This window comes from Myxine glutinosa, chromosome 10, assembly GCF_964187855.1.
Source record: "Myxine glutinosa chromosome 10, kmMyxGlut1.1, whole genome shotgun sequence".
Classification (NCBI taxonomy): domain Eukaryota; kingdom Metazoa; phylum Chordata; class Myxini; order Myxiniformes; family Myxinidae; genus Myxine; species Myxine glutinosa.
In genome coordinates, this window is record NC_136270.1 from 136,197,321 (window position 1) to 136,341,499 (window position 144,179).

Below are 144,179 nucleotides of genomic sequence, written 5' to 3' on the forward strand. Positions count from 1 at the left end.
CAGTAAATAAAATGTTTCTGGAATCCTATCTTGCTATCTGTATAAGTATTTTCAAGTGTTTGTACATTGTTCTTTCTGAACCGTAGCCCCTCGAGGCCCCACATTTTGGGTGCAGGTACTTCAGAATCTGGGCATGGTTTTAAGATACCGCATATTTGTCTTGGCGTCCGTTTTGAGGCCACAAAAAGCCTCTATAAAGTGTATATTGGGATGTGCGCTCAAGTGGTGCCACTGGCCCACTGGCAAAAGGGAACCACCTTGAGGCCACTCCAAAAAGGGAACCACCTTGAGGCCACTCCAAAAAGGGAACCACCATGAGGCCACTCCAAAAAGGGAACCACGATGAGGCCACTGCAAAAAGGGAACCACATCTCAATGTCCAACATGTCCTGAAACCACCGCTGGGAAAAGCTCACGCAGTTGGGCAGCACAGGATATCCACTGCTAGTATTAAATAAGGTGTGGGTGTGTGTGTCCGTGTCCGTGTGTGTGTGTGTGTGTGTGTGTGTGTGTGTGTCTGTGTGTGTGTGTGTCCGTGTGTGTGTGTGTGTCCGTGTGTGTGTGTGTGTGTTGAAATTGGTGACAATTTTCTTCACATCCTGCTAATTCTGACGTTGTTTAAAAACCCCTATTTGTGCGAGCGAGTCGCATTTACCTGCCAGGTAGCACCCTTGTGGCCATGCTACCGAAGGTATTGTGTTCGAGTGACAAAGTGTCGGCAGGGAATGAATGTGCAGTCATGAAAACTTTATTAACAACTGCAATTCCAACAAGGATCGTGAACAAAGGATCTTTTTCCAGTGTAGACTTGGTCTCCTCTCCAAGTTACATTTTACGTGTTTGGCAGCTGAAAACGAAAGCAATAGTCACAGCATTAGGTATTTCATCGAGAGACGCGGCGAGTTTCTTTTTCGAGTTAACTGTTGAACAGGTGTTGCTTACCCAAAAACGTTTTTGTAAATCCCCTCTCGTGGAGTGAAGTTCAACTGCGGAACGATAAAACAAATGAGTTAGTGCTTTTTGTTAGTTAGTGCAAATGAGTTAGTGCTTTTTGTTAGTTAGTGCAAATGAGTTAGTGCTTTTTCATGTGATGCTTCCTGTTTGACAATTTATATTTAGCGTTTTAATCAAAAATATTTTGCAAAACCAACTTGGATTTGCCGTCCTGCCTGGGTTCCTGCTGCATTGCGATCTGTGGAAGAGACAGGAGGGGGGGGGGGGGGGGGAGGATTTAGGAGTGGGGGGCTCCTTTTGGAAATACGATCACAATCTCTTGAAATGTATCAACGAAGAGGTGCCAGTATGTGCGACATTTGATGTGAGGAAGAAAAGTAACAAACCAGATGAAAGTGAGGAGGTAGCTCGCTTTTGCTTGTTCGCTTGAATAAATGTATCCTGTATGTTCAATGGAGATGTTCTGAAATACTGCGAGGCCGATGTACCTGGTGTCCCTTTGCATGCAGGTGCGCCATGACGACCCCCATTCCTGTGAACTGTACTGCGAGACCGAAACAACATGGCACGTCTCCTCGGTATAAACCTGAATTGATGCAGCTCATAGTAAATAACTGATTCGTAGGTTATCTATAGGGCGGATTTTGACCTGTTTAAAGAGGTGCTGGAGGAGGAACCTACCTGCCAGCTGCTCCTCGAATGCCTGCAAAAATCGGAGTACCTGGAATGAAAATAATAGTTCACGTTATTCAGTCGGAATCGTTCCTTTTTGAGGGTGTTAATTGTGCAGCCACGAGGGATTACTTTGCCATTCATGATAATGCACATTATGGATGAGCGCATTTCACAAGTCAAACATTCTTGGTTACTTGGCCTTCAGTTGGCCACACACAATGCAATTAAAACAAGTGATGCCCCACACAAGACCACACCGAATGGTGCCTCGTTATCCATGCAGAGACAAATTCGTGCATATTGCCACAATTATTGCACAAGATAATTTTATAAACAGTAGGCCTATCTGACCGAGCTCCCCCAGCTCTCTCTGGGCTCTGTCCCCCAAATATTCCTAAAGGTCGCACAAGATCTACCTGCAACCCTCTTATGGTTAAACTGCCAAAATCAAGACTCTGTATTCACCTTCATTCCTCTTTTCTCCCGCCTCTGGAACAAACTCCTTCACTCTCTTCAATCCCACTCCTCCCTCCAGGTATTTAAAAGAGCTGCTCACCACCATCTCTTATCTTCCCCCATCCAAAACCTTGATCTTTTCTACGCCCGCTAATTCATCCTAGATCCTTTTTTTGAAATACCGACTTCTTTCCTGGAAGTTCTATCAGCGTCCATGTGTTTTAGACATCCCCTGCCTCACACCTTGCTCATCTTGATGGAGTACCGCTCTCCCCTCTGGGCTGGATCCCCTGCCTCACACCTTGCTCATCTTGATGGAGTATGACTCTCCCCTCTGGGCTGGCTCCCCTGCCTCACACCTTGCTCATCTTGATGGAGTACCGCTCTCCCCTCTGGGCTGGATCCCCTGCCTCACACCTTGCTCATCTTGATGGAGTATGACTCTCCCCTCTGGGCTGGCTCCCCTGCCTCACACCTTGCTCATCTTGATGGAGTACCTCTCTCTTCTCTGGGCTGGTAGATTGTGGTAGACTGTGGTTTAGATGGGAGGATTGTGTGAAGAGGGATTTCAATAAGGTGGTGGTGGTTGGAGAGTGGGGAGAGTTGGTTGAGAACAGAGGGGAGTGGAGGAGGATCGTGGTCAAGGCAGGGCAGGAGCTTGGTACCATTGGACATCATCCATAATAAAGGGAAGAGGAGGACAACAACAATATCGTTTTCGCCCTATCTCTCAGTGGTGAAGAATCACTTAAAATAAATTCTCATATCCAGATCCGGATCTTCACCAAAATCTAATCATTTCGACCTTGTCACAAACCCAACATGTCCACAAAGTTTCGTCTGAGTCCGTCCACAACCTTTTGAGATATCCTGCTCACAGACAAACAGACAGTCAGGGGTGAAAACATAACCTCCATCCACTTTTGGTGGCAGGGTTATACATTTTAAAACGTGGATGAGGCATGTCTTACTTAGCTTTCCATTTCCAGGAGGGGTTCTTCCAGAAAACCGCAATGCACCATGGGAACCAGATGGTATCAAGGGTGGAGTAAACACCTAGAGAGAGACGGGGGAGAGGAGACGGGGTGGAGAGTTCACGGAGACGTTTTTCAATATTGTGGTTAATTGGAAGACAGACCTGAAAACAAACAACTTGATTTCATTTTCTGCAAATAACTTGTGGGTGACCTGGCAGAAAGGCTTTTCTGGATGCAAATGCCCAAAGGCTATAATAACTGATATTATTCGTACAATAATAGCACTGATAAATAGCATTATTTACAATTAAATTGTCTATTGTAACTTAGCTGGAGAAGCAATTATCGATGTTGGACTTCCAGTTGCAAAAGCGCACTTGAAGGCCACACATTTATTACTTGCTCGTGAAGGTATCCGGCGTTGCCGGGCAACAACGGGTCCCTCCTCTAACCCCTTCCCCTTCCTCTCCCCCTGCCTCCTTCCACACCACACCCCACCTTCCTCCGGACTCCTGGGGTCCTTACGTATAGAGAGTATAGAGAATCGCGACCACTTTTGATGGAGTACCGCTCACACAATATTATTAATCAATTCATCAAATATATCTACTATTATCTACTATAAATATATCTACTACTATTCTCCTACTTTCTGACCCAGCTATGTTCCCTCTCCCCCTCAATCCTCCTCCTTGGTGATTTCAATATCCACATGGACTCCACTGACTCCACGATAACCACTGACTTCACTGATTTACTCACCTGCTTTAACCTCACTCAACATGTCAACTTTCCTACCCATAACCGTGGTCACATTTTGGACCTTGTCTGCTCTACTGGACTAATTTTACACCATCTCTCTGGCTCCGACCTCACTCTCTCTGACCACCTAGCCATCACTCTGACCATCAACATCCCCACCCCAGCACCAAGGCATTATCGCACTATCAACTTCCGTAAGCTAAACGCTCTTTCACCGACCTCATTCTCATCCACCCTCTCTGAAAAAATGTCCACTTCTCCCTTCGTTGACCTCCACACCCCTTCTGACCTCACTGACTACTACAACCACACTCTCTCCTCCTGCCTTGACCAGCTTGCGCCTATAAAAACCAAAACATTTTCTTTCACCCATTCTGCTCCCTGGTTTACCCCTGAACTCCGCCTGATGAAAACTCGTGCTCACCAACTTGAAAGACTCCGCAATAAAACAGGTCTCACAGTTCACTCCCAGGTCTACAAGGGCCACATACAACACTACAAAGATGCCCTCTCCCACGCCCGCTCCGCCTACTACTCTCAAATTATCCACTCTGGCTCCGGAAACCCAAAAGCACTCTTCTCTCCAATAAACAAACTCCTCAGCCCCCTGGACACCATCACCCAGTCATTCACAATAGACAACTGCATCTCCTTCCTTTCATTCTTCCAACGCAAAATTGAAAACATCTACAACAGCTTGACCACCGCCGCACCCGCTCCCCCTCAAACCACCTGCCCCCCCCCCCCCTTATCCTGCCATCCCCTGTCTCAATTCTCCCCAGTCTCCCCTACTGACCTCTCTGAACTCCTCATAGGAATGAAAACTGCCACCTGCACTCTTGACCCCATCCCCTCCAGCTTTGTCAAGGCCTCCCTTCCTGCTCTCTCTCCACTTATCATTGCAACAATAAACTCCTCCCTGTCTACAGGCATCGTCCCACCATCCCTCAAAATTGCTGCTGTTACCCCCATTCTGAAAAAACCTGGTCTAAACCCTGACACCCTAAACAACTTCAGACCCATCTCCAACCTACCCTTTCTGTCAAAAGTTTTGGAACGCGCTGTAGCCACTCAACTCAAACATCACCTCTCTGCCAATAACCTGTATGAAACATTCCAATCCGGATTCCGCTCCAACCACAGTACTGAAACTGCTCTCCTCAAAATCACCAACGACCTTCTCCTCTCCTCTGACGCTGGCAACCTCAACATTCTCATCCTCCTCGACCTCAGCGCCGCCTTTGACACCATCGATCACACCATCCTCCTCACCCGACTTGAAACCACCTTTAACATTACCGGCACTGCCCTCTCTTGGATTAAATCATACCTCTCTGACAGACGCCAGTTCATCTCCATCAATAACTGCAAATCCCTCACTGCTCCCCTCCCCCAAGGTGTCCCCCAATGTTCAGTTCTTGGCCCCCCCTCCTCTTCATCCTTTACCTGTCCCCCCTCGGTCACTTAATCCACCGTCATAGTCTCCAATTCCACTGCTTCGCCGATGACATCCAGCTTTTCATCTCCACCAAGTCCATCTCCACCGCCACCCACTCTATCCTGACAAACTGCATCACTGAAATAAAATCCTGGCTTCAAATCAACTTCCTCAAACTTAATTGTGATAAATCTGAAATAATCATCATTGGCCCAAAAACGCTCACCAAATCCACCCATAACTTTGCCCTCAACATCGACGGTTTCCCAGTATACACCTCCCCTCACATCCGGAATCTTGGCATCATCTTTGACCAAACCCTCTCCTTCGACAAATACACTAAACAGATCACAAAGACAGCCTTCTTTCACCTGAAAAACATCGCCCGTCTCGGTCCATCCCTCTCCTCCGTGGCTGCAGAAACCCTCATCCACGCCTTCATCACTTCTCGTCTGGACTACTGCAATAGCCTCCTTTATGGTTCACCCTCAACAATCACCAATAAACTCCAATACATTCAGAACTCCGCTGCCCGTCTACTCACCCATTCCCAGACCCGTGACCACATCACCCCCGTCCTTTACAAGCTTCACTGGCTCCCCATCTCCCAGAGAATCCAGTACAATATCCTCCTCTTGACCTACAAAGCCCTCCATAACCTGGCCCCATCCTACCTGGCTGACCTCCTCTCCAGACACACTCCCACCCGCAACCTCCGCTCTGCTGGTACCAACCTCCTGACCCCCCCCCCCCCCCCCATCCGGACCAAATTTAGATCCTGGGGGGACAGGGCCTTCTCCATCGCTGCTCCCACCCTCTGGAACTCACTACCTCACACCATCAGAGACTCCTCCTCACTCACCACATTCAAAACATCACTCAAGACCCACCTGTTCAACACTGCATTCAACATTTAACCCACAGCATCTAACCCCTGACTATCTCCTCTCCTTCTCCCTCCTTTGTGCTTTGAATATTTCCCTATTGATTCTTCTTTTTTTGCAATTGTTTTTATGTTTTGCTATGCATGATGTTTTGCACTCTGTCAAAGCGTCTTTGGGCTTCCTGAAAAGCGCTATATAAAATAAATGCATTATTATTATTATTATTATTATTATTATTACTAATTGATTAATTATTTTCATTCTTCCAATGCATCAGAATGAGTACACAATCAGACAGGATTGATTTAACCTTAAAACATGTCACAGAAATGGCAGCAAATGAAGTGTAAATGTGAGTGAAAAGGAGAGAGGTCGAGAAGATCGATTTGTGCTCTGCTTGAAGGCAGTTCTTTGTCTGCATGACAAAGGTGACACTAGGTGGTTTGCCATCGCCTTCTCAGCAGCTAGTCATGGCAATAATTTGTAATTTGGCCAGGGTGCCGGTGATAGCTCGCCTACTCTTTGCAAAGGAAACCGTGGGATCTATAACATACACCGACTGATGATATTAGATGGGACACCCGGATGGTACGCACACACTCATGAATCACCCTGCCTGTGAAAAACCGGCATGACAGTATGTCTATCTTTCCTCACCTAGTGTGGTGTGGTGTGGCGTGCATCGCGCCGTGTCTGTTATGCCGGCCCAGTGTGCATATCATTAGCACTGTGGCTCTTGCACCTTCACAGCGATCCCGCTGGTTTATTTTATTTTATTTTTCTGTTTTTTTTTTTTTGGGGGGGGATTCAAGATCGAGGCTCGTGTAAGAGCTAAAACAAACGGACACATAAAATATATAATAAAGGGAGCGGGAGACAATATGGGGAGAGAGAGGGAAGCACACAATTACAACAGTAGAGACCAGGGACATCGGGAGATCCGTGGGAGAGAGAGGGCTTGGGCGGAGGAGGCATGGGAAGGGGGGTGGGGCGGAGGGAGAGGGATGAAACACATGGCCACTGCTAGAACTTCCAGGAAAGAAGTCGGTATTTCAAAAAAGTGGATCTGGGATGAATTAACGGGGGTAGAAAAGATCAAGGTTTTGGATGGGGCAAGATAACAGATGGTGGTGAACAGGTGTTTTAAAGACCTGGAGAGAGGAGAGGGACTGAAAAGAGTGTGGCAGGTTGTTCCAGAGGTGGGAGAAAAGAGGAACGAAAGAGTGAAGGTGAGCAGAGAGTCTTGATTTTTGACAATTTCACCAGAAGAGGGATGCAGGCAGATCTTGTGCGACCTGAAGGAATATTTGGGGGACAGAGCACAAATAGAGCTGGGGGAGCTAGGCCGGAGAGGAGTCGGTAGAAGACAGAAAGACCACCTACCTGCCTGCGATGAGTGAGTGAAAGGCCCTCGGAGTTGACTACATCGCAGGAGATTCCAATGATTCTGAATGCTTTGGTTTCTCCAGCGTGAAGCGGAGCTAGATGTGAGGCAGGAGCACCGGCTCAGAGGGGAGAACAGTATTCCATTGAGCTGCGGATGAAAGCCTTGTTTGTGGTGAGAAGCTCAGGTGTGCCAAGGAAGGACTTCACACGACGGAGGATGCCCAGTCGGCGACTGGCTTTGGAGGCCAGCTTGGAAATGTGGTTTTCCCAGGAAAAGATCATGGCAGATAGTGAGACCCAAAAGCTTGAGTGACAGAACTTCTTGGAGAGGATTGTTCAGAAAGTAGATGGGAGGGTTATCCAGTCGGTCTTTTTGGAAAGACGAAGTGAGAGTGTGGGATTTGTCAGGATTGAAAGACATGTTCCACTTGTTTGACCAGTCTGTGATTTTGTCCAGGTCTGCAGAGAGTGAGGAGGCTGCAGACTGCCGATCTGAGGGATGTGGTATGGAGCGGAAGAGAGTGGAGTCATAAGCAAAGAGATAAGAGAGGATATTTCCAGAGAGTCGGAGAGATCATTAATGAAGACCAGAAAAAAAAGCACAGAGCTCAGAACACTTCCTTGAGGAACTCCAGCCTGAACAGGAAGTGGAGATGAGAGAATTCCATTCATGGCCATACGTTAACTGCGACCAGTGAGGAAGTCCTCAAGCCATGTGTGGAGGTTTCCATGGATACCACATGAGGAGAGTTTGGTGAACAGGGCGGGGTGCCAGATCGTATCGAAGGCACGTGATATGTCAAGGGCTTGAAGTTAAGTTAAGCTTGAAATTGTTGCACTCGAAGTTATACTTTCGGCACATTCCTTAATCATTTCTTCACTAAATATAATTTTCCAAACAGAAGAAAAAGTTAGATGAATGCTTTGCTTAAATAAATACACTTAGTTGTAAGAATTGGTAATTTCTTAAAATTTTCAGATTTCACTCCTGATGTTGACATTGATTTAGTCCACAACATCCAATCCTCCAATCCGAAATCACATTACGATTATATACTTGAGTTATTCCGTGAGAGTAGATAGTGTTTCGAAGGCAAGGTTTTTTGAGTCTCACGAATCAAAAGACTCCTGCGAGGTGAAGTTGGGCTGACCAAGGATAACCCTTTCATGAAGGTAAGCCATTAATTATCTTCAAAAGGAGTGTTTAAATTTACCCAAATATCCAGTTTTCATTCATGCATTGAAGAAAAAAAAAAAAGCTTAATCGAGGCTCGTATAAGAGCAAACACAAATAACATATAATAAAGGGAGCGAGAGACAAGAGGAGAGAGAGCGAAACACAACAACAGTAGAGAACAGGGACATCGGGAGATCTGTGGAAGGGAGAAAGCTGGGATTGAAAAGATCAAGGTTTTGGATGGGGGAAGATAAGAGATGGTGTTGAACAGCTGTTTTAAAGACTTGGAGGGAGGAGTGGGATTGAAGAGAGTGTGGGAGTTTGCTCCAGAGGTGGGAAAAAAGAGGAATGAAAGAGTGAAGGTGAGCAGAGTCTTGATTTTGGCAGTTTCACCAGAAGAGGGTTGCTGGCCTTAACCATAAGACCTTGTGATAATGATAATGGATTTTGGCAGTTTCACCAGAAGAGGGTTGCTGGCAGATATTGTGTGTCCTGCAAGAATATTTGTGTGTATATTGTGTATATTGTGTGTCCTGAAAGCCCGCTTGGAGTTTACAAAAAAGCACCTAAAGGACTCTCAGACTGTGAGAAACAAGATTCTGTGGGCTTTCATGTGTCTTTCACTGAGGAGAGGCTTCCGTCTGGCCACTCTGCCATAAAGCCCAGATCGGTGGAGTGTTGCAGTGATGGTTGTCCTTCTGGAAGTTTTTCCCCATCTCCACACAGGATCTCTGGAGCTCAGCCAGTGACCATCGGGTTCTTGGTCACCTCTCTTACGAAGGCCCTTCTCCCCCGATTGCTCAGTTTGGCTGGGCGGCCAGCTCTGGGAAGAGTCCTGGTTGTTCCAAACTTCTTCCATTTAAGAATTATGGAGGCCACTGTGCTCTTGTGAACCTTCAATGCAGCAGAGATTTTTTGTAGGCTTCCCCAGATCTGTGCCTCGACACAATCCTGTCTCTGAGCTCTGCAGGCAGTTCCTTCGAACCCATGGCTTGGTTTTTGCTCTGATATGCATTGTCAGCTGTGATACCTTATCGAGACAGGTGTGTGCCTTTCCAAATCATGTCCAATCAATTGAATTTACCACAGGTGGACTCCAATCAAGGTGTAGAAATATCTCAAAGATGATCAAGAGAAATGGGAGGCACCTGAGCTAAATTGCAAGTGTCATACAAAGGGTATGAATACTTATGTGAATGTGATATTTCAGTTTTTTCTTTTTAATAAATTTGCAAAACTTTCTAAAATCCTGTTTTCTCTTTGTCATTATGGGGTATTGAGTGGAGATTGATGAGGGAAAAAAATGAATTTAAACAATTTCAGCACAAGGCTGCAACATAACGTGTGAAAAAAGTGAAGGGGTCTGAATACTTTCTGAATGCACTGTAAATACAACATAAATAAAAATCCAACACAGGTCGGGGTCCAAATCTTCCCAATTCTTCCCTGCTGCCTGGATTTGTCCGGATTCGTCAGGGCAGCGCAGTCACGGTCAGAATGCCGATCGGTCCTCATGAACCGGCCCTTTCCCTCTTGTCTCTCTCTCTCTCTCTCTCTCTCTCTCTCTCTCTCTCTGTCGCCACCTGCTGGCCGTTTGTATGCTGGTTGTACTGTCATGGCGTCTGCTTGTGGAGGCCTGTGAGTGCTCTGCGTTGTTGCTCCATTCCCCCCCCCCCCCACCCCCCCCCGTTTCCCCCCCCTCTGTGTCCTTGTGCCTGTTCGTGGAGTCTTCCTGGTGATTCCCATATACGTTGAGACGGGAGAGAGAGCCGGAGAGCACAGGGTGATCGCTGGTAAGGGTTCGCCGTTTTTGGGCGTCGCCCGATCGGTGTTTGCTCCTTCATCTTAAACCTCTATTTCCTTTTTTTCCTTTCGTTTATCTTTCCTTCAGTTTGTTTTGTTGCCTCCCTTTTCCGAAGTTAGGGAAATCGGAGAGGTCTGATTGCTTCCCATTCCCGGAGTTCGGGTAGGGAAGATTGTATTATATATTCACCCTCCCCGAGTTGGGGAGGGGTTGTAAGTGCAGCTGTTCCAGCATGGCAGCTGCACTATCTCGATTTACGGCCTTTCAGAGCCTGACCCGTAAGCACGGGTTCTTTTGTGTACCTCCGGAACGTGAGGTTAGTGTCGAGGACGTTGTCCTCGCAACCGGTCGTGTTGTCAGGATCGACAAGGTTGTTGCCGCTTCGCGGATGAACAAGTGGATCGTTATTTTTTTGTCCGACGTGGATTGTGTCCCACAAATTGTCGAACAGGGTTTGACAATCGATCCAGATTTATTTGTAATGATTTCCCCACTAGTTAGCCCAGCGATAAAAGTCGTGATATCAAATTGCCCCCCATTTGTATCCGACGATGTACTAATTAAAGAATTGTCCCGATACGGTACCATCGTGTCTCGTATCTCCATGATTCCCTTCGGGTCACGAAACAACGATTTAAGGCACGTGGTTTCATTCCGGCGGCAAGTGTTTATGATTTAAAAAAATTCCCAGAAGGATTTAAACCTTATAATAAAATTAAAACATCAACAGAACGAATATACAGTGTACGTGTCCACCAACGTTCTAAAATGTTTTGGCTGCGGACAATTTGGGCATGTTAAGCATGACTGCCCCCGAAAAGAGAATTCTCCACAAGTACAACCTCCCCTCCGAACCGGGAATAAGCAACCCCCCCACCTTCCCACCACCAGTCCAAACCCTCCCACCACCGACCCAAGCCTTCCCACCGCCGAACCAAACCTTCCCACCACCGAACCAAGCCTTCCCGCCGCCGAACCAAGCCCTCCCACCACCGACCCGAACCTTCCCACCACCGACCCAAGCCCTCCCACCACCGACCCGAACCTTCCCACCACCGACCCAAGCCTTCCCACCACCGAACCAAACCTTCCCACCACCGAACCAAGCCTTCCCGCCGCCGAACCAAGCCCTCCCGCCGCCGAACCAAGCCCTCCCACCACCGACCCGAACCTTCCCACCATCGACCCAAGCCTTACCACCACTGATCCCAATCTGTCCACCACCGACCCAAGCCCTCTTACCACCAATCCAAACCCCCCCGCCGTACCCCCTTCCCCTCCCCTTGAAACAGGGGCCCCTCCCTCTACTGAAGGATCTAATTGCAGCCATCTCCTGTTAACGATAGATCTCACCCCCCAGGCGACATCGTCCAATCACAGCTTGTTGCCTGCTATAACTGATCCTACCTCTCTCGCCGTGGTAGCCGATGGGAATCCCCTCCCGATGATCACGTCCTCCCCCCAAACCCTTGCAATCTCTTCCCACTAACCAGGACGAGTTTCAATTAGTCTGCCCAAAAGGAAAAAGACATCTGCAAACAACAGATGAAAACGGTCATCTCTTTAAAAAACCTACAACTGAAAACCGACAGCCCCTCCTCTCTGGCCTAGATTTGTCCCTCGTCACAGAAAATCGTTTCTCGGTATTGGAGGACATAGATGTGGATGAATCCTTGCCCTTGTCTACTGACCTAGAAACTGATATGGTTGAACCGCAAAAATTAGTACCCTCCCCCCCTCCCCCCCCCCCCCTCCCCTGAAGATGGCTCATTTCTCTCCCTCCCCGTCCCCTCCCTCTATGGACTATGCCCCATCCGATAACGTGGAGGGATGTGATGACGGTGAGGAGATAAATGATGAAAACCAGTGTGACACACCATCTGAGCCATCTGATATCGATGACTCTGTTAGTGAATGTGGTAGCCTTAAGGAAGAAGGAACCCCTCCAATCCCTCCCTCCGAGATAAAAAGGTTTCTTAAGGACACATTCCGAAAAAGGAATGTTGTTATAGAAACCTTTTTTCCGGAGCTACCTGATTTTATACATTCCGCTAGATTGATGGTAAAACGGCCCCACGTTTTTAATTTCAATTCCTCCCAACGTCACCGTTTAAAGAAGTGGTTGCAAAAAGCTAAGAATGAACTGCTATCAAAAAATTGAGTGGTGGTCACTCCTCCTTGTAGCTGTAATGAGTTTTTCCATTTGTAGCCTGAATATTAACGGAGGATGTAGCTCTGTCCATAAAGTTCAAGTAAGGATTTTTTTATTACAGAAGAAAGTTGACATTGCCCTCTTACAAGAGACCCATGCCAACGACTGCTGTGTCGCAGAGTGGTGTAGGCTCTTCCCCGGCCTGTCCTTCTTTAGTAACGGTGACTCCCGCAAAGGCGGTGTCGCAATAATTCTTAGCCCCTCCTTTTCGCCTTCATCGCTTAAATTCGACGAAATACACAAGGGATCCCTAGCATCCCTAGAATTCCACTACTGTGGAAAATTCTATACTATTTTTAATATCTATGCCCCAAGTACGCCTGTAGCTCGGCGAGTTTTTTTTAATGACCTTGGGACACACCTGACGTCCCTCGACAGTCAAAACGCCCTAAAAAACCAAGACAATCATGTTTGTATTGGTGGAGATTTTAACTGCACCCTCCAACCCCAACTCGACAGGAACAGTGCAGAGCCCCATCCTGCCTCCACAATCCCTCTCACCAAATTTTTAAAACAAATGAATTTGACAGATATATGGCGGGTACAGCACCCATCAATCAGGCAATACACATGGTGTCGATGCATTCAGGGTAATATTGTACTTGCTCGCTTGGACAAGTTCTATATTAATCCTCCACTTGAACGCCTCGTTCTGTCATCCAAAATTTGCCCATCAGGATTCTCGGACCACAGCGCAACATTTCTCAAAATTTCTGCCCCCTGCCCGAAACACAAGAGTGCTTTTTGGAAATTTAATAACAACTTACTTGATGATAGTACCTTTAAGGCCATTTTTCCGGAAATTTGGAATATTCTGGTTGCCTCCCAAGGGAATTTCTCAAACCTCAGACAATGGTGGGATAATGCCAAAACGCACATCAGACTGTTCTGCCAACAATATCGTGCGTATGGTGTTCAAGAGGAAAGAAAAACCACAACCTTACTTGAAGATGAAATCCTGGAATTACAGGAACACCTTCAGGGAACTGCAAGTGTGAGCTACCAGGAAATGAGGCAACAAATCCATGGAAAAACGGCCTTACTGAATTCCATATCTGAAAGGCGAGCACAAAATGCTTTATTGCGCCTGAAGATGAGGTACATACACGACCTTGATGCTCCAACCAAATTCTTCTTCAGCCTTAAAAGGGGGGCCTCTTCGTCAATGATTACACGCTTGCTCCATGATGGGGAACTCCTTTATGAAGATGGCAGAATCAGGGAATGTGCCCGGAAACATTTTAAACAACGGTTTATGTGGCATGACATTAACCAGGATGCAATATCGGAACTTGTTTCTAACCTTCCAACATTGGCGGAGGATCAGAAGCAGCAGTTGGAGGATCCTCTTAGGTTACCTGAGCTCACCGCTGCCTTGAAGGCCTTGGGACCCGATAATGCCCCTGGACTGGATGGGCTGACTAGTGAATTTTTCCAGTTTTTTGGGGACGCCATTGGACCTCACCTACTGCGGGTATTGAATGAATGTTTAGAGGATGGACAACTGCCGTGGAGTTGCCGGAGAGCAGTCACCACCTTAATTCCTAAGAAAGCGGACACTCAACTTATAGAGAACTGGCGTCCTATTTCTGTTTTATGTACGGATTATAAAATTTTAGCCAAAGCCTTGTCTAATCGAATGAAACCTTTTATGAATGTACTAATAGGAGAACATCAATCCTTTTGTATTCCTGGACGTACTATTTTTAATAATATCTTTCTTATCCGTGATACCATTCGGTTTTGTAACAATTTTAATATGAACGTTGGTCTGTTTTTCATTGACCAAGGAAAAGCCTTTGACTGTATTGACCACATGTACCTTTTTAGAGTTTTAGAGAATTTTGGGTTTGGACCTATTTTTATCTCGTACGTTAAACTTTTGTATTGTAATATATCCAGTGTTCTTAAAATTAATCAAGTATTGTGTAGCCCCATTGCCGTACAACGGGGAGTACGGCAAGGTTGCCCGCTATCTGGACTTTTATACTCTCTTGCCATCGAACCTCTTCTGCTCCAATTACGTACGCACATTTCTGGCTTCACTGGATCAATTCTTACCACACCGCTAAAAGTCTCTGCCTATGCAGATGATGTTTGTATTTATATAAAAAATAGTGCTGACGTCACTGCGGTGGCTCAGGCACTAAAAACATATTGTCAGGCTTGTTCAGGCCAGGTAAACTGGAAGAAGAGTGAAGCCCTTTGGATAGGACCTGGAGATTGCCCGCCAATTGTCCTACCAGGAGGAGTGAACTGGCAGAAAAGTGGCATTAAATACCTCGGTATTTTCCTCGGAGACAACACCTTTGAGCAGCAGAACTGGGTGGGATTACCGGACAAGGTAATGGCAAAACTGGCCCGCTGGAAAGGACTTCTTTTTCAACTTTCGTACCGCGGAAGAACTCTCGTCATTAACAATCTTGTCGCCTCTATGCTATGGCATAAGATGATATGCCTACAACCGCCCGGGAGCCTTCTTATTACACTGCAAAAGAGCATTGTCGACTTTTTCTGGCTCCAACCGGGAAACACTGGCTCCAACCCCCCGTGGCATACTTACCACTCAATGAAGGTGGCCAAGGTCTTATTGATATCCGCAGCCGGATTATGGTCTTCCGGCTTCATATCGTGCGCCAACTTGTATATGGAGATGAAGCCCTACTCTGGAGGCCTCTGGCTAACTGCATATTGCAGCTTACATGCAAGCTGGGTTACGACCGAGAACTTTTCTTGATGAACCCTCATCAAATCGATTCATCCTTGCTGCCCACCTTTTACCAAGGGGTGATGAACGCCTGGCAAGTCCTGTCCTTTTCCCGTGAAATGGCAACATACAACATGGAAATGTTGTTGAACGAGCCCCTATGCTACAGCCCCTTCCTGGAAAACAGCTTGAATAATAGGGGACTCGTTCAACGTTTTGTTGATGCCAAGCTGCTGCGAGTGAAAGACCTCATGACAGAGTCTGGGAGCTGCCGGCTGAGTGCTGCCGCTGTGGCACAAAAAACCGGAATAAAATCTGTCAGGATCATCTCTCGGTTCCTTCAAGGGATATCCACAACGTATCGTAATACCTGCGAGGAACTTGGCCCTTCCCCCGAGGAAACAGCGGGTGACTTCCCCAATCTCCTGGTCTTCAGCCCGCCACTTAATCTGTCCCCTGGCCTGAACAGCCCTGATGATACTGCATTATCCCTTCCCGCCTTTCCAAAGAAAACTTTGTACAACGCGTACGTTAAAATTTTATACGCAAAAACATTTTCTGAGCACCCGAGGCTTCGATGGCGGGATGTTTTACCCCCAATACCACCCAATTGCCCCAATTGGCGAAGTTTTTATCTCTTGCCTACTCCAAAGTATGTTGGAGATATTCAATGGAAACTTGTACACTGGATTTTACCTTATAATGTTTTACTGAACCGGTTTTCTACTGCTAACTCTAATCTATGCCCTTTCTGTGCATCCATTGAAACCCTACCGCATATATACCTTGAGAGTGAACGATTGCAACCTCTTTTTACATTCCTTCAGGAACGCCTTGTGAAGCTTGGTTCCCTCTTCAATCACAATGTTTTTATTTATGGTGTTTTAGGACCGTCTTCCCTTAGGAATGTGGTTTTAATGAATTTTTTAATTGGCCAGGCCAAGTTTGCAATTTATAAATCCAGGAAGAAAAAAATGGGAAACGCTTCTGACTCGTCATGTGATGTACTGCTCACCTTTAAGGCTCTTGTAAATGCAAGACTAAAGCTAGAATACCGGTTTTTTTAAATGAACAAGAATTTAACATGTTTTTAAGAAAAGTGGGTTTTTAATGATGTCATATGCACACTTGATGATGATGATTTGATAATAACTTTTCCTTGAGACCATTTTTATTGTGTTTTGTTTCTTTATGACTGAACATAACTGATTTTCTGTACTCTTGTAATAAAAGGAAGAAACAGTCAGTCAGTCAGTCAGTCAGTCTCTCTCTCTCTCTCTCTCTCTCTCTCTCTCTCTCTCTCTCTCTGGTGGCCCTGACTTTGTGAAGGTGGGTTACATGATCCTGGATGTGGGGGATTTCTGGGTCGCTCCTGGGAGATTGATCGGCTGTCTACGTGCCGCGGGCTTGTTCGAGAGAACTGTCCAGGGCTATACACAACAACAACAACAACAACAACAACAACAACAACGTGTTACAAGATACTTTTTTTGGCTTGTTTCACTTTATTTTACATCCTTATTGAGACTCACAGATAGATACGTAACGTGTTCGTGAAATGGAACATCCAGTCTTTTGATTACACCTGTCAGCGAAGCGTCGGATCAGCACGGTTGTGTTCACAGTTGCTAAAATGAGGAAGTGCACTCTTAACCTGGCACATCCAAAGTCTAATGTGCAGAAACGTGAACTTAACCTGTCACAAGTAAGACGTTACTTTTACCACTCAATTTTGAATTGATCAATGACATATTCGATGAGAACATTGCATCACCCAAACTTACAGGGCCATTATTAGGACGCACCACCTGGCTTGGCCTGCAGTCCATGGCTTCAGACCTACGGCATAGCAGGTTTAACAGAGAGAAAAAGGTAAACTGCACAAAGCATCGACTTACTGGGATTTGCTTCTCATCAAAATTATTTCAGAGAATGAACGTACGTGTTGGATGGGAATCTCCTCTTCAACAAATACGGAGAAGTCAGGCACTGCCCAATGGGAGACACTATTCACATAAACATGGTCAAATGAATGGAGGAACCTGATACGAACTGTATACCTGATCATACAGGTGAAAATAAATCAAACACAGAATAGCGTTTTTACATACCCATCATCGGTTGTTCTGCTGGCGAATATGAATTGCTTCTCAATCCGGTTGTTGCACTTCTATCCAGGTAATGGAAGGTTTGGTAAGCACAGAGGACATAATAGGTAAAACGTTTGGTGTGTTAAAAAGTGGATGATAAAAGACCAATGTACAGGTGTTCAATATTTGGTACATTAAAACAAAAAATATATATTCATGTCAAAGAAGTCGTGTTTTACGATGTAAATCCACATGGTCGTTAAACGGGGCTCCACACCTGAGCGATTCACGTGAACCCACATAGTCGTTTAGCGGGGCTCCACACCTGAGCGATTCACGTGAAACCACATCGTCATTTAGCAGGGCTCCACACCTGAGCGATTCACGTGAAACCACATAGTCGTTTAGCGGGGCTCCACACCTGAGCGATTCAAGCAAAACCACATGGTCATTGAGCGCGGCTCCACACCTGAGCGATTCACTCAAAACCACATGGTCGTTCAGCGGGGCTCCACACCTGAGCGATTCAAGCATGAATGTCGTGAGGTGCAGAGTTCACCATGAATGTCGTGAGGTGCAGAGTTCACCATGAATGTCGTGAGGTGCAAAGTTCACCATGAATGTCATGAGGTGCAGAGTTTACCATGAATGTCGTGAGGTGCAAAGTTCACCATGAATGTCGTGAGGTGCAGAGTTCACCATGAATGTCGTGAGGTGCAAAGTTCACCATGAATGTCGTGAGGTGCAGAGTTCACCATGAATGTCGTGAGGTGCAGAGTTTACCATGAATGTCGTGAGGTGCAAAGTTCACCATGAATGTCGTGAGGTGCAGAGTTTACCATGAATGTCGTGAGGTGCAGAGTTCACCATGAATGTCGTGAGGTGCAGAGTTCACAATGAATGTCATGAGGTGCAGAGTTCACCATGAATGTCGTGAGGTGCAGAGTTTACCATGAATGTCGTGAGGTGCAGAGTTTACCATGAATGTCGTGAAGTGCAGAGTTCACAATGAATGTCATGAGGTGCAGAGTACACCATGAATGTCGTGAGGTGCAAAGTTCACCATGAATGTCATGAGGTGCAGAGTTCACCATGAATGTCGTGAGGTGCAGAGTTCACCATGAATGTCGTGAGGTGCAGAGTTCACCATGAATGTCGTGAGGTGCAGAGTTCACCATGAATGTCGTGAGCTGCAGAGTTCACCATGAATGTCATGAGGTGCAGAGTTCACCATGAATGTCGTGAGGTGCAGAGTTCAGCATGAATGTCGTGAGGTGCAGAGTTCACCATGAATGTCGTGAGGTGCAGAGTTCACCATGAATATCATGAGGTGCAGAGTCCACCATGAATGTCGTGAGGTGCAGAGTTCACCATGAATGTCGTGAGGTGCAGAGTTCACCATGAATGTCGTGAGGTGCAGAGTTCACCATGAATGTCGTGAGGTGCAGAGTTCACCATGAATGTCATGACGTGCAGAGTTCACCATGAATGTCATGAGGTGCAGAGTTCACCATGAATGTCGTGAGGTGCAGAGTTCACCATGAATGTCGTGAGGTGCAGAGTTTACCATGAATGTCGTGAGGTGCAGAGTTCACCATGAATGTCATGAGGTGCAGAGTTCACCATAAATGTCGTGAGGTGCAGAGTTTACCTTGAATGTCGTGAGGTGCAGAGTTCACCATGAATGTCGTGAGGTGCAGAGTTCACCATGAATGTCGTGAGGTGCAGAGTTCACCATGAATGTCATGACGTGCAGAGTTCACCATGAATGTCATGAGGTGCAGAGTTTACCATGAATGTCGTGAGGTGCAGAGTTCACCATGAATGTCGTGAGGTGCAGAGTTTACCATGAATGTCGTGAGGTGCAGAGTTTACCATGAATGTCGTGAAGTGCAGAGTTCACAATGAATGTCATGAGGTGCAGAGTACACCATGAATGTCGTGAGGTGCAAAGTTCACCATGAATGTCATGAGGTGCAGAGTTCACCATGAATGTCGTGAGGTGCAGAGTTCACCATGAATGTCGTGAGGTGCAGAGTTCACCATGAATGTCGTGAGGTGCAGAGTTCACCATGAATGTCGTGAGCTGCAGAGTTCACCATGAATGTCATGAGGTGCAGAGTTCACCATGAATGTCGTGAGGTGCAGAGTTCAGCATGAATGTCGTGAGGTGCAGAGTTCACCATGAATGTCGTGAGGTGCAGAGTTCACCATGAATATCATGAGGTGCAGAGTCCACCATGAATGTCGTGAGGTGCAGAGTTCACCATGAATGTCGTGAGGTGCAGAGTTCACCATGAATGTCGTGAGGTGCAGAGTTCACCATGAATGTCGTGAGGTGCAGAGTTCACCATGAATGTCATGACGTGCAGAGTTCACCATGAATGTCATGAGGTGCAGAGTTCACCATGAATGTCGTGAGGTGCAGAGTTCACCATGAATGTCGTGAGGTGCAGAGTTTACCATGAATGTCGTGAGGTGCAGAGTTCACCATGAATGTCATGAGGTGCAGAGTTCACCATAAATGTCGTGAGGTGCAGAGTTTACCTTGAATGTCGTGAGGTGCAGAGTTCACCATGAATGTCGTGAGGTGCAGAGTTTACCATGAATGTCGTGAGGTGTAGAGTTCACCATGAATGTCGTGAGGTGCAGAGTTCACCATGAATGTCGTGAGGTGCAGAGTTTACCATGAATGTCGTGAGGTGCAGAGTTTACCATGAATGTCATGAGGTGCAGAGTTCACCATGAATGACGTGAGGTGTAGAGTTCACCATGAATGTCGTGAGGTGCAGAGTTTACCATGAATGACGTGAGGTGTAGAGTTCACCATGAATGTCGTGAGGTGCAGAGTTTACCATGAATGTCGTGAGGTGTAGAGTTCACCATGAATGTCGTGAGGTGCAGAGTTCACCATGAATGTCGTGAGGTGCAGAGTTTACCATGAATGTCGTGAGGTGCAGAGTTCACCATGAATGTCGTGAGGTGCAGAGTTTACCATGAATGTCGTGAGGTGCAGAGTTTACCATGAATGTCGTGAGGTGTAGAGTTCACCATGAATGTCGTGAGGTGCAGAGTTCACCATGAATGTCGTGAGGTGCAGAGTTTACCATGAATGTCGTGAGGTGCAGAGTTTACCATGAATGTCGTGAGGTGTAGAGTTCACCATGAATGTCGTGAGGTGCAGAGTTCACCATGAATGTCGTGAGGTGCAGAGTTTACCATGAATGTCGTGAGGTGCAGAGTTCACCATGAATGTCGTGAGGTGCAGAGTTTACCATGAATGTCGTGAGGTGCAGAGTTCACCATGAATGTCATGAGGTGCAGAGTTTACCATGAATGTCGTGAGGTGCAGAGTTCACCATGAATGTCATGAGGTGCAGAGTTTACCATGAATGTCGTGAGGTGTAGAGTTCACCATGAATGTCGTGAGGTGCAGAGTTCACCATGAATGTCGTGAGGTGCAGAGTTTACCATGAATGTCGTGAGGTGCAGAGTTCACCATGAATGTCGTGAGGTGCAGAGTTCACCATGAATGTCATGAGGTGCAGAGTTCACCATGAATGACGTGAGGTGTAGAGTTCACCATGAATGTCGTGAGGTGCAGAGTTTACCATGAATGTCGTGAGGTGTAGAGTTCACCATGAATGTCGTGAGGTGCAGAGTTCACCATGAATGTCGTGAGGTGCAGAGTTTACCATGAATGTCGTGAGGTGCAGAGTTTACCATGAATGTCGTGAGGTGCAGAGTTTACCATGAATGTCGTGAGGTGCAGAGTTCACCATGAATGTCGTGAGGTGCAGAGTTCACCATGAATGTCGTGAGGTGCAGAGTTCACCATGAATGTCGTGAGGTGCAGAGTTCACCATGAATGTCGTGAGGTGCAGAGTTCACCATGAATGAATGAATATGAATGTTTAACCATGATCAACATTAAGTGATTTAATGAACAAAAAACGGATTTCACCTGTTTCCAAATGGAGCTTGTTGTCCCTGCAAGTAAATGAAGAAGCACATTTAAAAATCAAATTCACCACATTACTGTCAAATGTTTTCAAGGACAAATCCTAAAGTGGTAAAATCGTGAGGAATAATTTGTCCTGAATTGTCCCATGTTATTCTACATTTATTGCCTTTGTTGTTTGGCCTCCCCAGCTACATGTGTGAGCTCTCGTCCACTACGGGCTCCATTTAGCAGTTCTGTCCCTCGTGCATTGTATGTCAAACTGAGAGGGATCCGTGGAAAATATACCGGGTTGGTTCAAAAATGAATGATGTGCAACTTTTCAGGCCGCAGTGATTATGTTACTAATGCGGCCCTCTTGTTATTTTCAGGTCGCCTAAAGAACAAGGTTCAAAGTTGTCTTTCCAGACAAGTGTGAACCATAATCGGACAATTTGTGTACCCGAGCTACCGGTCATTTGAGAGACCTTTTTTTTTACGATTCTACACAAAGGAAGTTTTATCGGGTTTGTCCAAATGCAAGAATTCCATGATACAAAACCATCAAAAACGTATACCTGAAATGTTTAGAGACCCTGGGAGTGTGAAAGACCAAATTAAAGGACACAGTGGTCAAGAACCTTTCGTGATGACATCCGACAAGATGGAGGCTGCAAGAGGAGCTTTTTATTTATTTATTTTTGTATACAAGGTCAAGGCTCGTGGAAGAGCTGGAAAACTGAATGGATGAGGATGTAAATTAACAAAAGGAGCAGCTGAGGGAGGGAAAAACACCAACAGGAGAGTTGAAGGTCAAAATCGAGGGGGACTCGGGACAAACAATGGAGGTTAGGTGAGGATGCATGTGTTGGACAAGGCGCAAACTCTCAGGAAAGAAAAACTGGATATTTGGAAGGAAGTGGGCTTGGGGGGGGGAGGGATGGGAGGTTAATGGGGGTACAAGAGATCATCGTTTTTGCACGGGGGATGATATGAGATGGTGGTGAACAGTGGACTTGAAGACCTGGAGGGAAGATTGAGACTGAAGAGAATATGGGATGCAGCAGTTGGTTCCACAGGTGAATAAGAAGAGGAACGAGTGGAGGTGAGCAGTGATTCTGGATTTTTGGAGTTTCACCAAAAGGGGTCTACAAAGCTTTGCAGGTGTGGTGTTGTGCATAGAAGGTACGCTAGAGAGGGCGTGGCGAAGAGGAGGAGGACTTCCGGGTAGAGCACGGGGCATAGAGAGGATTGGAACGGGACGTGCGTCCGATGTTGGATTGGATAAAACCGTTGGACCTTACGGAATTCTTCATTCTTGGAGTACTTTACGACATGCACTGCACTTCTCCGAAATAGTGCACTGCACGAAATAGTGCACTGCACGAAATAGTGCACTTCTCCAAAAGAAGTCAACACGCCGACTTGCACAGCCGGTGGGAACTTTTTGAGCGACTCTTGGCAGAATCATACATGACGATCTGAAACTGTATCCGTACAAAAGAGTTACTGCAGCACCAGACTGAAATAAATAAGAGGAACAGGTTCAAACTTTGCGCCGCCGTTTCCCTCCCAGCGGATCGAAGAAGACCAGGATTTTCTAGAGAACATATTCTTTAGTGATGAGGCCCACTTCCATCTCAGCAGCCAGGTGAACAAACAGGACGTGCAATTTTGGATAGAACACCAACCCACAAACGTATGGAACCAGTTCGCATTGTGAAAGTGAAGGTTTGGTATGCTGTCGGACGTCGTGGTATAATCAGACCTTTCTTCTTTGACAACGAAGCCGAACAAACAGTGACAGTCAATACAGGTATATGTATATGGACATGGACATGCTGCTGCAGAGGGGATTCCTTCTGGCACTGCGAAGGAAGCAACACATCACCGTGACTTCGGTCATCTTCCAGAAAGACGGTTCACCACTGTATATGTCTAATGTTGCTTTGGACGTTTTGAGATGACATTTCCCAGGTGTTTGACTCATTTCTCAACAGACAAACAACCCGTGGCCTCCATTCTTCCCAGATCTGTCTCCTTCCGACCGCTACCATTGGGGGTCCCTCAAAGCCAACGTCCACGTAAACAACCCACACACACTGCAGAAGTTGCAAAAACAGCATCACGTGGGAAATCATACGCACACCAGCTCCGGTTCTCAGCCAAATCATCGGCAACTTGAGTGTCCATGCGGCAGCTGTCATCCAGAGGGGCCGTGCTTGGATTGAGCATTTCTTTAACTGCGACTGATGTCGCTTCTAATGATCTGTTGAAGCATTTTTTCACTACATTAAATTAAACTAACTAATCCTGTGTATGATCAGACGAAAACAAGCAAAATCAACATAAAATAAAACATATGGTCGTGGAATAAAAAGTTGCACATCATTTTGGATCCACTAAGTTAGGGATGAAGAAGAAGGAGCTGATACTGTAGGCCCCCACCATTTAGGTGGTATGAGGAGTAGATCTATGGAATATGAAAGCCAAATATCGAATGGTTTTTGAAGTATCACGTACACAAGCCCAGTTACCAAGATGGTTGCCATGGCAACATAATTCAGCCAATCACAGACGTGACCTAATCAGTTTCAGATGATGCATGAGGAACTGATATCTGCAATATCTCACTTTTCGTTGTACCTTGTACTTGTGTACTGCACAATGACAATAAAGGTGAATTCCATTGAAATGTTAAACGGTTGTTTAAATATCACGTACACAAAAGTACATGGACATATGATCGGTCGGTCGGTCGGACGGACGGAGCTCATCGTGCCCGTCTCCGACCGTGTCAGGTGGGCAGGGACAACAAAGCGACCAGGGTGGACGTGATGGACAACGAGGAAGGAGGGGATTGTACAAAGAGAAAGTGCTGGGGGACAAGATCAACGTGGAAGGCTTGAATTCAGGAAGTATGATTATGGGATGGAGGGTTGTCAGGAACAGGAAGTATGATTATGGGATGGAGGGTTGTCAGGAACAGGAAGTATGATTATGGGATGGAGGGTTGTCAGGAACAGGAAGTATGATTATGGGATGGAGGGTTGTCAGGAACAGGAAGTATGATTATGGGATGGAGGGTTGTCAGGAACAGGAAGTATGATTATGGGATGGAGGGTTGTCAGGAACAGGAAGTATGATTATGGGATGGAGGGTTGTCAGGAACAGGAAGTATGATTATGGGATGGAGGGTTGTCAGGAACAGGAAGTATGATTATGGGATGGAGGGTTGTCAGGAACAGGAAGTATGATTATGGGATGGAGGGTTGTCAGGAACAGGAAGTATGATTATGGGATGGAGGGTTGTCAGGAACAGGAAGTATGATTATGGGATGGAGGGTTGTCAGGAACAGGAAGTATGATTATGGGATGGAGGGTTGTCAGGAACAGGAAGTATGATTATGGGATGGAGGGTTGTCAGGAACAGGAAGTATGATTATGGGATGGAGGGTTGTCAGGAACAGGAAGTATGATTATGGGATGGAGGGTTGTCAGGAACAGGAAGTATGATTATGGGATGGAGGGTTGTCAGGAACAGGAAGTATGATTATGGGATGGAGGGTTGTCAGGAACAGGAAGTATGATTATGGGATGGAGGGTGGTCAGGAACAGGAAGTATGATTATGGGATGGAGGGTTGTCAGGAACAGGAAGTATGATTATGGGATGGAGGGTTGTCAGGAACAGGAAGTATGATTATGGGATGGAGGGTTGTCAGGAACAGGTGGTATGATTATGGGATGGAGGGTTGTCAGGAACAGGAAGTATGATTATGGGATGGAGGGTTGTCAGGAACAGGAAGTATGATTATGGGATGGAGGGTTGTCAGGAACAGGTGGTATGATTATGGGATGGAGGGTTGTCAGGAACCGGAAGTATGATTATGGGATGGAGGGTTGTCAGGAACAGGAAGTATGATTATGGGATGGAGGGTTGTCAGGAACAGGAAGTATGATTATGGGATGGAGGGTTGTCAGGAACAGGAAGTATGATTATGGGATGGAGGGTTGTCAGGAACAGGAAGTATGATTATGGGATGGAGGGTTGTCAGGAACAGGAAGTATGATTATGGGATGGAGGGTTGTCAGGAACAGTAAGTATGATTATGGGATGGAGGGTTGTCAGGAACAGGAAGTATGATTATGGGATGGAGGGTTGTCAGGAACAGGAAGTATGATTATGGGATGGAGGGTTGTCAGGAACAGGAAGTATGATTATGGGATGGAGGGTTGTCAGGAACAGGAAGTATGATTATGGGATGGAGGGTTGTCAGGAACAGGAAGTATGATTATGGGATGGAGGGTGGTCAGGAACAGGAAGTATGATTATGGGATGGAGGGTTGTCAGGAACAGGAGGTATGATTATGGGATGGAGGGTGGTCAGGAACAGGAGGTATGATTATGGGATGGAGGGTTGTCAGGAACAGGAGGTATGATTATGGGATGGAGGGTGGTCAGGAACAGGAGGTATGATTATGGGATGGAGGGTGGTCAGGAACAGGAGGTATGATTATGGGATGGAGGGTTGTCAGGAACAGGAGGTATGATTATGGGATGGAGGGTTGTCAGGAACAGGAGGTATGATTATGGGATGGAGGGTTGTCAGGAACAGGAGGTATGATTATGGGATGGAGGGTTGTCAGGAACAGGAAGTATGATTATGGGATGGAGGGTTGTCAGGAACAGGTGGTGTGGAAAATAATATGAACAGGGAGTTCGAATTATAATGATCAAAGAAGTGAAATGAGAATGGATACGCAGATGGGGTCGGGCTTGTGAAATGGATTGGGGAAACAGGTGGTCATGTGACAAGTGGATCACAGGATATTGAGGAACACACAGCAAAACGCCAGCTTTCACCGGCTCGTGATGAAAGTCCCCGATGTATACCTTCGCCATCTTAATCGTGTTTTTGAGCTCAGCATTCTCTTTTTTCAGCACCAGATTCTCTCTGACGACACATCAATGCAGTAATAAGAAAATGATTCATTATGGAGGAACAATTGTAACACGTTTTATCATGAATAACGAAATGATGCTGCCTGTTCAAAATAAACAAACCGTGAAAAACAGAACTAAACCATGGATGGACGGATGGATGGATGGACGGATGGATGGATGGACGGATGTCCTCAATTTCAAACAAGAGGCGAGGGCCACCTCACTGAACAACAACAACAACAACAAGAACAACAACAACATGCCTTTTAAGGCCATTTCCCCTGCTAGAGCGGGGATAGCCTTGCGGTCCCCATGCAGCCACCTCACTGAACAACAACAACAACAAGAACAACAACAACATGCATTTTAAGGCCATTTCCCCTGCTAGAGCGGGGATAGCCTTGCGGTCCCCATGCAGCCACCTCACTGAACAACAACAACAACAAGAACAACAACAACATGCATTTTAAGGCCATTTCCCCTGCTAGAGCGGGGATAGCCTTGCGGTCCCCATGCAGCCACCTCACTGAACAACAACAACAACAAGAACAACAACAACATGCATTTTAAGGCCATTTCCCCTGCTAGAGCGGGGATAGCCTTGCGGTCCCCATGCGGCCACCTCACTGAACATTCCCCACAAAACTGATTCTGCCTTGCTTTCCAAAATATCAGCTAATGGTGCCCAGAATTCCCTCATGGATTGTCTCTCAGATTTCTAGCATGTTATCAAACTTTTGGATGGCATTCCCTCCCATGGATTACCAAAAGAGCCCAGTATCGTTTAAAGGGGGAACCCAAACGGAATTTTTTTCACTGAAAACGAGTGAAAATCATTAATCGCGGTCTAATTTGAAGGGAAAGTATTTGTATATTTTTTTCTAAACACAAAGTGCTGAGAAAAAAGCTCTAAAGTGTCGATTTTCGCCGATGACGTCACACTTAGAATTCCCACCTTGATCCAAATGGCGACTTACATAGAGAAACAGAGTATTTCGAGATCGGATTCCGATATCGATTCCACCGTCATCAGCAATTCTGAAGGTTCTCAACGTTGAAACTGCTCAGTGGGATTTTGAAGAAACTATTGGAGATAAATTTAGTGATGGAAAAGCTTTTGGAGGAATTGTGGAGCCGTATCGTTTTGAGCCTTATCCGAGCGATTCAGACAAACATGGCGACAATGGAGGTGTTAGTGAAGATGAAAGGTGTTACTTCACTAACACCTCCGAGAGGGACCACCACGAGTCACGTGAACAGGGCAAAAGGTGGATGGCAAGGAGATAATGGGGGTGGGGCGAACAGCACACCTGGACAGAAGTACAGGATGAGCCAACAGCACACGTGGAGAAAGGAAAATAAATGTTTTTGGTTATTTTTATTTTTATTTTTTTTGGGGGGGGGGGGGGGGTGGAGGGGTGGGGATTTAAAACGTTAGACAAAGAGTATTATGTTCGGGGTAGAAGGGAAAAATCTAAGAGCCAAGCAAAACACGAAGTAGGGGACTTAAGTTAACAAACACCGACGGGGGTACAAGGCCGCACACGAGGAGCAGAACACGATTAATTACGGTATTTGCCAGACGGTATTTAAAACGTTAGACAAGTGGTCGATGTTCGGGGAAGTTAGGGGGAGGGGGGCCTTTAAGGGTCTTTGGAATATTTTGGGTCTTCGGGGTATTTTGGATCTTTGGGGTCCATTGGGTCTTTTCAGTCTTTTAGATCTTTGGGGTAATTTTGGTCTCTAAGGGTCTTTGGAGTTTTTTGGGGGGTCTTCAGGGTTGTTAAGGGTCTTTGGTCGCATGTTCGCTACAGATTGGTACGTTTTGTTTTTCCATTCATTTGACTGTTTATAAGAGATTTTGTATTAATTGATAAATCAGTTCAACCCTTCAGAATAAATATGATATTGAAGGAGCTGGGGCTCCCACGTCGATCGGAAGAATGGACGCGACAAAAAGCTGGAATTCATCCGAGTTGCTTTAATCAAACCAAACACTCAGGCACTCTGAAAAGCCCGTTTATCGGGCAGCAATATATATACCTATTATCCCGGAGCGTTTGCCCAGGAAAGGCGAGAGGGGGCGTGGCCCAGCGTCCTGGCTGCGGCCTGGCAAGTTGAGGGCGAGCCTGCCCGGGCATGCCCGGGCATGCCCGGGCGTCCCGACCGAGGCCTGGCAAGTTGAGCGCGGGCCTGCCCGGGCGTCCTGGACGAGCCCGGCATGGTGATCGCTCCGCGTCCTTGATAGGTGCAAGGCGATTGTGAAAACCCAGCGGTAGCCGCTACAATATGACACAGCACAGGTACGGCACGACACAGCATGGACATAGCACAGGCACGGCACGACACAGCATGGACATGACACAGCACAGGCACGGCACGACACAGCATGGGCATAGCACAGGCACGGCACGACACGGCATAGACATAGCACAAGCACGGCACGACACAGCATGGACATGACACAGCATACACATAGCACAGCACGACACCGCATGGACATAGCACAGGCACGGCACGACACATCATGGACATGACACAGCATAAGCACGGCACGACACAGCATACATATAGCACAGCACGACCACCACCCAGGCACACTCGAACCTGGCCTAGGCACACTTGGACACCGCCAACAAAATGGGTGACGAATGCTTTGTCCCACCATCGCAGGCTGACTCGGTGTCCTGTATGTTACAGGATCATCCCGTTTCATACTTTCTCGGGACGCCATTTGTGTCTGTGGTGTGTCTGTGCCGTGTCCATGCTGTGCCTCGTCTCTGTCGTGTCCGTGCTGTGTTGTGCCGCGTTGACGTAACACCGTAGTGGAGGCGGGAGTGGTGCTTGGAGGGAGGGGGTGGGGGGATAGGGTGGTGGCGGGGTGAGGACATCAGTCACCAGCAGTCCAACACAGGTGTTTCATTCTCCGCTCAAATTTCCCATGCGCACGTGCTGGTAGCTGGATGCAGATGGTCTTGATTTCGAGCGATGGCTGTTTCTTCCGCTTAATTGTGGGGATTTCATTTCTTCCGCTTAACCACAAGATATATAGCCATCTCTCTTGTTTCATAACGGTGCTCTACAAAATGTTCCAAACACAAAAGGGAACATTTTGTCAGCCCGATTCACACTCGGGTATTTCGGCCAAACCTCGTCCAATTTCTCGCAAACTTAGGGCCTTTCAGCCATCGGTGCAGCATGAAACCATCTCGGGTTATATTACAACAACCACCAAGGACACTTTGACTCGGCATATTTGTGGAAAATTTAAAGTTAATCACTGTTTCAGTTAAATCGTGTCACGCGATGTGACTCGTAGACAATAAGAAAAGCGTACAATACCTCTGAGTGTGATGCCACGGCTAAGTGTGAAGAAGAAGATTTCGACTTTTAATCGCAAAATTACCTGCTTTATAAATCACAAATCAGAAAAAGACACATCATATCTATTTTGTAGGGTATCAAGGGATAGATTAGCGTTGAGGTAGTCTGAGTGTTTGGGTTTCCCTTTAGGATAGTGTTGTGGGACTACATTATTGGTATGTATCAAGAACCTCTCTTTTTCGCTGTGAAAGTAATTGAATTACTTTGTAAATGACTTCCTCCACCAAACATGTTGTGACAGCCTCCCCCTCTACCAAGCTTAGAAAATCAGCAAGTAGTAATATACCTGCAACATGTTTTAATTCAAAAAGTCCTACACTCTAACATTCGCCACGGAAGATTGGCTGGTACATCCCCTAATTACCTCCGCCACCAAAGGTGGATGGAGGTTATGTTTTCACCCCTGTCTGCCTGTCGGTCTGTCTGTCCGTTTGTGAACAAGATATCTCAAAAAGTTGTGGACGGATTCAGACTAAATTTGGCAGAGATGTAGCGTATGTGACAAGGACGAAATGATTGGATTTTAGTGAAGATCCGGATTCGGATCCAGTTAGTAGAATTTGCAAGTGATTCTTCACCATTGAGCGATTGGGCCAAAAACGATACATAGCAGGATATCTCAAAAGGTTATGGACTGATTTGGACGAAACTTGGTGGACCGGTTGTGTGTGTGACAAGGAAGAATCGATTCAATTTTGGTGAAGATTCAATTTTGGTATTGTTCTTAACATGAACTTTTCAGTGATGCCTTATAAAGTACAAAAGTTTAGAAAGGTACGGGACTTCAAAAGTGATCGAGATAAAACAAATGGCGTATAACAAGTGAGGAAAATTAGAAGGCATTAATGGAAGCTCTGATAGGTTGTAAGCATTGAACTTGCACCAAATACAAATCTCAGAATTATATCGTTTCATTTCAAAACAAAATATTCTGCAGAAAGTTCCATTGAGATTACAATCAGAAACTGTGGACACTGGAAGTTTGACCTTATCTATCAGAAAATGTGCTTGTGGGAAACTACCTTTATAAATGGTGGGCTCAAGAAACTTTCAGTGATGTACAGCACCTTCAGAACGTAATCACACACCTTGTTTTTTTTCACATTTTGTTGTGTTGTAGCCTGAATTTAAAATGGATTAAATTGAGATTTTTATCACTGGGATCTACACATAATACCCCATCATATCAAAAGTGAAATTTTTGTTTTAATTTTTTTTATAAAGTCTTATAAAATAATATAAAATGAAATACAGAAATATTTCATTTACATAAGTATTCAACCCCGAGTCAATACTTCATAGAAGCGCTTTTGGCAGTGATTACAGCTTCGAGTCTTCTTGGGTATGTCTGCGTCAGCTTTGCACATCTGGATTTGGGGAGTTTCTCCCATCTTTTTCCTTGCAGGTTTGCTCAAGCTCTTCAGTTGAATTGGGAGTGTGACTTAACAGAAATCTTCAGGTTTTTCTTCAGATTCTCAATGGGATTCAAGTCTGGGCTTTGGCTGGGTCTCTCAAGCAAGGCCTTTCACATTCTTGTTCTGAAGCCATTCCAGTGATGCTTTGGCTGTATGCTTGGGGTCATTGTCCTGTTGGAACGTAAATCTTTGCCGCAGTCTGAGTTCTTTTGCACTCTGCAACAGGTTCTCCTCAAGGATTTGCCTGAATTTGAATCCATTCATTGTTCCCTCTATTCTTACAAGTTTCCCAGTCCCTGCCACTAAAAAGCATCCCCAAAGCATGATTCTACCATCATCATGATTCACGTTAGGGATGATGTTGTGGTTGGGTGATGAACTGTGCTCGGTTTCCGCCAGACGCTTTGCCTTCAGGCCAAAGAGTTCAATATTTGTCTCATAAGACCACAGAATCTTTTGCTTCATAATCTGAGTCTTTCACATGCCTTTTTGCACACTCCAGGCGTTGTCATGTCTTTTTCTCAGGAGTGCTGTCATGTGCCATTTGGCCACTCTTCCATAAAGCCTAGATTTGTGAAATGCTGCAGAGCCTGTTGTCCTTCCGTCAGGTTCTCCCATCTCAGCCAAGGAACTCTGTAGTTCTGTCAGAGTGGTCATTGGGGTCTTCGTCACCTCCCTGACCAAGGTCCTTCTTGCCCGGTTGTTCAGTTTGGTCGGACGGCCAGGTCTAGGAAGAGTTTGGGTAGTTCCATATTCTTTCTATTTCCTAATGATGGAGCTCACTGTGCTCTTGGGAACTTTCAACACTAGAAATTGTTTTACCCTTCCCCAGATCGATGCCTCCTCACAATTTTATCTCGAAGTTCTACAGACACTTCCTTGAACTTCATGGTAGAGTTTCTGCTCTGACATGTACTATCAACTGTGGGACCTTGTATAGAAAGGTGTGTTTCTTTCTAAATCATGTACAATCCATTGCATTGGCCAAAGGTGGACTCCGATCATGTTGTAGAGACATCTCAAGGATAATCAAAGAGAATTGGGGATGCACCTGAGCTCAATTTGGAGTGTCATAGCAAAGGTGTTGAATACTTATTGACTCAAAACATTTTAGCTTTTCATTGTTAATTCATTTGTCAAAATTTCTAAAAAAATTAAAAAAATAAATTCCACTTTGACGTTATGGGATATTATGTGTAGATCTCAGTGATAAACATCTCAATGTAATCCATTTTAAATTCAGGCTGTAACGCAACAAAATGTGAAAAAGGTCAAGGGGTGTGAATACTTTCTGAAGGCACTGTATAAAGCTTCATGGTCAAATTAACTTCATCATGAATTTCTGCATTGGCTATATAATCGAATTTCGGTTGAAAGATGTAGTTTTGGAAAAAAGACGTATCGAATGAGACCTGACAATTCTCCTTGCCATAGATGCATGAAATCAAAAGAGCATCTACTTGATCCATTTTAGCAAGTGGTGTTTGAGCTTAGTGCATCCAAAATACAATTTCTTGGGAATAGAATGTGAACAACTTGTAGGATGTGGCAGTAAGAGAGGCCACATCGAATAACTGGCCAATGAGTTGTGTGGTTTTGGTTTGATTCCCGCAGGAATGTATTCCGATTAGAAAAGTTTGTTCGCAATGCCTAAGATTGAGCGGTTTCACATCGATCGGTGAAGCGGTTTCAGAGAAGGGCATTTTAAAAAAATATTGGCTTTCAAGCGAATATGGTTGCCATACCACGTGACATATGACCTTAAAAATGTAGACTCTATGGGTAGGGGATCACGTTTGTGAAGTTTCGTGTCGTTCGGATAAGGTTCATTTTTCTATCCAAGATGTCTGCCAAACGACGTGACCTACCACATCATCATTTTCAAACTAGATGCATCAATGGTGTTCGATGATATTTGTAAAATTTCGCATCAAAAGGGTAAGTGGTTTCAGATATAATTATTTTATATTTTCCTTCAATCCAATATGCATGCCACACCATGTGGCCAATGATGCTTTCGTGATCATCTTTTAATCACCATGCCTAGTCAATGACACACGTAAAGTTTCGAGTCAATCGATTTGGTGGTTTGGGAGAAGATGGTTTTTTCAGGTTTTGGGTTAAATCCAATATGGCTGCTAAACCAAGTGACCTATGATGTCATAGAGTTAATATTTGAATACAAATGCGTCAGAGATCATGTGAATGCAATTTCAGATTTTTAGGATAAGGAATTCAATTAAAACATTTTTGGCTGGTATACCATTGGTATAGTGGTATACCAATGGCACATATGATGTCAATATACTGGTACATATGATCATTATCATCATCATCATGCTTTTGTTCCCCATTGGGAGTACTTGACAATGTGTCAAGTTTCAAATTTTTCCATTCAGTGGTTTCCGAGAAATAATTTTGTAATTATTTGCGTTTAATCCAAGACGGCTGCCATACCACGTGACCTATGACGTCACAATTATCATAAAGCATGGGTGTTACTCCTATCCTGAAAGTTTCGTCTCATTCAGACATGTGGTTGCTGAGAAAAACGAGGTTTAGCTCGTATGGACGGACGGACGTACAACCCAAAAACATAATGCCTCCGGCCACCCTCAGGGGAGGAGACATAATAAGTGTCAGTGAAATCAGAAAGATGTTTGGGGGCTGGAGGGGAGGAGGTGTGGAGGAGTGTTGTTGTGACTCTCATACCTTTGATAATGCTGGAGATTTTCTGCCAGTTCTTGACAAGTTCTTTCCATGTTTGAATGCTAAAGCAAAATGTTAACACTCACATGGGGGCTTTGAACCTGCGTTCCTTAAGTATTGTGAGCAAGGGTTTCAGATGGGAATGTTAAACAGACCAAACCAAACGGTGTTTTGCGTAAGCTTTACATGAAATGCACAATTTGTTTCAAACTCAATGTTGAAGCCTGTGAAGGATAAATAAAGACTCTTACCTTTCTGTAATAAGTGAATAGATTCTTTCTGTGATTCTTTTGGAATTCCATTACCTGGTTAGTGGGATAGTATGAAATATGGATTACAAACAACACACTTTAAGTCAGGAAAAGTTCATCATTGAAAAAATGCTGGACTTACATACAGGTTGGTGGAGCCTCCATTTCAGCGAGAATCCACTCGCCTTGTTCACAGCAGTTGTTGAAGTGAAGAAGAAGCTTGAAAAATCGTCAGGTGACATCAACTTTCGGTCAGATGAATTGGTCTATTAATCGATCCGGGTGTCTCGTGACGATTGCAGACGACGTAGGAAAGATGTCATGGCCTTGTCCCACGTCCGCGACGGATGAAATCGCAAACCGCCCTTTTTGTTGAGAGAAGGTGATTCAACTCTTTCCCAAATGGATTCCTTCACACCACGACCAAAGCGTTTTTTCCCCATCTGAGATGACTACTTGGCTGTTATCAAGGCTGTGTCCATGCACGTTCAGGTGTTCAAAGCCTCTTCATGAGCTGGACGACAATGTTGGTTCATACAGGCCTAACTAGGAGTTTGCCGAGTTTTCCTATGTAGTTTGCCGAGTGCATGATGCGTCTCCACATCTGATGCCACACACCGAGTCGTGTTTCCTATCCTTCTAGGCCTCAAGCTGACACCGTGTATCGTTCAATCCCGTTCCGAGGTCAGAGAGACTAAAAAATAATCACTGGTAATCTGAGTACGTGCCGAGTTGTAGCACATACTAAAAGTTTAACTCACAGATCCTGCCAGTTTGAAAGTTTCCCACGCGTTTATGTCGCACTACTTTGTCTTGTATCAAAGGCACTAATTTTGAATCTAGGCCTATCAGAACACTTGCTTAGGTCACATGACATACAAAATGGCGGCGCCCATGTCGCGCTGAATGTTTAGTCATGGCCTCGGGAAAATCGCGTTTAAAGTGCTTCATGCACTTTGAACACGTCGTGAATGACATAACTTCGCCGTTTACGCCTCTTAGATGGAATAAATATCGTGAATGCCTGCAGACGTGGCTGCAATTGGACGGTGAGTGTCACAACCTTGCCAACAGACAACAGTATCTGGTCAACGTCGAGTTCACCAACACCTCCACGAGTCTATGATACACCTCCACGAGTCTATGATACACCTCCACGAGTCTAGAATCTACCTCCACGAGTCTACGATACACCTCCACGAGTCTATGATACACCTCCACGAGTCTATGATACACCTCCACGAGTCTATGATACACCTCCACGAGTCTACGATCTACCTCCACGAGTCTAGGATCTACCTCCACGAGTCTATGATACACCTCCACGAGTCTATGATACACCTCCACGAGTCTATGATACACCTCCACGAGTCTAGAATCTACCTCCACGAGTCTACGATACACCTCCACGAGTCTACGATACACCTCCACGAGTCTCCGATACACCTCCACGAGTCTACGATCTACCTCCACGAGTCTAGGATCTACCTCCACGAGTCTAGGATCTACCTCCACGGGTCTAGGATCTACTTCCACGAGTCCAGGATCTACCTCCACGAGTCTAGGATCTACCTCCACGGGTCTAGGATCTACTTCCTTGAGTCTAGGATCTACCTCCACGAGTCTAGGATCTACCTCCACGAGTCTAGGATACACCTCCACGAGTCTAGGATCTACCTCCACGGGTCTAGGATCTACTTCCATGAGTCTAGGATCTACCTCCACGAGTCTAGGATCTACCTCCACGAGTCTAGGATACACCTCCACGAGTCTAGGATCTACCTCCACGAGTCTAGGATCTACCTCCACGAGTCCAGGATCTACCTCCACGAGTCTAGGATCTACCTACACTGCTAATTATACCCCAAGTTATTGTGCAGGGTGGGACGAAACGAGCTCTGTTGTACAATGTCTGCATCGCTGGGTGATATTGGATATGCGTCCGCCTGCGTTCGATGTCAGCCCACTGTTTACGTTTGATCTCGATTAAAGGTCACATGACAGAGGTAAAACCTCAGATGTTTCAAACTCGAGTTATGATCTGCAAAAATATTTTCAAAGGGCACAAGTCCTGTTACACCCAAAAAATTAATCTGTCCATCTTTGCACAGCAGGCCATTGTGGTGTCAAATTTGGTTGTTGTATCACTTCGGACAGTTCTCTCGAACAAGCCTTTGACACAAAGACAGCGGATCGATCTCCCAGAAACGACCCAGAGATCCCCCACATCGAGGATGGTGTGACCCACCTTCACGAAGTCAGGGCCACGTCAGAGTTGGAGAAAGAGAGAAACAGGGACAAGAGGGAAAGGGACGGTCCATGCGGACCAATCGGCACTCTGACCCTAATAAAGCGCTGACCTGACGAATTCGGGCAGCAGGACAGAATGGGGAAGATTTTGCCCCCGAATTGCATTGGGGGGAGGAGGGAGAAGGGTTCAACCACCATGAAGAAGCATCCGCGATATTTACTGTCAAGTTTGATTGAAATCCCTTCTCTCGTCCACAAGTTGTGGTAACCAAGATTTTAAATTAAAGGTCACATGACCATGGTCCCTTTGACCTTTTCAACTCAAAATCGAACCAGTTCATCTTTGCATTACAGTTCATACCAATTTTGTTATCACACCAATTATTACAGTTCATACCAATAAGCCAATCCCATAAGCGGTTATTCTGGAAACGAAAGTCTGGTACAGACCGACAACCGGACGGACAACCATCCTGTGGAGGCACAAAAACGTGCACTGTATACTAATTTTAATAATAAAATCCTCACTATCACCTTGCTGTTCTACCTGAGCTAAATAATTGCTGATTAATTCTACCTGAGATTTTTCAAGTATATTGCTTGGTGTGTACCCCGGTTTAGAATAGGTACACCGTATCCCTGCGTGTCTGTAAGAGCGGTAAGAGGTAAGAGGAGCGGTAAGCGGTAAGCGGTAAGAGGCGACTAAAAAAGGGTTGGCGTCAGGAAGGGCATCCGGCCATAAAAACATTGCCTCAAAAGAGAACCATGACAATTACGACTACATATGGGCAGGGTACAGCCCGAAGTACCCCGTGGGGGACTCCACTCCCTCTCGTCAAAACTCAAGGTGGGGAACCCGATCGAAGCAAGGGTGGAAATCATTCCATTTATGACGACGAAACGTCTGATGCCCGACGTGGAGATCGGTTTCTGAGATTTGGGACATGGAATGTAGGGTCAATGACAGGGAGATCAGGATAAGTGGTGGAAGTATTGGTCAGAAGAAGAGTGGACATATGTTGTGTGCAGGAGACGAGATGGAAGGGAAGTGGTGTGAGAATGGTGAAGGGTAGGCAGGGACAGAAATACAAGTTTGTGTGGCAAGGGTGTCCGGAAGGCATGAATGGTGTTGGTGTCCTGTTTTCTGAGGAGTTTGTAGACAGTGTGGTGAGTGTGACTAGAGTGAGTGAAAGGTTGATGATGGTGAAAATGATGATTGGAAAGCTCTTGGTGAACATCATCTCGGGATATGCTCCGCAGGTTGGTCGGAGCGATGAATAGAAGGACAAGTTCTGGTGTGCAATAGAGAAGCTGATGGAAAATGTGAAAGATGAGGAAGTTGTTGTGGTAGGAGGAGACCTAAATGGACATGTGGGAAGGAGTATGGACGGTTTTGAGGGAGTTCATGGGGGTTACGGATATGGTGTGAGAAATGAAGAAGGTGAAAGGATTTTGGAGTTTGCTGATTTGTTGATTTGTAATACTCAGTTCCAGAAAGAGGATAATAAGCTTGTTACATACACGTCAGGTGGGTCGACGACAACCGTTGACTACCTCCTGGTGCGTAGGCGAGATAGGGGGCACCTCCGGGACACAAAGGTGATCCCGGGGGAGGAGGCTGTTTCACAGCACCACTTGGTTGTCTGCGACATAAGGGTGAAAGGTGCGAGGAGAGCTCGGCGGGTGAAGTACCAACCGAGAATGAAGGTGTGGAGGTTGAAAGAGGTGACAGTGAGGGAGGCATTAAAAGAGAGGCTGAGTATGGTGGAGGATGATATGGTTGAGCTTGAAAGTGGTTGGATGTCAATGAAAGATAGGTGAGGTATGTGGATGGACAAAAGGACCACCGAGGCACTCGGAAACATGGTGGTGGGATGATGAAGTTGGAAAGAAGATTGACGAGAAGAGGAAGAAGTTCAAGGAGTGGCAGAAGGCGAAGGGTATGGGGGCAGAAAAGGCAGAGCATGAAAGTTATAAGGCAGCCAAGAAGGCTGCAAAGAAAGAGGTAGCAAAGGCACAGGAGGCATGTAGGAAAATGTTCGGAGAGCGCTTGGATTCGGAAGACGGTCAGAGAGCGGTATTCAGGATTGCAAAGCAGATAGCGAAAGAGAGGTGTGATGTGATGGGGGTGAGTTGCTTGAAGGATGAAGTGGGACAAATCGTTGTGGACCCAGATGGAATTAAAGAAAGATGGAAGAGATATATGGAAATACTGTTGAATGCAGAGAATGAATGGGATGGCAACATAGAGAGTAACCCAGTTTTAGGACCGGCAGAGAAGATAACCGAGAAGGAAGTTGAGGAAGCGATAAAAGCAATGAAGAGTAGAAAAGCGGGAGGGCCGACGGGAGTTGTGGGAGACATGTTGAAGGCAGCGGGAAATTGGGGTGTGAAGAGAATGACAGAGATCTGCAATCTGGTGGTGAAAGAAGGCCGCATTCCAGTGGATTTGGAACTGAGTACCTTCGTCCCTCTATACAAGGGGAAAGGTGACCCTCTGGACTGTGGCTCGTATCGAGCGATAAAGTTATTGGAGCATGGAATGAAGGTATTGGAAAGGGTGTTGGAGAGGAGGATAAGGAAGAAAGTAAAGATCGAAGAAATGCAGTTTGGATTTATGCCAGGAAGAGGAACGACAGACGCGCTCTTTATTGTGAGGCAGTTGCAGGAGAAGTATATGGAGAAGAGGAAGAAGTTGTTTCTTGGGTTTGTAGATCTGGAGAAAGCATTCGATAGGGTTCCACGTGAAGTAGTGACATGGGCATTGAGGAAGTTAGGAGTGGAGGAATGGTTGATCAGAGTCGTGATGGCAATGTACAAAAGAGCGGGCACAGCTGTAAGGACGAAGGACGGGAACAGTGGTGAGTTTGAGGTGAAGGTGGGAGTGCATCAAGGGTCGGTACTAAGTCCACTACTATTTGTGACTGAAGGAGAAGATGAACAAGTGGAAGGAATGTATGGAGACAAAAGGTCTGAAGGTGAATATCGGAAAAACGAAGGTGATGGCAAGTGGTAAAGCATGTGGTGAGGTGGAAAGAACTGGGAAGTGGCCGTGTGCTGTGTGCAGGAAGGGTGTCGGAGTGAATTCCATTCAATGTACAATGTGCGCTGAGTGGGTTCATCAAAAATGTAGTGGTTTGAGAGGGTCATTAACCAGTGTGGCAGCTACTGGTTGGATGCGGCAAGGTAACAAGTGTAAGGTGTGCACAGAGGGAGCTGCAGATGGAGGAAATGTTGAGTTGGATCTTGGAGATGGCGTGAAGCTGGAAGGTGTGAAAACATTTTGTTACCTTGGAGACATGCTGAATGGAGAAGGTGGATCAGACTCGGCAACGGTTGCTCGAGTGAGGTGTGCATGGAAGAAGTTTCGGGAACTGAGTGGCGTGCTGACGAGGAGGGGAGTGTCATTGAAGCTGAAGGGAAAGGTGTATGCTGCATGTGTGAGAAGTGTTATGATTTATGGGAATGAGACATGGGTCATGAACGTAGAGCAGCAACGAAGGCTGGAAAGGGTGGAAATGCGAATGGTTCGGTGGATGTGTGGAGTATCGTTGAGAGAGAGGAAGACAAATGATGAATTGTGAAAGATAATGGGAATAGAGCCTGTGATTGATGCTGTGAAGAGAAACAAGTTGAGATGGTTTGGTCATGTGTTGAGGAAGGATGAAAGTGACTGGTTGAAAAGAGTGATGGGAATAAATGTGGAAGGAAGTCGAGGACCGGGAAGACCGAGAAAGACTTGGCTAAAGGTGGTCGAAGAAGAAATGCGGGCAAGGGGGTTAACAAGGGGAGATGCAGAAAATAGGGCAAAATGGAGAAGATTGTCATGGGGACCGCAAGGCTAACCGCCGCTCTTGCAGGGAAAATTGCCTTAAAATGCCTGTTGTGTTGTTGTTGTATTGCTTGATCTTGTGCGTTATTCTGTCTGTTTGTCTGTCTGTGTGTTTGTTTGTCTGTCTGTCAGTCAGGCGCCTACAGGTCACAATTTTCAACCGATCTTCACGAAATTTCACCAAATGGTAGAGTTGATCATAAGCAAGAAGCTTATTGTTTTTGGGATCAAAAGGTCAATATGTCAACATAGGCCAAAGTTCACCAACTTTGTCGAATTTCTAAAATCCTCAATTTTCATCCGATTGCCTTGAAATTTTAAGAAGATTTGTGCTACATGAGCCCGTGGGCATTCAGAATTTTCGCATACATCGAAGCCTGCATCTTTGCGTATTGACACGACGGTGAATAAACTATCATGCGATTTACTTCAGGTGTGTGCCTTATTATTATCTATGGATTGATACTTATTGTATCAATGGATTATCATGTATTCATCGGATTCATACCGCCGACCATAATACCAAGCTTCCCTACTCTACATTCACTATGCTATCCCTGGTCATCATGCGGTCCCCATATGCATCTGGAGGCATTTTTAGTGTCGCCCCTTTCATCCGTTGTTTTCCAGACAACCACGAAACGTCGTCAATAAGCAGTATCCCTTCCATGTGCCAAGCTTACCCATTTTCGAGGGGATATCTCTGATGGTTTCAAAAATATTTTGGGTTAATTTCGGAGAAATTCATTGAATTTTACAGTAGGTACGTACGACAAAAGTACATTTTTTACATTTCCGCTGTATGATGTGTGCGTAAGTAAGAGCCTTCAAAACTGACAGGGCCACAGAACCATGGGAGGTCTGTGCCGAGCATAAATTCCTAGGCTGAATTATATGTACCGACGGAGATACCACGCCGCAAAGTCGGCACCGGAGCTAAAAATCCTCCTTTTTGACTCTACATGACCTAGTTTGACGTGGTCGTTCACGGAAACTGGCAGGATTTCAGAGTTAAACTTTTAACACAAGGTCAGGCATGTTGTATACAATAAAACAATGCATAGAAATCGTAGTCCCACGAGTTCGGAACGAAACTCATTTTCTGGGCACTATTTCAGGCCTCAGCTTGAGGCCTATTCCGGATGTTGTTCTTAACATGAACTAACTGGCTGTGCAGAGGCTTTTTTTCAAGACTATTACATCTCTGCCATGCAGTGTACAATCGTCATGGGACGCCTGGATTGGTCAACAGACCAATTCACCCTACCGACGGTTGAGGTCACGTGACGATTTCCAAGCTTCTTCACTTCAACAACTGGTGTGAACAAGGCGAGTGGATTCTCGCCGAAACGTCGACTCTACCGAATTGTAAGTCCAGCTTTTTCAATTATAAACTTTTCCTGATTTAATTTGACTGGATGCATCATACCAACCCGCATCAATTTAATACATTTTCAGGTTTATTAAGTTTCAAAACAGCAATTTTGTTACATTGTATTTTCATGGATGTTAAATGAAGTTGTAAATGAAAATCAAATGAAAAAAGTGAAACTTTACAAACATGTAGCCATGACATCGTCACTACCCCGCTCACGCAAAGTGAAAAGTGGGGTTAAGCAATTGGTTCATGACCGTCCATCCGTCCGTCCGTCTGTCTGTCCACAGACGTCAGTTTATGACAGAGGAACAACTTCATTTCAATTGAATGTTGTATTTTGAACACAAATCGGACCAAGAATCAGAAAACGAACCTGCAGTTTAGCTGCACATCGACTCTGAATTAGTCAAATTGTATGGAGTCTCGTCCCGATCGCGTATGTGGACAGAGGATTGAGGTTATTTTTTTGTACTTTGTCTGCATGTCCGTCAAGCAAAACTGAAATCATTCCAAAAAGGAAACTTACTGATTTTAAGCAGGTCATAAACAACACAAACAACAAGCACAAATAACCAATGTAACATGTTAAATGAGTTGGTGTAAAAGACACTGCATCAACAGCAGTAAACCTCTGGAATGAATTTTTTCTACAACCTTGAAAATCTTTCTTTTCTTTCAATGTAATTATTTACTTGAATACTGCAGAACACAAATCACAAACTCTTCCCCGAAGACCAGTGGCTGTGTTAAGTGTCTGTTTCATCAATATATCCATGTGTGTGTGAGTAGCAGCTTAGACCTTGTATAAACCTTTACAGTCCTTGGAAAGAATATTCACGCCATCTCCTGCCCTGAGGGCAAAGTAACTGAGATCAGCATTCAGGCTGTCTTGTGCCCTGAGGGCAGAGTAACTGTGTGATATTCTGCATTCAGACAAATATGGCCGCACTTGGCACTGTTTGGTGCATCTTTTTCTCAAAGATTAGAGGAGTTGGCAGGTTTGTAATTGTGCAAATACATGGATAAACCTCGATGGTGATATAAAATGCATCTTAATGAAGCATCGTCAGCTCTCGACTGTTCCGTTTGACCCATTGGCTTCGTACGGTTACCATCACACTTGTTATGCAAGGTTTACGAACAAAGCGAACACAGATCATGTTCGGAAACACAAAGAAAGAGTTTAAAAGACTCTACCCATGTCCTTTTTCTCAAGACTGATGGTTAAAATATTCTATTAATTCTAGTTTAGTGAAAGTGTTATTTGTAAATACATCTTTTATGGACTGGTAGGATAGCCTAGAGGTACGCACACTCGCCCCTGAGTTGTCTCGCTCAATTCACATCCCGAACCAGCTATAAACCGTCTTTCTGGCGTTTCACGGGCATGGTGAGGCATCAATGTGTGCACCGTTCCTCAGATGGACATTAAGCCGGGTGTCCTGCTTGCTCGCATTAGTCGGTGGATGGTATAGATCCCACAACATCTTTCGTGAAGAGGAGACGAGTTATCGCCAGAACCATAAACATGATTACAAATTCCTGCCCAAATCACCTTCAGTCAAATGATGGGCCGGGCTCGCTAGTTTGTGACAGACTCGGGGCAAAAGCATTCCTCAGCCAAATCTCACAAGGTGGGAATGAATAATTGGGGCCATAAAGAAGAAGAAGAATACTGTATAAATCTTTCCTCATTTGGCTTTTTGGGTTTCAACAAATATACAGTAATCTAATATTTTTCTTGCTTAGAATAGAATGGTTCAGTATGGTTTGTGATTTTTATTTTAATTGCTCAATATATAAGACAAGAAGACGTCATGTAGAGCACAATACTTGCAAAATCCACCCCTCACCCCAAAGAACGTTGTCATGGATACATCAAATTGTCCATTTCATTAAGATTAAAATTATCTTTTTGATCTAAATCAAAGATCGGGTCAATCGGATTAAAACTGATGATTTTTCAGATGAAAATTGATATTAGAAGTTTGACCTTGAGTTGACCTTTGACCTTTTATCCTTAACAGTTGGTTTCCCAAATCGGCGATACACGATGTAATTGCTGTTTAATTTCCAAGTTAATAGGATGAAAATTGATGATTTTGGAAGATTGACCTTGAGTTGAGCTTTGACCTCTTGACTTCAAAAATAGTTGGTTTTCCAATTTAGTGACTCAATATACAAATGCTGTCCAATTTTCAAGTCAATCGGATTTAAAATGGCGATTTTAGAAATTTGACCTCCAGATGACCTTTGACCTCAAAATCAATAGGCTTCTCAATTGTGACGACCTCTACAACTTGGTAAAGTTTTGAGACGATTGGTTCAGAATTGTGACCTGTAGGCCGGTGACAAACAAACAGAATAACAAACGCAACCGACCAATATCGGTCGAAATATCTTCGATTGTGCAAGTAATAATCTCTTCAAACTTTTCGTTAGTGAGTGCATAATCTAATTATGTTTGGGATCTTGAAAGATATTGGATGTGTGTTGTAGGAACAGCACGATAGCTCGCTCGTCGGCTACTACGTTCACCAGAGGCTTTGCGAGCTTCCAAAAACATTCAGGGCACGTTCTCAATGGGCCAGTGCCCAGCGACGCCCCTGATGCTCAACTCAGAACCGTCTGGTTTAATTTACACCTGAAAGGTTGAATCTCAATAGAACTGTCATCCCGATGCAGGGTTGCTGCATCTTAAACAACAACAACACAACAACATGCATTTTAAAGGCCATTTTCCCTACCAGAGCGGGGGTTAGCCTTGCGGTCCCGATGACGATCTTCTCCATTTTGCCCTATTTTCTGCATCTCCCCTTGTTAACCCCCTTGCCCGCATTTCTTCTTCCACCATCTTTAGCCAAGTCTTTCTCGGTCTTCCCCGTCCTCTACTTCCTTCTACATTCATTTCCATCACTCTTCTCAACCAGTCACTTTCATCCTTCCTCAACACATGACCAAACCATCTCAACCTGTTCCTCTTCACAGCATCAATCACAGGCGCCATTCCCATCATCTTTCGCAGTTCATCATATGTCTTCCTCTCTCTCAACGATACTCTGCACAACCACCGAACCATTCGCATTTCCACCCTTTCCAACCTTCGTTGCTGCTCTACGTTCATTACCCATGTCTCGCACCCATAAATCATAACACTTCTCACACATGCAGCATACACCTTTCCCTTCAGCTTCAACGACACTCCCCTCCTCGTCAGCATGCCACTCAGTTCCAGAAACTTCTTCCATGCACATCTCACTCGAGCAACCGTTGCCGAGTCTGATCCACCTTCTCCATTCAGCATGTCTCCGATGTAGCAAAATGTTTTCACACCTTCCAGCTTCACGCCGTCTCCAAGATCCAACTCAACATTTCCTCCATCTGCAGCTCCCTCTGTGCACACCTTACATTTGAATGTAGCTGCCACACTGGTTAATGACCCTCTCAGACCACTACATTTTTGATGAACCCACTCAGCGCACATTGTACATTGAATGGAGTTCACTCCGACACCCTTCCTGCACACAGCACACGGCCACTTCCCAGTTCTTTCCACCTCACCACATGTTTTACCACTTGCCATCACCTTCGTCTTTCCGATATTCACCTTCACACTTTTGTCTCCATACATTCCTTCCACTTGTTCATCTTTTCCTTCAGTCCATCCATACTTTCCGCAATCAACACCAGATCATCTGCATACAACAACTCCCACGGTAAACCCTCCTTTACGTTCTGAGCCAGCACCTCCATCACAGCTACAAATAGTATTGGACTTAGTACCGACCCCTGATGCACTCCCACTTTCACCTCAAACTCACCACTGTTCCCGTCCTTCGTCCTTACAGCTGTGCGTGCTCTTTTGTACATTGCCATCACTACACTGATCAACCATTCCTCCACTCCTAACTTCCTCAATACCCATGTCAATACTTTGCGTGAAACCCTATCGAATTCTTTCTCCAGATCAACAAACCCAATAAACAACTTCTTCCTCTTCTCCATGTACTTCTCCTGCAACTGCCTCACAATGAAAAGCACGTCTGTCGTTCCTCTTCCTCTTCCTGATTGCTGCATCTTAAAGCATGCTGTAATTCGATGGGGGAGGTAAATGCAGCTGTCCCTCCTCAGTAATTAGCTTGTGGGCATTACAGATCCCACAGTAAATCTCGAAAAGGGTAAGCCATTGTGTACAGGTTCCCAGGATAAATGTAATGCAGTGCAGGAGCTGCCCAGACAGGAACCACAATGAGAGTAAGTGGTGTAACATGGGGGCAAGGAGCTTGAAAGAAGACCATACCACTTGCTATGTCCAGGCAGGAAGTTATAATTTGTTCAGGATTCCGGCGATAGCTTATGTACTCTTCACGAAGAATCTTTAACATCCACGACCGACTAATGCCAAAAGATGAGAAACACCCAGCTTAACGACCATCCGAAACACCAGGGTGACGGTTTATACCTGTGCTGGGATTCGACGCAGTTGGCTCGATGTTCCGAAGGTAAGTGCTCAACCTCAACACCACAACCTGTAACACTCTAACATGTACTCCTTATATCTACGAGCATCGTTTCAATTACCTGGAGAATGACTTTAATTTGCTCCTTTATAGTCTCGTCTGGGTCATGAAAAAAGATGAAGTTTTCAGGTTTCATCTGTAATGTACAAAGAAACACATGATTTGCTTGGGTATGTGTATTTCATCACATGAACACATATTTTGTGATTAACAGGTATTGTGTAGAAATAAAACACACTTACCGTTTCACATATTGTCATCGATTTGCAATCATTTCCACAAGAAGTGCATTTCTCCGTGACTGCAGACAGAGGATTGTACAGGGATTAGACCAGGACATCTTGTTACTCCCGCCAGGGAGTAATGCATTCACTCGTGTCCGTGTGTGTGTGTTTGTGTGTTTGTGAACAAGATATCTGGAAAAGTTCTGAATGGATTTGGATGAAAGTTGGTGGGATGATTGCCTTTGGGATAAGGAAGAATTGATTAGTTTTTGGTGAAGCTCAGGATATTATTCCAGATCCAGGAATTTTTTGAAGGATTTTTTTGCCATTGGAAGACAGGGCTCATTGTTTTTTTAACATTATCTTCTATATATTCTATATTTAACATTGTGATATGAAAATAGTTTTCATATTTGATGTAAATGTAGTTTAAACTCGTGGTTATGCGTTAGAGCGGTGTATTTTTTTTAGCAGCGTCGTCTTCAATGTTCATTTTTTTTTTCTAATAAAGACATATTCTGTCATTTTAAAACCACCAAAGTGTGTATTAGGTTTCCCCGTTTCATAAAATGCATCGTTTGATACGTATAATGCTTTAAAAGTTTTTTTTTTTTTAACTCAGAAGAGATATCAACATTTAGCTCAGCAAATGTCATTCGCAGTGTCAGTATTTGATGAACTTACAAAGACTTAGTTCCAGATTTGTCAATGGCTGAGGTATATTAACAAACGAATAAAACAGATTTGGCAAAATTCTAACTTTTTTTAAAAAGATCGCGTATTCACCCAGTGTTGTGCGAGGCTGAAGAAGAAGAAACCTCGCATGGGCTTCCCAGACCAAATAAATAATTCTGGTTCTGGCTCTGCGATTATCAGGTTTATTACTCCCGCCAGAGAATAACGCATTCGATCGTGTCCGTCCGTGTGTGTGTGTGTGTTCGTATGTTCGTGTGTTTGTGAACAAGATATCTGGAAAAGTTCTGAACGGATTTGGATGAAAGTAGGTGGGATGATTGCCCTTGGGATAAGGAAGAATTGATTAGTTTTTGGTGAAGCTCAGGATATTATTCCGGATCCAGGAATTTTTTTTGGAGATTTTTTTGGGAAAGATGTTTTCTGTTTTACTGCATTAAAGCTTTTATTCTTATTCTTAAATGATGTTTTTCTCCTCTAATTCCGAGATATATAAAAATAAATTCTCTGACAGTTAGGGCCTACTTTTTTTTCATTTATTGTTTTGGGGAGAGGGGATGTTAAACAAAACGTATTATTCCAACTAAACCCACGTGGGAGTATGCGCTCTACTGAGTGGCGTTCTAGTTGTTCATGTCATGAAGGATTCCAAAAACAACAGTGTGTACAAACACGGATCCATCTATTTATTAGGTACATCAATATGGCACAATTTTGATTTTCACCCCCATCCTTCGTACTCACTGTATTGCACCAGAATGAAAAGACCGCAGCACCACAGCCAATCCGTTTCTGGTGTTTGTTCCCCATCCATCCCCTCCCTTACCTCAAATGGCTACACAGCTAACTCCAGACGTGAAAAAGCTGAATGCCTCAACTCTGTCTACGATGTCTCTCCGAAAAGACCGACTGGAAAACCCTCCCATCCACTTTCTGAATAATCCTCTCCAAGAAGTTCTGTCACTCAAGCTTTTGGGTCTCACTATTTGCCATGATCTTTCCTGGAAAAACCACATTTCAAATCTGGCCTCCAAAGCCAGTCGCCGACTGGGCATCCTCCGTCGTGCGAAGTCCTTCCTTGGCACACCTGAGCTCCTCACCACATACAAGGCTTTCATCCGCAGCTCTATGGAATACTGCTCTCCCCTCTGGTCTGGTGCTCCTGCCTCACACCTAGCTCGTCTTCATGCTGTTGAAACCAAAGCGTTCAGAATCATTGGAATCTCCCGCGATGAAGCTAACTCCAAGGGCCTTTCACTCACTCACCGCAGGCAGGTTGGTGGTCTTTCCGTCTTCTACCGACTCCTCTCTGGCCTTGCCCCCCCAGCTCTCTCTGGGCTCTGTCCCCCAAATATTCCTACAGGTCGCACAAGATTTGCCTGCAACCCTCTTATGGTTAAACTGCCAAAATCAAGACTTTCTGCTCACCTTCACTCCTTCATTCCTCTTTTCTCCCGCCTCTGGAACAAACTCCCTCACTCTCTTCAATCCCACTCCACCCTCCAGGTCTTTAAAACAGCTGTTCACCACCATCTCTTATCCTCCCCCATCCAAAACCTTGATCTTTTCTACCCCCGCTAATTTCGGTCCTCTTGTGTTTTATACCTCTCCCCCCCCCCCCCCCCCCTTCCCACGCCTCCTGCCCCCAAGCCCTCTTCCTCCCACACTTCTCCCTGCTCTCAAATGTTGTGGTTGTGTGCTTCCCCTTCTCTCCCCATCTTGTCTTCCGCTCCCTCTTTTTGTATATTTTGTTTGTCTGGTTGATTTGTTTGTGAAATAAATGTTAGCTCTTTCACGAGCCTCGATTCAGTATACAAAAAAAAATAAAAAAATAAAAATCTGTGTTTGCCTCTAAATCTTGTGACCCAAACCCATCCCTCCCTGTACCCACCGTACACAGCTGTTCCTGGACTCTGTCTCCTTTCCTCCTGACAAGGTGGAAAAGTTTCTGTCAACCCTCGACTCTGATTCTGCAACTGGACCTGATGGCATCAGCCCACGGGTCCTAAAATCCTGCTCCGCCACTCTTTCACTCCCTTTCTCTGTTCTCTTCAGCCTCTCTTTTGCTCAAGGTCATCTGACATCACCTTGGAAATCAGCCACCATCACCGCTTTACACAAAAAAGGTGCAAAAACAGATCCTTGCAACTACAGACCAATCAGCCTTCTCCCAATTATCAGCAAAGTCATGGAATCCATTATTGCTTCAGATATGAAATCTTTCCTCTTCTCCAATGGCTTGATCTCTGATCATCAATTTGGTTTCAGACCAGGTCACTCGACTCTGGACATGCTGCTTCTGCTGTCTCAACAATGGATGGAGATCCTCAATGCCAAACAGAAAATTAGAGCTGTCTCCCTTGACATATCACGTGCCTTCGATATGGTCTGGCACCCCGCTCTGCTGACCAAACTCTCCTCCTATGGTATCCATGGAAATCTCCATGCATGGCTTGCGGACATCCTCTCTCGTCATAGTCAATGTGTGGCCCTGAATGGGTTTCTCTCATCTCCCCTTCCTGTTCAGGCTGGAGTTTCCCAAGGCAGTGTTCTGGGCCCTGTGCTCTTTCTGGTCTTCATCAATGATCTCTCTGACTCTCTTGAAAATCCTCTCTATCTCTTTGCTGATGACTCCAATCTCTGCCGCTCCATTCCTCATCCCTCAGATCGGCAGTCTGCAGCCTCCTCACTCTCTGCAAACCTGGACAAAAGCACAGACTGGTCAAACAAGTGGAACATGTCTTTCAATCCTGACAAATCTCACACTCTTACTATGTCTCTTCGAAAAGACCAACTGGACAACCCTCCCATCCACTTTTTGAATAATCCTCTCCAAGAAGTTCTGTCACTCAAGCTTTTGGGTCTCACTATCTGCCATGATCTTTCCTGGGAAAACCACATTTCAAATCTGGCTTCCAAAGCCAGTCGCCGACTGGGCATCCTCCGTCGTGCGAAGTCTTTCCTTGGAACACCTGAGCTCCTCACCACATACAAGGCTTTCATCCGCAGCTCAATGGAATCCTGTTCTCCCCTATGGGCCGGTGTTCCTGCGTCACACCTAGCTCGTCTTCACGCTGTTGAAACCAAAGCTTTCAGAATCATTGGAATCTCCCGCGATGAAGCTAACTCCGATGGTCTTTCACATACTCACTGCAGGCAGGTTGGTGGTCTTTCTGTCTTCTACCGACTCCTCTCCGGCCTTGCTCCCCCAGCTCTCTCTGGGCTCGGTCCCCCAAATATTTCTGCAGGTCACACAAGATCTGCCTGCAACCCTCTTATGGTTAAACTGCCAACATCAAGACTCTCTGCTCACCTTCACTCCTCTTTTCTCCCGCCTCTCGAACAAACTCCCTCACTCTCTTCAATCCCACTCCTCCCTCCAGGTCTTTAAAACGGCTGTTCACCACCATCTCTTATCTTCCCCAATCCAAAACCTTGATCTTTTCTACCCCGGCAAATTTCACCCCTAATCCACTTTTTTGAGGTGACTTTTGACTTCTTTCCTGGAAGTCCTTGGTGTCCTTGCGTTTTATCCCTATCCTGCCTCCCCCCAGGCCCTCTCCCTCCAAAAACATCTCGCGATGTCCTTGCTCTCAAATGTTGTGTTTGTGTGCTTCCTCCCCTTCTCTCCCCATCTTGTCGGCCACTCCCCTTTTTATATACTTTGTTTGCTTGTTTGTTTGATTTGTTTGTTTGATAAATGTTAGCTCTTTCACGAGTCTCGACTCTGTATACAAAAAAGAAAAAAGAAAAAAAAGGGCTTTAGGGGTTAAAGTGTCGAAAAAGTCTTGAGGTTCCAAGAGGTCTAGGGTTTTAAGGGTCTGAATGTCTGAAGGGTCTAAACTCAAAGGTTTGTAAAGATCTATGATGTCTAAGCTAAGGGGTTTTTTGTTTGTTTTTTTGTACACAAGATCAAGGCTCGTGAAAGAGCTAACATTTATCGCACAAAAAATCAAACAGACACATAAAACATATAATAAGGGGAGCGGTAGACAAGATGGGGAGAGAAGGGGAAGCACACAAACACAAAATTTGGGAGCAGGGACATCGGGAGATCTGTAGGAGGGAGAGGGCTTGGGGGGAGGAGGCGTGGTTGGGAAGGGGGGGGGGGGGGGGAGGGGGTGAGTTGAAGTATAAAACACAAGGACACTGCAAGGACTTCCAGGCGCTGCCACCTTGCTATGTCTGTTGACATGGGCGCTGCCATCTTGCTATGTCTGGTGACATGGGCGCTGGCATCTTGCTTTGTCTGGTGACATGGGTGCTGGCATCTTGCTATGCCTGGTGACATGGGCGCTGCCATCTTGCTATGCCTGGTGACATGGGCGCTGCCATCTTGCTATGCCTGGTGACATGGGCGCTGGCATCTTGCTATGCCTGGTGACATGGGCGCTACCATCTTGCTATGCCTGGTGACATGGGCGCTGCTATTTTGTGTTGTCTGGTGACATGGGCGCTGCCATCCTGCTATGCCTGGTTACATGGGCGCTGGCATCTTGCTTTGTCTGGTGACATGGGTGCTGGCATCTTGCTATGCCTGGTGACATGGGCGCTGCCATCTTGCTATGCCTGGTGACATGGGCGCTGCCATCTTGCTATGCCTGGTGACATGGGCGCTGGCATCTTGCTATGCCTGGTGACATGGGCGCTGCCATCTTGCTATGCCTGGTGACATGGGCGCTGCTATTTTGTGTTGTCTGGTGACATGGGCACTGCCATCTTGCTATGCCTGGTGACATGGGCGCTGGCATCTTGCTTTGTCTGGTGACATGGGCGCTGGCATCTTGCTTTGTCTGGTGACATGGGCGCTGCCATCTTGCTATGCCTGGTGACATGGGCGCTGCCATCGTGCTATGCCTGGTGACATGGGCGCTGGCATCTTGCTATGCCTGGTGACATGGGTGCTGCCATCTTGCTATGCCTGGTGACATGGGCGCTGCTATTTTGTGTTGTCTGGTGACATGGGCGCTGCCATCTTGCTATGTCTGGTGACATGGGCGCTGCTATTTTGTGTTGTCTGGTGACATGGGCGCTGCCATCTTGCTATGTCTGGTGACATGGGCGCTGGCATCTTGCTTTGTCTGGTGACATGGGCGCTGGCATCTTGCTATGCCTGGTGACATGGGCGCTGCCATCTTGCTATGCCTGGTGACATGGGCGCTGCTATTTTGTGTTGTCTGGTGACATGGGCGCTGCCATCTTGCTATGCCTGGTGACATGGGCGCTGCTATTTTGTGTTGTCTGGTGACATGGGCGCTGCCATCTTGCTATGCCTGGTGACATGGGCGCTGCTATTTTGTGTTGTCTGGTGACATGGGTGCTGCCATCTTGCTATGTCTGGTGACATGGGTGCTGGCATCTTGCTTTGTCTGGTGACATGGGCGCTGCCATCTTGCTATGCCTGGTGACATGGGCATTGGCATCTTGCTATGTCTGGTGACATGGGCGCTGGCATCTTGCTTTGTCTGGTGACATGGGCGCTGCCTTCTTGCTATGTCTGGTGACATGGGCGCTGGCATCTTGCGTTGTCTGGTGACATGGGCGCTGGCATCTTGCTATGTCTGTTGACATGGGCACTGCCTTCTTGCTATGTCTGGTGACATGGGCGCTGCCTTCTTGCTATGTCTGGTGACATGGGCGCTGCCATCTTGCTATGCCTGGTGACATGGGCGCTGCTATTTTGTGTTGTCTGGTGACATGGGCGCTGCCATCTTGCTATGCCTGGTGACATGGGCGCTGCTATTTTGTGTTGTCTGGTGACATGGGCGCTGCCATCTTGCTATGTCTGGTGACATGGGCGCTGGCATCTTGCTTTGTCTGGTGACATGGGCGCTGCCTTCTTGCTATGTCTGGTGACATGGGCGCTGGCATCTTGCGTTGTCTGGTGACATGGGCGCTGGCATCTTGCTTTGTGTGGTGACATGGGCGCTACCTTCTTGCTATGTCTGGTGACATGGGCGCTGGCATCTTGCGTTGTCTGGTGACATGGGCGCTGGCATCTTGCTTTGTCTGGTGACATGGGCGCTGCCTTCTTGCTATGTCTGGTGACATGGGCGCTGGCATCTTGCTATGTCTGGTGACATGTCTGGTGACCAGCACAAGTAGCTTACATATCTGCCCGAGGATGCGGGTACAGTTCCCGTCGGGACCGGGTTCTTGTATCGGTACACAAGTACATTCAATAAAACAAAACAACCACCTTTTGATAAAATGTCTTCTCTGATCAAGTATATAATATAAACCAATATGTTCTCTAACATGTGTGCCAAACCACGTGATCCCTCCATTGGTGGTGCCCGTTAATGAGATTGGCGCCATCTATGGGCGATCTGGAAAATTGGATTAAACAATCGGTCACGGCAATAAGTGGTTAAAGAAGTTAATAGGTTTAGTTAGGGGAAGGTATATACGTGCGTGGAGGTTTGTCTCTGCGTGACTGACACTGTTGCACGCAAGTGTGGCAGAGGATATGTCCGCAGCTGGTGAGCATGAAGTTCCTGCCACCGGCCTCGGGCTGTTTGAAGCACGTATTGCAGTGCATCCAGTCATTGCAGTGCATCCAGTTTGTCATTTGTCGAATCATCGTGCGATGGAATGCGAGAGCAAATGGCACCCGCGCATTCGAGGCTTCGCCAACGCGGTAATCTCAGCAGAAGCACGGCGATGCCGTCTCTGCCGATTGGGGAAATATGAACTGATTAAAATGCCGTCTGTGAAAATAACACCAGATATTAAACACATTAACGAAGATAAAAACGTTAACACCTCCGTAAAACTAGTGAGGAAGAATGTACTATTGAAGCAATGAGGCGAATCGTCGATATGACTAATCTCCTCAGAATGCAACAACTGGGAAAGCGAAAGGTGAAGATAAAAAAAAATAAAAAAAAAACTTGGTTTTTAATTTATTTTATATTCAGTAATTGTTTTACAAGTTATGTTTGTTTGTTTTTGCTTTTTTACATATGCGATATAAACAAGCCTTTGTATAATGGGAATCATGGCGGTGTAACGGACGTAATCTCCTGACCCATTGAGTTGTACATGTCTTTTAAATACTAACTTATTTATTCGTGAAAGCATTTTTCAGTGTATTCGATAATAATGTGATATCTGTATTTACTATTAACATTTTAATTTATCGGTTGGACATTTTGTAATATGCCAAACAAGGTAACGACAAGCTGATAAAAAGGTCACGTGACTTGGTTTTCTCCCTCTTCAGTCTTTCCAAGTTTCCCAATTCACCATCCCTGGTACAAGCTGATTTGTAGCAATGCTTCGATTTATTTTTCATCATTCTAACATCAAAGAATGTTACGGATTTCGAAAATCGCTGTTTATAAAACTTCATAAGCTCTACGACAACATGTTAGGTTAGTTGGACAAAATGGGAGGCGCGTGTGCGTGATGACGATCAACGTAACGCACAAACCTACGGAAGCGCGTCACGCAATGTTATAAGTACAACCAAGACGGATGACGTCAAAGTGTTTACATCGCAGCCAGCTGTGGTTGTGTCGTCCATTGCGCAGGTTGTATTTTTCCCGAATTTACATCGAATCTGCGTTTTAGAGATCATAGATCAGACACCGAACTGTACAGACACCTTCGCGCTTTCACTCCGCTGACGATGCCGTCGGAAAAGTCTTTCAAGCAACGGCGAAGCTTCGGTGAGAGAAATCTGTTCTTTGTGTTGTTCGCCAAGTCATGGACGATACGATGGAGGCGTCTCTTTATTCCATCCTTCCTTCCTTTCTCTGTCTCCCCTTTTCCTTATTTTATTTTTCTGTCATCATTCGCTTCTTATATAATTCCTCCTCCCCCTCCCCCACGTCATCCTTCCCATGCCCCCGACTTTATTATTTAATTATTGATCTTTCTTGCCCTTCTCTTTTCCCTTCTTCCTCTAAACCCTCAGGCCTTTTCTTTTTTTTCTGTGAGTCTTCATTGCCTCTTCCCCTCCCCCCTCACCCACCCCACCCCCTCCGCCACCCACCCCACCCCCTCCGCCACCCACCCCACCCCCTCCGCCACCCACCCCACCCCCTCCGCCACCCACCCCACCCCCTCCGCCACCCACCCCACCCCCTCCGCCACCCACCCCACCCCCTCCGCCACCCACCCCACCCCTCCGCCACCCACCCCTCCTCCTCACCCAACCCACCCTTTCCCTCCTCAGCCACCCCACCCCTCCCCTCTCACGCACCCCACCCCCCTTCACGCACCCCACCCCCCTTCACCCACCCCACCCCCCTACCCCTCCCCCAACCCACCCACCCCCCTTCACCCACCCCACCCCCCTTCACCCACCCCACCCCCTACCCCTCCCCCCACCCAACATACCCCTCCCCCCACCCAACATACCCCTCCCCCTACCCACTCCACACCCCCCCTCCTCACCCCTCCCTCCTCACCCACCTCACCCACCTCACGTCCCCCCTCACCCACTCCATTCCTTCCCTCCTCACCACCCCACCCCTTACCTGTCACCCACCCCACTCCCTCCCCCTCACCCCACTCCCTCCCCCTCACCCCACTCCCTCCCCCTCACCCACCAACCCCTTCCCTCCTCACCCACTCCACCCCTTCCCACCCCACCTCCTCCCCCTCACCCACCCTCCCCCTCCCCCCTCACCCACCCTCCCCCTCCCCCCTCACCCACCCTCCCCCTCCCCCCTCACCTACCCTCCCCCTCCCCCCTCACCCACCCAATCCCTTCCCCCCTCACCACCCCACCCATTACCCCTCACCCATCTCACTCCCTCCCCTCACCCACTCACCACTTCCTCCTCACCCACCCCTTCCCTCCACGCCACGCCACCCACCCACCCCTTCCCTCCCCCGCCTCCAACCCACCCACCCACCCCTTCCCTCCCCGGCCACTGACCCACCCACCCCTTCCCTCCCCGGCCACTGACCCACCCACCCCTTCCCTCCCCGGCCACCCACCCACCCACCCCTTCCCTCCCCGGCCACCCACCCACCCACCCCCTTCCCTCCCCGGCCACCCACCCACCCACCCCTTCCCTCCCTGGCCACCCACCCACCCCTTCCCTCCCCCGCCACCCACCCACCCCGCCGTCCTCCTTCTCCCCCATTCCCACACCACGGTCCTCCCTCTCCCCCATTCCCACACCGCGGTCCTCCCTCTCCCCCATTCCCACACCACGGTCCTCCCTCTCCCCCATTCCCACACCGCGGTCCTCCCTCTCCCCCATTCCCACACCGCGGTCCTCCCTCTCCCCCATTCCCACACCGCGGTCCTCCCTCTTCCCCCATTCCCACACCGCGGTCCTCCCTCTCCCCCATTCCCACACCGCGGTCCTCCCTCTCCCCCATTCCCACACCGCGGTCCTCCCTCTCCCCCATTCCCACACCGCGGTCCTCCCTCTCCCCCGCTCCCACACCGCGGTCCTCCCTCTCCCCCATTCCCACACCGTTGTCCTCCCTCGCCCATGTTCCCACACCGTGGGCCTCCCTCTCCCCCATTCCCACACCGTGGTCCTCCCTCTCCCCCATTCCCACACCGTGGTCCTCCCTCTCCCCCATTCCCACACCGTGGTCCTCCCTCTCCCCCATTCCTACACAACGGTCCTCCCTCACCTCCTTTCCCACCCCAAAACCCCGCCCTGTCATTCCCACCTGCCCGTCCCCCTCGATTTATATATTTTTCTCCCTCCTCTCCCTTTCTTTTTTTTCCCCCATTTCGCTCTCTACCTCCTTGCTTCGCTCTTCTGCCACTCTTCTTCACTTCCCCTCCTCCTCCTTCCCTTTCCCTCCTCCTTCCCTTACTCCTCTGCTCTTTCTCCCAAGACGTGTTCACCTTGTGTATTTACTTGGTTTGAATTTAGCTGCTTGCGGTTGTCATTTCAGATGTCATTCTGAACAAGGCACTTGTATATGTGATGTTTGTATCCTATGGTGCAGTTGCTGTATTTATGTGATGTTTGTATCCTATGGTGCAGTTGCTGTATTTATGTGATGTTTGTATCCTATGGTGCAGTTGCTGTATTTATGTGATGTTTGTGTCCTATGGTGCAGTTGCTGTATTTATGTGATGTTTGTGTCCTATGGTGCAGTTGCTGTATTTATGTGATGTTTGTGTCCTAAGGTGCAGTTGCTGTATTTATGTGATGTTTGTATCCTATGGTGCAGTTGCTGTATTTATGTGATGTTTGTATCCTATGGTGCAGTTGCTGTATTTATGTGATGTTTGTGTCCTATGTTGCAGTTGCTGTATTTATGTGATGTTTGTGTCCTATGGTGCAGTTGCTGTATTTATGTGATGTTTGTGTCCTATGGTGCAGTTGCTGTATTTATGTGATGTTTGTATCCTATGGTGCAGTTGCTGTATTTATGTGATGTTTGTGTCCTATGGTGCAGTTGCTGTATTTATGTGATGTTTGTATCCTATGGTGCAGTTGCTGTATTTATGTGATGTTTGTGTCCTATGGTGCAGTTGCTGTATTTATGTGATGTTTGTATCCTATGGTGCAGTTGCTGTATTTATGTGATGTTTGTATCCTATGGTGCAGTTGCTGTATTTATGTGATGTTTGTATCCTATGGTGCAGTTGCTGTATTTATGTGATGTTTGTGTCCTCTGGTGCAGTTGCTGTATTTATGTGATGTTTGTGTCCTATGGTGCAGTTGCTGTATTTATGTGATGTTTGTGTCCTATGGTGCAGTTGCTGTATTTATGTTATGTTTGTGTCCTATGGTGCAGTTGCTGTATTTATGTGATGTTTGTGTCCTATGGTGCAGTTGCTGTATTTATGTGATGTTTGTATCCTATGGTGCAGTTGCTGTATTTATGTGATGTTTGTATCCTATGGTGCGGTTGCTGTATTTATGTGATGTTTGTATCCTATGGTGCAGTTGCTGTATTTATGTGATGTTTGTATCCTATGGAGCAGTTGCTGTATTTATGTGATGTTTGTATACTATGGTGCACTAGCTCTATTTATGTGATGTTTGTATCCTATGGTGCAGTTGCTGTATTTGTGATGTTTGTATCCTATGGTGCAGTTGCTGTATTTATGTGATGTTTGTATCCTAAGGTGCAGTTGCTGTATTTATGTGATGTTTGTATCCTATGGTGCAGTTGCTGTATTTATGTGATGTTTGTATCCTATGGTGCAGTTGCTGTATTTATGTGATGTTTGTATCCTATGGTGCAGTTGCTGTATTTATGTGATGTTTGTATCCCAAGGTGCAGTTGCTGTATTTATGTTATGTTTGTATCCTAAGGTGCAGTTGCTGTATTTATGTGATGTTTGTATCCTATGGTGCAGTTGCTGTATTTATGTGACGTTTGTATCCTAAGGTGCAATACCTGTATTTATGTGATGTTTGTATCCTAAGGTGCAGTTTCTGTATTTATGTGATGTTTGTATCCTATGGTGCAGTTGCTGTATTTATGTGGTGTTTTTATCCTATGGTGCAGTTGCTGTATTTATGTGATGTTTGTATCGTATGGTGCAGTTGCTGTATTTATGTTATGTTTGTATCCTATGGTGCAGTTGCTGTATTTATGTTATGTTTGTATCCTGAGGTGCAGTTGCTGTATTTATGTGATGTTTGTATCCTATGGTGCAGTTGCTGTGTTTATGTGATGTTTGTATCCTATGGTGCAGTTGCTGTATTTTTGTGATGTTTGTATCCTATGGTGCAGTTGCTGTGTTTATGTGATGTTTGTATCCTAAGGTGCAGTTGCTGTATTTATGTGATGTTTGTATCCTAAGGTGCAGTTGCTGTATTTATGTGATGTTTGTATCCTATGGTGCAGTTGCTGTATTTATGTGATGTTTGTATCCTATGGTGCAGTTGCTGTATTTATGTGATGTTTGTATCCTATGGTGCAGTTGCTGTATTTATGTGATGTTTGTATCCTATGGTGCAGTTGCTGTATTTATGTGATGTTTGTATCCTATGGTGCAGTTGCTGTATTTATGTGATGTTTGTATCCTATGGTGCAGTTGCTGTATTTATGTGATGTTTGTATCCTATGGTGCAGTTGCTGTATTTATGTGATGTTTGTATCCTATGGTGCAGTTGCTGTATTTATGTGATGTTTGTATCCTATGGTGCAGTTGCTGTATTTATGTGATGTTTGTATCCTCTGGTGCAGTTCCAGCTGCTCCATGATTATGTGCTGATGATGGAGAACAATAAAATCATTGTTATATGATGAGCTCCACTATGTGCACCCTGTTCTGTTTTGTCTTCACTGCATGTTCCCTCAGGTTTTAGTCTCGTCTCCCTTGTTTCAGTACCAATTCACAATGTGATGTTTCTAACAAAACTGATTGTCTTCTGCCCCTCTGACAAGGTCGGAGATCGGGGACAATAAAATGAGCTCCGTCCATCCGACTGACCGATCATCCGTCCATGTACTTTTGTGTATGCAATATTTCAACAATCGTTGAACATTTCGCTTCCATATTGCAGATATCTGTTCCTCATGACATTATCTCAAACTGATTAGGTCACGGCTGTGATTGGCTGAATTGTGTTGCCATGGCGACCATCTTGGTATCTGGGCTTGTGTACGTGATATTTCAAAAAACATTCAAAGTTAGCTTTCATATTGCACTGATCTATTTGTCCTACCACCCAAAATGTGGGGGAACCTAGAGTATCAGCTCCTTGGTGTAATTTTGTTGAAGATAAAATAAATCTTTAGATATCATTTTAATCTGTAATTAAATGGGAATAAACATTGAGCTGGATTGATTGTCCAACTGGATGTACAATTGGGAATATACTTTTGATGGCGTAGCCCATAGGGCAAAGCCGTCTTGAACAGTTTGTCCGTCCGTATGTATGTATGTATGTATGTCCCCTCAAACATATACCAATCGGAGCTGAGGATCTGGCCACATTGACAGGGTGATGTGATTACGTCTGATGTCATTACGGCGGTGCTGCGGCTGCCTCTCCACACACCGCCATTTTGATTCATATGCCGTTCATGCCGAACATATCGTCGAACCTGTCGTATATCACAATCGCCATGCTCTACCTTTAGGTTTTTCATTCAGTGTGAAACACAAACAAACCGATTGTTAAAATGACCATTAAATATCAAAAGCATCGGCGTTGCATCTCTTCCAACAAAATGGTATGTTACCCAACCCTTGTGGGGTATAACCTAGATTACAGTAGATCTTCCCTCAGTTCTCCAAGTAAAACTTGCCTCACGGATGTCTGGATTCCTCCACATTTCTTTGTTTAATGTTATCAGCAGCATGAGACACTGTTTAAAAAGCTAATCATGTGTGTTTGTGGTTTATATTTTACAAGCCTGGCTACGCCATGGTTAGACTTCCGGTCTTGTTTTGCTTTGTTTTCCTTCAGCCGAACGAGTGAAAGATGTGCAGCAGATCCGTGAACAACATCCGAACAAAATTCCCGTAAGTTACCAACTTGGTGTTCACTTGGGATCAGGTGAGCACTACCGAGGGATCAGGTGTACACTTGCTGTGTATTGCGCATACCGAAGTATTGCGCATGAGGATGATACGAGTTGTGGGCATGAGGTTTTGTCGGATTTGAGATCCCGTCTAATGGCCCCCTGAACAAATTAGAAATTCCCCCAAAATATACTGCAGTTGAATGTCGGGCCTGGCCTTCCAATTCGTGAAAGACTTGACCCAAAAATGTTCCCCAGCAAACACCGCTAGGTGGGAATAATTGATGCTGTTAAACATCAACGATGGCATACATCATCAATCACTTAAATACATTGTACGTGTTATTCAGGACAAAAAAAACAGAAGATCAACACAACCAATCAATCTTCCAAGTAACTAACCACCTTTAGAGGCCATTTTTCCCCGCAAGCGGGGGTTGGCCTTTTTCCGGGACCGTGATTGTTGTTGTTTTTTTGGGTTCCCTTTTTTGAAGCAATGTTTTACGGCCGGATGCCCTTCCTGCTGCCGACCCTTTTTGTCGCCTTTTTACGACAAACGGAATTACCAGTGAACTGGTACTCAATTTGCCGACCTCGGAAGGATGACAGGCTGAGTCAACCCCCCTGGCGTTAATTCAGCGATCGACCGGGATTCGAACCCAGGATACTAGGATCCTAAGCTGGCACCCTAGCCGCTAGCCCAACACCAGGCTCCAAGCAATCTTGCTTGGAGCAACCCAACCTAACTTCCTTCCACCAGGCCTAACCAGGCCACCTAACCAGGCCACCAGGCCTAACCTAACTTCCTTCCTACTTCCTACTTCCTAACTTCCTAATTGCTTGGAGCAATAAGCAATCTTCCAAGTAACTGATAAGTTTATTTAATGTTGCTTGTTCAACAATAGAAAAACCTTTTTGTGATTGTCTCCTCCTCCTCCCCCCCCCCCCCCTGCTCACCTCCCACTCTCCCACTCTCCCACTCACCCACTCTCCCACTCAACCCCCACAACTCACCTCCCCTCTCCCCCCCCTTGCTCACCCCATACTCACCTCCCCATCTCCTACCCCTTTTTGCCTCCCACTCTACACCCCCTCCACCCCCAATCCTCTGCTCACCTCCCCTCGCCTCTCCCCCCCCCCCCCCACCATGCTCACTTCCCCCTCTCTTCCTCTCCCTCATGCTCCCCCCCACTGCTCACCTCCCCTGTTCACCCCCTACTCATCACCTCCCCCTCTCTCCCTCCCCCTGCTCATATCCACCCTATCCCCCCCCCCAATACTTGCCTCTCCTCTCCCCCAATCTTGCTCAACTCCCCCTCTCACCCTCCCCTGCTCACCTCCACCATCCACCCCCATTGCTCCCCTCCCTCTGCTTGACTTGCCCTCTCACCCAGCCTTGCTCACATCCCCTCACCCCTTACCCCTGCTCACCTCACCCTCCCCCCACCCTCGCATCTTTATATATTTGTTGCATAATCTCAAACTAAATCTCACGTCTGTTGTACTTTCCACACAAGTCATTTTATTTGCTATTGGAAGATGATCATGCACCTTCCCTGAGGAATGAATAATTCATTCAACCTGGAGGCCTGTCCTTGTGTTTTCAAACGGTAACGCGTATCATCACTGAAGGTGAGCACACATCGGTTTCTCATCACCGAACAACACCAAGGGTGCATTTTATCGATTAAAGGTCGACAAAAGTACGTTTATCACCGTTGGAAGAGATGTGTGGCTGACGTTTCGAGTATTGGCTCTTTGTGAGGGCGAGAGTGAGTGGACGCTCATCGGCCGCACTTATTTTCACACAACAGTTAATTGCTCTTGTAACATGTCGGACTTTGTCACAAACAAACATGGTGTTCTTGTGTGACTTGCTAATACATATCTTCTGTCTGATCAAAAGTATTGCTCGAACATTTGCATCGGTGAGGTTTAGCATCACAGGCCACACATGCCTGTGACTCTTGTGCAAGTCTGTGACTATTATATCCCTTGCTGTCCTTCACCCTTTCCACCTGCATCTCCTTGACCACGCTCCAGGTTATCATCGAGCGCTATAAGAGTGAGAAGCAGCTTCCGGTGCTCGACAAAACCAAGTTCCTCGTTCCTGATCACGTTACCATGGGAGAGCTTGTGAAAATAATCAGGTGAGAGGGTGCCGGGAAAGCTCCATTGGTGAGGACACGACACCTCTTGGTCTTAACACCATTATCAAGGCCGTCTACGTTTGTACAGGAAGGATGGTTAATTGAGCTTATGTAAGGACAGTAGTGGACAGGGACGGAGGGGTTTGGAAGTTGGAGAAAAGGGTGAAGCGTTTGGGAGGGGATCCTCGAATCGGGGACGAATGGGTGAATGACATATATTCCACATTATTTGTCTTTGTACCATGCTGACAGCTCTTTCCACAGGTACATATACCATATGATTGTACACCTGAGGATATTTAGTTCTACACATTTGTGTTTTACTTGGTTCTGTTGTCCCACTTTGCCTTGTAATATGAGGGAGAGTGAAAAAGCTTTTCCCATAATAACAAGTCTCAGAACTGAAAACATGGCTTCTCGTCCAGTGGCAAATGGAAGGTCCTCCATTGTTGGGGGCTATAGGGAGATTGCACTGGTTGTTCGATACACGGTAAAGGCCGAACATCTATGCCATTTCTTTTCTGGCACAGGACTATTCCTTCAAGGTTTGGGGGCTTGCTTCGATCTCTCACGGCATCAAAGTTTGAGTATTTTCACATTCGTGTCTTTGTCAAATTTCCACTGGTTATTTTATTGCGTATGTGTTGTTGTGTGTTTTTAGTTAGTTTTGGTTTTGTAATTATTGCAAACTTGTGTGTAATTAGTCGTTTTTTGTTCGCACCTCGTGCATGGCCTTGTCTCGAGGCTCCCTCCCCCTGTCGGTATTTTGTGAATATAAGTTCTTTCCTTCGCTGTATTTGCTTGTTTCTTCGATTTTCTTTTCTCCCCCTACCTCCCACAAACATCTTCGCCTTTGTCGAACGTTTTAAATCCCAAAAAAAACAAAAAACTTTATTGATTCTTTCTCTCCCCGCGGACACGTGCTTGTTCCCTCGCCCCCTTGTCTCGCCTTGTGCCCCACCCCCTTTATCTCCTTTTTCTTCCACCTCTCCAGCCTTTCAAACTCTAGTTTCCTCTATACTCATTCAACCCTTTCTCCTTCTTTCTCAAATCCACGTCCTCACTGAGGGATTTTTCCCAGATTGTTTTTCACGGTTTTGTTTAAATATTATTTAAATATGTTTAAACTTTCCCCTGCAGTGTTTTATTCAGTGGTTTATTACAACACTCTGTTTTTCTTCCTATTTAAAAGGCTTTTTTCAATTTCCTCTTCAGAGGGGAGGGGTAACCTATACCAGCTCTTCCTCGTATGTATATAATATATATATATATATATTATATATATATATATATATATTATATATATATATATATATATATATATATATATATATATATATATATATATATATATATATATATACACACATACACACACACACATATATGTGAGAAATAGCAGAAACTGCACAATACGAGCAGGGTGCCTCATTTGCATCAAATATAAAGTCGGTAAAAATTAAATAAGTTACGGACGTAGCTTCAGGACGATCTTTTATTTTCGACAAGCTTTCGGCCAAATAGGCCTTCTTCTCAGTCGTCCTCAAATTCAATGAGAGAACATACGACGAAAATGAACTTTCTCCAAAAATGTTTTTGCTGAATACACTCCCTGGCGCTAACTGATGAACCTCTGAAAGTTTGATAAAAATCCGTTTCGCCTTATCTGAGAAAATGGTGGCACACACACACGAAGGTGGATGCTTTGAGACCTGGGAGGGCTCTGTTGGGGTTGGGATTGGGAAAGAGTGGGTGCAATTTTGGTTCCTCATCAAAAAAAAAATTGTCCTTTGTTCTCTTCCCGCTCAGTGTGTCTCCTTGATGATTGAGTTGAAGTATGGCCGTCTGCATTCTGCTGTCCATGAAGCATCTCACCTGGTTTCTGACTTGGCCTTTGTCTTTATAATTTTTGTTTTGAAATTCATTCAGGAGTTAGTAATGTTTGATTTTATACTTCTGTTCTGAATAAATGTCATGTTGGAAGCAGGGGTGGTGTGTTGACTTGCTCGGCTACCTTTGTTGATGTGCTTGACACACATTTGTGTTCAGGATCTGAAGTTGTGACCTTTGTTATCCTCTTGGTAACATCATCAATGTGTTGTAGTTTTGTAATTTTTATTGGTTTTTTAAATCAAAGTTTGGCATTTTCTGCTTGTTTTCCAGCCTTGTTTTAGTAACTACAAACATAAAACCCCATTACCTTTGCCATTATGACATCTTAAGAGGACTTGACAGGTGTCATTTACATGTATGGAAAGGGAAGGATTGGGTGAGAAGGATTTGGGAAAAACGGGTGAGTTTGGTTTGGGCCCTGTCGTTTTTGCTTATTTAATACCAGCAGGGGTACCCGGTGGTGTGTGTGTGTGTGTGTGTGTGTGTGTGTGTGTGTGTGTGTGTGTGTGTGTGTGTGTGTGTGTGTGTGTGTGTGTGTGTGTGTGTGTGTGTGTGTGTGTGTGTGTGTGTGTGTGTGTGTGTTAGTGTGTGTGTGTGTGTTAGTGTGTGTGTGTGTTAGTGTGTGTGTGTGTTAGTGTGTGTGTGTGTGTGTGTTAGTGTGTGTGTGTGTGTGTGTGTGTGTGTGTTAGTGTGTGTGTGTTAGTGTGTGTGTGTGTTAGTGTGTGTGTCTGTTAGTGTGTGTGTGTGTTAGTGTGTGTGTGTGTTAGTGTGTGTGTGTGTGTTAGTGTGTGTGTGTGTTAGTGTGTGTGTGTGTGTTAGTGTGTGTGTGTGTTAGTGTGTGTGTGTGTTAGTGTGTGTGTGTGTTAGTGTGTGTGTGTGTTAGTGTGTGTGTGTGTGTGTGTGTGTGTGTGTGTTAGTGTGTGTGTGTTAGTGTGTGTGTGTGTTAGTGTGTGTGTCTGTTAGTGTGTGTGTGTGTTAGTGTGTGTGTGTGTTAGTGTGTGTGTGTGTGTTAGTGTGTGTGTGTGTTAGTGTGTGTGTGTTAGTGTGTGTGTGTTAGTGTGTGTGTGTTAGTGTGTGTGTGTTAGTGTGTGTGTGTTAGTGTGTGTGTGTTAGTGTGTGTGTGTTAGTGTGTGTGTGTTAGTGTGTGTGTGTTAGTGTGTGTGTGTGTTAGTGTGTGTGTGTGTTAGTGTGTGTGTGTGTTAGTGTGTGTGTGTTAGTGTGTGTGTGTTAGTGTGTGTGTGTTAGTGTGTGTGTGTTAGTGTGTGTGTTAGTGTGTGTGTGTGTTAGTGTGTGTGTGTGTGTGTGTGTGTGTTAGTGTGTGTGTGTGTTAGTGTGTGTGTGTGTTAGTGTGTGTGTGTGTTAGTGTGTGTGTGTTAGTGTGTGTGTGTTAGTGTGTGTGTGTTAGTGTGTGTGTGTTAGTGTGTGTGTGTTAGTGTGTGTGTGTTAGTGTGTGTGTGTTAGTGTGTGTGTTAGTGTGTGTGTGTGTTAGTGTGTGTGTGTTCGTGTGTGTGTTAGTGTGTGTGTGTGTGTTCGTGTGTGTGCGTTCGTGTTAGTTATTTTTTATTATATATATATATATATATATATATATATATATATATATATATATATATATATATATTGTTGTTAAAGGCGTTAAAGTTGTTGTTAAAGGCGGCAAAAAGGGTTGGCGTCAGGAAGGGCATCCGGCCGTAAAACATTGCTTCAAAAAGGGGACCAAAAAACAACAGCAACCACGGTTCCTGAAAAAGGCCAACCCCCGCTTTGCGGGGAAAAATGGCCTCCAAAGGTGGTTATTTATTATATATATATATATTGTTGCGGTTAAGGATGTTATGTTTGCCGAGCGGATGGCACCGCGACCTAACAGTTTCCCCGATTCACCCGAACGTTGGCCGTATCGCGCCACAGATATTCAATATGGAAAACTCTAAAGCGACCGAATGTAAAGAGGAAGAAGAAGACGTACAGAAGAGTAACGGGATTTATTATTTACACACACAAGCAAAAGGAGCAGTCACGGTTATGTACAGGGACCATTGAAAAAGCAGGTGACACAGTGAAAATTACTAGCTTAACTATACAAGCTTAACTTATTCCCTGGACAGAACAAACTCACGTACACGAATGGGGAATTGCAGAGTGGATTGGCTGGAAGGAGGTGTGTGGCTGGAGGGGGGGGGGGGGGGGGGGAAGGCACGGAGCTGGCTGGAGCTTGATCCCGCACGGGACGTCGGGCTGGACCTCGACGGCCGCTGATGCCACCGATCCTGTCGTGTGCGCGGGATCACGGGTCGGAGCTGCTTGGTGGAGCCGACGCGCTGGTGGGGGGTCTGGCGTGACGGGTTCTCTCCTCTCTCTTTCTTGGTCCAGCCACTCTTTCTCTCTCTCTTGGCCCAATCACTTCTCACCACCGACAACTCAACGCAACCAACGCAACCAACGCAACCACTCAACGCAACCACTGACGACCAACTAACGACCAACTCTGACCAAAACCACACAACTCAGCTCTTCGCAACTTCTTGCGCGCAGCGCCTTTATAGCGCCTCCGGCGATTAAGCCGCCGGCTTTTAGGACACGCCCATCGGGGTGCTCACCTCGGCCCTGGTTGGTCGCGCGACCCTCTGGCTCCGCCCTTGATGACGACGGGCGGGCACGCCTTTCTTCCCTGACCCGAGCACATGTTCAATGGTGGTTTTGGGGCGAAAACAACCCACAGCTGTAACAAACTGGCAAACTGCCCAGTGCAGTTGGCAATGGAGACTTGGAGGGGAGGTAGCTGGAAATTGAGGCTTGGCAATGGAAGTTTTGGGAGTGGGAATGGGGAATGAAAGGAATCTATTTCACTTGGTGCAATGGAGTGTCATTTTAATGGAAGACAAGGCCTTACCCTGATACACAGAATAAGGATATAAGCTACTGAACAAGGGTATTATAGTGTCCTTCAATGTATGCTTTATGGAATTAACTACCGGGACGCCCTGTGACCTTTATACACACTGGAGCAAGGAGGGCTCAGACTAAACAATAATTCATAACAATTTACAATACAATACAACACAATCAAAAAAATACAATCCTCATTTCCGCAACTATATATATACAGTGGGGAGAACAAGTATTTGATACACTGCCGATTTTGCAGGTTTTCCCACTTACAAAGCACGACAAGGTCTGTAATTTTTATCATAGGTACACTTCAACTGTGGAAGACGGAATCTAAAACAAAAATCCTGAAAATCACATTGTATGATTTTTAAGTAATTAATTTGCATTTTATTGCATGAAATAAGTATTTGATACATCAGAAAAACAGAACTTAATATTTGGTACAGAAACCTTTGTTTGCAATTACAGAGATCAGACGTTTCCTGTAGTTCTTAACCAGGTTTGCACACACTGCAGCAGGGATTTTGGCCCACTCCTCCATACAGATCTTCACCAGATCCTTCAGGTTTCGGGGCTGTCGCTGCGCAACACAGACTTTCAGCTCCCTCCAAAGATTTTCTATTGGGTTCAGGTCTGGAGACTGGCTAGGCCACTCCAGGACCTTGAGATGCTTCGTACGGAGCCACTCCTTAGTTGCCCTGGCTGTGTTTCGGGTCGTTGTCATGCTGGAAGACCCAGCCACGCCCCATCTTCAATGCTCTTATTGAGGGAAGGAGATTGTTGGCCAAGATCTCGTGATACATGGCCCCATCCATCCTCCCCTCAATACGGTGCAGTCGTCCTGTCCCCTTTGCAGAAAAGCATCCCCAAAGAATGATGTTTCCACCTCCATGCTTCACGGTTGGGATGGTGTTCTTGGGGTTGTACTCATCCTTCTTCTTCCTCCAAACACGGCGAGTGGAGTTTAAAACCAAAAAGCTCTATTTTGGTCTCATCAGACCACATGACCTTCTCCCATTCCTCCTCTGGATCATCCAGATGGTCATTGGCAAACTTCAGACGGGCCTGGACATGTGCTGGCTTGAGCAGAGGGACCTTGCGTGCGCTGCAGGATTTTAATCCATGACGGCGTAGTGTGTTACTTATGGTTTTCTTTGATACTGTGGTCCCAGCTCTCTTCAGGTCATTGACCAGGTCCTGCCGTGTAGTTCTGGGCTGATCCCTCACCTTTCTCATGATCATTGAGGCTCCACGAGGTGAGATCTTGCATGGAGCCCCAGACCGAGGGAGATTGACTGTCATCTTGAACTTCTTCCATTTTCTAATAATTGCGCCAACAGTTGTTGCCTTCTCACCAAGCTGCTTGCCTATTGTCCTGTAGCCCATCCCAGCCTTGTGCAAGTCTACAAATTTGTCCATGATGTCCTTAGACAGCTCTCTGGTCTTGCCCATTGTGGAGAGGTTGGAGTCTGATTGAGTGTGGACAGGTCTGGAGACGGCTTTGCGTCGGTCTTTGCGGTCTTTGTGGTCGGAGACGGTCTGGAGACGTCTTTTATGCAGATAACGAGTTCAAACAGGTGCAGTTAATACAGGTAATGAGTGGAGAATGGGAGGGCTTCTTAAAGAAAAAACTAACAGGTCTGTGAGAGCCGGAATTCTTACTGGTTGGTAGGTGATCAAATACTTATTTCATGCAATAAAATGCAAATTAATTACTTTAAAATCATACAATGTGATTTTCAGGATTTTTGTTTTAGATTCCGTCTTCCACAGTTGAAGTGTACCTATGATAAAAATTACAGACCTTTACGTGCTTTGTAAGTGGGAAAACCTGCAAAATCGGCAGTGTATCAAATACTTGTTCTCCCCACTGTATATATATATATATATATATATATATATATATATATATATATATATATATATATATATATATATATATATATATATATTGTTGCGGATATGGGATTTGGCCTCCATCCATATCCGCTTGTAAATATTCCCCTATTTCCCCAATACTCCCCAACTATCCCCAATCCCCCATTCCCTAGTCCCATTGTCTGTAAACAACACTCTGTAGAACCGACCTTCCCCTTTTTCCCCCATTAAATGTCGTGCCCAGGTTCACCGCATCTCACGTAGACAACTATAGGACATCTTGCTAGTTATTCTTAGTCTATGTCAGTTAAGGACTCGTTTCCATTAACTCTGACTCTTCGTTGCGCCAGAATGTGATTGTATGGCACCAGTAGTGAGTTTAGGACCTCCCAATACCTCCCCACAACCTCATCTCCGCATCCTCCCATCATCTCATGGAACAACAACAACTACAACCACAGCGGGGGCGGCGCGGCCGCGGCGCGGGGAGTGGGCGTCCTTCACTCCGGCTTGGTTAGCCGCCATTGCCCATGTGCTCCGACGGGGTTACCATGAAGGGGCTGACTGTCAGCTCCTCGTCAAGGGCGGAGCCCGGTAACCCCCCCCCGCACCCAATAAGAAGCGGCGGGCCGATTCCATCTGGGGCGGAGCTAACGAGCCGAGGGCGTGTCACTCCCCGCTGGATATACGCAGCCACTTACCGGAGGTGACGTGAGATGCGCCCCCAGCTTGAGGAGAAACAGACGCCACCTCCAGCGCGACGATACCTCCCCGCATATCTGGACCGGACCGTGTGGATCCTGTCCCTGAGCCAAGGTGCACCTTGAGCCATCGATCCTGCCCTTCCTTGCCATCAATCCCTGTGTGAGTCAGTCTTGTCCCGTTTATCTGTGGTCTGTCGGGAATAAGATAAGTGTGTCTAAGTGCCTACCTTTCTGTGCTGTACCTCTTGTCAGTGTAATCTAAACGTTCTGCATACAAATATTATAACCTCCTCCGGAGGTCTTGAGAACTGTACCCCTGGTGTCGTGTCATCTAACCCAGCCGTTGTGTCCTTTCCTTAATTGATTTAGCATAGCGCGATTTGGCCAACGTTCGAGTGGAATCGGGTAAACTGTGCAGACGCGGTCATACCAAACCGCTCGGTAAACTAACATCCAAAAACCGCGTCTGTAACAATATATATATATATATATATATATATATATATATATATATGCGCCTCTGTACACCCACTGAGGAATGGGGAGCATGAACATTTAACATTACCTTTCACATAGCTAGCAAGGTTTCAATAACAAGTTTACCACTGTTGCCACCTCATTATCTCACACATTACAATAGTTATTCATGCCTGTTTGTGTCCTTTATGCGATCCTGAAAAACAGGTCCACCTTCTGGAGCCAGCACATGGAGATAGCAACCAGCACACACAGACACAAGTGGCTATCTTCTGGTGTAGATTATATCGATGAATGCAAGTGTACTTGTGAGCTTTGGTGTGTTGACCAAAAATGCTTGAAACAAGCATGCATCTGTGAAGGAAACAACACCTGTACATTTGCTTCTTTAACTTGGGCATTGCCCTGTTCGTTGTTTGTTATTACCCCGCACTCACGAAGCGACAAGCAGCATTACGTTATTGCTTCACTTCTGTCTGTCTGTCTACAAACGTCAGATTAAAGACACATTTGTAACAGGAAATTTACTATCATAAAGGACACAAACAGGCATGAATAACTATTTTAACATGTGAGATAATGAGGCGGCAACAGCAGTAAACTTCTCATTTGTTTTTTCTACAGCTCCTAAAATCTCGTTCTTATTACCCTCGCCAGAGGAGAGGTTATTGCATTTGAGTCCGTTTGTTTGTTTGTTTGTTTGTTTGTTTGTCCGCACAGAATAAATATGATTTTTCTCTGCAACCGTTGGTCTGATTGACAGGAAATTTTCACCATAGATGCAACTCAACCTGTAGAATTTTTAAATTATGATTATGACGTCATCGGTCACGTGGTATGACCGCCATCTTGGAAAAATCGAAAACTTCTCCATCTCTATCTTTGAAAGCGCTGCATATAAAAAATTGAGACATGGCTCATTGTAATGACCTCTCCATGTGGAATAAAACCACCGTTTAGAGGCCATTTTTCCCCGCAAAGCGGGGGTTGGCCTTTTCGGGGACCGTGGTAGTTGTTGTTTTTTTGGTCCCCCTTTTTTGAAGCAATGTTTTACGGCCGGATGCTACGATGCTACCGCCGGATGCTACGGAGGCCGGATGGTTACGGATTTACGGTCCATGTGGAATAACATATGTTAATGATGATGTCATAGGTGCCTCCATTATGACGTTATAATTCGACAAGTACAAAACTTCATTCGATCAAGATGAAATTTCTTGAGCATCACCTCGGGATAAATTGGTGGAGAAAAAAAAGATGACGTCATTGGTCACGTGGTTCGACCGCCATATTTGTTTTAACACAAAAGCTTTAAAAACTACTGAAAACACGTCCTGGCGAGAGTCTGCAACCTCTGATTGCTCTTTCTTGTTTCAATTGAATTTTAATGTAGAACACAAATCTACTTTTTGGCACTTTCAAAACTTTCCCTTTAGCAGTATTTGGACAAAATATTACAGCATTTCAAGTCGTCTCAACCAATCAAATTTGCTGCTCGCAGACCCCAGCCATGTCCTTGGTTCTCAAATCTGCATGGGGCAAGGTATTCTCTGAAGTCTCGAGATTGATTTGTTTTGTTTGCACCAGTAATTGCAGGGTTCATTGTTTAGACCGTAAAGCCACACCAAAATGGAGGAAGGGCATGCTTTTCAAAACTGAACACTTTCATTTGTTTTCTTTGCCCAATGTTTTCTCTCGTTTGCAGACGTCGACTCCAACTGAGCCCAAGTCAAGCTTTCTTCCTTCTGGTGAACCAACGCAGCATGGTCAGCGTGTCGCTTCCCATCTCCCAACTGTATGAAGAAGAACACGATGATGATGGATTCCTCTACATGGTCTATGCTTCCCAGGAAACATTTGGCATCTAGGCAGGAACAACTTACCCCCGCTCTATCTCTGTCCCTCCTTTTCCCTCCTCATCCTTTACCCTGTTATTCCTTACCTTGTCTTCCTTTTACCTTTTTTTTTTCACCTCCACACCCTAAATGTATATTATATCCTCATGCTCCTGCGAATACGAACAGACCTCCATCTTTTGAGCACGGCTTCACCAGCTGGTCTGTGGAACTCCACGAGCTCCAGAGAAGGGTTAACGGCAAGTGCTGCGAATGGAGCATGGAATGCTATGAAAATATTAACCTTTTGTCAGTGTTTTGCCTGTGTGATTGATTTATTTTCCACCTCCATTTAATACATTTTGACTTGAGTTTTTATTTAAAGTCTGCTTTGTGATTTTACACCCTGTTTTTACCCCTCTACTCTCGGGAGTGTGAAACCACCTTAAATTGTCTTCACGAGTTGTGAAGACAAATTTGTTCCTTCGGCCTGGTGAAAGGAAGGGCCTTGTACAGCCAGATGTGGAGCCACCAACCCCTCCAGCTCCCAAACTACTCACGAGCCCTCAGCAAGTGATGCTTGTGTGCTTTCATTTTGTATGTTTAAACTTCACTCGAGTTTTCAGCTTTTCACTTGATACGTTTGTTGTAGATTGCAGCGTATTTCCGTTCCTACAGTACAATGCGGCTGCGTATTTTTGATTGTGCTTGTGTAAACTAAAAAAAAAAAAATGCATATGCGCGCACGCACGCACGCGCACGCACACACACACACACACACACACACACACACACACACACACACACGTGTGTGTGTGTATGTATATATATATATATATATATATATATATATATATATATATATATATATATAAAATATCAATCATAACACTTTATAGAGTACAAAAGGCAGGGGTTTGTTGTACTTTGCCTCGCACACATACCAACTAAATGATTGTTTATTATGATTAGCTTTATGAAAGATACCATGCTCAAATACGTCGTCGGTATCTTATGTAGCATGATGATGTGGCAGCCGTCACGTCCCATTTGCGGCCTGTGAATGGTACAGATTATAAATACGTGTCGACTCGATGATGGGATGAATTGTCTGTCTGGCTTCTCCCGCTTATGATTGTGTGATATTGGACGATTTTGTTTGTTAATGGTTTACCATAATTATGGTAAACCACATTAAATGGTTGTCTTTGTTTGGTCAAACCCAAAGTTTGATGTTTGTTTTGTTGGCGATTTTTTTTTTTTTTTTTATACAGAAATGCTTTTACATCAACCATGACCTGTATCATTTCTCAGGTTCCTGTAGTTTTTAAAATGCTTTTCCTTCGCATTGATTAGAGTTGTTTTTGATGTCAAAGAGCAAACAACAGATCAATTGGGGGTTTGGCTTGAAATTAAGGGTGATCAATTAAACATATCTTTTATTGTCCCCCGTCGCACAGCGGAGCGAAAGGGGGACTATGGTTTTCCCCTCCGTCCGTGTGTCCATCCGTCCGTCTGTCCGTGCGTGTGTGCGGGCGGGCGTGCATGCGTGCGTGCATAAGCGAAGGACCGCATTCGAATTTGGTGTGTGGGTGCAACCCACATCAAAATCCAAGATGGCCGCCGCCATGTTTGTCTGATGCCATGTTTGTCTGAACCCTGTGAGATGAATATCTTGAAAAATAAGCGAAGTACCAACTTCTAATCTGGTGTGTGGGTGTATCTCGGCACAAGGAAGAACGCTGTTGAAAATTGGGTCGCCATGTCAAAATCCAAGATGGCCACCGCCATGTATGTCTGAACCTTGTGAGATGAATATCTTGAAAAATAAGCGAAGTACCAACTTCTAATCTGGTGTGTGGGTGTATCTAGGCATAAGGAAGAACGCCATTGAAAATTGGGTCGCCATGTGAAAATCCAAGATGGCCGCCTCCATGTACGTCTGAACCTTGTGAGCGAAATATCATATCATAGCATGTTTTCTGCGTCTTCCACTTTGTCAACTCGCATCACTTCACCGACGGGGGACCGAGGCGTAACGCTTTTTATTTATTCTTCCACCATATTGTGTGTTTACAATTAGAATGTATTTTTTCAATCCCTTATTTGGCACGTCTGGAGCTGAACCTCACAATAACCGGTGCCTTTGCTTAACGTTGTGATATCTTGCCTGGGTTTGATTCCTGACCTGACTACAAACTGTCGGATTGGTGCTTCACAGAAAAGGCTTTGGTTTTCCCAACAGTGCATCATCCTTCGCATGAATATTGAGCCAGAGGACTCGTTTGCCAACACCAGTTGGTGGATGTTGAAGATCCCACACCGTCATTCCTGAAGAGTGAGCGAGTTATCACAGGCACTCTGAACAAATTGCAAATTCCTCAACCTACACTGGGCGAGCGTGGTGAGAACACCAATTCCTCCCCCGACATGAGTTGAGCGAAGCCATCCTTCACCGGACTGAAAACAGGCTTGTATGGAAAAACAACTCTCTGACTTACATATTGCTTGAAAATCGACATTTGTAGGCAGCTTGAAAAATAATTTCCAAAAATGAAATTGGCTTCAGAAATGGAATAATAGAATTTTTTTTGCAAAACATGCCAACTTTACTCAGCACATTTACGTTGTACATCACCTGTTTGAGAGGGTCGAACATCTCTCTGAATAATGGAGACTAGACTTCCTGATAAAGCGTCGGTCTGCTTCGGTGGAAAATTAATTTTGAGTGAAAACTGGTAAAGTATACAGCCGTGTGGTAAAGAGTACCCGTGCGGGTGACCCATCAAGGCCGTCCCCCGAACGTCCACTAAGTAAGCGTGGTGATGCGGAGTCAGAAGGACCTTGTCGTCAGTTGTGAAAGTTGTGTTGTTCAACTGACACAGCAACACAGGAACAGACGTTTAAAAAAAATAGTTGTTGAGATCACATTTTTGAAGCAGCATTTTGATGAAGATCCCCAATGTGTAATCAGATCCAAGTTGCAACTTGTTTCAACATTTCTCGAGAATGCAATGAAGAAGTCAGAAAAATATACCGGCTTGTGTGTCACAGAATTAAAGATTTTAAAAGATTTTTATGATGATACATAAAAATGTACCATTATTGTGAGTAAACATAAAAACACGGCATGTAAACATCTATACGTAAGCCTAAATTTGTGTAAGTAGAAAGTTTAAATAGTTCGGATGCATATTCAGGTTGATTGCGCACAGTTGTGGTTGTGAATCTACTGTTGTAAACCCTGATGTGGTTGTGAATCTACTGTTGTAAACCCAGATGTGGTTGTGAATCTACTGTTGTAAACCCAGATGTGGTTGTGAATCTACTGTTGTAAACCCAGATGTGGTTGTGAATCTACTGTTGTAAACCCTGATGTGGTTGTGAATCTACTGTTGGAAACCCAGATGTGGTTGTGAATCTACTGTTGTAAACCCAGATGTGGTTGTGAATCTACTGTTGTAAACCCTGATGTGGTTGTGAATCTACTGTTGTAAACCCTGATGTGGTTGTGAATCTACTGTTGTAAACCCAGATGTGGTTGTGAATCTACTGTTGTAAACCCAGATGTGGTTGTGAATCTACTGTTGTAAACCCAGATGTGGTTGTGAATCTACTGTTGTAAACCCTGATGTGGTTGTGAATCTACTGTTGTAAACCCTGATGTGGTTGTGAATCTACTGTTGTAAACCCTGATGTGGTTGTGAATCTACTGTTGTAAACCTTGATGTGGTTGTGAATCTTCTGTTGTAAACCCTGATGTGGTTGTGAATCTACTGTTGGAAACCCAGATGTGGTTGTGAATCTACTGTTGTAAACCCTGATGTGGTTGTGAATCTACTGTTGTAAACCTTGATGTGGTTATGAATCTTCTGTTGTAAACCCTGATGTGGTTGTGAATCTACTGTTGTAAACCCAGATGTGGTTGTGAATCTACTGTTGTAAACCCTGATGTGGTTGTGAATCTACTGTTGTAAACCCTGATGTGGTTGTGAATCTTCTGTTGTAAACCCTGATGTGGTTGTGAATCTACTGTTGTAAACCCTGATGTGGTTGTGAATCTACTGTTGTAAACCCTGATGTGGTTGTGAATCTACTGTTGTAAACCTTGATGTGGTTGTGAATCTTCTGTTGTAAACCCTGATGTGGTTGTGAATCTACTGTTGTAAACCCAGATGTGGTTGTGAATCTACTGTTGTAAACCCTGATGTGGTTGTGAATCTACTGTTGTAAACCCTGATGTGGTTGTGAATCTACTGTTGTAAACCTTGATGTGGTTGTGAATCTTCTGTTGTAAACCCAGATGTGGTTGTGAATCTACTGTTGTAAACCCAGATGTGGTTGTGAATCTACTGTTGTAAACCCTGATGTGGGTGTGAATCTACTGTTGTAAACCCAGATGTGGTTGTGAATCTACTGTTGTAAACCTTGATGTGGTTGTGAATCTTCTGTTGTAAACCTTGATGTGGTTGTGAATCTTCTGTTGTAAACCTTGATGTGGTTGTGAATCTTCTGTTGTAAACCCTGATGTGGTTGTGAATCTACTGTTGTAAACCCAGATGTGGTTGTGAATCTACTGTTGTAAACCCAGATGTGGTTGTGAATCTACTGTTGTAAACCCAGATGTGGTTGTGAATCTACTGTTGTAAACCCAGATGTGGTTGTGAATCTACTGTTGTAAACCCAGATCTGGTTGTGAATCTACTGTTGTAAACCCAGATGTGGTTGTGAATCTACTGTTGTGAACCTTGATGTGATTGTGAATCTACCGTTGTAAACCCAGATGTGGTTGTGAATCTACTGTTGTAAACCCAGATGTGGTTGTGAATCTACTGTTGTAAACCCAGATGTGGTTGTGAATCCACTGTTGTAAACCCAGATGTGATTGTGAATCTACCGTTGTAAACCCAGATGTGATTGTGAATCTACCGTTGTAAACCCAGATGTGGTTGTGAATCTACTGTTGTAAACCCAGATGTGGTTGTGAATCTACTGTTGTAAACCCAGATGTGGTTGTGAATCTACTGTTGTAAACCCAGATGTGGTTGTGAATCTACTGTTGTAAACCCAGATGTGGTTGTGAATCTACTGTTGTAAACCCTGATGTGGTTGTGAATCTACTGTTGTAAACCCAGATGTGGTTGTGAATCTACTGTTGTAAACCTTGATGTGGTTGTGAATCTTCTGTTGTAAACCTTGATGTGGTTGTGAATCTTCTGTTGTGAACCCTGATGTGGTTGTGAATCTACTGTTGTAAACCCAGATGTGGTTGTGAATCTACTGTTGTAAACCCAGATGTGGTTGTGAATCTACTGTTGTAAACCCAGATGTGGTTGTGAATCTACTGTTGTGAACCTTGATGTGATTGTGAATCTACCGTTGTAAACCCAGATGTGGTTGTGAATCTACTGTTGTAAACCCTGATGTGGTTGTGAATCTTCTGTTGTAAACCCAGATGTGGTTGTGAATCTACTGTTGTAAACCCTGATGTGGGTGTGAATCTACTGTTGTAAACCCTGATGTGATTGTGAATCTACCGTTGTAAACCCAGATGTGGTTGTGAATCTACTGTTGTAAACCCAGATGTGGTTGTGAATCTACTGTTGTAAACCCTGATGTGGGTGTGAATCTACTGTTGTAAACCCAGATGTGGTTGTGAATCTACTGTTGTAAACCCAGATGTGGTTGTGAATCTACTGTTGTAAACCCTGATGTGGGTGTGAATCTACCGTTGTAAACCCAGATGTGGTTGTGAATCTACTGTTGTGAACCTTGATGTGGTTGTGAATCTACCGTTGTAAACCCAGATGTGGTTGTGAATCTACCGTTGTAAACCTTGATGTGGTTGTGAATCTACTGTTGTAAACCCTGATGTGGTTGTGAATCTTCTGTTGTAAACCCAGATGTGGTTGTGAATCGACTGTTGTAAACCTTGATGTGGTTGTGAATCTACTGTTGTAAACCCTGATGTGGTTGTGAATCTTCTGTTGTAAACCCAGATGTGGTTGTGAATCTACTGTTGTAAACCTTGATGTGGTTGTGAATCTACTGTTGTAAACCTTGATGTGGTTGTGAATCTACTGTTGTAAACCCTGATGTGGTTGTGAATCTTCTGTTGTAAACCCAGATGTGGTTGTGAATCTACTGTTGTAAACCCAGATGTGGTTGTGAATCTACTGTTGTAAACCCAGATGTGGTTGTGAATCTACTGTTGTAAACCCTGATGTGGTTGTGAATCTTCTGTTGTAAACCCAGATGTGGTTGTGAATCTACTGTTGTAAACCCTGATGTGGGTGTGAATCTACTGTTGTAAACCCTGATGTGGTTGTGAATCTACTGTTGTGAACCTTGATGTGGTTGTCAATCTACCGTTGTAAACCTTGATGTGATTGTGAATCTACCGTTGTAAACCCAGATGTGGTTGTGAATCTACTGTTGTAAACCCAGATGTGGTTGTGAATCTGCTGTTGTAAACCCTGATGTGGGTGTGAATCTACTGTTGTAAACCCAGATGTGGTTGTGAATCTACTGTTGTAAACCCTGATGTGGGTGTGAATCTACCGTTGTAAACCCAGATGTGGTTGTGAATCTACTGTTGTGAACCTTGATGTGGTTGTGAATCTACCGTTGTAAACCCAGATGTGGTTGTGAATCTGCCGTTGTAAACCTTGATGTGGTTGTGAATCTACTGTTGTAAACCCTGATGTGGTTGTGAATCTTCTGTTGTAAACCCAGATGTGGTTGTGAATCGACTGTTGTAAACCTTGATGTGGTTGTGAATCTACTGTTGTAAACCCTGATGTGGTTGTGAATCTACTGTTGTAAACCCTGATGTGGTTGTGAATCTTCTGTTGTAAACCCAGATGTGGTTGTGAATCTACTGTTGTAAACCCTGATGTGGTTGTGAATCTACTGTTGTAAACCTTGATGTGGTTGTGAATCTACTGTTGTAAACCCTGATGTGGTTGTGAATCTTCTGTTGTAAACCCAGATGTGGTTGTGAATCTACTGTTGTAAACCCAGATGTGGTTGTGAATCTACTGTTGTAAACCCAGATGTGGTTGTGAATCTACTGTTGTAAACCTTGATGTGGGTGTGAATCTACTGTTGTAAACCCAGATGTGGTTGTGAATCTACTGTTGTAAACCTTGATGTGGGTGTGAATCTACTGTTGTAAACCCAGATGTGGTTGTGAATCTACTGTTGTGAACCTTGATGTGGTTGTGAATCTACTGTTGTAAACCTTGATGTGGTTGTGAATCTACTGTTGTAAACCCTGATGTGGTTGTGAAACTACTGTTGTAAACCTTGATGTGGTTGTGAATCTACTGTTGTAAACCTTGATGTGGGTGTGAATCTACTGTTGTAAACCCAGATGTGGTTGTGAATCTACTGTTGTAAACCTTGATGTGGGTGTGAATCTACTGTTGTAAACCCAGATGTGGTTGTGAATCTACTGTTGTGAACCTTGATGTGGTTGTGAATCTACTGTTGTAAACCTTGATGTGGTTGTGAATCTACTGTTGTAAACCTTGATGTGGTTGTGAATCTACTGTTGTGAACATTGATGTGGTTGTGAATCTACTGTTGTAAACCTTGATGTGGTTGTGAATCTACTGTTGTAAACCTTGATGTGGGTGTGAATCTACTGTTGTAAACCTTGATGTGGGTGTGAATCTACTGTTGTAAACCTTGATGTGGGTGTGAATCTACTGTTGTAAACCCTGATGTGGTTGTGAATCTACTGTTGTAAACCCTGATGTGGGTGTGAATCTACTGTTGTAAACCTTGATGTGGGTGTGAATCTACTGTTGTAAACCCAGATGTGGTTGTGAATCTACTGTTGTAAACCCTGATGTGGGTGTGAATCTACTGTTGTAAACCCAGATGTGGTTGTGAATCTACTGTTGTAAACCCTGATGTGGTTGTGAATCTACTGTTGTAAACCCAGATGTGGTTGTGAATCTACTGTTGTAAACCCTGATGTGGTTGTGAATCTACTGTTGTAAACCCTGATGTGGTTGTGAATCTACTGTTGTAAACCCTGATGTGGTTGTGAATCTACTGTTGTAAACCCTGATGTGGTTGTGAATCTACTGTTGTAAACCCTGATGTGGTTGTGAATCTACCGTTGTAAACCCTGATGTGGTTGTGAATCTACTGTTGTAAACCCTGATGTGGTTGTGAATCTTCTGTTGTAAACCCAGATGTGGTTGTGAATCTACTGTTGTAAACCCAGATGTGGTTGTGAATCTACTGTTGTAAACCCTGATGTGGTTGTGAATCTACCGTTGTAAACCTTGATGTGGTTGTGAATCTACTGTTGTAAACCCAGATGTGGTTGTGAATCTACTGTTGTAAACCCTGATGTGGTTGTGAATCTTCTGTTGTAAACCCTTATGTGGTTGTGAATCTATTGTTGTAAACCCAGATGTGGTTGTGAATCTACTGTTGTAAACCCTGATGTGGTTGTGAATCTACCGTTGTAAACCTTGATGTGGTTGTGAATCTACTGTTGTAAACCCAGATGTGGTTGTGAATCTACTGTTGTGAACCTTGATGTGATTGTGAATCTACCGTTGTAAACCCAGATGTGGTTGTGAATCTACTGTTGTAAACCCTGATGTGATTGTGAATCTACTGTTGTAAACCCTGATGTGATTGTGAATCTACTGTTGTAAACCCTGATGTGGTTGTGAATCTACTGTTGTAAACCCTGATGTGATTGTGAATCTGCCGTTGTAAACCCAGATGTGGTTGTGAATCTACTGTTGTAAACCCTGATGTGGTTGTGAATCTACTGTTGTAAACCCAGATGTGGTTGTGAATCTACTGTTGTGAACCTTGATGTGATTGTGAATCTACCGTTGTAAACCCTGATGTGGTTGTGAATCTACTGTTGTAAACCCAGATGTGGTTGTGAATCTACTGTTGTGAACCTTGATGTGATTGTGAATCTACCGTTGTAAACCCTGATGTGGTTGTGAATCTACTGTTGTAAACCCTGATGTGGTTGTGAATCTACCGTTGTAAACATTGATGTGGTTGTGAATCTTCTGTTGTAAACCTTGATGTGGTTGTGAATCTACTGTTGTAAACCCTGATGTGGTTGTGAATCTACTGTTGTAAACCCTGATTTGGTTGTGAATCTACCGTTGTAAACCCTGATGTGGTTGTGAATCTTCTGTTGTAAACCTTGATGTGGTTGTGAATCTACCGTTGTAAACCCTGATGTGGTTGTGAATCTACTGTTGTAAACCCTGATTTGGTTGTGAATCTACTGTTGTAAACCTTGATGTGGTTGTGAATCTACTGTTGTAAACCCTGATTTGGTTGTGAATCTACTGTTGTAAACCCTGATGTGGGTGTGAATCTACTGTTGTAAACCCAGATGTGGTTGTGAATCTACTGTTGTAAACCCTGATGTGGTTGTGAATCTACTGTTGTAAACCCAGATGTGGTTGTGAATCTACTGTTGTAAACCTTGATGTGGGTGTGAATCTACTGTTGTAAACCCTGATGTGGTTGTGAATCTACTGTTGTAAACCCTGATGTGGTTGTGAATCTACTGTTGTAAACCCTGATGTGGTTGTGAATCTACTGTTGTAAACCCTGATGTGGTTGTGAATCTACCGTTGTAAACCCTGATGTGGTTGTGAATCTACTGTTGTAAACCCTGATGTGGTTGTGAATCTTCTGTTGTAAACCCAGATGTGGTTGTGAATCTACTGTTGTAAACCCAGATGTGGTTGTGAATCTACTGTTGTAAACCCTGATGTGGTTGTGAATCTACCGTTGTAAACCTTGATGTGGTTGTGAATCTACTGTTGTAAACCCAGATGTGGTTGTGAATCTACTGTTGTAAACCCTGATGTGGTTGTGAATCTTCTGTTGTAAACCCTGATGTGGTTGTGAATCTATTGTTGTAAACCCAGATGTGGTTGTGAATCTACTGTTGTAAACCCAGATGTGGTTGTGAATCTACTGTTGTGAACCTTGATGTGATTGTGAATCTACCGTTGTTAACCCAGATGTGGTTGTGAATCTACTGTTGTAAACCCAGATGTGGTTGTGAATCTACTGTTGTGAACCTTGATGTGATTGTGAATCTACCGTTGTAAACCCAGATGTGGTTGTGAATCTACTGTTGTAAACCCTGATGTGGTTGTGAATCTACTGTTGTAAACCCAGATGTGGTTGTGAATCTACTGTTGTGAACCTTTATGTGATTGTGAATCTACCGTTGTAAACCCTGATGTGGTTGTGAATCTACTGTTGTAAACCCAGATGTGGTTGTGAATCTACTGTTGTGAACCTTGATGTGATTGTGAATCTACCGTTGTAAACCCTGATGTGGTTGTGAATCTACTGTTGTAAACCCTGATGTGGTTGTGAATCTACCGTTGTAAACATTGATGTGGTTGTGAATCTTCTGTTGTAAACCTTGATGTGGTTGTGAATCTACTGTTGTAAATCCTGATGTGGTTGTGAATCTACTGTTGTAAACCCTGATTTGGTTGTGAATCTACCGTTGTAAACCCTGATGTGGTTGTGAATCTTCTGTTGTAAACCTTGATGTGGTTGTGAATCTACCGTTGTAAACCCTGATGTGGTTGTGAATCTACTGTTGTAAACCCTGATTTGGTTGTGAATCTACTGTTGTAAACCTTGATGTGGTTGTGAATCTACTGTTGTAAACCCTGATTTGGTTGTGAATCTACCGTTGTAAACCCTGATGTGGTTGTGAATCTACTGTTGTAAACCCTGATTTGGTTGTGAATCTACTGTTGTAAACCCTGATGTGGTTGTGAATCTACTGTTGTAAACCCTGATTTGGTTGTGAATCTACCGTTGTAAACCCAGATGTGGTTGTGAATCTACTGTTGTAAACCTTGATGTGGTTGTGAATCTTCTGTTGTAAACCCTGATGTGGTTGTGAATCTACTGTTGTAAACCCAGATGTGGTTGTGAATCTACTGTTGTAAACCCTGATGTGGTTGTGAATCTACTGTTGTAAACCTTGATGTGGTTGTGAATCTACTGTTGTAAACCTTGATGTGGTTGTGAATCTACTGTTGTAAACCTTGATGTGGTTGTGAATCTACCGTTGTAAACCTTGATGTGGTTGTGAATCTACTGTTGTAAACCTTGATGTGGTTGTGAATCTACTGTTGTAAACCTTGATGTGGTTGTGAATCTACTGTTGTAAACCTTGATGTGGTTGTGAATCTACTGTTGTAAACCTTGATGTGGTTGTGAATCTACTGTTGTAAACCCTGATGTGGTTGTGAATCTACTGTTGTAAACCTTGATGTGGTTGTGAATCTACTGTTGTAAACCGAGATGTGGTTGTGAATCTACTGTTGTAAACCCTGATGTGGTTGTGAATCTACTGTTGTACACCCTGATGAGGTTGTGGACCCACTGTTGGGAGATGCACTGGACTGAAAGGGACAAAACCTCTGAAGAATGGAGCCCATGTGGTGGGAAAGGCTGCACCACATCAAGCATTACATTCAGTTGTTTTCATTAGGCCTTCTGGTGATAGGGAATTTGGTCACGTGACGGTCGCAACTCGCCTCTTCACAAAGGACATCATGGGGTCATTGTCGACATACTAACACTGGCAGACTGGACACTTCTTTTTGAAGTCCATCTGAGGGACTTGCGTGCACATTACCTGTGAAACACCAAGATGGCAGTTTATCGCTGGGTCGGGTTTCTAAAACCCAGGCAAGACTGCTCAGAGGGGGGTGAGCACACCTCAAGACCATCCTACCAACCTTGAACAGGTGTTTCTGTTCAATGGACGATTATAATTGTGGTGAGGAACACGTTTGTAAAGAAACCACCTGCGTGTCCACGTGTGGCTCGCTTTGTTTCCATGCATACATCTTACTGAAACCTCAAACTTCTTACGCTTTTGGAAAGCCGTCCTGCCTTTTTACACGTTGGGAAAGCCGTCCTGCCTTTTTACACTTTAGGAAAGCCGTCCTGCCTTTTTACACTTTGGGAAAGCCGTCCTGCCTTTTTACACTTTGGGAAAGCCGTCCTGCCTTTTTACACTTTGGGAAAGCCGTCCTGCCTTTTTACACTTTGGGAAAGCCGTCCTGTGTTTTTACACTTTGGGAAAGCCGTCCTGCCTTTTTGCACTTTGGGAAAGCCGTCCTGCCTTTTTGCACTTTGGGAAAGCCGTCCTGCGTTTTTACACTTTGGGAAAGCCGTCCTGCGTTTTTACACTTTGGGAAAGCCGTCCTGCCTTTTTACGCTTTGGGAAAGCCGTCCTGCCTTTTTTGCACTTTGGGAAAGCCGTCCTGCGTTTTTACGCTTTGGGAAAGCCGTCCTGCCTTTTTGCACTTTGGGAAAGCCATCCTGCCTTTTTGCACTTTGGGAAAGCCGTCCTGCCTTTTTACACTTTGGGAAAGCCGGTCTGCCTTTTTACGCTTTGGGAAAGCCATCCTGCCTTTTTGCACTTTGGGAAAGCCATCCTGCCTTTTTGCACTTTGGGAAAGCCATCCTGCCTTTTTGCACTTTGGGAAAGCCATCCTGCCTTTTTGCACTTTGGGAAAGCCGTCCTGCCTTTTTACGCTTTGGGAAAGCCGTCCTGCCTTTTTGCACTTTGGGAAAGCCGTCCTGCCTTTTTACACTTTGGGAAAGCCGTCCTGCCTTTTTACACTTTGGGAAAGCCGGTCTGCCTTTTTACACTTTGGGAAAGCCGTCCTGCCTTTTTGCACTTTGGGAAAGCCGTCCTGCCTTTTTACGCTTTGGGAAAGCCGTCCTGCCTTTTTGCACTTTGGGGAAGCCGTCCTGCCTTTTTACACTTTGGGAAAGCCGGTCTGCCTTTTTGCACTTTGGGAAAGCCGTCCTGCGTTTTTACACTTTGGGAAAGCCGTCCTGCCTTTTTACACTTTGGGAAAGCCGTCCTGCCTTTTTACACTTTGGGAAAGCCGTCCTGCCTTTTTGCACTTTGGGAAAGCCGTCCTGCCTTTTTGCACTTTGGGAAAGCCGTCCTGCGTTTTTACACTTTGGGAAAGCCGTCCTGCCTTTTTGCACTTTGGGAAAGCCGTCCTGCCTTTTTGCACTTTGGGAAAGCCGTCCTGCCTTTTTGCACTTTGGGAAAGCCGTCCTGCCTTTTTGCACTTTGGGAAAGCCGTCCTGCCTTTTTACACTTTGGGAAAGCCGGTCTGCCTTTTTACGCTTTGGGAAAGCCATCCTGCCTTTTTGCACTTTGGGAAAGCCATCCTGCCTTTTTGCACTTTGGGAAAGCCATCCTGCCTTTTTGCACTTTGGGAAAGCCATCCTGCCTTTTTGCACTTTGGGAAAGCCGTCCTGCCTTTTTACGCTTTGGGAAAGCCGTCCTGCCTTTTTGCACTTTGGGAAAGCCGTCCTGCCTTTTTACACTTTGGGAAAGCCGTCCTGCCTTTTTACACTTTGGGAAAGCCGGTCTGCCTTTTTACACTTTGGGAAAGCCGTCCTGCCTTTTTGCACTTTGGGAAAGCCGTCCTGCCTTTTTACGCTTTGGGAAAGCCGTCCTGCCTTTTTGCACTTTGGGGAAGCCGTCCTGCCTTTTTACACTTTGGGAAAGCCGGTCTGCCTTTTTGCACTTTGGGAAAGCCGTCCTGCGTTTTTACACTTTGGGAAAGCCGTCCTGCCTTTTTACACTTTGGGAAAGCCGTCCTGCCTTTTTACACTTTGGGAAAGCCGTCCTGCCTTTTTGCACTTTGGGAAAGCCGTCCTGCCTTTTTGCACTTTGGGAAAGCCGTCCTGCGTTTTTACACTTTGGGAAAGCCGTCCTGCCTTTTTACACTTTGGGAAAGCCGTCCTGCCTTTTTGCACTTTGGGAAAGCCGTCCTGCCTTTTTGCACTTTGGGAAAGCCGTCCTGCCTTTTTGCACTTTGGGAAAGCCGTCCTGCCTTTTTGCCATCGTAACAGCGAGGGGCTAAATGGATTGATTGTGCATGGTGGATCTTGTCCTGAACCCTTTTCCAAACCTTATCATGGATCGACACGCTTGTTCTTTTGTTTTTGAAGTCGTATTGTGAAGTGAAGTGAACTTTTGTGAAGCCATATCATGCAACCATTGGAATTCATCAGAATCTTTCAGGATGAAGCTGAGTCTATGGGCTTATCACTTCACCTTCGCCAACAGGTCGGTGGTCTCTGGCTTCCTCCTCATTTTTTGGTCTTGCACCCTCTGTATGCTCTGTGCAAAGTATCAGCAGGACACACGCGGTCAACCATCTCCTGATCAACCCCCACCGACTGAAACTGCCTAAATCTAAAAACGCTGCTCACCTTTACTCATTTGTACCTCCTTTTTCACCACCTGTGGAAGAACCACCTTCCACATCCTCTTCAATCTCATTCTTCCCTCCAGGTCTTAGACAGCTGTTCACCACCATCTCAAGTCATTGCCGGTCCAAAGCCATGATCTAGCCATGATCTTTTCTACACCGTTAAACCACTCCAAACACCCCCCACACCCCCCCCTCCCCAATCTAAATTTTGCATTTGTATCCACCTTGTCCACCTTCTCCATGCTTTCTCCCCTACCCCTCCTCGTTACCTGCATCCCTTGTTTGGCCGTCTCCGTCTACCTTCACACTCTGCCCTGCTGTTGGCTTCCCCCTTCTGCTGTTCCCTTTCTGTTCTGATCTGTTCTATGTCCCAGCTCTTCCACGAGCCTCGACCATGTATAAAAAAAATCCATCAGTTCTTTAATTAGTCCTTCATAAGCACTTGTCTGTTCCTGACAAAGGGAATTATTGATCATTGAACAGAACATGCTCTGCAAGTACTTCGTGTTGATCAAAATATTACTCCATTTTTGCTCAGAGATTACTCCTTTATCCAATAATTTTGTCTTCCACCATAATTATAATGACCAACTTGTGTGTTCATGTCGTTTACGTGACCTGCACTCTTAGGTATACTGACAGTCGTGGCCAAAAATATTGGCACCCTTCCCCTTTTTTCAAATAACTCACAATTTTCTCGAAAAATAAGTTTAAATTGACAAAAGTATTTCGTCTCCACAATTCTTTATTTCACTGTTAATATTACAGAACCTTTGTTTTTGATTCAGAACTTAATAAATCCTTTTAAATCAGAAAATAAAATGAAATGGCATTGACAAAATTATTGACACCCGAGACTTAATATTTGGTAGCACAGAATTTGGACAAAATAACTGCAGTGAAGCGCTTCCTGTAGCCATGAATGAGCTTCCTACACCTCTACTGGCAGCTTGGCCCACTCTTGTGCAAACTGCTCCAGTTCTCCCAGATTTGAAGGGTGCCTTCTCCCAACTGCTGTTTTCAGATCTCCCCACAGGTGTTCAATGGGATTTAGATCTGGGCTCATTGCTGGCCACTTCAGACCATTCCAGCGTTTTATCTTGAACCATTCCTGGGTGCTTTTTAAGGTGTGTTGGGGTCATTCTCCTACTGCAAGACCCATGACCTTCGACGGAGACCCAGCTTTCTGACACGAGGTTGAACATTGTGTTCCAAATGCCTTGGTAATCTTCTGGTTTCATGATGCCATGCACACATTCAAGGCACCCAGTGCCAGAGGCAGCACAGCAACCCCAAAACATCACTGAACCTCCTCCATGTTTGACTGTAGGGAAGGTGTTCTTTTCTTTGAAGGCTTCATTTTGATTTCTGTAAACATAGAGATGATGTGCTTTACCAAAAAGCTCAAATTTGGTCTAATCTGTCCACAGGACATTCTCCCAGAAGGATTTTGCTTGTTCAGGTGTGTTTTGGCAAACTCCAGTCGAGCTTTCTTATGTCTCTCTCTCTCTCTCTCTCTCTCAGCCCTGGGGTCCTCCTGGGTCTCTTACCATAGAACCCCCTTTCATTGAGTTGGCGATGGATGGTGTGAGTTGAAACTGTCGTACCTCGTGTCCGAAGGTCAGCTGGAATCTGTTTGGCAGTTGATGGAGGTGCTTTCTCCACCATTCGAACAATCCTTCACTGCAATCTTCAATCGTTTTATCTTGTGGACGTCCAGGGAGGTTGGTTACAGTGCCATGGGCCTTAAACTTCCTGATAATATAGCATACGGTGGACACAGGAACATCAAGGTCTCTGGAGATGGACTTGTAGCATTGAGATTGTCCATGCTTGGCTACAATCTGTGCCTGACCTCAGACAATTCTCTGGTTTTCTTTCTTTTCTCCACGCTCGTTGTGCTACACACAGACACAAAACAGCAGAATGACTCCTTTTCTCTATTCAAACTGGTTTAATGAGTGATTTTTATATTGCAGGCACCTGTAACTCACCACAGGTGAGTTTAATTCCAAAGTAAAGGATAATCACCTGCTTGAAATGTAATTATTTCTAACAACTTCTAAAAGGTGCCAATAATATTGTCCGGGACATTTTAGGATTTCTGTGTGGAATAAGATAAGATTTAGTACTTTTTGGTTCACGAGTTATCAAGTGACCACTGTATTCGTCATGGGTCTGTGCCTGTCTCTGTCTGTCTGTCTGTCCGCAGCATAACTACCCGATGATATCATCCGATCTTGATGAAACTTGGGTGGGAGGTTGATATCATGATCTAGTTGTGTCCTGCCTGGAGTGGGCGTATTGCGCCCATTGTGGGCGGAGCGACGCCCGAAAAAGATGTCTTATTAGGGGGTAATCGAGTTCATTTGTATCTTCTCCGAGGGGTTTGGTGGAATCTGACAGGGGTTTCGATATTTAGTTTGGCGAATGTAATTTGTCTAGCCCCACGGAGCTCGATTTTTCATTTTTGCCCCATGGTCAAGGTCACAAGGTCATGAAATTTAGAAAAGTCGATTTTTGATGGTTTTATTACATTGTTCGCTTCCTGATAGGGTGAAATGTCGTACATGATCTTATATTATCATATACATAATGAAATACAAGTTTTCCGACAAATTTCAGAATCTTTGACCTTTGAAGGTCACAAAGGTCAAAGTTTCAAAGTTGTCGGAATCGAACCGAATTTTCGGTATTGTGTAGCTAACTAACCTCATAACTGATTATACATTATTTTCTATCTCATTTCAAGCTCAGTAACCTTCGTTTTGACATTTCCGGGCCTGGTCTGTCCGGGCCTGTTTCGGTTATAGTCCGTCCTTTGTCATTGAATACCACTCGCTCGTGATCCATCGTCGTCTCCTGACTTGTTTCAGCTTTTTTTAATTTTGTTCCACTGCAAACCAAAGAAACACATTTGGATACCAAAATATTTTTAAATTTCAACAATTTTCTGGAAGAAATGGTGCATTATTTGAAAAAAGTGCAAGGGTGCCATTATTTTTGGCCATGACTGTATTCCAATATATTCTCTTTGAGAACATCTTTTAAATATAGCATGAGCTGCTTTTAAGTAAATAATGGGTGTCAATGCACAGTAGAACGTCCACACAGGTACACGTTGCTTCAACCTCATTCGTGGAAAGTAATCAATTTTCTATATTTTACGAGTCCAAGACCGATTGGATCTCTGGAAATAAACAGACGTCCTGTCTGGAATTTGAACCCAGTGCATCCATGAGGCATTGAACTCAGCGTGTTAAAGAGGAACTTGGTTTGTTTGTTTTTGTATACAGAATCGAGGCTCGTGTCCGACCTAACACATTGAACATGAAAACGTGCACACACACACAAAACATACCATGAAGGGAGCTGGAGACAAGAGGGCGAGAGAGAAGAAAGCACACAAGCATAACAACAGTGGAGAACAAGGACGTCGGTAGATCTGTGGGAGGGAGAGGCCTGGGGAGGAGGAAGGGTTACATGGTAGAAAGCAAATGAACACTACTAGAAATTTCAGGAAAGGTTGGAGATTGAAAGAGGTGGATTTGGGGTGTTTTAACGGGGGGAGAAAAGATCAAGGTTTTGGATGGGGGAAGATAAGAGATGGTGGTGAACAGCTGTTTTAAAGACCTGGAGGGAGGAGAGGGATTGAAGAGAGTGATGGAGTTTATTCCAGGGGTGGGGAAAAAGAGGAATGAAAGAGTGAAGGTGAGCAGGGAGTCTTGATTTTGGCAGTTTCACCAGAAGAGGGTTGCTGGCAGATCTTTTGCGTCCTGCAGGAATATTTGGGGGACAGAGCACAGAGAGCTGGGGGAGCAAGGCCGGAGAGGAGTCGGTGGAAGACAAAGACCACCTACCTGCCTGCGGTGAGTGAGTGAAAGGCCCTCAGAATCGGCTTCATCGCGGGAGATTCCAATGATGCTGAAAGCTTTGGTTTCAACAGCGTGAAGCAGAGCTAGATGTGAGGCAGGAGCACCAGCCCAGAGGGGAGAGCAGTATTCCATCGAGTTGCGGATGAAAGTCTTGTATGTGGTGAGGAGCTCAGAAGTGCCAAGGAAGGACCGCACGACAGAGAATGCCCAGTCGGCGACTGGCTTTGGAGGTCAGCTTGGAAATGTGGTTTTCCCAGGAAAGATCATGGCAGATAGTGAGACCTAAAAGCATGAGTGACAGAACTTCTTGGAGAGGATTGTTGAGAAAGTAGATGGGAGGGTTTTGCAGACTGCCTTTTCGAAGAGACAAAGTGAGAGTGTGAGATTTCTCAGGATTGAAAGACATGTTCCACGTTTGTGATATTGTCCAGTTTGTGATATTGTCCAGGTCTGCGTAAAGTGAAGGGGCTGCTGCCTGCCGATCTGAGGGTTGAGATATGGAGTGGCAGAGAATGGAGTCATCAGCAAAGAGATAGAGGATTTTCCAGAGAGTCGGAAAGATCATTGATGAAGATCAGAAAAAGCACAGGGCCCAGAACACTGCCTTGAGGAATTCCAGCCTGAACAGGAAGTGGAGATAAGAGAATTCCATTTAGGACCACGTTGACTTTGACCAGAAAGGAAGTCTGCAAGCCATGCGAGGAGATTTCCATGAATACCATAGGAGGAGAGTTCCTTTACGGTAAGGGAGACAGCTCTGATTTCCTCTTTGGCATTGAGGACCTCCATCCATTGTTGAGACTGCAGAAGCAACATGCCCAGAGTAGAATGACCTGGTCTGAATCCAAATTGATGTTCAGGGATCAAGCCATTGGAGAAGAGGAAGGATTTGATATCCAAAGCAATGATGGATTCCATGACTTTGCTGATAATTGGGAGCAGGCTGATTGGTCTGTAGTTGCAAGGATCTGTTTTTGCACCTTTCTTGTGTAAAGTGGTGATGGTGGCTGATTTCCAAGCTGATGGCAGATGACCTTGAGGAAAAGAGGGGGTGAAGAGAACAGAGGGAAGGTGAGATAGAGCGGCAGAGCAGGATTTTTGGACCCGTGGGCTGATGCCGTCAGTCGAGGTTTGACAAAAACTTCTCCACTTTGTCAGGGAGAAGAACACAGAGTCCCGGAGCAACTGGGTTCGACTGGGTAAGGTGGGTACAGAGAGATGGGTTCGGGACGCAATATTTTGAGTGTGTCAGAGATTGCAGAAGAGCTCCGAGAAAGGGAAGGATGAGGACAAAAGGTTTGATGGTGATGGGATGAGGTACAGTGAGGAGGGGGAGGGAAGCCTGGAGGGACCAGACCGTGCATGTGGTGTGAACAAAAAAACGATTAATTACACACAGGTTTGCACGAATTACAAACCAAGACGAATTGGAAACGCACAGTAACACATACACAGTAAAAGAACCAGTGGAAATTTGACAAAGACACAAATGGGAAAATACTTAACTTTGATGACGTGGAGAGCTCGAAGGAGGAAGCCGAAGTCCGAAGTTTGTCCATTGTCCAAGAGGAAACAGGTGCACTGGGCTAGTCATTGGAAACATTGAAACTCCGAGGCAAAACCCAATCTGATATTCCGTGTGTTCCAGCTCCAGCTGACATTCGTCCGGTTCCATTGGAGCAGATTCAAATTGAAGTTTCATCAAAAAGAAGTTTCTGTCCGTAATGGACACTCCCAGCCTTGAGGAATGTTGCGTTCTCCGAATATATTCAAAGTGAATATTCTTCTCATTAATTAGGAAATATATTTTGATTTTTTTTTTAACTAATCGTTTCCATTCCAGACGACAACAGGCCCATTGTTGTTTGTCAATACACTAGCAAAGGAGCATTAATTAATTTTAATTCAAACCGAGAAAAAGAAAATTTTGAAAGCTGATTTTATTTTTCAGGAAAGTTGCTTTGACATCTCGCACCATGCAGTGAAGTCCACAAAAATCCCATTTGAGGAAAAACAAATTAGGCATACTTGCGCAATGCACGTCAAGAACATGCATGTCGGGGTGCAGGATAGGGCAGCCTTGCCGCAACTGCATTTCTACCTGCAGAATCCATTGCACCCGCATGATTCCATGCATCGTACCCCATCCAGTGCCACTGATCTCAACCTTCCCTTGCACACACATGATTCCATGCATAGTATCTCATCTAGTGCCACTGGTCTCAAGCTTCCTTTGCACACACATGATTCCATGCATAGTACTCCATCCAGTGCCACTGATCTCAACCTTCCCTTGCACACACATGATTCCATGCATAGTATCTCATCCAGTGCCACTGGTCTCAACCTTCCCTTGCACACACATGATTCCATGCATAGTACCCCATCCAGTGCCACTGGTCTCAACCTTCCCTTGCACACACATGATTCCATGCATAGTATCTCATCCAGTGCCACTGGTCTCAAGCTTCCTTTGCACACACATGATTCCATGCATAGTACCCCATCCAGTGCCACTGATCTCAACCTTCCCTTGCACACACATGATTCCATGCATAGTATCTCATCCAGTGCCACTGGTCTCAAGCTTCCTTTGCACACACATGATTCCATGCATAGTACCCCATCCAGTGCCACTGATCTCAACCTTCCCTTGCACACACATGATTCCATGCATAGTATCTCATCCAGTGCCACTGGTCTCAAGCTTCCTTTGCACACACATGATTCCATGCATAGTACCCCATCCGGTGCCACTGATCTCAACCTTCCCTTGCACACACATGATTCCATGCATAGTACCCCATCCAGTGCCACTGGTCTCAAGCTTCCCTTGCACACACATGATTCCATGCATAGTATCTCATCCAGTGCCATTGGTCTCAAGCTTCCCTTGCACACACATGATTCCATGCATAGTACCCCATCCGGTGCCACTGGTCTCAAGCTTCCCTTGCACACACATGATTCCATGCATAGTACCCCATCCAGTGCCAATGATCTCAACCTTCCCTTGCACACACATGATTCCATGCATAGTACCCCATCCAGTGCCACTGGTCTCAAGCTTCCCTTGCACACACATGATTCCATGCATAGTACCCCATCCGGTGCCACTGGTCTCAAGCTTCCCTTGCACACACATGATTCCATGCATAGTACCCTATCCAATATTGCACACACATGATTCCATGCATAATATCCGGTATCACTGATAAGCTTCCCTTGCATGCACACACATGACTCCTTGCATAATTAGATGGTATTCGTAGAATACTTACCATGCGCGGTCAACTTGTTGTGAGCCAACTCTTCTGTTTTTGAACATTTTTTTTTTCTTTGATCCAATATGGCTGCCAGAACACGTGAGCGATGACATAAATTTATATTTTCTAATATAATTGTTGCATAGATCACGCTCAATACATTTCAAACTGATCAAACTAAGTGTTTTCCCTGTCGAATTATGACGTCATAATTATGGCACCAATGACATCATCGTTAACACCTATTCCCCATATGCAGTTCTTTGCAATGAACCATGTTTCAATTTTTTTTCCATAGAGCGGTTTTGGAGATATAGAGGTACAACGTTTTTCGGTTTTTCCAAGATAGCACCTGCAAAACATGACCTATGACGTCATGATTAATATCATTAAAATATTCTAAAGGAGGAGGTGCTATTATTTTTGGTGAACATATGGTGAACATTTCGTGTCCATCAGACAGAGTTGCTGAAAAAACATTCATAATGATCGCATGGATAAGTGTTGTATTTGTCGAATTATGACGTCACAACGAAGGCACCGATGACATCGTCATTAACATATCTTATTCCCCATGGGGAGTAGTTGACAATGAGCCAGGTCTCAATTTTTTTCCATGGAGTGGTTTCAGAGATGGAGGTGCGAAGTTTTTCCAAGATGGCGACTGTACCACATGACCTATGACGTCATGATTATCATTAAAATATTCTACATGAGGAGGCCCTCCCACGGTGAAAATTTCTTGCCCATCAGACCAACAGTTGCTGAGAAAAAAAATTCACAATGATCGGATAAGTGTTGTACTTGTCGAATTGTGACGGCATAACGAAGTCACCGATACCATCATTAACATATCTCATTCCCCAAGGGGAGTACTTGACAATGAGCCATGTTTCAATTTTTTCCATGGAGTGGTTTCGGAGATATCGAGGTGCAACTTTTTTCGATTTTTTTTTCCAAGATGGCGTCTGTACCACATGACCTATGACGTTATAATTATCATTTAAAAATTCTATAGGAGGAGCTGCACATATTCTGAAAATTTCGTATCCATCGGTCTAACAGTTGCAGTGGAATTTTTGTTTTATTCATACTGATCAGATCAAACGTTGTACTTGTCGAATTATGTCATCATAATTAAGGCACCGATGACATCACCATCAACATATCTTATTCCGCATGGGGAGTACTTGACAACGAGCCATGTTTCAATTTTTTCCATTGAGTGGTTTGGGAGATATAGAGGTGTAACGTTTTTCCAAAATGGTGTCACGTACCACGTGACCTCTGACGTCAAAATTATGAATAAAAAAAATTCTGCAGGCGGAGGCACTTCTGTGGTAAAATTTCGTGTCAATCGGACCAACGGTGCCGAGGAAATGAATTTTTCAAATGCAGACACGTACGGCACACGGCACACGTACGCAACTGAACGCTTAAACCTGCGTTTCCCTTCACGAGCGCAGGGTAATAACCTGTCCGGTGCCACTGGTCTAAAGCTTCCCTTGCACACACATGATTCCATGCATAATATCCGGAACCACTGGTCTAAAGCTTCCCTTGCACACACATGATTCCATGCATAATATCCGGAACCACTGGTCTAAAGCTTCCCTTGCACACACATGATTCCATGCATAATATCCGGAACCACTGGTCTAAAGCTTCCCTTGCACACACATGATTCCATGCATAATATCCGGAACCACTGGTCTAAAGCTTCCCTTGCACACACATGATTCCATGCATAATATCCGGCACCACTGGTCTGAAGCTTCCCTTGCACACACATGATTCCATGCATAATATCCGGAACCACTGGTCTAAAGCTTCCCTTGCACACACATGATTCCATGCATAATATCCGGAAACACTGGTCTAAAGTTTCCCTTGCACACACATGAATCCATGCATAATACCCCCGCTAATTTTTCCGATTTTTCTACCCCCGCTAATTTCATCCCAATTCCACTTTTTTGAAATACCAACTTCTGTCCAAGAAGTCCTTGGTGTCCTTGTGTTGTATACTTCTCCCAACCCCCCCCCCCCCCCTTCCCATGCCTCCTCCCCCCGGGCCCTCTCCCTTCCACACATCTCCCTGCTCTCGGATGTTGTGTTTGTGTGCTTCCCCTTCTCTCCCCATCTTGTCTTCCGCTCCCTCTTTTTGGGTATTTTGTTTGTCTGGTTGATTTGTTTGTGAAGTAAATGTTAGCTCTTTCACAAGCCTCGATTCAGTATACAAAAAAAAAAAAATACATCCGGAACCACTGATATAAAGCTTCCCTTGCACACACATGCCTCCATGAGTATTACCCTATCCGGTGCCACTGGTCGGTCAGTGTCCACCAGGAAGTAGCTTCCCATCTCTGGATTGCCATCCCCACTCATGCTCTGTATTTTTAAAGTTTTTTTCTGTGTTTTTTTTCTGTATACAAGATCGAGGCTCGTGAAAGAGCAAACATTAATCACACAAAAAGTCAAACCGACACATAAAACACAAAATAAGGGGAGCAGTAGACAAGATGGGGAGAGAGGGGGAAGGAAACAAACACAACATTTGAGAGCAGGGACGTCAGGAGAAATGTGGGAGGGGGAGGGCTTGGGCGGAGGTGGGAGAGGTGTAAAACATATGAACACTGCAAGGACTTCCAGGAAAGAAGTTGGAATTTCCAAAAAAAAGAGAAGTGTATCTTGGGTGAATTAGTGGGTAGAAAAGATCAAGGTTTTGGATGGGGGAAGATAAGAGATGGTGGTGGACAGCTGTTTTAAAGACCTGGAGGGAGGAGTGGAATTGAAGGGAGTGTGGGAGTTTGTTCCAGAGGCGGGAGAAAAGGGGAATGAAAGAGTGAAGGTGAGCAGAGAGCCTAGATTTTGGCAGTTTAACCATAAGAGGGTTGCAGGCAGATCTTGTGCGACCTGAAGGAATATTGGGGGGGACAGAGCACAGAGAGAGCTGGGGGAGCAAGGCCGGAGAGGAGTCGGTAGAAGACAGAAAGACCACCAACCTGCCTGCGGTGAGTGAGTGAAAGGCCCTCGGAGTTAACTTCATCGCAGGAGATTCCAATGATTCTGAAAGCTTTGGTTTCCACAGCGTGAAGCCGAGCTAGGTGTGAGGCAGGAGCACCAGCCCAGAGGGGGGAACAGTATTCCATTGAGCTGCAGATGAAAGCCTTGTATGTGGTGAGGAGCTCAGGTGTGCCAAGGAAGGACTTCGCACGACGGAGGATGCCCACTGCCCAGTCGGCGATTGGCTTTGGAGACCAGCTTGGAAATGTGGTTTTCCCAAGAAAGATCATGGCAGATAGTGAGACCCAAAAGCTTGAGCGACAGAACTTCTTGGAGAGGATTGTTGAGAAAGTAGATGGGAGGGTTTTCCAGTCGGTCCTTTCGGAGAGACATTGTAAGAGTGTGAGATTTGTAAGGATTGAAAGACATGTTCCACTTGTTTGACCAGTCTGTGATTTTGTCCAGGTCTGCAGAGAGTGAGGAGGCTGCAGACTGCCGATGTGAGGGATGAGGAATAGAGCGGCAGATAGTGGAGTCATCAGCAAAGAGATAGAGCGGATTTTCCAGAGAGTCGGAGAGATCATTGATGAAGACCAGAAATAGCACAGGCCCCAGAACACGACCTTGGGGAACTCCAGCCAGAACAGGAAGGGGAGATGAGAGAAATCCATTCAGGGCCACACGTTGCCTACGACGAGAGAGGAAGTCCGCAAGCCATGAGTGGAGATTTCCATGGATACCATAGGAGGAGAGTTTGGTGAGCAGAGCTGGGTGCCAGACCGTATCGAAGGCACATGATGTCAAGTGAGACAGCTCTGATTTCCTCTTTGGCATTGAGGGCCTCCATCCATTGTTGAGACAGCAGAAGCAACATGTCCAGTGTAGAATGACCTGATCTGAATCCAAATTGATGATCAGAGATCAAGCCATTGGAGAAGAGGAAGGATTTGATATCCGAAGCAATGATGGATTCCATGACTTTGCTGATAATTGGAAGAAGGCTGATTGGTCTGTAGATGCAAGGATCTGTTTTTGCACATTTTTTGTGTAAAGCGGTAATGTTTGCTGATTTCCAGATGCTGGCAGATAACCTTGAGTAAAAGAGAGGGTGAAAAGAACAGAGAGAGGGTGAGACAGAGCGGCAGAGCAGGATTTTAGGACCCGTGGGCTGATGCTGTCTGGTCCAGTTGCAGAATCAGAGTCGAGGTTTGACAAAAACTTCTCCACCTTGTCAGGAGAGAAGGACACAGAGTCCAGGAGCAGTTGGGTTCGACTGGGAAAGGTGGGAACAGAGAGAGATGGGTTTGGGACACAAGAATTTGAGGCAAACACAGAGCTGAGGCATTCGGCTTTGTCATGTGCGGTGTCAACTGTGTAGCCATTTGAGATAAGGGAGGGGATGGAGGTGGAACAAACACCAGAAACGGATTTGACCAGACGCCACCAGGATTTGGAGGAAGGAGACAGGTTTGAGAGTTCAATCTTGAGTGTGGAGAGATAGTGCTTCCTGGCACTCCTGAGGGTAGACACACACTTGTTCCGAGCTTGGTGGAAGGAACTGAGATTACCTTCAGTTGGATTTGCCTTCCAAGACGCATAGGCAAGTTGTTTCAGGGCAACTGCCTCACCACAAGATTCAGTGTACCATGGACCGGAGGAAGGGTAAGACAACTGAAGACGAGATGGGATAAATCTGTGCATGAGAGAGAGCAGTTTGCTTTGGAAGAATTCCCAGGAAGAATTGATGTCAGAGGCAGTAGAGATGGGAGACCAGTCCAGGTGATTGATAGCCGCTTGCAGCCCGTGCCAGTTGGCCTGAATGAAATGCCAGACTCGTCGGCGCTGAGGAGGCTCTCTGAGAATGGCCAGAGAGATGTCCACTTTAACAAGCACATGATCAGAAGAACCGATTGGAGCAGAAGAAGAGCAGCAGACATTTGCAGAGAAGTTAGTCATAACCAAGTCCAGAAGAGAAGATACTCCATTGACTGAGATCCGGGTCGGGAATTTGACAGATTGTGTCAGTCCCAATGAGTCGCAGAAGTCCTTTGCTGAGGTGCCATGGCTGGTGAGAGATGAACCCACACCCAGCCACCTGGCATGATGACAGTTGAAGTCGCCACATATGAGGAAGAGAGAGTTTGGATGAGTTGATAGAAGTTGGTCCATGTTGTCCGACAGCGAAATGTAAATGGAGTCATCACTGTTTGGAGGACGGTACAGAACACATATGAACAAAAGGTGGGAGCGGGGAGGAAGCCATAGCCAGAGGTACGAATTCCGGGTTTATGGGGGTTACAATTCAGGTCATTTCTTATTAATGTATATTCTATTAAAGGTTGTTGTGATTAAAGGGTCAGGAGCCCTTCTGGGAAAAACGAGACCGGAAACGGGATCGTGAAGAAGAGGAGGAGGAGAAGAAAGGGCGGCCATCTTAAGCTTCGAGAGCTCCGACGCGAGCGGAGGCGATCGTTACCTACTTTGGAACGGAGTTGGAAAAGCCTGTCTGGCGAGAGGAGTTACCTGCGCGGGGTGATTGATTGCCGGTTACGTGTCAAGGTGCCGTGTGGTCCTGGAAGGAACCAAGCGCCCAGCGCTGTTCGCCTCGACGCCTACGAGGGCGTGTACGGGTCGCACCTTGGGCCTGGCGCGCAAAAGAGATTGGAAGGAGACGGTTGAGAGTTGAGACTGCAGCTCGAGACCGAGCCGCCGAACGTGAAGGACAAGGGAACCGTGCCTCTGTGAACCGAAGTCCGCGCGTCAGGAGAGCGCCGGATTACTGCGGAACCTGCGAAGTCGGGTATCCTCGCTGAGGTTGTCGAGTATCCTCACTCCCAGCCCCGGATTGGAATCGGACATAGATTCCCCGATCGCTGGATCGACTCGACGTCACCTGGGAGGCGTGCAGAGACATTGGGGGCAAGGGCCGTGAGTGTTACCAACACTGTTGTGGGTTAAGGTGGCGCCACCTATACTATAGATAAGGATTGTAAGGAAGTGCTGTAAACGCATTGTGATTCCTGTGCGGGATTTGGGAATATATTGGGGTTTGTTCGTAACCCTTGGTGTGAACTCGTTATTGATTGACTTATTTTCACCCAAGGACCATACATCTTTCTGCCGGGGCTCCCCTCGAGGTTGAACCCGTAACTGCGTAACAGAATTGGGGGCTCGTCCAAATTACAATTTGCGGATTCGCAATTGGGTCTACGTCCGGGATCTATAACATTTTCTAAGTTTTAGTCCGGGAAAGAATTCTCAAGAGTGGGAACTTTTCCAACGTTCCCAAAATTGTTTTGCTCTGCCGACAAAAAAAACAAACAACAACAACAACAACAACAACAAAAAATAGCAATAATAGTAATACTGTTGCTTTTTTTGTTGGAAATTTCTGGGGTGAAGGTTAACAGGTGTTACCAGTAGTCACCATGGCGTTTGTGGCACAGAACTTTGCGGTAACCCCTAGTGAGGCACAGTTCCGAGCATTACTAAAATCGGACCTCTTGAAATTGGCCAAACATTTTAACTTGGAGGTCCGAACTAATTTGAGGAAGGCAGAGTTGCAGACCACGGTGATACAGTCTATGGTGGGATTAGGAACATGGGACGAGTTAGCCTGGGAGTGGCTACCCGAAGAACCAGAAGACGTTGAGCTCAGAAAACTGGAGTTGCAATTACGGAGCCAGTTAAGGATGAAAACAGAGGAAAGGAAAGCAGAAAAGGAAAGAGCAGAAGAAGAAAGGAAAGCAGAAAAGGAAAGAGCAGAAGAAGAAAGGAAAGCAGAAAAGGAAAGAGCAGAGGAAAGGAGAGTGGAACGAGAACTCCAGGAAAGGTTAGAAGGGAGAAAAGCAGAGGAGAGGAGAGCTGCAAGGGAACTCGAAGCAGAGGAGAGAAAAGCGGAAAGGGAATTAAAGGAACGTGACATGGAGCTTCAGCAAGAAATCAAATTCAAGGAGCTGGAGTTAATGAGAGAACGGGGAGAGGTACCACCCTTGCTGACTGGGCCGACACCTAACCAGAAAACCTGGGATGTGGGCAGACATGTGAGGCTGGTTCCACCCTTCAGTGAAAAGGAAGTCGCTAAATTTTTTTCCACACTTTGAGAAAGTGGCTCGACAGTTAAACTGGCCGGAGGAGGCCTGGACCATACAAGTGCAAAGTGTGCTGGTGGGTAAAGCTCAAGATATTTATTCGGCGCTACCAATGGACCAATGTGCAGATTATGAGGTATTGAAGAAGCACATTCTCAAAGCCTATGAGTTGGTTCCTGAAGCTTACCGGCAAAAATTCAGGAATGCCAGGAAGAGGGAGAGTGAGACCCATGTGGAGTTTGCCAGAGTGAAAGAAAACATGTTTGATCGGTGGTGTGAGTCAAAAGGAGTCGAACGACTTCGAAGCATTGCGTGACTTGATCCTGGTGGAGGAATTTCAACAGTGTGTCCACGAGGACATCAAAGTGTACCTGCAGGAAAAGAAAGTACCGAAGTTGTGGGACGCAGCCACCATGGCAGATGATTATGCCTTAACATACTGGATAGGGGTCCACGAACCTAACTCCTCGCCTAGATTTCCGCAGGGGAGTTGTGGAACAGCAGGTGCGGAGAACGACAATACATGGCGGCGGCCTCGAGATGATTATGGGGACAACGCTGATACCCGAACTGTTCGAAATCAGAGGGCGACGGGCTCAAGACAAACTTATTTTCCAGGGGGCCCGAGGCAGACCACGAGTTTTTCCTCCGGGCCTGTTTGCGCTTTTTGCAAGAAACCTGGACATTTGATGTCCAGTTGTTACTTCATGAAAAGGGAAAACCCAGAGCGGAGTCCGACTATTACAACTCCGAATGCGATGGCAAGCGTAAGAAATCGCCCACAGAAGAGTTACCAACCATTTATTTATGAGGGGTTTGTCTCACTCGAGGGAGACTTGACTAACCCAAGACCTGTTGGGGTATTGAGGGACACAGGAGCCCATCAATCCTTAATGCTTGAAGGCATTTTGCCATTGTCAAAGAGTACCGCAACTGGTGATAGTGTTCGGTTACAAGGGATCGGTGGCTGTGTTAGGGCCCCACTTCATGTCATCCATTTGGAATCCGATTTGGTGTCAGGACCGGTCACCGTCGGTTTACAAGCCACGCTTCCTGTAGAGGGAGTATCTGTGGTTATCGGGAATGATTTGGCCGGGGGGCAAATTTATGGTAACCCGAGGGTTGGTAAAGAGCACAGCAGGGAAAATAACACCACACCAGCTCGGGATGGTGACAAAAGTACCAAGTTATTTGTAGGGGGACTGAACTTCAAAACAGAGGAAGAAGTTCTGACCTCTGTCTTCAACAGATATGGGCCGCTGGTGGAAGTGCGGTTGGTAAAAGACAGGGAAACGCAATGGTCAAGAGGGTTCGGCTTTGTCACGTTTGCAAGCACAAAAGACGCCAGGGAGGCAGAGAAGAATTGGAATGGTAAGGAGTTGGAGGGTCGGACCATAACAGTAGGGAAGGCATTTCGTAGGCGTCGAGAGGTCTACAGAAGAGGACAACTTGGCGGTAGAGTTGGTGTTGGCAGCGGCCGATATTACTATGGAGGCTCCCAGCGTTACGGCATCTCCCGAAAGAATGATTGTCAGAGCACTGGCCGAGACGGAGACCGCCAGTCAGGTGACTGCTGGGACAAGGGGTCCCACCGTAACTGTTAGGAGTCCGGAGAAGTTGAAGCACTCTATATACGGCGGAGTCGCCGAGCCTGGGCTCCTACACGGACTAACCGTGAATGCCACGTTCTTAAAGGCGTCCCGGTAGGGAACTTTCCTGCATGGACTAACCGTGAACTCCACGTTCTTAAAGGCGTCCATGTAATGAACTTTCCTCCCCGGACTAACCGTGAACTCCACATTCCTTGAGGCGTCCATGTAGTGAGTACTCAGCTGGGCCTCCCGAAAAAGTGCTATCGAGTTGTGTAACTTTGGGGCTTTGGTCACCACCCCTTAACCGTCATCCAAGAGAAACTAGAAGTTGTTGACGCTTGGTCCAGAGGGAATTACCTTTGGAATCTCTGGGGGTTTTGTGAAAGTTTGTTGCTTTATTTTTGAGATGTGATAATTGTGCCCGGGGGGAACTGATGATTTGGGGTGTGAGTTATTTTGGTTTGTTTATCAAAGTTGGCCTGCAAAGAAAGTTTTCGTGGTGTTCAAACTTTCTTTCTTGAAGGGGGGGAGTGTTATGAATTCCGGGTTTATGGGGGTTACAATTCAGGTCATTTCTTATTAATGTATATTCTATTAAAGGTTGTTGTGATTAAAGGGTCAGGAGCCCTTCTGGGAAAAACGAGACCGGAAACGGGATCGTGAAGAAGAGGAGGAGGAGAAGAAAGGGCGGCCATCTTAAGCTTCGAGAGCTCCGACGCGAGCGGAGGCGATCGTTACCTACTTTGGAACGGAGTTGGAAAAGCCCGTCTGGCGAGAGGAGTTACCTGCGCGGGGTGATTGATTGCCGGTTACGTGTCAAGGTGCCGTGTGGTCCTGGAAGGAACCAAGCGCCCGGCGCTGTTCGCCTCGACGCCTACGAGGGCGTGTACGGGTCGCACCTTGGGCCTGGCGCGCGAAAGAGATTGGAAGGAGACGTTTGAGAGTTGAGACTGCAGCTCGAGACCGAGCCGCCGAACGTGAAGGACAAGGGAACCGTGCCTCTGTGAACCGAAGTCCGCGCGTCAGGAGAGCGCCGGATTACTGCGGAACCTGCGAAGTCGGGTATCCTCGCTGAGGTTGTCGAGTATCCTCACTCCCAGCCCCGGATTGGAATTGGACATAGATTCCCCGATCGCTGGATCGACTCGACGTCACCTGGGAGGCGTGCAGAGACATTGGGGGCAAGGGCCGTGAGTGTTGCCAACACTGTTGTGGGTTAAGGTGGCACCACCTATACTATAGATAAGGATTGTAAGGAAGTGCTGTAAATGCATTGTGATTCCTGTGCGGGATTTGGGAATATATTGGGGTTTGTTCGTAACCCTTGGTGTGGACTCGTTATTGATCGACTTATTTTCACCCAAGGACCATACATCTTTCTGCCAGGGCTCCCCTCGAGGTTGACCCCGTAACAATAGCCAGAGGTACTCCTGGGGGTGGGGTGGAGAAATGGCAGTGCAAGAAAAGTGAGGAAGAGAGTTTTTGATAACGATAGCCACCCCACCACCAGGACGAGGCTCAGGTCTATCATACCGGAGGAGGGAGTAACCAGGAAGAGATATTAAGGAATCAGAGATGTCTTGAAGGAGGAAAGTTTCTGTTAAGCAGATCAAGTCTGGATTGTCAGAAGCAACCTGAATGGAGAGATCAATCAGGTTTGAGCGAAGGCCCAGTATGTTTGAGGTCCATACCTTTAATGAGGAGAGAGGAGGAGCATCGGGTGCAGGACAGGGGAGGGGAGGGGTAGGGTCAGATGAAGGATGAGAGGGGGAGGTAGGAAGAACAGTTGATAGTGTATCAGAGATTACAGAAGAGTTACAAGAAAGGGAAGGATGAGGAGAACGAAAGGTTTGATGGTGATGGGATGAAGCACAGTGAGGGGTTTTTTGAGGGGGGGCAGAGGAAAGTAGAAGGTTGGGGGAGGTGGAGGTATGAGATAGAAGGGAGACGAAGTGGGGAGGAGGCAGCTTTGAGAAGGAGGTGGGAGGAGGGAGAATTTCGGAGGGATGGTTGGGGGGGAGATTTGAAGGGGAGGGGTTGGGGGGGGAGTTTTGAATGGGAGGGGCAAGGGGGGAGTTTAGTAGGGGAAGGGCAAGGGGGGAGTTTAGGAGGGGAGGGGCAAGGGGGGAGTTTAGGAGGGGAGGGGCAAGGGGGGAGTTTAGGAGGAGAGGGGCAAGGGGGGAGATTTGGAGGGGAGGGGCAAGGGGGGAGTTTAGAAAGTGGATGATTCATGAAAGATGAACATTTATAACAAATTGGGTTTGTTGTGATTTTCAAGTTAGCGATCCATTTAAGAACGATGGAGGAGGGGTGGAATGAATGAGAATTTAGAGCATGTAGTGAGAAAGAATAAGATTGAATATTTTTTTGAAATGGAATGAGTTGAAGGGGAAATAATTGAAAGGAGCCTGTAGGGGAATTTGTAGCTGAGACTCAAGACTCCAATGACCGGACACAGGTTTTACAAAAGGTCTGGTTTATTAACTGGTTATTCACTTCATTCCAATTACCAAATGATACCGCTTAATTCAATGGACCAGGTTAACTCTTTTCGCATGGTCCTTCTCGTTCGGCCGATGTTCCTCCGCCACTCCCGTCGGTCAGAGCTTCTGCTCACAAGTTCTTTCGACTCAACGTTTGCTCTCGTTTATATGGACAAACTGGACTTAATCCCCTGTCCGCTGAACGTTAATCCTTTCTCCGCTAATGCCCCGAGGTCATGCATGCACCAAGTCCTGGCATCAGCTCGCTCCCCTCCTGCTGTGAGTTCCGTTTACCAAACGATAGGGGGGTGCTTCAGCCAGGGGCTGTGACCAGGTGGACAAGAGATTATCATGTTCGGGCACATTCCTGACACTCATTTACGAACTCGTCTTTCACAGAGTTTGCAGGTAAAATGTATCTGCTTCGTTACCAGTGTTAATTAATAAGTTACCAGTGCCAATTAATAAGTTACAACTCATCCTGGGAATTCTTCCAAAGTAAATTGCTCTCTCATGCACAGATTTAACCCATCTCGTCTTCAGTTGTCATACCCTTCCTCCCGTCCATGGTACACGGAATCTTGTGGTGAGGCTGTTGCCCAGAAACAACAGACTTTCGTCTCATGGAAAGCAAATCCAACGGAGGGGATATCTCATTTCCTTTCACAAAGCCCAAAACAAGTGTGTGTCCACCCTCAGGAGAGCCAGGAAACAATATCTCTCCATTCTCAAGACCGAACTCTCTTATCTGTCTCCCTATTCCAAATCCTGGTGGCATCTGGTCAAATCTGTTTCTGGTGTTTGTTCCCCCTCCATCCCCTCCCTTACCTCAAATGGCTACACAGTTGACACCTTTCACTCACTCACCGCAGGCAGGTTGGTGGTCTTTCCGTCTTCTACCGACTCCTCTCTGGCCTTGCCCCCCCCCCAGCTCTCTCTGGGCTCTGTCCCCCAAATATTCCTTCAGGTCGCACAAGATCTGCCTGCAACCCTCTTATGGTTAAACTGCCAAAATCAAGACTCTCTGCTCACCTTCACTACTTCATTCCTCTTTTCTCCCACCTCTGGAACAAGCTCCCTCACTCTCTTCAATCCCACTCCACCCTCCAGGTCTTTAAAACAACTGTTCACCACCATCTCTTATCTTCCCCCATCCAAAACCTTGATCTTTTCTACCCCCGCTAATTTCACCTCAAATCCACTTTTTTGAAATACCAACTTCTGTCCTGAAATTCCTTGGTGTCCTTGTGTTTTATACTTCCCCCCCCGCCCCCCCTTCCCACACCTCCTCCCCCCAAGCCCTCTCCCTCCCACACATCTCCCTGCTCTCAAATGTTGTGTTTGTGTGCTTCCCCTTCTCTCCCCATCTTGTCTTCCACTCCCTCTATTTATATATTTTGTTTGTCTGTTTGATTTGTTTGTGAAATAAATGTTAGCTCTTTCACGAGCCTCGATTCTGTATACAAAAAAAAAGAAAAAATATGTGTAAGGAAGACAATGTTTCCGGAAGAACAATGTGTATGGAAGAACAATGTGTATGGAAGAACAATGTGTATGGAAGAACAATGTGTATGGAAGACAATGTGCATGGAAGACAATGTGTATGGAAGACAATGTGTATGGAAGACAATGTTTCCGGAAGAACAATGTGTATGGAAGAACAATGTGTATGGAAGAACAATGTGTAAGGAAGGACAATGTGTATGGAAGAACAATGTGTATGGAAGAACAATGTGTATGGAAGAACAATGTGCATGGAAGAACAATGTGCATGGAAGACAATGTGCATGGAAGACAATGTGTAAGGAAGACAATGTTTCCGGAAGACAATGTTTCTGGAAGAACAATGTCTATGGAAGAACAATGTGTATGGAAGAACAATGTGTATGGAAGAACAATGTGTGTGGAAGAACAATGTGTATGGAAGAACAATATGTATGGAAGAACAATGTGTATGGAAGAACAATGTGCATGGAAGACAATGTTTCCGGAAGAACAATGTGTATGGAAGAACAATGTGTATGGAAGAACAATGTGTATGGAAGACCAATGTGTATGGAAGACCAATGTGTATGGAAGAACAATGTGTATGGAAGACAATGTTTCTGGAAGAACAATGTGTATGGAAGAACAATGTGTATGGAAGACAATGTGCATGGAAGACAATGTGTCAGGAAGACAATGTGAATGGAATACAATGTGTAAGGAAGAACAATGTGTATGGAAGAACAATGTGTATGGAAGAACAATGTGTATGGAAGAACAATATGTATGGAAGAACAATGTGTATGGAAGAACAATGTGCATGGAAGACAATGTTTCCGGAAGAACAATGTGTATGGAAGAACAATGTGTATGGAAGAACAATGTGTATGGAAGACCAATGTGTATGGAAGACCAATGTGTATGGAAGAACAATGTGTATGGAAGACAATGTTTCTGGAAGAACAATGTGTATGGAAGAACAATGTGTATGGAAGACAATGTGTGCGGAAGAACAATGTGTGCAGAAGAACAATGTGTATGGAAGACAATGTGTATGGAAGACAATGTGTATGGAAGACAATGTGTATGGAAGACAATGTGTGCGGAAGACAATGTGTGCAGAAGAACAATGTGCGTGGAAGAACAATGCGTATGGAAGAACAATGCGTATGGAAGAACAATATGTATGGAAGAACAATGTGCATGGAAGACAATGTGCATGGAAGACAATGTGTAAGGAAGACAATGTGTATGGAAGAACAATGTGTATGGAAGAACAATGTGTATGGAAGAACAATGTGTATGGAAGAACAATGTGCATGGAAGAACAATGTGTATGGAAGAACAATGTTTCCGGAAGAACAATATTTCCGGAAGAACAATGTGTATGGAAGAACAATGTGTATGGAAGAACAATGTGTATGGAAGACAATGTGTATGGAAGACAATGTGTATGGAAGACAATGTGTGTGGAAGACAATGTTTCTGGAAGAACAATGTGTATGGAAGAACAATGTGTATGGAAGAACAATGTGTATGGAAGAACAATGTGTATGGAAGACAATGTGTGCGGAAGACAATGTGCATGGAAGACAATGTTTCTGGAAGAACAATGTGTATGGAAGACCAATGTGTATGGAAGAACAATGTGTATGGAAGACAATGTTTCTGGAAGAACAATATTTCCGGAAGAACAATGTGTATGGAAGAATGTGTATGGAAGACAATGTGTATGGAAGACAATGTGTGTGGAAGAACAATGTGTGTGGAAGAACAATGTGTATGGAAGACAATGTGTATGGAAGACAATGTGTGTGGAAGAACAATGTGTATGGAAGAACAATGTGTATGGAAGACAATGTGTATGGAAGACAATGTGTATGGAAGACAATGTGTATGGAAGACAATGTGTATGGAGGACAATGTGTGCAGAAGAACAATGTGTGTGGAAGAACAATGTGTATGGAAGACAATGTGTATGGAAGAACAATGTGTATGGAAGACAATGTGTCTGGAAGACAATGTGTATGGAAGACAATGTGTATGGAAGACAATGTGTATGGAAGACAATGTGTATGGAGGACAATGTGTATGGAATACAATGTGTGCAGAAGAACAATGTGTGCAGCAGAACAATGTGTGCAGCAGAACAATGTGTATGGAAGAACAATGTGTATGGAAGAACAACAATGGGGAAAGGGGTCAGCAGGTACAAAGGGAAAACAGTTCGTCCAAAACACACCAATGTGTACCACAAGTCAAGGGATGGAATTTCAACTATCACCTGGAAACAGAGTCTAATTGTGTCCACATTTTCCATAACATGCATCGTATCATCACTCCCAGCCTTGAGTGGTGCTCGAGGAGAGTGTGCTTCACAATCAGGACATTTTTATACCAGGACCCTGTTAAGTGAAACTTGTATTTTGTCGTTTTGTTGTCATCTGTTCGATGCCAGGACGCACTCTTCAGCTTGAGAAGGCTGTCGGAAATGGCACACCGTGGTGGAGGAGCTTTTCCACAGGATTTGGGGAATTTTCTTTCTTTATTTAATCTGGAAAGGTCCATTTTCTCTCACTCTTTTCTGGCGAAACGAGGTTCTGTTGTTGGCGATCCAGGTAAGAATGCGAAATTCCGATCCCCACAACATAAGTCTTCTTCTTGGACATGGGTTGATAAGTGGCGATGATGAAACGAGGTATGCACAAATAACACAGGTGTAACATTTCCTCCATTGTGCCGTTTGCATTGAAACTTCGATGACAGTCGTTGCTTTTTTCTATTGTCAAAGTGAGGTGGAGGTGTCGGTGCTACCGTGAGGCTGCTGTACACTCTCCTTCCCAAACTTTGCTACTCTCAGGTATATCGGGGGTCTACTCTCAGGTATATCAGTTAACTTCTCTCATATATATATACAGTATATATATATATATATATATATATATATATATTGTTGGGGATATGGGAATCGTGTGTGTAATTTGGTGTAAATTTTCCCCTTTTGAATGCTGTAACTAGTATAAAGATCAGAGGTCGCCCTTAGTTAATTCATCGCATACACGTAGCAAATCTTAAGTTCCCCTCGTAGTTATGTCCTTAAAACATGTTAGTATAAGGCTCTGTGGTCCACTAGTTCATTGCGTTGCGTCAATTAAATAAGACAGGTCCCTCCGACGCCCCATGGCATCTTCCAAGTGCCAGGTTTGCCAGGTTTGCTGCAATTGACTCCTTTAGCCGCTTTGCTGCATTTTCATCTCCCGTCCACTTTGCTGCATTTTCATCTCCCGTCCACTTTGCTGCATTTGACTCCATTACGCAAGAGGTAACCTCGGAGAAGAAAGGCGTGTCTCCACCTCGTCATCGGGGGGGGGGGGGGGGGGGGGGGAGTCAGCCAAGCGTGAGGAACAAGGCGTGGCTTTGCCAACGCCTCATCAAGAGGGGCGGGATCGGTGAGCCCTCGCACCAATCAAGGCCGAGGCGAGCTCACTGAGGGGTGGATCCAACGCACATGAGTTGATCCCAAAAGCACGTCATAAAAGGGCAAGCGCGGGGTTTTATAGGAGAGAAGCGGACACGAATGGTTATGTGCGCGGACTGCCTCAACGTGCTGCCCCCTTGCGCTGGAGCTTGCGCCGCCTCGTGTCGTCTTGGGCCCTGCTGACTGCGGAATCGACGCGAGAAAAACCAGCATCACGCCACCGGCCCTGACACCTTCTCAAAGCGACCTCCCTGGACCGTGCCCCGTCCTGCTGGCATTCAATCCAATCGGCCATTTCCCCCGTGTAAGTGTGCCCGTTTGTCCGTCTTTCATGTTGTCTTGGGGTTATAAGTAAGACTGTTCATAGATAAGCTAATAATATTGCACTGTGTCTCCTTGCTCCTTTCTGTTCAGTTATTTTCTTATCCTTCCCATTCTCCTTGGTTATTTTTGGTCTTGTTAATATTTCGCAATAAATCGTATTTGTTCTTCCTACTTCTTCTTCTTCTCTTCTTCACATTCGGTCGCTTTAGTGATTTCCTTCATTGAATACCTGTGGCACGATTCGGCCAACGTTTAGGATCGGGTTTAGTACTGTTAATGGCTCGAACTTCGGGTTGCTAAAACCGCTCGGCAACTAGTCCATCTAAAACCGGGGTTCGAGCGGTACGTGTCTCCCTGTTCTGCGGAGGGACGGATAAAGGTATTCGGGATAAACCCTGGACCCATAACCCTGATCCGTTCCATCCCGCGGGAGGGCGTTACAAGTACCAGGACCGGGGAGACGGCCAGCTTAACAGGACAAGGGGCTAATCACCCCTTGCTAACGGGAGCGCCGTCCCCCGAATCCGTAACTATATATATATATATATAATATATATATATATATATATATATATATATATATATATATATATATATATATATATATATATATATATATACATATATAGATATAGATATAGATAGTTACGGTTTCCGCGCGACCCACCTGCCCTTACCAAGGGGAAATTAAGCCCCTTGTTCTTTTTGGGGCGTTGCAACTGAGAGACTTGAATCGCCCCTCCTGGGCAGACGCAGGGTAGGGTTCCGGGACAATTCTCACACGTACCTACGCCGCCGGGGAAGCGGGGATCAGGCCTCGCATGAACCACACGTAATTTGAGTACGTCCGAGCGGATGGCGTACCATGTGGTCCGTGCAGTTACCTGGTATTGGAACACGATTCGAGCGGTTTTATTCGTACCAGGCTTAGTCAATAGATGGAAGGGACGAGACGGTCGAATAAAAGGAAGAACACAGGTTTAATATAATTATTATTTACACAAGGATTGGTAGAAGCAGAAGGGACACAGGGCAGAACTTAAGCAGTCTTAACTTATCCCCAGACACGGGCCCGATCACACTCACAGGGAGAAATGAAGAAAGGATGGTGTTCACGCGCTGAACGCGCCGGCTTGGTCGTCGAGGAACAGCTTCGCCCGGCGTGGCCCTCCCCGGTCACAGCACGTCCCTCGATGAAGGCAAGCAGTCAGCGGAAGGGATCCTTGCAGCGCGTCTCTCGAACAAAGGCAGAGCAGGCAGGCGGGAAAATGTATGCATCTCTCGCCAGGCTTGGTGGTTTCTCACAGCGCGATTAATTAACGGCACGCTCTCACTCGCGTAACTCAATAGAGAGGATCCGCCTCAAGCTCAACTGAGCATTCAAACTTGTTCAAGCGCCTCTCTCCTCAAAACTGGTTTGGCTTCTTTCAGCGCACCTCTCCTCAGAATTTGTTCACTCGTCAAGCGCCTCTCCCATAACTTGTTCAAGCACCTCTCTCCCCAGAGCTACTTGGGTGGGGGCTTTGCACAAAGGGTTTTATTGCCACACCCCTTAGCCCCCATCGAATGTTCTAACCACGCCTTTTGACGCAGTGCTAAGCCACTCCCTTCGAGCCCCGATTGGCGGCTCGCGCTTACCGTCGGCTTCTCCTCCGCCTTCCTTCGGTCTTGCCTCGACTTGTCAGGCCTGCCTCGTGTTCATTTGCGCCAAAAACCACAGTATCGAGGCGGCATAAGCAATGAAAGGACCTAACTCTCATTATTCTACTCAATGCAAAACTAACAAAGGAAAAGGACTATGCTTACACATACTAAGAAATAACTGAACTATCGCGAGGCTATGTGTTGTAGTGTGACTAAACTATGAGGGGGAAATTCAGCTTTATTTTACAAACTCAAAACCGCAACAATATATATACCGCAACAAAACCGCAACAATATATATATATATATATATATATATATATATATATATATATATATATATATATATATATATATATATATATATATATATATATATATATATATATATATATATATACAGTATATATATATATATATATATATGGTGTTGCGGATATGAGGATTGTGTTTTTTTTTATTGTGTGTATTATTATTATTGCTTTATTCTGAGCCTCCTTGCTCCAGTGTGTAAAGGTCAAAGGGCGTCCCATAATTAGTCCATAAAGCAAACACGTCAGCCAATCATAGAATACCCCTGTTCGATAGCTTATATCTTATTATGTGTTTTAGAGTAAGGCCTTGTCTTCCATAAGAATGACACTCCATTGCACCGAATCCATAGAGAATAGCTCCCCTTCAATAATTCCATTTCCCAGCCAAACTCTCCATCTGTGGGTAAAGCAGTTCACAAGCATGGGGTGCACGCCCTCTCAATTCGCTGCTATAGTGAATATGTGCTCTGTGCTCTGTTTGAACAGGAGGGCGGGGTCGCCAGGGAGAGGCAAGCCCAGGGCGCGCCACGAAGGGCGGGGCTGTGCAGCCCCATGCCCAAATAAGGAAACAAGCCCGTGGCTCGCCACGAGGGGCGTGCCGTCGGCGCGATGCCCAAATAAGGAGACAAGCCCGTGGGATTACCATGCAAGGTCACGAAACAGAGCACGGGGGGAGAGGGCGGTACCAAAACCGAAGAGGGCGTGTCAGCCCCGCGCTAACGGTATGCGAGGAGGGTGCGAAGATCGCAGATGAGCTGGAGAGAAGTGAAAGAGAGGGCATGTCAGACCCGCGCTAACGGTATGTGAGAAGGGTGCGAAGATCGCAGATGAGCTGGAGAGAAGCGAGAGGTAGGGAATACGAAGAGGGTTGCAAAAAGGCTGAGCTGAGCAGAGAGACCCGCGCTGGAAGGGAAGTGAGAGGAAGAAAAATACGAGCTGAGCTGCGTGGAGAGGGACACGACAAAAGAAAGGGTCCAAGAGAAAGCCGAGGAGCTTTTACGAAACAAGCTACATGAGAGATACAACAGAGGAGTGCAGCCCCGTTTCAACCAGCCGCGTGAAGCCCTGACGGTGTGCGCTGTAAAGCGGCTTACAAGGAGCTGCCGGCTCCCCGCTTCCCGCCTGGAGTGGACCTGCTTGCTGTGCCCGGTGATCCCACCTGCTCATCCTTTCCAGCCATTCCTGCCTGCAAGTTCCCCATTTTGCCTACGTGAGTTTGTTTTGTTCGTGCTGTCCTGGGTAGTAACTAAGTCTGTATAAGCTAGTAATTTTCACTGTGTCACCTGCGTCTCATGTCCCCTGTAAATAAACGTGACTGCTTTCTTTTTGCTTATGTGTGTAAATAATAATAAACCCCGTTACTCTTCTGTACGTCTTCTTCTTCTTCTTCCTCTTTGCATTCGTCGTCTTAGTCTTTTCCCGATTGAGTAGCTGTGGCGCGATACGGCCAACGTCTGGGTGAATCGGGTTAGTCGGGGAACAACTGTTCGGTCGCGGAGCCTCCGCTCGGTAAAAATAACATCTAAACCGCGAACCGTAACAATATATATATATATATATATATATATATATATATATATATATATATATATATATATATATATATATATATAGTTGCGGTTTTGAGTTTGTTCAGTGAGTCTAATAAAGGTTAAAATTTGCCCCTCATAGTTAGTCACACAAGCAACATGTAGCCTCACGATAGTATAGTTATGTCTTAGTATTTGTGAGCTTAGTTCCTTTCCATTGTTAGTTCTGCGTTGAAGTAGAGTCAGGAGAATAGGCCCTACTGCCAACGACTATCCAACGTCCGTAGCCTCATGCCCTTTTGCGCTAACGTTGGTTCATTTTGGGCGAGTTAACACGAGGCAGGCTAGGGGGACCGGGGCGGAGCCGAGGGCAGAGCGGCAGAGCGGCAGAAGCGCAGACGGTAAGCACGAGCCGCCAATCAGAGCTCAGATGTGGTGGCGGCGGCGTTGCGTCACAGGGCGTGGTGAGAAGGTTCGAGAGGGTTCCAGAAGGTTCGTGGGCGTAGCTATAAAACTCACTGCGCAAAGCCCTCGAAAGGACTCGCGTTCACACGGCAGTAGAAAGAGGACTCGCGTGAAAAGGACTCGCGTGAAAAGGACTCGCGTGAAAAGGACTCGCGTGAAAAGGACTCGCGTGAAAAGGACTCGCGTGAAAAGGACTCGCGTAAAAAGGACTCGCGTGAAAAGGACTCGCGTGAAAAGGACTCGCGCGGAAAGGCTTGGTAAAAGGACTTGCGGCAAGAGGACTCGCAGATGAACGGAGAACCTGATAGGACTTGATGAGCAAAGAACTCGCGCGCACTGGCCAGCCTGGAAGGATCGAAGAAGAGGGGTTGTGAGTGTCCGAGAGCTGTACAGATACGTGGGCGAAGCCCGACGCGCATGAACTGAAAGACGCGCTTTTAGGAGCAACGCTCGGTTGAGTTTTAGGCCGATCGCTATACAGTGCATTTAAGACGCGCGAGTGAGGAAAACGGCTGAGTAATCGCCAGCCGTGCTGAGAGTCCCGCCTTTGCCGTGCCGCCTCATCATCTGCCTTGTTCGGGAGACGCGCTACGAGGTTCCTGCCATCGCCTGCTGCCATCTTTGCGGGACATGCGGGGGCCGTGGAGAGCCGGACGGGGACCGTCTCTGGATGACCACGTCGACGCGTTGACTGACCATCTACCCATCTGCAATTCCCTGTGTGAGTGAGACGGGCCCGTTGTCTGGGGAAATAAACTAAGATTGAGTAAGGCTGCTCTGTGTCTCTGCATCCCCGATCATTGTAAATACGTGTGGGAATAGTTAAACCTGTGTTCTTCCTTTCTTACATTTGATCGTTTCTGTGGTTTCTTCATTGGCTAAGCGTAGTACGAATGGGATCGCTCAAATCGGGTTCCACGAACTAAGACTACACGGACCACGTGGTACTCAATCCGCTCGGCGTACTCAAACCACACATGGCTCGTGCGAGGCTTGCTTCCTCGCTTCCAGGGCGGTGCAGGGAATTAGGTACGAGCGAGAAGTGGTCCCGAGACCCTACTCTGCGTTTGTCCAGAAGGGACGTATCAAGCCTCGGTTCCGCCAAGCCCAGCAAGAACAAGGGGATGAATCCCCCCCTTGGTAAGGGGAAGAAGGGCGGCGTAGAACCGTAACAATTGGTAGTCAGGAGTGGGATTTGGAACCCTGGACAAAATTTTTCGACAAAATTTTGGACACCAATTGTACATATTGGCCGTAACAATTGGTGTCGGGGAGTGGGATTTGGAACCCAAGCAAAAATTTTTGGACGAATTACCTTCAAATTACGAGTGACCAAAATTTAGTATAAGACCCAAATTTTAATTCGTACCATGGCTAGCCAAGACGGTCGAATGCCGGTGGGGGTAGAAGATGAGGTACATGAGGAAGAATTGATAACCCAGGACCCACGGGAAGAGTTGGGAGAAGAGGAGGAAGCAGAAGAAGGGCCGGCAGCAGGGGTAGAAAATGGCGGCGCCTCGCACGTTGCGACGAGGGCCGCGCCCGCTGCGCAAGTGGGGGTTATGGACATGCAATTCTTCATGATGCAATTCATGGCAGAAATGAGAGAGATGGGGGACAAATCAAAAAGGGAAATAATTGATGCCCAAAAGAATGACATCAATAAAATAAATGGGAAAATGGACACCCAAGAGAATAGCTTGAAGGAAATGAGGGAAGAAGTAAGGTGCAACATGAAGGGGTTGGAAAACAAAATGGGTGGTCAAATGGAAAAATTTATGGCGGCGTCGAAGAAGGACACAAAAAAAGCACTCTCCAACTCCTCGCCCTTCACTCTCCAACTCCTCGCCCTTCACTCTCCAACTCCTCGCCCCTCACTCTCCAACTCCTCGCCCCTCACTCTCCAACTCCTCGCCCCTCACTCACCAACCCCTCGCTCCTCTCCAATTTCTCGCTCCTCTCCAACCCCTAGCTCTTCACTCTCCAACCCTTAGCTCCTCACCCTCCAACCCCTAGCTCCTCACTCTCCAACCCCTAGCTCCTCACTCTCCAACGCTAATATAGATACTTCGGCCGGATTCATTATGACTGCGGTTGTATATTGTTGCGGATACGAGATTGGCCTCCATCCATATCCGCTTGTAAATATTCCCCTATTTCCCCAATACTTCCCAACTATCCCCAATCCCCCATTCCCTAGTCCCATTTTCTGTAAACAACACTCTGTAGACCCGACCTTCCCCTATTTCCCCCATTAAATGTCGCATCCAGGTCCACCGCATGTCACGTAGACAACTATAGGACATCTTGCTAGTTATTCTTAGTCTATGTCAGTTAAGGACTCGTTTCCATTAATTCTGACTCTTCGTTGCACCAGAATGTGATTGTATGGCACCGTTAGGAAGTTTAGGACCTCCCAATACCTCCCCGCAGCTCTTCCTCACGGTTCAGCAACAACAACAACAACAGCAACAACAACGGCGGTGGCGCGGGGAGTGCGCGTCCTCACTCCGGCTTGGTTAGCCGCCATCGAACATGTGCTCCGACGGGGTTACCACGTAGGGGCTCGCTGTCAGCTCCTCGTCAAGGGCGGAGCCCGGTAACCCCCCGCACCCAATAGAAGCGGCGGACCGATTCCATCTGGGGCGGAGCCAACGAGCCGAGGGCGTGTCACTCCCTGCTGAGCATGCGCAGGAAGAGGGAGGTGACGTCAGATACACGCTGGACTTGAAGGAAGAGAGACGCCACCTCCGAGCGCTGCAATACCTCCCCGCATCTCTGGACCGGACCGTGTTTGATTCTGCCCCTGAGCCAAGGTGCACCTTGTGCTATCGACTGCCTGTCCTTCCCTGCCATCAATCCCTGTGTAAGTCAGTCTTGTTCCGTTTGTCTGTGGTCTGTCGGGGATAGATAAGATTGTGTCTAAGTGCCCACCTTTTCTGTGCTTTACCTCTTACCTTGTAATCTACCCCTTTTCTGCACCACCAATTATATCCTCCTCCGGAGGTCTTGAGAACTGTACCCCTTGTGTCGTTTCATTTATCCCAGCCGTTGTGTCCTTTCCTTCATTGATTTAGCATAGCGCGATTTGGTCAACGTCGGGTGGAATCGGGTAAACTGTGCGAACACGGCGGCCATTCCGCTCGGCCCATCATAACATCAAAGTCGTGTCCGTAACAATTGGTGTCGAGGAGTGAGATCGGACCCGAAGCGCGCTTCACGCGCTCGAAATTATTAACTGTGAAATTTGTTTTGTTTTAAAATAAAACCCTGAATTTTGAAGGTCGCGCTATGGCAGATCAAGACGGCTGGGTTCCGGTAGAGGAGAGTGAGGCAGGGTCGATCCAGGACCAAATTGAGGGACATGAGGAGAGCGAAGCAGTGAGGGCGGCAGGTTCGCAAAATGGCGTCCTCGCGCACGAGGTTGCGGGCGTGCAAAATGGCGCCTCGCACATTGCTACGGCGGCCGCACCCGCTGCACAAGTGGGAGGGATGGCCCAAATGCAGGCCCTCATGGAGCAATTTATGGTACAAATGCAGGCGTCCCTCAACCTGCAGAAGGACGATATGAGGGCTAATAGTGAGCAAATGAGGGCTGATAGTGAGCGATTGGAGGGCCAAATGGGGGTAATGAGGGACGAAGCGAGGGGTACCGGTGAGGGGTTAGAACAAAGGATGGGGGCCCAGATCGGAGGGTTAGGGAGTAGAATAGAGGGATTAGGAAACAAATTTGAGGGATTAGACAATAGATTAGGGGAAATACAGGAGGGGTTAACGGGGGTAGAAAACAGAATGGCCGCTCAAGAGAATCAAATGGAAGGGATGAAAAAGGGGTTAGAGGGGTTAGAAAACAGTATGGAAGGCAAATTGAGGACCATGAGGGACCAAGCGGAAAGGGAAGTTAAAAAAAGGGGGCAGCAGATAGAGGGGGTCAGAATGGGGGTAGAAACTAAATTGGATGCTCACAGGGAGGAAATGGAGCAGATGAGGGTGGCATCTGGGCAGGAGATGCAAGTGATGGGAGAGGAGATCAGAAGAGGTGTGAGTGAGGAGGTCGGAGGAGTGCGCGAGGAGGCAAGGCACTGTAAGGAGCGCATGGAGAAGGAGGTGAGAAAGGGGACTGTAAAATTGCAAGGTGGTATAGGGAGTTGACGCTGGGAGTAGAACAACTGACAGTGGGACAAAAGGAGTTGGGGGACCAGGTAAAGAAGAACACAGCGGTAATAGAGGGTTTAAAATCGACACAGAAGGAGATGAAAAAGGACGTAGGGGCAATTAAAAAAGAGTGTCAGACGGTACACGAGGACCTGACGAGGAAAATGAACAAGGTGGTAGAGGTGATGGAGGTTAATGAGCGGGAGGTGCGGGAGCACATAGAAAAAAATAAGGTGGAGTTAGAGGAAGAACTTAAGGGGGCGCACGAGGAGATGAAGGAGGTGAAGCAGAAATTAGAAGAAGTGGAAGAAGGGGTGAGCGAAATTAAGAAGCGACGGAGAGAGGATAAGAAAGAGATAAAGGAGGAAGTAAAAGAATTGGTCCAAAGTCTGTGTTCGGATCGTGATGATGTGCTCATTAACCGGATGAGGGATTCGCAGGTGATGGAGGAGAAGCGAAGAGAAAGAGGACCCGGTGTAAGTGGTGACCAATATGGTCGTGCGTATGATGCGCCAGGTGATTTAATAAGCTTGGGGGTCGAGATAGACCCGGATGTTCGTGAGAGGCCAAGAGTGAGGTGTATGGCTGGTCCGGAGGGTATGGAACGAGGGTGCGAGCGAGAGGGTCCGGTGATGGGAGAGGTGCGAGGTGTGGGTGAGCAAGGTTGTGGTGGTATGGAATGGGTAGCGGGTTGCGGAAGTGTGACCCATGCATCGACACCAACAGGGGTAGTTTTTAGAGGGACAGGGGAGGCACGAGAGCCCCTTGGGGGTAATGTACTGTGGGGGCCCGGCCGGTTCGGCCCCGCGCTGACCCCGCAAGGGGCGACGCACGGGGTCCGGCAGGCGGGCAACGACTCGCATACGAGGTGGTCCCACAAGGTCCCACTCGCGCCGTATGACGGCAAGAGTGATCTACGCGCGTACCTGGCGCAGTTTGACTGTGTGTGTAAGGGCAACGGTTGGGGTGAGGACGAAGGTGGAGTACACCTGGTGGCCGCATTGCGCGGCGCGGCAGCGGAGGTGCTGACGGCATTACCACCGGGTGCTCTCACCCTGCCAGCCCTCCGCGACGCCCTAATTAATCGATTCGGCATTGAACAGCAGAGCGAGCTTGTTAAAGCTCAGCTCGCGCTGCGAAAACGCAAGCCCCAGGAAGCCATCGGGGAACTTGCCCACGACATTCACCACGCAGTGGGGATCGCACATGCTAGCATGGCAGCGGATTCCCGGGAAAGCCTGGCGCTGGACCATTTTATCCAGGCCCTCCCGGATATTGAGCTCCGGCAACAGCTCGCCATGTGGCGCCCGCAGACTCTGAGCCAGGCGGCTGACGCTGCGGCATGTTGGGAAGCAGCGAGGCCCCTGGCCCGGGGGAGCGAGCGTCACGTAATGGCGGTCCGCCAGGTGGGACCCCCGATGGAGGGCGGACCCCTTAGGGGGCCCGCCCCCGACGTGGGTCCTGACCTGGCGGGCATGGTCCGGAGGCTGGTGGACCAGCGCCTGGCGGGACCTGGACCATGGCAGGCGGCCCCGGAGGTGGCCCGCGGTGGACCACGAGCGGGTAATACAATTCGGACCTACAGGGGGGGATATTTGGAATTCCGGAGACAAGCACCTTATCAGGTGAGGTGCTATACTTGCAACCGTCTGGGTCACCTGGCGCGGCACTGTCGAGCCACGCGCTGGGATGATCCCCGGCGGTTGAGGCCCTCAACTCCGCCCAGGGGGGAGCGGGTTAGCCGACCCCAGACACCCCCCCCCCCCCCCGCCAGACCCCGGGAAACTAGAAGGCCTTACACCGGCGAGCAGGCGCCCCCGTGGATTGCCTCGGCTTTAGATGCCGAGGCGGGACCCAGTACCTCTGAATAAGGGGGGCTTATTAGTGCCAGAGGACTGGGGGATTGATGAGCGATGGGCCCGGTGGGTAAGGGTGGCATCCTTGCCACCCTTCCCATGGTGGGGCAAATGCGCACTAGCTTAGGGGGTGTATGGCAGTGAAAACTAGCCCGGGTGGGTTAGGATATTGTGTGTAGGGATCTAGCGAAGATGACATTAGGTAACGTTAAGGTTAGTTAGTGACTGATACCTGTAGTGGGGACGCAGGTAGATTAGAGTGGATGATAATGACGTGGGAGCGCAATAGTTTAAAGGGACGACTGGGAAGCGCAAGTTTCAGAGGGGAGTAGTTAGATGAGATGATGCTGTGTGAGAACTGGACAGGTGTGTGGAGCAGTGTATGGGTAGTGAGTGTTGTGGATCAGCGCGAATGCGCTTAGGGGAGAGAAGGGTGCAGGCGGCACCAGGTGTGAGAGCACAGGTGTGCAAGTACAGGTGTGTGGAATACATGGAGTATTGGAATGAGTGGTGTGGAGAGAGTTGGAGTAAGTGGTACGGAGTGGTGTGCATGGTGCGAAGGTGTGGATGGGGGAAGAGTGGACCCCCTTTCACGAGTACCCGGGGAGGGTAGTTTAAAGAATAGGTAGAGGGTATAGGTAAATTGTGGTTGGATATTGGCATTTGTGGTGCGGTTGCAGAATGGTATTGTGGATGGGTGCATTAGTGTTGTGGAAATGGCTGGGCGTGTAGCCTGTTAGTGTGTGTAGTTGGTTTGGGCACTCCACCACTGTGAGGATGTCGGCCAGGTGAGGCCGCAGGTGGGCTCTGGGAGCCGGTAGTGTCAGTGGGTGCCTGAGGATCCCGGGTGTGGATCGGGCAGCCCGTGCCAGAGAGGGCACTGAGGGGGTGAGAGTGCGAGAGGGCCTTCCCCAGTTAGTTAGGTTAGGGTGAGGAGCAGGTAAGCTCGGGTGGCAACTACAGTGGTGGAGGTGTGCAGGTGGGTAGACCTGCTGGGAGAGCTACACGTCTCAGCCCAGAAATTGTGCGAGGGCACCGGGAGATGAATCGGGGGGGGGGGGGGGGGTGAGACCCCAAATTGAGAAGCACCACAGTTTGGGCAATGGGAATTGGTTTTTAGAACCCATAGTGTAAGTTGGCCAATGGATTGGCAGGGAAAGACCCCGGGTAATGTAAAGTTGTTAAAGTCATTTAGGAAATAGTTAGGATTGATGAACCTGTCGCACCATACGCAGCCACTTACCTGAGGTGATGATGATGACTCCACACCTGTGTTCCTTTGTTCTGTGTTGCAGGAAATAAGAATTGCTGTTTGGATTTGTGAGACGCATCACGACGTGGATAAGACATTGGGGTGATTCCATCTCTCCCTCCTTAGGAGGGACTGATGATTAATTGGTGATGGCAAATTTTGATGTTGAGTTGGAGATGGCAAATTTTGATGGGAGTTGGAAATGGCAAATTTGATTGGTTAGGAGGGAGAGAAGACGAATTTGGTTTATGGGAGGAACGGGGAAGACAGTAGGGACGTTTGTTGATGTGTAAAGTAGATGTTTATGGGTAGTGTGGTGTTTTGTGGATACAGTAAGGGGTAAGGGAGGGGCAATGTAGGTTACCTGGTGGGGGGGGGGGGGGGCGTACGGTAGGAACGTACCTGTCTCACCTGGTTCCCATGTGCCCCTAGTGTGCATTACCTTATATTGCATGCACTTTTGCGCCCTTACCACCTTACTCACTTGTTTTCTTTTGTCTCCCACCTCCGAGGATCTGGCTTTGGGGCAGAGAGAGAGGAGAGAGAGGTGCTGGCTCTGCAGTTGTGGGCCTGTACTTTCGCTGCTTGCTGCCTGGATCGATACACCATATGGACCGCAATTTTTGTGGCCGCCCACCATGGACCGCAGTTCTTTTGCGGGCAAGCACCACCCGTTGATGGACCTCTGGGTCAACGTGGCACCTATGCCATACAGGTGAACCACTTATAGTTGGCCCCCCTGACGGCCACAATTTAGAAATGGACGCGGTTGGCGCCTTTCTTTATTTTTAAAGAAGCCAGAAGGCCAAGTGCACTCCAGGAAGGCAAGACCAGCGGCAGAACATCGGTCGGCTGCGACACCACCGGTGACCATGGACACTAATTGTGCATTTTTATGAACACTTTATTGGTGCACCAGATGGTGCTGACTGTGTGTATGGGGTGGTGCTTTTGGTGCTTGGATGGGGTGCTCTGCACATTATTAAAGGCCGTAGGGCCACAGGGCACTCGTGGGTTGGTGTATCGATGCTGGCATGCGTGCTCTCTCTATGCATAACATCTGCATGTGTTCCTCAAAGAACAGGTCCTGGATCGTAGTGTAAATATCAGTCTTGTGTAAATAATGCTCCCTACCGGCTGTATGTTTAGTTTGAGGATGCTTTCCGCGATTCGGTTATCCTGTGGGTGTGTTTCTGTGAGGAGAAGGGTGCAACGTCGCACGGGGACATATTTACTCATTTGTGAACATCTGTAAAACTGTCGCACTCAGGGTTGAGTTAATAGTAGAGGGAACTACATCTGAGTGCCACACTAAAGTAAGTAAAAATTTATCGGGTCGGGACGCCCCGAGGTAGAGAAGGGTGCAATGTTGCGGATATGAGATTGGCCTCCATCCATATCCGCTTGTAAATATTCCCCTATTTCCCCAATACTTCCCAACTATCCCCAATCCCCCATTCCCTAGTCCCATTTTCTGTAAACAACACTCTGTAGACCCGAACTTCCCCTATTTCCCCCATTAAATGTCGCATCCAGGTCCACCGCATCTCACGTAGACAACTATAGGACATCTTGCTAGTTATTCTTAGTCTATGTCAGTTAAGGACTCGTTTCCATTAATTCTGACTCTTCGTTGCACCAGAATGTGATTGTATGGCACCGTTAGGAAGTTTAGGACCTCCCAATACCTCCCCGCAGCTCTTCCTCACGGTTCAGCAACAACAACAACAACAGCAACAACAACGGCGGCGGCGCGGGGAGTGCGCGTCCTCACTCCAGCTTGGTTAGCCGCCATCGAACATGTGCTCCGACGGGGTTACCACGTAGGGGCTCGCTGTCAGCTCCTCGTCAAGGGCGGAGCCCGGTAACCCCCCGCACCCAATAGAAGCGGCGGACCGATTCCATCTGGGGCGGAGCCAACGAGCCGAGGGCGTGTCACTCCCCGCTGAGCATGCGCAGGAAGAGGGAGGTGACGTCAGATACGCGCTGGACTTGAAGGAAGAGAGACGCCACCTCCGAGCGCTGCAATACCTCCCCGCATCTCTGGACCGGACCGTGTTTGATTCTGCCCCTGAGCCAAGGTGCACCTTGTGCTATCGACTGCCTGTCCTTCCCTGCCATCAATCCCTGTGTAAGTCAGTCTTGTTCCGTTTGTCTGTGGTCTGTCGGGGATAGATAAGATTGTGTCTAATTGCCCACCTTTTCTGTGCTTTACCTCTTACCTTGTAATCTACCCCTTTTCTGCACCACCAATTATATCCTCCTCCGGAGGTCTTGAGAACTGTACCCCTTGTGTCGTTTCATTTATCCCAGCCGTTGTGTCCTTTCCTTCATTGATTTAGCATAGCGCGATTTGGTCAACGTCGGGTGGAATCGGGTAAACTGTGCGAACACGGCGGCCATTCCGCTCGGCCCATCATAACATCAAAGTCGTGTCCGTAACAATATGTTTGCTGAGCCCTCCAACGTCTTTGTTGCTCAGCATGCCGTGCGAGTCTGTGTTGGCTTCATCGATGGTCTCGTTCTCACACCTCATCATTGTTGCAGCAGCATCCTGTGCGAGTCTGTGTTCACGTTCCTCGACTGTCTCGTTCTCCCTCCTCATCGTTGTTTCAGCAGCATCCTGTGCGAGTCTGTGTTCACGTTCCTCGACGGTCTCGTTCTCTCTCCTCATTGTTGTTGTAGAAGCATCCTGTGCGAGTCTGTGTTCACGTTCCTCGACTGTCTCGTTCTCCCGTCTCGTTCTTTTTCTTGCTGCATCCTGTTCAAGTCTGCATTGACGTTCGTCGACGGACTCGTTCGCCCGTCTCATTCGTTTTCTTGCTGCATCCTGTTCAAGTCTGGGTTCTTCATCGACCGTCTCATTCATTTTGGAAATGGAAGTTTCCATGCAATGCATGAATCGTCACGATCCTCAAGAGGAAGTGTCTCGTAATCATCAAATGGCAAGTAAATTACATTGTGAAAATAAAAGATTTCAAATAAACCTATTTAAAGTGTATGCGCACATAAATAAATAAATAAAAAACGAAGAAATATCTCTCGGTAATTTCCTGAAACATATTTTACTTCCGGATAATAATGTTGAATGAAATAAGAACGAAGAAATATATGTCATTTTTGTGACGACTGTCATCAAAAGTAAAAGTAATATATCTTAACGGAAAAGAAAAAGCGAATTTTTAATATATGTCGACATTTTCCCCCACTGTTATTTTAGGCGGTGTATTTTCGTGTATCATCGTGGCGCGATTTTAAAAAATATATCTCTGCATTTTCCCGTGTGTGCGTGAATGGTCTCAATTATTTCTGACACCGAGTCTAAAACCATCAATAAAAATTAAATCAGATGGTGAATCTGATAAAATCGTGAGGGTGACTCAATGAATGGGCTTTATTTTACAGGCCTTTGAGAATTCATTTCGTTCTATAGACGGAAGCTTTCATGGGATTCTCTTCCCGTTTTTTTTCAACCGAGTCTAAAACTATGTAAGCGACTGTTAAAAATGAAATTATATATCGAATTTGAGTTGAAATAAACCTGTGTGAGAGAGAAAGACTGCACGGGCCTAACTAAACAGGCCTGAAAGCTATTCGAGGTAATAAAATGGTGGATATTTGTTTACATGAAGCCTCTCCAAGAATGGGTGGAGCTACTCTGTAAACGAAGTAAGCCACACCCCCGGACAGACAGACAGAATCACCGTAGCCTATTATTGTAGCGGTTACCGCTGGATGCACACAATCGCCTTGCACCGGCCAGAACACGGCCAGACGCGCCTCTCCCGGGCATGCCCGGACTCACTGTTCCCGGGCACGCCCGAACCTCCCGGGCACGCCCGCTCTCGCCTTTCCAGGGCTCGCCCAGAGCGTCCGGGCATGCCCGCTATCGCCTTTTCAGGGCTCGCCCAGAGCGTCCGGGCATGCCCGCTATCGCCTTTCCAGGGCTCGCCCAGAGCGTCCGGGCATGCCCGCTATCGCCTTTCCAGGGCTCGTCCAGAGCGCCCGGGCACGCCCAGCCTCGACTTGCCAGGCCGCAGCCAAACACGCCCGGGCAGGTCCAGACTCGCCTTTCCAAGGCTCGCCCTTGACACCCGGGCATGCCCGGTATAGCTTTTGCCGGGCAAACTTCCCGACATAAATGTGTATATATATTGCTGCCCGATAAACGGGCTTGTCAGAATACCTGAGCTGTTTTGTTTCAATAAAGCAACTCGGACGAATTCCGTCTTTGGTCGCGTCAATTCTTTCGACTCACGTTGGAGCGCAGTTCCTTCATTGGTGACCTACCGACATGGATACGGCAGTGACGCTTAAACTGCCTACCTTCTGGGAGGCTCACGCGGCTGTTTGGTTCGCTCAGGCGGACTCTCAGTTCGCCCTGCGAGGTATCACCGCGGACGACACCCGCTTCCACCATGTTGTGGCGGCGCTCGGTTCCGCCACCGCGGCCCGCGCCTTGAGCCTCCTCGAGCACCCGCCGGCTGCTGACAAATACGACGCGCTGAAGACACTCCTCCTCGACGCTTTCGCCCTCTCACCGGCAGCACGCGCACGGCACCTGCTCGCTCTGCCCGAGCTCGGCGACACGCGCCCGTCCGAGCGCATGGACTATATGCTCTCGTTGCTCGGTGAGCACTCTCCGGATTTTCTGTTCCGCGAGCTGTTCCTTCGCCAGCTGCCTCACCCGGTATGCCTCGCCCTGGCTGGCACGTTGATCACGGATTTCCGCGCCCTCGCCAGGGAAGCCGATAAGATCTCCTCGGCGGGCCAGCACATCGGCGTGGTTACCTGGAGCCCGCCGCCGTCCGAGGCGACGCCCACGACACCCGAGCGCCCTGCGTGGTTGGAGGCCGAACTGCCGGTGCAACTGGTGGCCGCCACGCCGCACCGCCCGCTTCCGACACGACGGCCGGGGCCTCCACCTGACCGGGCGTGGTGTTATTACCACGCCAGGTTCGGACACAAGGCTCGGACGTGCCGGCCCCCGTGCACTTTCGGCAGGTCGGGAAATGGCTGGGCCGGCGTTCATTCCCAGCCATGAGCGCCGGCCACTCGGGCAACTTGCTGTTTATTCGGGACAAAGCGTCTGGGCGGCGTTTCCTGTGTGACACCGGCGCCCAACTGAGCGTCATACCCGCCTCCGAGCAGGACAGGCGGGACGCCGTTTGCGGCCCCTCTTTGGTCGCTGCTAATGGCTCGGCCATACGCACTTTCGGCCCACGCGTCGTCACCCTCTGCTTCGGCAGCCAGCGTTTTCAATGGACTTTTGTGACCGCCTGCGTCCCCATGGCTTTGCTTGGCGCCGACTTCCTCTGCGCGCACGGGCTGCTGGTCGACGTCAAACGTCGTCGCCTTGTCAACGCCGAGACCTTCAGCTCCCTGGCATGCACGATGAGCAGCTCCGCGCTGACCGAACTGGCGTGCGCCCTCCCAGCAGCGAACGAGTTCGCTCGCCTGCTCGCGGAATTCCCGGCCCTCACGCGGCCGACGTTTTCGGCCGTCGCGGTGCGGCACGGGATCGAGCACCACATACCCACTACGGGCCCGCCGGTCTACGCCAGGGCCCGCCGCCTCGACCCGGCCAAGCTCGCCGTGGCGAAGGCCGAGTTCGACGCGTTGGAGCACCTCGGCATCGTGCGGCGCTCCGATAGCGCGTGGGCCTCACCACTGCACATCGTGCCAAAGCCGGGGGGTGGATGGCGCCCGTGTGGCGACTACCGCCGTCTCAACGACGCTACCACCCCCGACAGGTACCCGATCCCGCATATTCAGGACTTTTCCGCCCTTTTGGCAGGACGGGTCATCTTTTCGAAAATTGACCTGATACGGGGCTACCACTAGGTACCTGTCCGGGCGGCCGATGTCCCGAAGACGGCCATCATCACGCCGTTCGGCCTGTTCGAATTTTTGCGGATGCCGTTTGGCCTCAAGAACGCGGCCCAGGCGTTCCAGCGCTTGATGGACGGCGTGCTGCACGACCTGCCGTTTCTTTTTGTCTATCTGGACGATATCCTCGTCGCCAGCACGTCCCGCGCCAAGCACCTCCTCCACCTCTGAACACTGTTCGGTCGCCTCAGCGAGCACGGCTTAATTGTCAACCCGGTCAAATGCCACTTCGGCGCGACGACCGTTGACTTTTTGGGCCACCGCATCACCAAGACCGGGGCCGTGCCGCTGCCGACCAAGGTCGAGGCCATCACCACGTTACCGCGTCCCCGTTCCATCAAGGCCCTCCAAGAGTTCCTCGGCATGGTGAATTTTTATCACCGATTCGTGCCCCGTGCTGCTCAGCTCATGCGGCCCCTTTACGAGGCCCTCCGGGGCAAGCCGGCCAAGCATGACATTGTTTGGTCCGCGGCCATGGACGCGGCCTTCGCCAGCGCCAAACGGGCCCTCGCCGACACAACGCTGCTGGCTCACCCGGTGCTCAACGCGCCCATCGCCCTCACTACGGACGCCTCCAACTACGCGGTGGGCGCCGTCCATGAGCAATGGGTGGACGTGGTTTGGCAGCCACTCGCTTTTTTCAGCCGGCAACTCCGGCCGAACGAGTTAAACTACAGCACGTTCGACCGCGAGCTGCTCGGGCTATTCCTGGCCGTTCGCCATTTCCGACACCTCCTGGAGGGCCGCCCGTTCACGGCTTTCGTCGACCACAAGCCGTTGGTCTACGCAATGGCTAAGGTCACGGAGCCGTGGTCGGCCCGCCAGCAGCGCCACCTCTCCGCCGTGTCGGAGTTCACCACGGACATCCGGCACGTCGCCGGCAAAGACAACGCCGTGGCCGACTGTCTTTCTCGGGCCAGCGCGAACGCGGTCCACCTCGGCGTGGACTTCGCACTCATGGCGGCCGACCAGACCACCGACGCCTCGGTGCAGGCACTCCGTGCGGCGGACACGGGCCTCCGCCTGGCCGACACTCCCTTCGCGGGCACCGTCCTGCTCTGCGACGTCTCCCAGGGCCAGCCTCGCCCCATCGTGCCCATTTCCTGGCAGCGCCGCATCTTCGCCTCCATCCACGGCCTTTCTCACCCGGGCCGGAAAGCTTCTCAGAAGCTGGTGTCGGCGCGTTTCGTCTGGCACGGCCTTCGACGAAACATCCGCGACTGGGCCAACGCCTGCACGGCCTGCCAGCGGGTCAAGGTCCACCGCCACACCCAGGCCCCGCTGGCACCTTTCGCCGTGCCTGAACGGCGTTTCGACCACGTCCACGTGGACCTGGTGGGTCCCCTGCCCCCCTTGCGGGGGTTCACCCACCTGCTCACCATGGTGGACAGGACCACCAGGTGGCCGGAGGCCGTGCCCCTCGCCTCCACCACCACCGCCGCCGACGTGGCGCAGGCGTTCATCGCCACCTGGGTCGCGCGCTTCGGCCCACCAGCGGACATCTCGTCCGACCGCGGCCCACAGTTCACGTCTGAGCTTTGGGGCGCGGTCGCCCGTTCGTTGGGGGTCACGCTGCACCGCACCACGGCCTACCACCCCCAAGCCAACGGGTTGTGCGAGCGGTTTCACCGCTCCATGAAGGCCGCACTCATGGCCGGCCTTCAGGACGACGGTTGGGCCGACCGACTGCCGTGGGTCCTTTTGGGCCTTCACACGGCCCCCAAAGAAGACCTCCAGGCGTCCGCCGCCGAGCTCGTCTACGGCCAGCCGCTCCGCGTCCCGGGCGAATTCGTGCCCGACGCTACCAGTCCCTGGTCCGCCGCTCGCCAGCGCTCGGACCTCCAGGAGGCCGCCCGACGATTTGCCCCCGTGCCGACGTCCCGCCACGGTGGCCCCCAGTCCTACGTCCCCCCGGCGCTTCGCACAGCGGAGTACGTCTTTGTGCGTCATGACGCGCACCGGGGGCCACTCCAGCCGCCGTACGACGGGCCCTTCCGAGTCCTGCGACGGGGTGACAAGTCTTTCATCGTCGACTTCGGCGGCCGGCCGGACCGGATTTCTGTGGACCGCCTCAAACCGGCGCACATGGACGTCGACCGACCACCACGGTTGGCCCTTCCTCCGCGGCGAGGCCGCCCCCCATCTACAGTTCCCCCCGCTCGACCACCCACCACCACGTAGGACCCCTCCCCACGACCCTCCAGGGGTCGCTTCGGCCGGGTCATCTGGACCCCCCTTAAATTGACCCTGCCGGTGCAGGTCGATTCTGGAGGGGCGTGTGTAGCGGTTACCGCTGGATGCACACAATCGCCTTGCACCGGCCAGAACACGGCCAGACGCGCCTCTCCCGGGCATGCTCGGACTCACTGTTCCCGGGCACGCCCGAACCTCCCGGGCACGCCCGGTCTCGTCTTTCCCGGGCATGCCCGCTCTCGCCTTTCCAGGGCTCGCCCAGAGCGTCCAGGCATGCCCGCTATCGCCTTTTCAGGGCTCGCCCAGAGCGTCCGGGCATGCCCACTATTGCCTTTCCAGGGCTCGCCCAGAGCGTCCGGGCATGCCCGCTATCGCCTTTCCAGGGCTCGTCCAGAGCGCCCGGGCACGCCCAGCTTCGACTTGCCAGGCCGCAGCCAAACACGCCCGGGCAGGTCCAGACTCGCCTTTCCAAGACTCGCCCTTGACACCCGGGCATGCCCGGTATAGCTTTTGCCGGGCAAACTTCCCGACATAAATGTGTATATACATTGCTGCCCGATAAACGGGCTTGTCAGAATACCTGAGCTGTTTTGTTTCAATAAAGCAACTCGGACGAATTCCGTCTTTAGTCGCGTCAATTCTTTCGACTCGCGTTGGAGCGCAGTTCCTTCATTATAATAGATATATATATAATAATATATTATATATATATATATATATATATATATATATATATATATATATATATATATATATATATATACATATATGTATATATATACATATATAATTATATATATATATATATATATATATATATATATATATATATATATATATATATATATATATATATATATATATATATATATATATATATACTCAAAGGCAAAAGTTATTGTGACACACAAACAACAAACAGAATCAGTGTTAAACTTTTACTGCCGCGAATGAAATGTTATTACATGGAAAGACAAATGTTTCAAGGTATGGTAACGATCAACAGTCCATAAGAACAGCGCACCTGGCATATGCAAATGAGCCACAACACAAGAGGGGGTTCACAAGCAAGTTCACACGGTCAGTAGCGAGTGTGTCCACCTTGTGCATTGATGCAGGCCTGGCACCTTCGCCTCATTGAGGCCACTAAACGTCGATGAAAGTCCTGGGGAAGATCATTCCATATCCGAGGAACGATTTGGCAGAGTTCCTGCAGCGTTGTTGGAGGATTCGGATGACGTCGTAAACGTCGCTCCATTTCATACCAGACATGTTCAATGGGTGACAAATCAGGGGATCTTCCGGGCCAGGGTAACACATTAACATTGTTCTGATTAAGATACAGCTGTACAACTCGAGCAACGTGTTGTCTGCTCCACTGGAGACGTCGACGTCGATGTTCTGGCGTTAGAATTGGCCGTCGGGCTGGGCGTCTTGCACGGATGCCGTAGACGCGTGGACGTCGTCAAACTGTTCTCGCAGATACACCTCTGTTGCCAGGTATGGTACGGGCTGTAAGGGTTGCTGGCTGGAACCTGTGTCGGAGGTGCGTGGTTCGAATCCATCGGTCTTGACGTGGGGTCGTTACTGGTGGGCGGGCACTACGGGGACGGTCTATAACTTGATTGTTTTGCTGAAAACGTCGCCATAAGTGCCAAATGGTGTTTCTATGGACGTTGAATCGACGAGCAACATCACGCTGCGAGGTACCAGACTGAAGCATACCTATAGCTCTCCATCAGTCATTTTCCCTGAGGCGTGGCATGTCGAACTTGTTCCAGAACGATGAATAGAGGTGTTTTTCTGACTTCTGCACCTCTTAAGACTGCATTGAGTGGAAATGATAAGCGTCTGGTTGTCTGGCCTTTTGAAGTGAACATTGCTGGCCATTTTTCTCGAATATGTCATGCTTCTTGCAAATTTCGTGCAATTCGAACAACAACTGCTTGGTTGCGTTTCTTCGACCATTTTAACAGACTCTTTCTCTGGTTCAAATCCAAAAATTCATTCACAAGATTACCAATGAAAAAATTCCATGTCACAATAACTTTTGCCTCTGAGTATATATATCGGTGCGAAACTCAGGTATATCGGTGGTATTCTCTCATGTATATCGGTGTTCTACTCTCAGGTGTATCGGTGGTATACTCACAGGTATATCGGTGTTATACTCTCAGGTATATCGGTGGTATACTCTCAGGTATATCGGTGTTATACTCTCATGTATATCGGTGGTCTACTCTCAGGTATATCGGTGGTCTACTCTCAGGTATATCGGTGGTCTACTCTCAGGTATATCGGTGGTCTACTCTCAGGTATATCGGTGGTCTACTCTAGTATATCGGTGGTCTACTATCAGGTATATCGGTGGTCTACTTTCAGGTATATCGGTGGTTTATTCTCATGTAATCCGACATTCAAGGTGATTCGCAGGTGATGGAAGCCATTGTGAAATATCAAATGGATGTTACGGTAAATATTTACACGATGAACATAAATTGCTCCAAATGACAAACGTTCCTTTTCGGGAAAGGTTTGTACCGAACCCTCCACCTCGACCTCTGAATGATAAGTATCATTAATTTGCTTATAAGCTTATAAGCTTATAATATTTGCTTATAAGCTCGACATTTGTACCTTGTGGGAACCAATCTGGATGGATATACATGATGTATATGATGTATTTGATGGATGTACACGGTGTACATGGTGTACATGATGTATATGATGTACATGGTGTACATGGTGTACATGATGTATCTGATGGATATGATGTATTTGATGAATGTACATGGTGTACTGATGTATATGATGGATGTACATGATGTATTTGATGAATGTACATGGTGTACTGATGTATATGATGGATGTACATGATGTATTTGATGGATGTACATGGTGTACATGATGTATATGATGTACATGATGTATTTGATGGATGTACATGGTGTACATGATGTATATGGCGTACATGATGTATATGGTGTACATAATGTATATGGTGTACATAATGTATATGGTGTACGTAATGTATATGGTGTACATTATGTATATGGTGTACATGATGTATGTACATGATGTACATTATGTATCTGATGGATGTACATGGTGTACATGATGTATATGATGTATATGATGGATGTACATGATGTATTTGATGGATGTACATGGTGTACATGATGCATATGATGTACATGATGCACATGATGTATATGGCGTACATGATGTATATGGTGTACATAATGTATATGGTGTACATAATGTATATGGTGTACGTAATGTATATGGTGTACATTATGTACATGATGTACATGATGTATCTGATGGATGTACATGGTGTACATGATGTATATGATGTATTTGATGGATGTACATGGTGTACATGATGTATATGATGTATATGATGTATTTGATGGATGTACATGGTGTACATGATGTATATGGTGTACATGATGTATATGGTGTACATGATGTATTTTTTGTTGTTTTTTTGTATACAACATCGAGGCTCGTGAAAGAGCTAACATTAATCACACAGAAAGACAAACCGACACATAAAACATATAACATGGGGAGCGGTAGACAAGATGGGGAGAGAGGGGAAAGGACACAAACACAACATTTGAGAGCAGGGACATCAAGAGATCTGTGGGAGGGAGAGGGCTTTAGGGGGGGCTTGGGAAGGGGGGGGGGTGGGAGAGGTATAAAACATATGGACACTGCAAGGACTTCCAGGAAAGAAGTTGTAATTTCAAACAAAGTGGTTCTGGGGTGAATTAGCTGGGGTAGAAAAGATCAAGGTTTTGGATGGGGGAAGATAAGAGATGGTGGTGAACAGCTGTTTTATAGACCTGGAGAGAGGAGTAGGCTTGAAGGGAGTGTGGGAGTTAGTTCCAGAGGCGGGAGAAAAGAGGAATGAAAGAGTGAAGGTGAGCAGAGAGCCTAGATTTCGGCAGTTTAACCATCAGAGGGTTGCTTGCAGATCTTGTGCGACCTGCAGGAATATTTGGGGGACCAAGCACAGAGAGAGCTGGGGGAGCAAGGCCGGAGAGGAGTCGGTAGAAGACAGAAAGACCACCTACCTGCCTGCGGTGAGTGAGTGAAAGGCCCTCGGAGATAGCTTCATCGTGGGAGATTCCAATAATTCTGAAAGCTTTGGTTTCAACAGCGTGAAGCCGAGCGAGGTGTGAGGCAGGAGCACCGGCCCATAGGGGAGAACAGTATTCCATTGAGCTGCGGATGAAAGCCTTGTATGTGGTGAGGATCTCAAGTGTGCCGAGGAATAGGACTTCGCACGACGGAGGATGCCCAGTCGGCGACTGGCTTTGGAGGCCAGCTTGGAAATGTGGTTTTCCCAAGAAAGAACATGGCAGATAGTGAGACCCAAAAGCTTGAGCGGCAGAACTTCTTGGAGAGGATTGTTGAGAAAGTAGATGGGAGGGTTGTCCAGTCGGAGAGACATAGTAAGAGTGTGAGATTTGTCAGGATTGAAAGACATGTTCCACTTGTTTGACGAGTCTGTGATTTTGTCCAGGTCTTCAGAGAGTGAGGGAAGAGGATTGGTGTAGCAGAGAGTGGATTTATCAGTAAAGAGATAGAGAGGATTTTCCAGAGAGTCAGAGAGATCATTGATAAAGGCCAGAAAAAGCACAGGGCCGAGAACACTGCCTTGGGGAACTCCAGCCTGAACAGGAAGGGGAGATGAGAGAAATCCATTCAGGGCCACACGTTGACTACGACCCGAGAGGAGGTCCGCAAGCCATGCATGGAGATTTCCATGGATACCATAGGAGGAGAGTTTGGTGAGCAGAGCTGGGTGCCAGACCGTATCGAAGGCACGTGATATGTCAAGGGAGACAGCTCTGATTTCCTGTTTGGCATTGAGGACCTCCATCCATTGTTGAGACAGCAGAAGCAGCATGTCCAGAGTAGAATGACCTGGCCTGAATCCAAATTGATGATCGGAGATCAAGCCATTGGAGAAGAGGAAGGATTTGATATCCGAAGCAATGATGGATTCCATGACTTTGCTGATAATTGGGAGCAGGCTGATTGGTCTGAAGTTGCAAGGATCTGTTTTAGCACCTCTTTTGTGTAAAGCGGTAATGTTTGCTGATTTCCAAGATGCTGGCAGATGACCTTGAGCAAAAGAGAGGGTGAAAAGTACAGAGAGAGGGTGAGATAGAGTGGCAGAGCAGGATTTTAGGACCCGTGGGCTGATGCCGTCTGGTCCAGTTGCAGAATCAGAGTCGAGGTTTGACAAAAACTTCTCCACCTTGTCAGGAGAGAAGGACACAGAGTCCAGGAGCAGTTGGGTTCGACTGGGTAAGGTGGGAACAGAGAGAGATGGGTTTGGGACACAAGATTTTGAGGCAAACACAGAGTTGAGGCATTCGGCTTTGTCACGTGCGATGTCAACTGTGTCGCCATTTGAGGTAAGGGAGGGGATGGAGGGGGAACAAACACCAGAAACGGATTTGACCAGATGCCACCAGGATTTGTCGGAAGGAGACAGGTTTGAGAGTTCATTCTTGAGTGTGGAGAGATAGTGCTTCCTGGCACTCCTGAGGGTAGACACACACTTGTTCCGAGCTTGGTGGAAGGAACTGAGATTACCTTCAGTTGGATTTGCCTTCCAAGACGCATAGGCAAGTTGTTTCAGGGCGACTGCCTCACCACAAGATTCAGTGTACCATGGACGGGAGGAAGGGTAAGACAACTGAAGACGAGATGGGATAAATCTGTGCATGAGAGAGAGCAGTTTGCTTTGGAAGAATTCCCAGGAAGAATTGATGTCAGAGGCAGTAGAGATGGGAGACCAGTCCAGATGATTGATGGCTGCTTGAAGACCATGCCAGTCGGCCTGAGTGAAATGCCAGACTCGTCGACGCTGAGGAGGCTCTCTGAGAATGGCCAGAGAGATGTCCACTTTAACAAGCACATGATCAGAAGAACCGATTGGAGCAGAAGAAGAGCAGCAGACATTTGCAGGGAAGTTTGTCATAACCATGTCTTGAAGAGAAGATACTCCATTGGCTGAGATCCGGGTCGGGAACTTGACAGATTGTGTCAATCCCAGTGAGTCACACAAGTCCTTTGCTGAGGTGCCATGACTGGTGAGAGAGGAACCCACACCCAGCCAACTGGCATGATGACAGTTGAAGTCGCCACATATGAGGATGTACATTTGATGGATGTACATGGTGTACGTGATGTATATGGTGTCCATGATGTATTTGATGGATGTACATGGTGTACATGATGTATTTGATGGATGTACATGGTGTACATGATGCATATGTTGTATTTGATGGATGTACATGGTGTATATGGTGTACATGATGTTTATGATAGATGTACATGGTGTACATGATGTATATGGTGTACATGATGTACATGATGTACGTGATGTACGTACATGGTGTTCATGATGTTTATGGTGTACATGGTGTACATGGTGTACATGATGTTTATGATGCACATGATGTACATGATGTATATGATGTATATGATGTATATGATGTATTTGATGGATGTACATGGTGTACATGATGTATTTGATGGATGTACATGGTGTGCATGATGTACATGATGTTTGTGATGTATTTAATGGATGTACATGGTGGACATGATGTACATGATGTCCATGATGTATTTGATGGATGTACATGGTGTACATGATGTACATGATTTACATGATGTATTTGATGGATGTACATGGTGTGCATGACGTATGTGATGTATTTGATGGATGTACATGGTGTACATGATGTACATGATGTACATGATGTGTTTGATGGATGTACATGATGTATTTGATGTATGTGCATGATGTATATGATGTATATGATGTATTTGATGAATGTACATGATGTATATGATGTATTTGATGGATGTACATGGTGTACATGATGTACATGATGTACATGATGTACATGATGTACATGATGTACATGATGTATATGATGGATGTACATGGTGTACATGTACATGATGGATCTACATGGTGTACATGGTGTACATGATGTATATGGTGTATATGATGTACATGATGTACATGATGTACATGATGTACATGATGTACATTGTGTATATGGTGTACATGATGTACATTATGTATATGATGGATCTACATGGTGTACATGGTGTACATGGTGTACATGGTGTATATGATGTATATGATGTACATGGAAAACGAAAACCCACCAAAAATGAGAATACAATGACCTCTAAAAAACATGAACATTGTCATTCAAATGAACAAACATTGTCACATGACCTAATAAACCTGATAGATTGGATAAGTAACGATTTCATGTATCGCGGTCAAAAATCGACAGACAGACACCAAATTGTGTATTTTAGTATGATTGTGTATTTTATTTTGATTGCGTATTTTATTTTGATTGTGTATTTTAGTATGATTGTGTATTTTATTTTGATTGCGTATTTTATTTTGATTGTGTATTTTAGTATGATTGTGTATTTTATTATGATTGTGTATTTTAGTATGATTGTGTATTTTAGTATGATTGTGTATTTTATTATGATTGTGTATTTTAGTATGATTGTGTATTTTAGTATGATTATGTATTTTATTTTGATTGTGTATTTTAGTATGATTGTGTATTTTAGTATGATTGTGTATTTTAGTATGATTGTGTATTTTATTATGATTGTGTATTTTAGTATGATTGTGTATTTTATTTTGATTGTGTATTTTAGTATGATTGTGTATTTTATTATGATTGTGTATTTTAGTATGATTGTGTATTTTAGTATGATTGTGTATTTTATTATGATTGTGTATTTTAGTATGATTGTGTATTTTAGTATGATTGTGTATTTTATTTTGATTGTGTATTTTAGTATGATTGTGTATTTTAGTATGATTGTGTATTTTATTTTTAGCCCTGGTGTTGGCTTAGCAGTTAGGGTGCCTGCTTGGGATCCTAGGATCCTGGGTTTGAAATCCCGGTCGATCGCTGAATTAACACCAGGGGGGTTGACTCAGCCTGTCATCCTTCCGAGGTCGGCAAATTGAGTACCAGCTTGCTGGGATGAATGATCCTGGTGTGTACCCCGGCTTAGAATAGGTACACCGTATCCCTGCGCATCGTAAGAAGCGACTAAGGGTTGGCGTCAGGAAGGGCACCCGGCCATAAAAACATTGCCTCAAACAGGGAACCATGATTGTCATAGGGCCCGCAAGGCTAACCCCCGCTCTTGCGGGGAAAATGGCCTTAAAACGATCATTCATTCATTCATTTATTGTGTATTTTATTATGATTGTGTATTTTAGTACGATTGTGTATTTTATTTTGATTGTGTATTTTATTTTGATTGTGTATTTTATTATGATTGTGTATTTTATTATGATTGTGTATTTCATTTTGATTGTGTATTTTATTTTGATTGTGTATTTTATTATGATTGTGTATTTTATTATGATTGTGTATTTTAGAATAATTGTGTATTTTATTTTGATTGTGTATTTTATTTTGATTGTGTATTTTAGTATACAACAACAACAGGCATTTTAAGGTCATTTTCCCCACGAGCGGGGGTTAGCCTTGCGGTCCCCATGACAATCTTCTCCATTTTGCCCGATTTTCTGCATCTCCCCTTGTTAACCGCCTTGCCCGCATTTCTTCTTCCACCATCTTTAGCCAAGACTTTCTCAGTCTTCCCCGTCCTCTACTTCCTTCTACATTCATTTCCATCACTCTTCTCAACCAGTCACTTTCATCCTTCCTCAACACGTGACCAAGCCATCTCAACCTGTTTCTCTTCACAGCATCCATCACAGGCTCTATTCCCATCATCATCTTTCGCAATTCATCATTTGTCTTCCTCTCTCTCAACGATATTCCGCACATCCACCGAACCATTCGCATTTCCACCCTTTCCAGCCTTCGTTGCTGCTCTACGTTCATTACCCATGTCTCGCTCCCATAAATCATAACACTTCTCACACGTGCAGCATACACCTTTCCCTTCAGCTTCAACGACAATCCCCTCCTCGTCAGTACCCCACTCAGTTCCCGAAAATTCTTCCATGCACATCTCACTCAGGCAACCTTTGCCGAGTCTGATCCACCTTCTCCCTTCAACATGTCTCCGAGGTAACAAAATGTTTTCACACCTTCCAGCTTCACGCCATCTCCAAGATCCAACTCAACATTTCCTCCATCTGCAGCTCCCTCTGTGCACACCTTACATTTGAATGTAGCTGCCACACTGGTTAATGACCCTCTCAGACCACTACATTTTTGATGAACCCACTCAGCGCACATTGTACATTGAATGGAGTTCACTCCGACAACCTTCCTGCACACTGCACATGGCCACTTCCCAGTTCTTTCCACCTCACCACATGCTTTACCACTTGCTATCACCTTCGTCTTTCCGATATTCACCTTCAGACCTTTTGTCTCAATACATTCCTTCCACTTGTTCATCTTCTCCTTCTGTCCATCCATACTTTCTGCAATCAACACCAGATCATCTGCATACAACAACTCCCACGGTAAACCCTCCTTTACGTTCTGAGCCAGCACCTCCATCACAGCTACAAATAGTAGTGGACTTAGTACCGACCCCAGATGCACTCCCAACTTCCCCTCAAACTCACCACTGTTCCCATCCTTCGTCCTTACAGCTGTGCGCGCTCTTTTGTACATTGCCATCACTACTCTGATCAACAATTCCTCCACTCCGAACTTCCTCAATGCCCATGTCACTACTTCACGTGGAACCCAATCAAATGCTTTCTCCAGATCAACAAACCCAAGAAACAACTTCTTCCTCTTCTCCATGTACTTCTCCTGCAACTGCCTCACAATAAAAAGTGCGTCTGTCGTTCCTCTTCCTGGCATAAATCCAAACTGCATTTAGTCAATCTTCACTTTCTTCCTTATCCTCTTCTCCAACACCCTTTCCAATACCTTCATTCCATGCTCCAATAACTTTATCGCTCGATACGAGCCACAGTCCAGAGGGTCACCTTTCCCCTTGTATAGAGGGACAAGGGTACTCATTTCCCAATCCACTGGAATGCGGCCTTCTTTCACCGCCAGATTACAGATCTCTGTCATTCTCTTCACACCCCAACTTCCTGCTGCCTTCAACATATCTCCCACAACTCCCGTCGGCCCTCCCACTTTTCTACACTTCATTGCTTTTATTGCTCCCTCAACTTCCTTCTCGGTTATCTTCTCTGCCGGTCCCAAAACAGGGGTTACTCTCTCTGTTGCCATCCCATTCATTCTCTGCATTCAACAGTATTTCCACATATCTCTTCCATCTTCCTTTAATTCCATCTGGGTCCACAATGATTTGTCCCACTTCATCCTTCAAGCAACTCACCCCATCACATCACACCTCTCTTTCGCTATCTGCTTTGCAATCCTGAATACCGCTCTCTGACCCTCTTCAAAATCCAAGCGTTCTCCGAACATTTTCCTGCATGCCTCCTGCGCCTTTGGTACCTCTTTCTTTGCAGCCTTCTTGGCTGCGTTATAACTTTCATGCTCTGCCTTTTCTGCCCCCATACCCTTCGCCTTCTGCCTCTCCTTGAACTTCTTCCTCTTCTCGTCAATCTTCTTTCCAACTTCATCATCCCACCACCATGTTTCCGAGTGCCTCGGTGGTCCTTTTGTCCATCCACATACCTCACCAACGGCTCCCAACTATCTTTCATCGGCATCCAACCATTTTCAAGCTCAACCACATCATCCTCTACCATACTCAGCCTCTCTTTTAATGCCTCCCTCACTGGCACCTCTTTCAACCTCCACACCTTCATTCTCGGTTGGTGCTTCACCCGCCGAGCTCTCCTTGCACCTTTCACCCTTATGTCGCAGACAACCAAGTGGTGCTGTGAAACAGCCTCCTCCCATGGGGTCACCTTTGTGTCCCGGAGGTGCCCCCTATCTCGCCTATGCACCAGCAGGTAGTCAACGGTTGTCGTCGACCCACCTGACGTGGATGTAACAAGCTTATTATCCTCTTTCTGGAACTGAGTATTACAAATCAACAAATCAGCTCCATCAGCAAACTCCAAAATCCTTTCACCTTCTCTATTTCTCACACCATATCCATAACCCCCATGACCTCCCTCAAAACCGTCCATACTCCTTCCCACATGTCCATTTAGGTCTCCTCCTACCACAACAACTTCCTCATCTTTCACGTTTTCCATCAGCTTCTCTATCGCACACTAGAACCTGTCCTTCTCTTCATCGCTCCGACCAACCTGCGGAGCATATCCCTAGATGACGTTCACCAAGAGCTTTCCAATCATCATTTTCACCATCATCAACCTTTCACTCACTCTAGTCACACTCACCACACTGTCTACAAACTCCTCAGAAAACAGGACACCAACACCATTCACGCCTTCTGGGCACCCTTGCCACACAAACTTGTATTTCTGTCCCTGCCTACCCTTCACCAATCTCACACCACTTCCCTTCCATCTTGTCTCCTGCACACAACATATGTCCACTCTTCTTCTGATCAATACTTCCACCACTTATCCTGATCTCCCTGTCATTGTCCCTACATTCCATGTCCCAAACCTCAGAAACCGATCTCCACGTCGGGCATCAGACGTTTCGTCGTCATAAATGGAGTGATTTCCACCCTTGCTTCGATCGGGTTCCCCACCTTGAGTTTTGACGAGAGGGAGTCCGGTCCTCCACGGGGTACTTCGGGCTGTGCCCTGCCCATATGTAGTTGTAATTGTCATGGTTCCCTTTTTGAGACAATGTATTATGGCCGGATGCCCTTTCTGATGCCAACCCTTTTAGTCGCCTCTTATGACACGCAGGGATACGGTGTACCTATTCTAAATCGGGTACACACCCGTTGTGTATTTTAGTATGACTGCATATTTTATTTGATTGTGTATTTTAGTATGACTGCATATTTTATTTGATTGTATATTTTAGTGTGACTGCATATTTTATTTGATTGTATATTATATTTTGATTGTGTATTTTATTATGATTGTGTATTTTATCATGACTGCGTATTTTCTTTTTATTGTCTATTTTAGTATGATTTCGTATTTTAGCATGATTGTACATTATAGTATAATTGTATGTTTTAGAATGACCGTGTATTTTATTATGATTGTTTATTTTAGTATGATTGTGTATTTTAGTATGATTGCATATTTTAGTGTGATTGTGTATTTTATTTTGATTGCGTATTTTATCATGATTGTGTATTTTAGTATGATTGTGTATTTTATTGTGATTGCATATTTTAGTATGACTTTGTATTTTATTTTGATTGCATATTTTATTTGGATTGTGCATTTTAGTATGATTGTGTATTTTAATATGATTGCGTATTTTAGTATGATTGTGTATTTTATTTCAGATTGCGTATTTTTGGGGGGATTGTGTATTTTAGCGTGATTGCGTATTTTACTGTGACTGTGTATTTTATTTTGATTGTGTATTTTATTATGATTGCGTATTTTAGTATGATTGTGTATTTTATTATGATTGCGTATTTTAGTATAATTTTGCATTTTCGTATGATTGTGTATTTTATTTCGATTGCGTATTTTATTTTGATTGTGTATTTTAGCATGATTGTGTATTTTAGTATGCTCGCGTATTTTATTATGATTGTATATTTTAGTATGATTGTATATTTTAGTATGAGCTTCTTTATCTGCCGAATCTATGTCACATGGGATAGGTGAGCTCTGGCAGTGTTTGGCAAGAAAAACTTCCAATTATCCCAGAATAGAGCAGAGCAGCCTAATTCTGATCAAGATCACCATGGGATATTGACACCAGTGCGGATAAGAAACCTGGCTTCAGTCCTCACACCTGGCCCTTTAAAACACCAGGTTGACAGTTTGTGTTATGATCTTGTTCTGCTAGGAATTAAACGAAGGCAAGATAACTTGGACGTGAGAAACCACACTCACCATTCACAGTTCTCTTACAGTCTTGGACTTTGGCAGGAGGTCTCCAAGTATCCTGCCAAAGGGATGTTTTGTATTTGGCTTATTGGGCATCTCACTACTTCTGTCAGACAAAACTGTATATAAATACACTTACGTTGCATACATTACATGATGTATACGTATATATACTTGTATTAATTATCAAAAGCCGATTGCTTTAATTTGTTTATTTATTTACATTGATTAAGACTCCCTGTGTTCTCCCCTTGCTCTCATTCTTCAAGGGTTATGGGCAAGCTTGGTTATATCACGTGCAGGACAAAGATATTGGTAGACATCGGTATGTTTTAATGTGAATACCAAAGACCTCTACGATATAAAACATAGCGGTATCAGTTTGTGTGTTTGTACAGATGTCTATCCCCCTTCATAAGGGTAGGTTTTAAAGACCAATCATTTAACACAAATGTGTGTTCACTACGGTCTATTTTTGAGGATAAAACAAACTCGAAAAAACATTTTCCATATAAGAGTAATTATGTCTCTTCTATTGGAAATGTAGACGGTGGCTTGCAAACCAAAACTCAAGGGCGGTGTACAGAAGCATTTTATTTTTAATAACAATAAGCACAAGGCGCAGGGAGGTGAAATTCGCTGCACGTCATGTGCAAAGCGCAGAGAGTAAAACGAGTGTTCATTTACTTCTGCAGGATGTCTCGTAAATAAAGAAGATACAAGCACACCTGACACTAGGCCGAGGCTTCATACTTTGGCACGCTCATGTGGCTGCACCATCAAATAAGCTGTTCCAACCCATCATTTTTGAGCGCTTTTTACCAGTTGGTTCATAAATATGGAGCATATGGGATTTGAAAATGGGTTCCAAGGATATTGAGCCATCCGGCTTCGATGAAAAGCCTAAACAGGCCGACCCAAACTGGCAGGAGATGAGAGAGGTTCTGCTACTCCTGTCCAATACAGGTGAGAAGCAGCTCTGCTTTCATGATGTATGTCGGAGATTGTCCTTCTCACCGTACTGTATTGCACATGGTATATGCTACCTGTATAACCTCAATGTTTCATGACTTATTCTACATTGTGGATGATTGGTTGTCAATAAGTGGTGCAACCCATACACCTGTCGGGCTGCTGGCGCACACGTGTGCATCATGATTTATATGGAACCACTCGGGTTGAGTGGGAAATGATCAGGAGGTTGCTGTCTTTGCTTCTTTCTGATTAGTTGGACAATTTCTAATACTTCTTATACATGTGGCCCGAGCAGGATAGTACACAACCTGTTGGAGATAGTACACAATGTGATGTTGGAGGAACTTCTGAACAAAATTGTTTTAATATACGAAATAATAATAATAATAATAACTAGAACTGCCACTTTAAAACTGCTGGCAGTGATGACCGGTTTACTCGCACCCACTTTTGATACAACCCCACTTTTGATACAACCCCACTAATGATACAACCCCACTAATAATACAACCCCACTTTTGATACAACCCCACTTTTCATACAACCCCACTTTCATTGGACATGCTTTGACACAACCCCCTTGGATACAACCCCGACACACACACACACACACACACACACACACACACACACACATCCCCCCTACCCCCTCCCACACACACACCCACACCCCTCCCCCCACACGCACACCCCTCCAAACACACACACACACACACACACATCCCTCCCGCCCCCCCCCCCCCACACACACACAT

At 46.4% G+C, this 144,179-nt stretch overlaps 2 protein-coding genes across 7 annotated transcripts; one reads left to right on the forward strand and one right to left on the reverse strand.

Moving 5' to 3' along the window:
* Positions 1–726: 726 nt before the first annotated feature.
* LOC137433714 (E3 ubiquitin-protein ligase RNF212B-like) lies at positions 727–53,911 on the reverse strand. 6 transcript variants are annotated; one of them, XM_078786170.1, is made up of 18 exons: positions 53,830–53,911; positions 53,506–53,736; positions 46,390–46,448; positions 46,209–46,283; positions 34,168–34,221; positions 33,920–33,978; positions 26,358–26,418; positions 21,487–21,512; positions 17,800–18,039; positions 17,544–17,602; positions 17,375–17,438; positions 17,217–17,271; positions 3,057–3,141; positions 1,636–1,675; positions 1,341–1,498; positions 1,152–1,192; positions 943–986; positions 727–847 (listed from the first exon to the last, which is right to left on the reverse strand). In XM_078786170.1, the coding sequence occupies exons 2-18, from the start codon at positions 53,645–53,647 to the stop codon at positions 826–828; spliced, it is 1,284 nt and encodes a 427-aa protein (XP_078642296.1). In that variant the 5' UTR covers positions 53,648–53,736; positions 53,830–53,911; the 3' UTR covers positions 727–825. The 6 variants fall into 6 exon arrangements, with proteins under 6 accessions (XP_078642296.1, XP_078642299.1, XP_078642297.1 ...); XM_078786173.1 differs by having other exon boundaries at positions 17,800–17,943; positions 53,859–53,908; XM_078786171.1 differs by having other exon boundaries at positions 17,800–17,943; positions 53,830–53,908.
* Positions 53,912–54,514: 603 nt separating this feature from the next.
* Positions 54,515–73,540, forward strand: LOC137433728 (microtubule-associated protein 1 light chain 3 alpha). The gene is made up of 4 exons (XM_068125996.2): positions 54,515–54,737; positions 60,426–60,481; positions 62,524–62,630; positions 72,180–73,540. The coding sequence occupies exons 1-4, from the start codon at positions 54,698–54,700 to the stop codon at positions 72,340–72,342; spliced, it is 366 nt and encodes a 121-aa protein (XP_067982097.1). The 5' UTR covers positions 54,515–54,697; the 3' UTR covers positions 72,343–73,540.
* The last annotated feature ends 70,639 nt before the right edge of the window (positions 73,541–144,179 follow it).

Excerpts from the sequence above, each read along its gene's own strand:
- LOC137433728 (XM_068125996.2), top strand. The coding sequence starts at position 54,698 with ATGCCGTCGGAAAAGTCTTTCAAGCAACGGCGAAGCTTCG. Across the intron at positions 54,738-60,425 it reads CAAGCAACGGCGAAGCTTCG|CCGAACGAGTGAAAGATGTG; the intron begins GTGAGAGAAATC and ends GTTTTCCTTCAG. Across the intron at positions 62,631-72,179 it reads GAGCTTGTGAAAATAATCAG|ACGTCGACTCCAACTGAGCC; the intron begins GTGAGAGGGTGC and ends TCTCGTTTGCAG.
- LOC137433714 (XM_078786170.1), bottom strand. The coding sequence starts at position 53,647 with ATGATTCGACAAATGACAAACTGGATGCACTGCAATGACTGGATGCAC. Across the intron at positions 46,284-46,389 it reads CGATGACAATATGTGAAACG|ATGAAACCTGAAAACTTCAT; the intron begins GTAAGTGTGTTT and ends TGTACATTACAG. Across the intron at positions 17,603-17,799 it reads GGTTCACGTGAATCGCTCAG|AAGTGCAACAACCGGATTGA; the intron begins GTGTGGAGCCCC and ends TTACCTGGATAG.